The sequence below is a fragment of the Amblyomma maculatum genome, chromosome 3 (genome assembly GCF_055883805.1).
Source record: "Amblyomma maculatum isolate TAMU_Amacu chromosome 3, ASM5588380v1, whole genome shotgun sequence".
NCBI classification, from domain to species: Eukaryota; Metazoa; Arthropoda; class Arachnida; order Ixodida; family Ixodidae; genus Amblyomma; species Amblyomma maculatum.
In genome coordinates this window covers 80,020,740-80,142,635 of record NC_139346.1, presented here as the reverse complement: position 1 = coordinate 80,142,635, position 121,896 = coordinate 80,020,740, and the positions used below count along the sequence as shown (strand labels likewise).

At 46.9% G+C, this 121,896-nt stretch overlaps 2 protein-coding genes, 1 long non-coding RNA gene and 2 pseudogenes across 5 annotated transcripts; 3 read left to right on the top strand and 2 right to left on the bottom strand.

The window, feature by feature from the left end:
- Positions 1–17,992: 17,992 nt before the first annotated feature.
- LOC146195061 (uncharacterized) lies at positions 17,993–18,966 on the top strand (annotated as a pseudogene).
- A 4,002-nt stretch (positions 18,967–22,968) lies between these two features.
- Positions 22,969–77,343, top strand: LOC146195059 (uncharacterized; annotated as a pseudogene).
- LOC146195060 (uncharacterized) lies at positions 63,009–67,227 on the top strand. Of its 3 annotated transcripts, none has more exons than XR_014705529.1 (3): positions 63,009–63,129; positions 63,238–63,334; positions 66,494–67,227. It is a non-coding gene; the product is annotated as an uncharacterized LOC146195060 (long non-coding RNA). The 3 variants fall into 3 exon arrangements; XR_014705531.1 differs by having other exon boundaries at positions 66,461–67,225; XR_014705530.1 differs by having other exon boundaries at positions 66,483–67,223.
- A 16,864-nt stretch (positions 77,344–94,207) lies between the features above and the next one.
- LOC146195058 (uncharacterized) lies at positions 94,208–100,089 on the bottom strand. The gene is made up of 5 exons (XM_084596708.1): positions 99,849–100,089; positions 99,406–99,642; positions 98,716–99,168; positions 98,303–98,460; positions 94,208–94,376 (listed from the first exon to the last, which is right to left on the bottom strand). Exons 1-5 carry the CDS (start codon positions 99,987–99,989, stop codon positions 94,208–94,210), a joined length of 1,158 nt encoding a protein of 385 aa, XP_084452834.1. The 5' UTR covers positions 99,990–100,089.
- A 3,257-nt stretch (positions 100,090–103,346) lies between these two features.
- LOC146195057 (E3 ubiquitin-protein ligase MARCHF3-like) lies at positions 103,347–104,835 on the bottom strand. The gene is made up of 2 exons (XM_084596707.1): positions 104,563–104,835; positions 103,347–103,846 (listed from the first exon to the last, which is right to left on the bottom strand). Exons 1-2 carry the CDS (start codon positions 104,833–104,835, stop codon positions 103,580–103,582), a joined length of 540 nt encoding a protein of 179 aa, XP_084452833.1. The 3' UTR covers positions 103,347–103,579.
- Positions 104,836–121,896: the final 17,061 nt, after the last annotated feature.

Genomic DNA, 121,896 nt, shown 5'->3' with positions numbered 1-121,896 from the left:
ATATTTCTATTCAGGACAAAGGCTTATCCCCCGTTCCTTTAATCAGAGCTGTTTATGAAATATTGGTTGATCTCGTCATCATCATCAGCCGCGCTATACCGACTGCAGAGCGAACGCCTCTCCCATATTATTGTGCTAGTTGTTTTTTACGCAAGCTTGCCATAAGGCATATTGTACAAACTCATGTAAATTATTTTCGGTAAGGAACCGGAGCAGGCTCCCACTATTGTCGTTGTCGCTGAGTCATTTAGAGAAGTCTTCTTTTCTTGCTGTGGTTAGTCCCACTTCGCGCAGAATCTGTGTCCCTGCACAAGTCCACAGCCGGGGGCGAACATCCACTTCTGCAGCTGGTGTGGAACACTTCGGTCATGTGGTTGGTGCGATGTCTGCTTGAGATTCCCATCGGCATGTTACCGACGGGGTAAGGGTCGCCCCAGCTCTTATCCTTCTAAGGGAAACCTCCTCCAATCTCGTTAAGTTACGAGGGAGGGGGAGTGTACACCGGGGAATGAGGGCACGTGTACTTCTACTTAAAGAGGATGCTAAGATGCTCTGCGAGCTTCTCAACCTGACTTCCTGCCACCCCTTGCCACAATTTTCTTTTCTCGGCATCCACTTTAGCCTTTTCGAACCTTGGTTATCGTCTCTTCACACTGCATGCCACGCAGATTTCTTCTTGGTTAGCCCTAGATTCTCATTAACTCCAGTTATTTCTTTGACTCATTCTGTACGCTTCCTATATCTTACTGTTACACCTACTAATTTATATTTCATGGATCTCTGCGCTGTACTTAAGTACGACGCTCTTCGCTAGCCTGCGCGCTTTAGCCCTGTAGGTGAGTGCCTCTTATATGCAACTGATATACTTTCCTCTTGAGCTATATTGGTAAACGGCTAGCCATATTCTGTGAGTTCGTGCAAAATTCTATCTATCCTAATCTTCTTTTCCTGGTTATTTCTCTTTCATAGTCCGAATATGCGGTAACTACCGGTCCTATGTAGATATAGTCGCCTACCACTTCGTGTTGAACATAACACTAGTCTTATTCATATTGCTTTATGGCCTACCTTTCAGCTTTTACTAGCTAGGCCATTAATTAGTTTTTCACTGCATTTTCAGAAGTTATTTAGCAAGGAAATGTCATCAACGAATCGCCGATTACTGAGATATTCTCCATTATATCTCGTGAGCTTCCTTATCTCTTCCGCCCACCTCAGCCTCTGACACTAATTACTATGCTTGCCTTCTTTAAAAATCCACCAGATTACCCTAAACAGCCATTGGTTACATGGCGTTTTTAGTTTTGAAGGGCAGCCATTCCGTAGGTTTGAGCACCCGTGCAGCGTATCTTGCTTTCGCATTATGTGCCCTTCCTATGGTCATTATATCTTGATATGAACTACGATTTCATTAACTCGCGAATATTCCCATGATCACTTTACTCCCTTCCTGTCTCTTGACAGCTATCTTCTTTTGCATGCCTCCTGGTGCAGACCCTAATTTCAGATCAGCGCTTTTTTAGCGTCGACGTTTCTGCCCCGTAGTTCCACGAGTCCCCATAGGCTCACAAGTCGAGTCCCTCCGTCGAAAATACCTCCTAACCTGTCAATCAAACGACAGCGCGGTTTATTACGAAACATTATCCGCCACCAGGAATCGAACTCCTACCCCTCCGATTACCTGCCCAGCGCGTTAAGAGATAACGAGAATGCAGTACAACTCAGATATCGAGGTGTGATCTGCACGGGAGCACTTCACTGAACGTGCCATACGGTTCAGAGAAGCGCATCGTATACTTCCTGACTAGCCAACATTGATTGGAGTGATTGATGAACTAGTGGTGTCGAAAAACAATTTAGACCTTTGAAAGGTTATGTATACTTGCGCAAAAAACGGGACACAAAAAGGCACATAAACGACATGTACGGAGCGCTCCGTACATGTCGTTTATGTGCCTTTTTGTGTCCCGTTTTTTGCGCAAGTATACATAACCTTTCAAAGATGAACCAACTCGCCCAAACAAGAGTATTACTTGAACAAATTTAGACCTGTCACTTGAGTAAATGTGTTGCTGACGTGTTTTGCCATTACGTTTTGTACCTGTCCCATGTTCATGTAGGGCGTGTTGGTCGATGGCAGGTAAGTATTCTTCCCTAGTTCCTGCAGTACTATTTCCAGGACCAATGTATGTACATGATAAAGATTTTGCATGTAGTGGTCATGTTATCTTCTAAGCCAAGGCTAGATCCACAGCGCAATTTATTCCGTGGCTCTACGGACGTTACGACGTGCAGAGATGGTGTGGAGACAAAATGAGATAACATGCTTTCTTGTGAATTTGAACATATTCTAGTAACCTGCTTAAAACAGTGCCTACCAAAATATATCTTCACCGCGCTGGTCTTCGCGCCTGGGATAGGCATATATTTCATTCGTGTTTGGTAAGAAAAGGCGTTTAATACGGATTGCCCTATGATCCAAAAATTAGAATCGCGTAATACATTTTTGCAGAAATTAACAAGCCTGGCCAAAAGCAGCATAATAGGACGTAACGTACTTAATCGGAATAAGCGTTTTAGTAACTGCCAGGCTGCTAAAAATTGCATTCCTATAATTCTCTGCACACAGAAGCTGCGCTGTGGACGTAGCATGCTGAAGACAAACTACGGCTGACGTATCGTGTTTGCCGGCCACGAACGACCACCGCAGCCCTAATGCAGGAACCCAAAATCTAAATACGCCATCAACGGCATTTGATTGGAGTAAATAGTGCTCTACCCTTCATTATAGTTTTCTTATCTTGGAAGCTTGAGTGCTCTAACCGTTTTAACATATTTTTACAAAAAGAAAAACTAAAGTTTGACCCCACATCATATTCTGTCGGCAATATTGCCTTTAGTAATAATGCGTTATATACACACCGGTTTTTTTGAAAGGCAGTTCACTATCTTTCCAAACTGCCATCGAAAAAATCATTTTTTGTTTTATTTTTTGGAATTCTGTATCTGAGATTATCCGCCTTTTTGTCATGGAATTGATCTAAATTGCTTGACAACTCTCCAGGTGAATGGCCTCGGCGAACGTTTTTCGTAAGTAATATATAGGTCGTATCATGTTTGGTTGCCGTGCTATATTACCCGGCTCACAGCAGGTATGGGTAATAATATGATGGCGGTGTTCAGAAATTAGGATTTACTTTATTTCGAAATTGCCTGCCCTCCATAGGGAAGGTAACAAAAATTTACGTTGTGGTAACAAAAGTAGATATGGCATTTCTGCGCAAGCAGATGGGCTAGCCCTCGATACTTATTTAGCTGGCTTCGCATTCATTTGAATGAATGCTGTTGCTCTCAGCTGATGCTTGACATTCGTGAAAAGGTTTTTCTAGTTTGTGAAGGTGGAAGAAGGTCGACGAGTGCCACTTATCGACGAGGTCGATAAGTGGCACTCAAAGGCATGGGCTGGGATGGGGAGGTAGGCGGAGAGTGGTGGTTTGGCAGGCCCCATGTTGAGCGCGGGGTAGCAATACTATTGGTGGATGGTGCATCGAAAGGCGGCTGAGTTCCCATGGCGTGTTTGAGCACTATTTCTCCGTATTTTTATCGTTGCGGTACAGCATGCATTTCTATTAGACGGAGGCCTTATGTCCTGTTGAGGTTGGTGGTTTAGGGATGGCGACGCTTCGGCGCGTCGCGAACACTGGTGAATGTAGGCTTCGACGCGTCACCAACACCAGTGACGAGCACATTTTCACAGAAAACTTTTCTCCACCGAGATAAGCAGGACGTTCACTTAACTATATTAGATTCAAACCAGTACGCACCATTATCAGCGACTCTTGCAGCAATGATACTTAACGAGCACACGAAAAGCAATTTACGAAAAGTAGAAAATGCGTACGAGTAAAAGGTATCTCATTAATCGTCAGAACAACGCAATATTATTGACTGTGCCATTTTAGCACAGACGACAAGGACGATCGAAAATGACCTTGTTACTCTGCCCCTTAACGCAGCTCAGGCTGACGCGCAATGTAAAAAAGAAGTAAACAAGTCACAATAGCACCTTACCACGCCCCGTCTCGCTCACGTAGCTTGGGCGAATCCAATGAGCGGGCGCTCGCAGCGAAGCCATTTGACATCACTTGGGAGGTTTGCGTGCGGGGATGTGTCTCCCGGTCGCAAGCGATCGCTTGGAGCATAATTTAAAAAAAATATATTGTAAACTGTACGCACCACGCAAAGTATTCACGTGTGACTCGAATACTCATGAGTACTGCTTTTCTGGAGTTCTTGCATTACAATATGTCTCCACTTAGCAATTCAAGGACCCTCTAAAAACATTGTGTTAGGTTTGTTTTGTCTTCATTTGGCTGAATTGTGTGCACACTATGCAGTTTTTGTTTCTAGGTATTTAGCAAGTTTTTATTCTTTTTGTTTGAATCTGTTGCGTACTATGCCGACCTATATCCTCTGTGAATGTATTATTACTGTGATTGCAGAAGTGATTGCGTCTTGTATTGGAGTTTTCGTCGCGGACCTGTTTTGCCCTTGCTGTGGAATACCACTTTCGGAGCTTGTGCTTTTATCAAGATGTCCCTGGGACACATTTTTCCTCCCGCATCCAGTTCTATATGCACACGGCATGTGATAGTAAGAAAACATTTTTCAACTTATTTCAGCTCAATCAAAGCAGAAGTTTCACTAAGTCCCGCTTTGGGCGTTATCGCAGCGAAGTTCCGCAACTTAATTCTATAGTGAGGCTTTCGCAATTTCCGAACTGTGAGCTTTTGGATGCGAAGACAAAGTCACTAGCTACATATGCGAAAGAGACTTGCCCAGAATTAGTGCTGATTGCGGCGGGTAGTTATCTGTTATGAATACAAAGAATAGTCAAGCGGTCACCTTCACCGAGGTTGCGAAATAACGTAGTTCTTAGATGAAAAAAAGGTTACTACAATGAATGCTTAGCATTAGGTAAATTAGAATTGATGAACTTGCATACAATACATGTACCGCGGTACAATACATGTACCATCCGCATTCATGAGTAAACTGAGATGAAAATAATAACTTTATTTTTAAGCACCTCTCAGCCTAGGTTGTATCGATACTCAGATCGAGATGGTTATAATAGATATCCTGTACTGATGAAGCGAGTTCGAACCAAGTAGTGGAGTAAGCTTTTAGCGTAGAAGTTCAGTGTTGTTATGGCAGCCAGAAACGTCCTAATTTAGACTTAAGTAGCTGCGGAAGGAAATTGAAATGTACGTGTATGAAAAAAAACAACGAAAACATGGGTGAGAATGAAACTCAGTGTCTGTAGAAAGAATATAAACTTTGGTAATATAAATGCAATAGAAAATTGCAATTTATGTAGGAGAGTGTATACGCAATCGAAACTTTTGAGAAGACGACGAAGGTTTCCCTGCATGCTATTACTGTCGGTAAATCACATCTATGGATGACTTGGCCGAACTTTAATTTCCAAGAGGTATCGTTCCTGCGCTTGGTTAGGTTAGGCGGCTAAGTTTTGCGGGCACGCTTGTCCACGTCCATTCTCAGCTTTGTGCGAGATTTGTTGCGCATCTTTTCGCCTGAGACACTGCGGTCGACATTGCTTGCAGATCTGTTAGCTTTAAGAGCATTTGAAATTTCTTCGTCAGTTAATATTTTCAATTCAGGATCAGCTAGTAATTCGTCTACTGTGGGCTGACTATTAATCTTATGCTGACTACTGCCGGCTCCGGCAGGCGGTGCACTGGTGTCTAAGGAGGAGTGAGAGGCGGTGGAAGACCTGTTTAGTTCCTTCGTAGAAGCACCCTGTCCCGGCTGATCAAGCGCCTGCGGGTAACTTGACGATGTGTGAGAGTATCCACTCCGTTCCGACATAAAGTTACTTAGTGGCGCTTGCGATTGCGGAAACGGTTCTGCGGAAAGAAAGGAGTTCGCCCTTTCAAAGGAAGGTCTGGGCGCGCCTGTGGCGCGTCCTGGTAGCGGCATCGAAGACGCGCCAGAACTAGACTGAACTTGCGCTGGCGGGTACTTCGACGATCCAGGATAACGTCCTCCATGTTCTTGTCCAAAGGAATCTGGTGGAGACGGCGGTGTTAAATCTGAGCAAGGAACAGAAAAGCCTACTCCACTAGATGGCGGGGGATAGCCTTGGGTGAGTCCTGGTAGCGGCATCCCAGACGCACCATACCCTGCTTCATTCTGATCTGATAGGCAATTGGGCGATCTTGGATGGCATCCATCGCGTTCGGATCCAAAGCCTCCTGGCGGCGACACTGACGCGAAATCTTCGGTGGAAGAAACAGGACCACCAAACACGGGAGAGCCGCGCGCATTGAGCCCTGGTAGCGGCATCCCAGTGGCGCTATGGCTTAGGTGTTCTAGAGATGGGTGATTCGAAGGAGCGGGATAGTACCCACTTTGATCTGGTCCATATTCACATGGTGGTGCAAAAGCTTCCCCAGAACTAGCACCGTGAGCCATTCCAGGAGAAGGTAAGCCATGGCTGGTGACATACGCCGGTAATTGCATTTCAGTAGCATGATGCGTTTCTTGATAATTTACGGCTGGGTAATTGGGTGATGTCGAACAGTATGAATTGCATTCTGGTCGAATGGTGCCGGGTCGAAGTACCGAATCTTCAGTGGTAAAAAAGGAAAACAAGATTTTAAGGTAAGGCTTGCTTCAGCAGGCTTACAATTCGTACGCCGAACAGGCAAATCGAGTATAAAATAAAATACTGAGAAAACGCGCTAAAACAGAACTTTGGTCATGCTTCACAATTAGATTGATCATTTCTGTGGGTTATATTTATTGACAGGAAAACATTTAGCAGAGAATGAACAACTTGGCTTTTCAATTACATTTTCTGATAAATACGGGAGCTATTTCGAAAGAGTGAGTATATATAACATCCTTCTTTCACAATGTATTTACCAGTAAGTCATAATAGTGCTTTACTGCGACGAGCGTAAGGCATCTTACTTGCGTCATTCGCTGTGAGAAAGCCTGGTGATGTATTTGTTCCCGGCATACACTTTTGATAACCACCGCCAAAGTATAAGTCTTGATTTGTACTAGCTGGAACAAGAAGAATAATGTTTCTCAACATCCTACCGAGATAGGCCTAAAGTATATTAGAAAGTGTTTCGCTTCCCTGTTTAGTAGCGGGTGAGAGACTCCGGTATTGTCTCCTTCGTTTTCTACTGGCAGGTGCTGACCGCAATCAGCTTGGCCAATGTTACGGCAAAATCTTGCTTCGACTGGTGACGGAAAAAAGAACCCAAAGTATAAGAAATACAGTCACGAGTATGCTAGTCTGGGCTAGTTAGTTCATAGCTTTTAAAAAATAACTCATTGCAAAGACACCGGATATGCTGCGTTAAATTTTTAATAGGTATGAACCAACGAGCCCATATTAAGGTTCTAATAGAACGTACTTCTTCTATTTTGGACTCTTTTTTTACGTCATCAGTAGAAGCAAGATTCTCCTTCGTTTGACAGAGCTAAGGGCAATACGTGTATGCAAGGCTTTTATTATTTTGTTTGACTATTGTCAGTGAAGTAGGTGGTTCCTTCTGAATCGTAGCAGCCCATTGGGCGGAGCCTTTGTCATAGACTGCTTTACCTCAGCGACTTCTTCAGAGATATGATATTTGTGCCTACATATTTCTTCCCAGACATGCCACATGCTGATATGCGTTTCCCGCAACTCACTGTGAAAAGCCTACGCGGTAAAAACGTTCCCCTGAGGCATAAACACCTGTCGTATGATTGATACAGCATCGTGTTTGAGGTGCCGAGCTAATATGGCATTTATTGGCACGATAAGAACTTGTAGCTATGTGTGTAGCGGCTGGACCTGCATATCATCCTCAACAAACGGAGAAGACAAATTTAAAGATTACACAGGTGACGCTCAAGGAAACAGCAAAAAACTTGCAGATGCTGACAGGTGTAGAATTTCTATTGGGGGCTGATTTGTCACTAAAACACAATAGTTCTGATTGCAGAAATGGAGTTGAACAGACACCTTAACTGCAACATGTAATGAAATAATCCCGCCGAGGCGGCTGCTTTTCGATGGAGACGAAAAGCAATGGGCCAATGTGTTATGTAAAATCAGTGCACATTAAGGAACCCAGGGGATAGAAATTTTCAGGGCCCTCTATTATCGCGACACTCATAGCCTCCATCGCTTGGGGACGTTAAACCCCTTGAACCAAACCAAACCAAACTTAACAAAATACTGCATTATGCCGCCCACATTCTATTACCTTCTATTAAATATAAAAAGCACAAATGAAGCAGAAACTAGTTCTAGTGCTCACAAGTAAACAGTACATGCGAAATATTAATTATATAATTATAAATTTCGAGACCATATGACAAAGGGTTATTAGTGACCTTAAATTCCTTCCTCCGTTATGCAACTGAACTGCAAGCGGTCAAAGTTTGCCAGACGCATTATAACTGATGTAGTTGTCCGGTGCTGATAATCATCTTGGTGTTGCTTTTTTTGGCGAAAGTAACATGCGTTTTTCAGCTAAGCGTCCACGTGCGTCGGAATGAGTGCACTTGCTGCAGGATGATAGATACATCACAAAACGGTAAAAACTACCGGAAATGGCTAAAATAAAGATGAAATGCCGTATTGGCTGTCACACGCGATCATTATTCACAATGTAGGCAAAACGAAGGATCCTTGGCTTAAATACGGTGCATGACAGATGTCAGACATTTCACGTCTCTGCTCGAGGCAGGTTGCCATTACTAGATTCCCCGTACTTGCAGCCTTCTGAATATTCTACAAACCCATAAAGAGCCGCAGTGCCTTTCCAACCACTCGTCGATAAAGCACCTGTCCGCGTTGAATATCTGAAAAGCGCGTTGAAAGCCACGCGCCGATTTATCAGGTCAATCTTGTGCTCTCGGAATCTTCGTTCAAAATAATCGAAACGTGATTCAACCTTTCCTGTTCTCGCTAGTTCCGTTTGTTTTTCGTCCTATTTCATTCCGACAGACTGACTCCAAAGAACTCACGACATAATTCATCGCAAAATCTCTAAACAGAGCCCTTCAAAAGTACTCAGTCTATCCTTGGCGGTTACTGTACAAGCTACAAATCAAGCGATCTTATTCGGCGTCGGCGTTGGTGCCGCCAGTTATACAGCCCAAACTGCCAAGAGAGGTTGTAATATATACAGCGTAGTCAGTGTGGTCCCGTGTTATGAGCTTTCTAGAAAACGTATAACAGTTCGAGCAATCAGCATTTCATGTTATCCACGTAACGGGAAATCACTTCCTGCTCACACCTGCAAAGCGTTTGCCAATGTAATCCGACATTTCAGTGAGCTTTTGGTACCTGTGGCAATTTATATAATATGTGTAATATCTGTACTGCCTCGTGTATTTAATAGGCCTTGCCCTTGTGCATGCAGGCGGTGAAGCTGTGCGAGTACGTAAATAGAAAGTAGCAAGCTGCTCATATGGCATCGGTTGTGGGGAACGGTCTCCCATCGTCCCCTTTACGGTCAGCTTTCCCACGAGGTAATTACTCGATCTATCGCGGAATGGCGCCAGCGTCGCAGCAGCACAAGCGCCACCCCTGTTGTCACCGCGCACGCGGGCAAAGCCAAGTCTCTTGGGCATCAGGATCTCGACGCGAGCGGACGCATCCTCGCGGCACTCCGCAGTCGTCGGTGAGGCGAAACCTTTAGTTACTTTTCCCGGCTTGTCCCCGTGTCCGACCTCGGAGTTTATCTCCTGCCCTAGCACGGGCGAACATTCGCCCGTATCCCTGTTGGTGAGTCGCACGACCTAGATTCATTAGCGTGTTTTATTGCTAGCTGGCGTTGTTGTTATTGCAGCAATAAATGCCTGTTTGTTCTCAGCCCATGTTGTTCCTTTGTTCCCAAGAGCACTGGACCGCAGTGGACGGCGTGCGCTCAAAAGCGCACTCGATCACTGGGTGGGGTCGGTGGTTTGGATTGTCAACCGCGACAAAGCGGGAAAAATGCATTTATCCACCTATTACAACCCCACACGGCAGACCGTGCTTGTGTGCACCTCGCTTGTTGCTAACGTGGTTCTACATCTGGATAAGCGCCACTTAAGTACGCCTGGCTTATACAATAGGGCTAAGCATAATTCCATGGCCCAGGTGATGTGGGGACGCGCTAGGTGCCCGAAATACCACATCAGGTGCTGCGCGAGCAGCAAAATGACGATTTTGGGTCTTCCTGCCAAAATCAATAAATACTTTTGATCTCTGGAGATTCGCAGCCATCGACGCGCAGGGCCCTGGGGATCGGGATGGCTGGGAAATCGCGTTCTCTAGCTCGCACCCGTAATCTCAGGGGTGCCTGGTCGAATGGGCTGGAGCGGTGCCCGTTAGGCGTGGCCTGCCGGCCATCACCCGTAGTGTGGAGCCGGCTCAGCCTGCGTAAATATCTTCGCCTCATTATTAAGCTTTTACTGTCACCGCCCACTATGTAAATTTGAAATCTTTCAAATGGAAAATACGATCTCTATAAAGCCAAGAAAACAATATTTCATCTTATTTTGACGAGGACGTACACACGAGATCGGAGTTTATAACGTGCTTTAGGCGTTCCTTTTGAGCATACCTGTTGGAGGGTACGGAGAAGAGGCACTTGGCGGAGATATTATTGTGTTCGCTCCAGGAGCCGGCGAAGCCTGGGAAGCCGGAGGAATCTGTGGCCCGAGGCACTGAATATTTGTTAGAGGGTAACCTGGTTCTGACCCGGAAAACCCTAGATTTATTGACGGTTCTTGAGGAGAACCGAAGCCGGGAGGTGGTGGGTACGCCATCCTATGGTAGCTTGCGCTGGAACAATAAAAATGATTTATTTTTGTACGTGCTAAAAGCAAAGATCAGCTTCTTTCTTGGCATGCTTCATTATAGTAAATATTTTAGGATCAGCCATCTAGCCAATGCCTGCTTCCGTCGTGGCTATTACGACACGAAGCAAACTGTGTTCAGTTGAGTGTCAAACTGCGCTAGCCGCAGTTTGGATAAGTAGACTCCTCACAGAACGCAGTGAGGTTCACTCTAAACACACAATTCATTTTGCTTTGGGCTGTCAACGATCCATTCTTCCAGCCCTCTCTGTACCGCTGATTACTGTCATGAGAGTGCTTGTACCAGCCCTGCGCTTGTTTTTGTGTGTTGAATAAAACAGTTGTCAACAGGTGGCTTCTCATTTTAACTCAAGCTTATACATACGATAATGCTGGCATGATACGACATCGATAAGTCCATAATACCAGATAGCTGAGCCCCCATTTCTGCTCTCTTTTGAAGTTGTAGACTGCTTACATCGCAGCAATCGGACTGATTTGCACATTAATGCTTATCGCTCTGCTTATAAACGAGATGCCATGAAATGTGCACGACGTTTCTAATTATGTTCTTCGAAGTGTCGAAATTCTCCGTTTTGTAGATTCTTCCTACGCGATGGTAACAATGGCCACAGCAATGCCCGTTCCACGCCTGGTATTCCTTACATGTTCTTAAAAACATCTTTCTGTATAACATTTAGGTCTATTTTAACTAGGTAGAATAAAATAATTATGCGAAGCTAAGAAAGCCTAATACATGACATTTATTTCGAGCTGAGGGTTGAAAATCACGCACTGCAGTGCGTGAGTTTCATATGATGGTGGCTACAACTGCCTATATGCTTTTGCCCAGGTGTGAGCTCTATGATCATTTTTTTTTGTGGCAGTCCTTTGTTAGCTTTACGGGTCGTGAGACATAACAGCGATTAGCACAGGAAGAGACTGCGAGGTAATGAGCAGCCATCCGCAACAAGGGCGCAGGAGTTTCCGCTTCTTCTATGTCATAAGTACAAACAAAAGAAAAGCTTGCTTGCCTGGCATTGCCACATAGGTAGCGCTATATACAATGGGCTAAAATGTATCCAGCTTAGCAGTACCGCACTCGTTCATCTGCACTGCTGTAATCAGAGAGACACAAAACAGAAAATTGCTATAGCGCCGAGTCTACTGAACAGTGCATATTTGTCCCTGAATGGGACACTTTGCCTCATAATTAGGGAGGTGCATCTGAGCAGTTACTCTGAAAAAGTAGGAAAACTATATGCGTTACCTAACAGTTATATGATCAAGAATAAAATAGGTAAATGCGCTGAAAAATACCCCGTTCATTTACCGTTCGAAACAAATTTGAATTTCTTGGTCGTTCTCTATATGTTTAGAATTTGCAATAGAGCAGAATACTTATGCTTATGGCTTATCGCACCAGAAAGCCAAGCGCCATTGGTAGCCAGTTCCCCAGTTTCACACCTCGTTATCACACCAGTGTGATATAGTTTGCTAAGTCTTTGGGAATCTCGTTAGAAAGCACATGACATGTGTACGTGACTGTAAAAATACACATTATGCATTATTTTCAAACTTGAGCGGACAATAGCAAAAACAGCGCGACTTACGCATTACCGAGATTCAGATATGGTTAGAAATGAGTACACAAAAATATTTATCTTGGGGAAGTAGAACCAACCATTTTTCGGAGCAATATTAATAACCGTACCTGGTTGGCATTGACCGCAACACGAAAGAGCCATGTTTGGTGGCCATCTCCAGAGCGCGTGCTTCTGAGATGGATTAGATTTATGATGATTTCCTACAAACCTAGTAGGATGCATTGAACCTATTGTGCTTTGAACTCAGTACGATCTCACCACGACATTATGCGCCGCTGTTGGAGGCTTACAGAAGCTAAACAAGTAGTGAGAATGGAATATTATTGACGCATACGATTTCCAACCCTTTTCGGTAGATCATGCTAGCTATTTTCAGCACGATGAGTGTCTTCTAGCGTATGGTTTCTACAGTGAATTCGACAATGACGCGTTTCTCTGAGTGCACCTGTCGGCATCCGAGAGAAAATTTCACGTAGGTGTTATGCTGGCTTAATAGGCTGACACTTGTCTCTTTCTTACATACAACTAAACTGAGCGAGAATCTGCGTTACATCTTTTGCACTTCAAAATTCATCAGCCAGAGATTTAGCCAGTACCGGCCAGTTCCCGCTACGCGTAGGCCTAGGGAGTCAGGAGGGCTCACGTGTGTGAGTTTGATCGCAGTGGAGAGGGAATTTCACGTTTTAACGAATACGAAAAAATCTACGGGAAGCGCCGATGCGAAGAGGTGTGACTTAGTTTGCTTAGACCTTATAGCACAGGGTGGGAGCAGCCTAAGCAGCATCGATTGTGTTCAATAGATTGTCGTCAACACCTACAGACGACGCAGTGGCCAAGGACATCATAAAGAGGCTGAAGCGAATGCGGGAAGTTGGAATAGAAATTAAAATTATATGGACACTGGGACATACTGGCACGGACGGGGCAAACGCAACCGCTCAAGCGGGTGGGCCTGCTGAACGGTAATTCCCCACACCCCAACTTTATGCCTAATCTGATAGGCTTAAATCCTTACCAAACAATGCTCACTAAAGGCTCCCTTAGTAGATCGATGATGCACTATGTACGTACCAAAATAAAGCACGACAGCATGCTTAGATTATATGAAGTAACACCAACGCCAGTGTTTGATAACACGAAAGGACTCACTAGACAACAAGACATATTTCTCAACAAAGTAATAACAAACGCAGCTTACACACCACACATGCTTGACAAGTGGTTTCTCGGAAGACACTAAACACTAAAACACAACATATGCACCCACTGTCACGAACAGTGTACAGCAGACCTAAAACCCCTTATATTGCAATGTCCATTGTTTTTCAAGAGGAAGAAACAAAATTACGCATATTCCAAACGACGACATGCCGACATTAGCAGATAAGATTCTATAAAGTACCGAAATAGAACATTCCATTGCTACATACGGCAGAGAGAGCGGCCTGCTTCGAGTAATGTGAGAGAGGTCGACTTAAAGCGCGGCCGCATGGCAAGAAACAAGGAACAACTTGAACCGTGAAGACGAAGCTACACTCACATTCCTCCTAACTCCCTGACTACCCAAACAACGGCCGAGAGCCATCCCTTCCCTTAAATAAAGACTTCATTCATTCATTCATTTGGCCAGAAAGGTTCACTAATCGTATGACGCGATGAAGTAATAGGCACATCAGAAATCGAGAGAAAAAGAGCTGGAAGTTACGCTCCTATACTTTGCCAGCAAAGTGATGCGTTTTCCGGTTGGGAAGAGCAAATACATCAGGAAAAGCGCAAATGAAAACATAATATTTCATATAATACGCATCTTGCCTTTGATGCAAAAAAGACTAGCTCTAGGTCTCCTTAGGCGAAAAATGTGTAGGCCAAAATTTGCCTTTATTATACTTTGCTGCGCGTCATCTCCGCCAACCGGTAAAAGCCAGCATGGTCCCGAAGAAAGAGCAGGTACAGCGCAACGTCATATCATCAGAATGCAACCATGTGTGGAATAGCAGTTTGGCCTGGCGGAAGCCGCCGTGTTCCCAGAAAAATCGCGTCTTATGCAACGCGTTGAACAATTTTCGGCGTGGCCTTTCCAAGTGCATGTTCGAAGAGTGTCAATTACAATTAGTCGCAGCGAAGGCTCCAATATCGCTTTGCAACACCCTAAGTAGTGCAAAATATGGTGCATCAGTACATCCAATGCAGGCACGTAGGGATGGGGCAACAATCATAAAATCTGCATCGGTCTCCGATGGGGCAAAAGTTGGCAAACCTCATTTGGGATCATCATTGTTGCTGCTACATGGGTCCTACAGTGGGACCCATAGCAGTGTTGCTCGGGCTAACACAGAGCACATTCCTGCGTCCAGACTACAATTGTCCCTTGTCGGATATTTGAGAGCGAATCCAACCTAAATGAGTGCTCAGCCCTCATAGATCCGAAATGAGGCCTCCAAGATTAAATCTCTTCGGGGCCTACATCGGCCGCAGTGATTTAGAAAAGCAGGCATTCTCTCATGCTGCCCCACTCGACCACTTGTAGGTTACTTGAGAGCATGTGGAATATGTATGAGAGTAGAACGGCTTATTGGGCGAGTAGGTGAACCATGATGGGCAGTAATACAAGTGCGTTGTCCACTTCTCATCTTTGTCACGTTTTTGTTGCGCACTTATATTACTGTCGGTCATGAATGAGAGCTCACTTTGGGCAAGCCGTCGTGAAGCTGAAAGGAGGCAGCCTTAGCTAAACCGCTTTGTGTCCCACATCGGCTGTAATAGGGCTGGAAGGAGGGCATGCCCGCATGATATCAAAATCGCTACTTTGTGGGGACTTTGAAGGCACGTGCCACAGCAAGTGGGCTCTAGGTTCAAAAACAACACCAAACCCAATTGGGGCTGTCCACACAAAACGCGGTAGGTCCCATACCGGCAGTAATGGACTGAAAGGCGAGCGTGCCCGCATCATACCGAACTCGGTCCCTTTTGGCGAATTTGAAAGAAGCACGTGCAACCGTATATGGGCTCTAGGTCAAAAATAATACCCAGCCCAATTAAGGCTGCCCACAAAAAACCGCTGTAGATCCTAGATTTGCCTTGGCAGGAATAGAAATTCGAGGTTTCGCATATTCATCAGATTTGTTAAGAATGATTGCTGACGCAATGTAGATACTGGCTCTTGTAGCGAGAAATAGCGCTATAGCCCAGACTGGGCTGCCGAATCCGTGCCGCTGTGGGTCCTATATTGGCCGTAGCGGAGCTGAACACACGGGAGTGTCCGCATAATATTACGCACGCATTCTTTCCATCCGTTATTTGTATTTGATGTTGCCCTAAATTACTAATATAGATATTTGCATAAACGTTAACATTTCTGGTCCGTTAGAAATATTACATGACTTTAGCTCTCATCCTCATGCAAATTGCACCACAAAGGCTGAAGCATACTCGTTGCTAACTGTTTCTCCCTATATGGTTGCCGTGGAGAACCTGCAACTCTCAGCTACGGGTGTTCCTAGCTCTACGGGGCTGGGACTGGTAGGTGACCACCCTTTAATTGCTGTGGGGGCTAGCCAGCCACCGAATTTGTATCTGTTTTAGGCAGTCATTGCACCCTCCACCTCTTCCGTGGCGGACGCTGGCTGTTGCGACGCGCGTCTTTATCTTCCTCTTGTTCTTTCTCCTCTATTTTCCTTTCTGTACGCACAAGGCAGCGGCGGTGGCTCAGCTAGAGAGCCAGTAGTAGGCCCATGCATTTTCTTTTTCTTCTTCCTACAGTCGCAACAGCACTAGAGCCACTAGCAGGCCCATGCATGTTCTACAACCACAACAATATTAATGTTCTGAACACACTCACCGCGTTAACAAGATGTAACATGAAGTCGTTTCGGCTAGAATAATGATATGAATTGTGAAATATAATGTTCTAGCTCTTTAGAAAGGGCAGGCACGTATAATGTAATTGCGTATTGTGTCAGTAAATATTCAGCGGGTTAACTTGGACTAGAGCTTCCCATCAATTATATGCGTCGGATTCTTATGAGAATAATGTGGGCAAGCCCAAGTGTGGTTTGCCGCTGTAAGACCAGCATCGGTTCTATGTCTTTATCTGAGCGGCTGACAAAATAAAAAATAAACGTTCATCCAGAGCGGCTGCCTGCATCTGTCTTAAGTAGGACTATCGGGGGAGTTGGCGGGGTGCGCACATTTGGTAATGCGGGAAAAACGTGAGCAGGCCTGCAAAAATCTGCCTGCATCGGTCTTAGGTATGGCCCATTGGGCTTTTCTCGGCAGCTCACAAACCCAACGTTCCTCCTTCCGTTAACTACCTGCCAGTGCAGGTACGTGCCCAGCTGGTATCGAACAAGTAAGCGGATACGGTAACTGAGCTGCTGCTGATCCTCGTCTACACTACCTGCCTTAATAACCAGTTTCCAGTGAACGTACATATTCCACGACATCGCAACCAGAATAAAACCTCAATACCCGACCAGCCACTCAGCTGTAAATATTAGCCGCAGTGTGGCTGAGTCTAGACGCACTTACATTTCTGTCTATACTCTCCACTTCGTGTTTGCCGGATGTCCCGCCGTGCGATTTCACCTACGCATTCCTATCTATTTATGTAAAGCTCAAATTTTGTCTTCTTCTATTTCTTCTTCAGTAGACATGGCACATACCCACTGATCTCCACTAGGGGGTTGGAAATATTACATGGCTTTAGCTCTCATCCTCTAGTGGAGATCAGTGCACATACCCGTCGGGTAGGATTGACCGGGGGCGTATTGTCATTCCCTCGAGACTGCAGCAACGTAAGTGCCGGGTGGCGTCACTAAAATATAAAACACACCAAAAACGAAGTCAACAAAATATATGTTTTCTTGAGTATAGATTAAAGTTCATAAACTAAAATACATACAAAATAAAATAGTTTGCTTGATTAAAAATGCTTGCAGTAAACATCTGATCATGGCAGTTGCGTCCGTCGTGCCCTCTTTGCAAATTTGCTAAGGACATTTTCGACTCGGCTGATTGTAAATGACCACCTATCAAGCCTTGTACCAACCAACTCTTTTGTGAAGCAAGGCTGTCCGATGTCTCCGCTGTTTTTTGCTCTTTACTTAGCCACTTTGTCTGAGTGGTTTACATGACAGTAGTATACATGGCTTCCCTCTCCTTGGAAATGAGGTTAAAGGGCTAACATATGCGGATCCTCTTGCGTTTTTCTGCACTGAAAGCCAAGCATAGAAAAAGATATATCCGACATAGAAAATTTGGCATTGTTTCTGGTGTTCAGATGAATCACTCCAAAAGTTCTGACCTTCAATTGGCTCGTGGTGTTCAACACTGCTCATATATGCAGGAGTGGAATGGCTTGTGTGCCCCCTAAATATCGGGGTGTTCCACTGCGTGCAATTAAGTCACGTGCAAATTAGTGAAAAGAGTGAGTTCCAGTCGTCCAGCGTCCAGCTAGTACATTTGTCCTCTATAGGCTTTCAATATGCGGTCGGGCTCAGGCCTGCAACATGTTTCAGGCAACAAAAAATTACTACGTGCTTCTGGTCCTCCACTTTGCTAGCCATTACATTCAGCTTTGTTACCGAATATTTGTGACGTTTATTTGGTCATCAAATTTCGAACCGATTCGACGTGACAACCTATTCAGACCTATTTGTGCAGGGGGGCTCGGCTTAGTGCAGCTGCATGTGATGCAGTTAGTTGCTCGTTTTTTCTATTTTCGTGATTGTGAACATCTGATTATCAGAGCATTCCTGCAAGTTAATTTCATGAATCTGCTTCACGGCTTAGTGGTTTTTTCAGATTTTACTGATCGCCCATAGCTACTAGGATTTATGCAGGAAGTTTATGCTTCGGTGAGGTTTTTGACAGTACGATTCTCTAATGAGTACTTATATTCTGTTTCGCCCAAGATACTATGCAAGGAATTGATAGCAATGCTTTTTCCGCCACCACTGTATCGTTCTGTATACTTTGATCGTAATGGTCATGATGAGTTAAAGAGGGTGCGTAAAATGGAGATTTTTTCTTGCACGAAAACATTTTTCTTTAAATTACATACAGAAGCACTACCTGTTAACACATTGCTCAATAGGAAAATATTTTTGTATCTTCTGTAAACTGCCGTCTGTGTGATGTGCCTGAAGTAGTTGAGCACCTTTTCATTAATTGCAAAGACGCAATTGTCTTTTGGGATGCATTACAATGAAATCTAAAAAAAAGACTTTGTTCTAAATTTGTACAGTATGCGTTATTTTCTGTTACACAATCTAACTACGAACCATATGACATGCTTTTCCTTATTGGACTTCATAGCTTGTGGAAGACACGCATGTTGGATCGCAACGCTGAACCCGTTGTTCCACATAGACTCCATTTTATCAGAATGATGCCGCAACTGACGGACATTTATGAAGAAATTGACTTTCAACCTGACTGGTTTTCACTGGTGACATGGTGTTTATCTTTGCCTGACTTTTAGTTATGTTTTCCGTTCTCCAGCTCAGCAATGTGAGTGTTTTGTAAATAGTCTGTATACATGGCCTTTTCTGCACATACCACGTGTAAACATACCAGTCAGAAAAAAAAAAACTGTGTGGAGCAATGAAATAACACCACGTACCTGATTGTAAGACATGTGTTTGATTCCTGTAGGTACAATTATCTATTTTTTAAATTCACAACATTCACATAAATTACGACTATATTTCCTGGGGTATGTCCCTTTTAGGTTGCATAATACCATATTTTTTTGTTCTTAACAGCAGCAAAACCAGCCGCGAATACAGCCAGGGTATGTGACGATATGGCAACGGTTACACTAGTCCAGCCCACTTATAACAGCCGCAGATATAACGAACGCTCGCTTAGTACGAATGAGGGTGGTGCTACCGTCAAATATATATTGGGGCAATGACACAGTGTCTCACATAGAACGAACTGTTATGGCCTCAACACTCGGTTAGAGCGAACGCAAAGCTGTCGAGCTCCCGTAGTTGACCGAGCCGGCGGTGTTTGGCGCGGTTTCGCTCGCCTGCGAACCCGCGGCAGGCGAATTTCGCGCACTTTGTGTTCCCCTGACACGACGCGAACACAGAGCGCACAAAGTATCCCCCGGCGCTCCTTTGCGGGTAAAATAAAGTGAAAAAAGAAAAAGCGCGCGTTGAAAAATGAAAACGAAAAAGCGCGCGCGCGCGGTGACGAAAGAGAAAGTGGCGCCGCCCGCGTCGCTGTGATGCATCCACGTGATCTGCGTCGGCCAATCCGGAAAGTCAGGCGTCTGCTCTACCGGCTCAAATCGGTCCTCCATTTGTTGCTCCGATGCCACCCCGCGCTGAGGGCATTGCGCCGTCGATTCTTTTTGTGCGATGGCACTGCGTTCACATCGTTGCCGCATCCGCGTCTTTCCCAGATCGGGGAGTTGAAGGCTGCTTCAACGCGCGAGCCCAAGGGCTTGACTAGCGCCTGGTGCGCACCATGTGCAGCCTTCCTTGAGTGCGGTGACAGTGCTATTCTTGCTTCCCAATTCAACCTGCAAAATTCAGCCGCTGAATATGGGCATCATTCATGCGTTCAAGGTGTGCTACCGGCGGCGCGTCATCCAACGCATGTTGATCGCGATTGATGCTGCCATGCCAGTTCGCATCAGCTTGCTTTCCGCTGTGGAGATGTTGAAAGCGGCGTGGATGGAACTCACCGCGGAGTGCATAGCAAATTTCTTCCGCAAGGCGGGTTTCATAGGCCCAGGCACCGAGGACGCCATAGATCACCCACCGGAAGGCCGGTCGCACGAGGACTTGCGGCAACGCGTCGTTGACACGCAGCTGGCCGCACCTGACGTTGCCTGGGACGATTTCGTTTCTGCTGATGACGACGCCGGCATTCCGGAGCCATGCACTGACGAAGCTATTGTGCGTGAAGTTCGAGCCCTTCCTGACTGCCCAGAGACCGACGAGGACGATGACGAGGATGCTGCTCTACCGCCGGTTGCTGTGAATGCTTCAACCGCGATCAGTTACATCGCGTCGCAACTCGTGTGCAGCAGAGGCCTTGCCGATGAACATATTACTGAGCTGGAAAAATTAGAAACGGCAGTGATGCGATCAGCTTTGATGAAGCAGATATGCATCTTTTTCAAAAATAAAGTTAACTTTCGTCGCGCTTGCTCTTTTTGCCCGTACTATAGGTGGTCCACTTGCTACGAACTTTGGATACAACGAACAAATGGCGCGTGACGATCAAGTTCGTTATAAGTGGGCTGGACTGTATACAATTACCTTCACCGCAATCAATTCCTGCCTTCTGTGTGTGTATGTTACCTTTATGTTGCGTTCAGAGACAGCTCTCAGCAACAATCGCCTTTTAACAAGCTTTAAACAATTTTTTACGCATTTAAACCGCGGCGATTTTTCAAATTAACTTATTTAACGTCTCAAAGATGGCACGACGGACGCTACCGAGCAAGACGAAACTATACATAGACTTGAAAAAGAGCAGAATCCAACACTGGCACAAACACAGACGCAATAACCCACAGCTGCAGCAGGATCAGTAGCAGAAAACGAGTCGGGAGCTAGTAGTGATACGGTCATGAGACCTATACAACCACCGCCGGCAAAACGCAAAAACAGTGACAGCGGTTCTTCGCAAGACCTGGAAACTGGGGTCACAAGTTTGGAAAATTGTTTCACGAAGCTAGAGAGTCTGATCACAAACTTCACAGATTTTATGAAACAAATGAAGGCACAAATAAATGCACAGATTCAGATGGTAAATGAAGGAATGCAAAAACAGGCAGAGAATATTAGCCTAATACAGGTGGAGTTGGCAGCCAACAAAGGGTGGCAGCAAAACTCAGAGGAAGTGATACGTAAGCTACAAGATACACAGAACGAATGATATTAACAATCAAATCTGGCAGTGGAATTTCAGAGGTTTTAGGAGAAAGAGGCCAGTGTTACAGCAGCACCTTAAAACATTAGAAAACCAACCTCTGGCAATAGCGCTGCAGGAAACAGGGGGTCCTGCGAAATTGGCAGGATACCAAGCTTTCCATATAACAAAGGAGACAGAACGAGAGTGACACCGCTAGTAAAAAGAAAAGTGGCGCTCTGGAGTACGAGACAGGATCCAGGGACATAGAAAACGTGTTGTGGAGGTATTTGCCGGAAGCATCACTGAGCCGAATATTTTCATATTCAACGTCTGCAGCTCGCCAAAGCAGAAAAAGTTCACATTCCGAGCACTAATAAAAAAGCTTAAAAATACATGCGATGGGCAACAGCTACTACTAGTAGGTGACTTCAATGTACAACATCAAGTAATGGTTAGAGCAGACAATGCCCCAAAGGCAGGCAACTATGGAAGATATTCAGGAGCAAGGCTTCACATTGAATAACAACCCAGACCGCCCGACGAGGATAGAAAATAGTCAATAAGGATACGTCCCCGCACCTCACACTTTCAAACAACATTAGAAGGTCTAGAATGGTACTATCTGGAATTAAGCCTAGGCAGTGATCATTATATTATAGTAATTAATACAGAAGAAGGGCAGGAAGCGCGAAAAGTCAAGAAAAGCAAAATCATTGAGTGGGACACGTTTAGAGACTGGAGAACCGCCAAGTAAGTTCCACCCATAAAAAGCAACGAGGAGTGGTGTAACAGGCCTAAACTAGACGTCCAAGAGCACACCAAAGTGTACAGAGGAAGGATGCTCCAGAGGTGGTAGACAGCCGGCTATTTGAAATGTGGGAGCCAAGCAGAGTCTCGAAAAAAGACCTAAAAATCAAAAATGGAACAGGTATCTTAGAAGGAGAATAGCGAAGCTTAACAAAGAAATAGAAGACCACGCACAAAACCTACGCGAGCAAAACTGGGAAGACAGATGTAATCAAATGGAAAACGAAATGGGTAGGGCTAAGACATTGAGCATAATGCGACACCTGCTAGACAGAGAGAAAACTAAAACGCAGTTGATAAAAGCTATGCACCATCGTGAAAATTGCAATGATGAGTTCCTTAAAGAACCTAAAGATACATATATCGGAGAAGTAAGGAAAGATAAATTAGAGCACTACAAAGGACACCCAAACCAGTGTCTAGATGACCCCATAACAGTAGCTGAAGTGGTGGCAGAAATCCGTACACTGGAGACGAAATCGGCCCAGGGCCGGATGGGATAGAAAACAAAATGCCAAGGAACGTGGATAACGACTCGATAGTGGAGCTAACTAATTTCATGCAGAGATGCGGGGAAACAGAGGATATCCCAGAGCAATGGAAATGTTCTGAGTTAGTGATAATACCCAAACCCGGGAAACCTCCGATGATCGATAATTTGAGACCAATATCACTCCCGTCATGTGTAGGTAAACTATTCGAACATGTGATTCAGATAAGACTGGCCAGATACATGGAGAAAAATGAGCTATAGCCCCGGGAGTTCATACGGTTCAGGCAACATCTTAGTATGCAAGACATTATGCTCAAGCTACACCATGATATAGTAAAATCAAGATCAAAAGATGGTAAAGTTCTGTTAAGATTGAACCTGAAGAAAGCATTTGACAGCGTAAAACACGATGCTATTCTACAGTGTCTTACGGAACTAAATGTAGTGGAAATGATGTATGAATATCAAAGAAACTTTCTAACCGAGAGAAAAGCAAAAATAAGATACCAGGGGATAGAATCTCAGATATTCGAACCGGGGAGCAGAGGCATACCACCAGGAGCGGTGCTTAACCCACACTTTTCAATATAGCCATGCATGGACGCCCAGAAATGCTAAGGAGAATAGAAGACATAACATTTAGCCTATATGCGGATGACATAACCATTTGAAATAACGAAGGTAGCGATGCTGAAATCGAGCACAAATTGAAAGAGGCAGCAAACAACACTGTACAATATGCAAAAGAGAGGGGCATGAAATGTTTTTCCGACAAATCGGAGTTGTTTATATACAACCCGAAACACCTAAGGCAAAAAGAAGTGGACGTGAATATAGAAGTGGAGGGACAAATAGTTCCGAACGTGGATCAAATGAGGGTGCTAGGAATGGTCCTCTAAACAAACACGGAGAAACGATAAATAAACTGGAAGGACAGGTTATACAAACGACAAACTTTATAAGAAGGATATCCAATGATAAAGGAGGCCTTAAAGAAAGCAACCTATTAAGTATCATACAAGCTTTCGTAATAAGCAGGGTCGTGTATGTCATGTCAAACTTATATCTGAAGAAAGCCGAAAAAGATAGGATCGATAGCATAATCAGAAAATACAATCAAAGAGCACTACACCTCACGGCAAGTACCTCCACGGTCAGGCTAATTATGCTGGGAGTACACAACACATTAGATGAAATAATTGAGGCTGCACTAACTACACAACAAGGAAGGCTAGAGAAGACTAAAGGTGGAAGGAACGTATTGAGGGGAATAGGGGTACAACTGGAGGAATACTGGGACAAGACAGAGGAAATGAGAGGGGAGGACCGGAAACGGATCCATATTCCCCCATTACGAAAGAACATGCACCTGAATACTATAAGCAAAGACGAGAGAAAAGGGCAGAAACACGGACATGGAGATTCGAGGCAGAAATTCCAGATGGAATTGCATATGTAGACGCTGCATACTGCGGCAAAGGAAAAATGAATGCAGTCGTAGTCAATGGCAAGCGAGAAATGATTACAGCAGTTTCTCTAAAAAAAAGATCGATACGAACCGGGGAAGAGACTGCAATAGCATTGGCTCTTGCTTAGACTGAGGCAACATACATAGTCAGTGGCAGCAATAGCGCAGTCAGGAGTTACACCTCTGGAGTCATAGCGACGATCGCGGGTAGAATCCTCAATCAAAAGGAATCAGAAAGAGACGTCATCCTTGTTTGGACGCCAGCCCACGCAGGCGTGCCCGGAAACGAGGCGGCAAACAAACTAGCCCGAGATTTCGCACACCGGGTTGGAGGAGTGCCACCGGAGCAAGGCAAACAAGAGGACCTGATTAGCTATAGCGAAATAACAATGCACTACAGACTGAGCAGGAGGGTCCTACCACCTCCAGACCCCACGTTAGGCAAAGAGGAAGCAGTATCATGGAGAAAGCTGTAGACAAATACATACCCGAACCCAGTTCTAGTCAACCATATATGGCCGAAAATACGATCAGACCTATGTTCATTAAGTAAGGAAAGATCACATAATATGGGAACGTGTGAAGTCACCAAGCAGGCTAAAAATATAACTAAAGACACATGGGAGACCCTTCTGCTAAGCTGTGACCCAAGAGACCGAAGAGAATTTGTTCCACTCGCCGAGGATGCCTCAGAGTTCAGGAACTACAAGCCGGCAACTAAGGCGACTGTCCCACCTTCCGGGACTAACCCCGAAGAGCAGGATAGTCACTCTCTTGGACAAATAAAAGTTCTATCTCTCTCCCTCTCGATGAACACGAATCCGAGAGGCATCCGTGTGCTGTGTGATATCGGTCGAAGTTAAGGATCTTGGGGTGGTGGAAATTTCTCCGTAGCCCTCCACTACGGCTCCCATTTCTTTCTTCCCGCTTTCATTCTCACCTGCCTCCAATCCTCCACTGAGCTGTCAGGTATCCACAAAACAAGGCTTACCTTTCGTTGAACAAATTATTGTTGTTATTATCGATGTTGTTGTTGTGGCGGTAGGAAGAAGGAAAAGAAAATGCACGGCCTGTTCTGGCTCTGTAGCTGAGCCACCTTCGCTGCCGCGTGCGGACAGAAGAGTGAAAGTAGAGAAGAAAGAAAAAATTGGTCTGGCTTAGCTTATGGTTAAGCCTAGATGCAAAGCATACTAGCCTAAAACATTAAACATTACCTGGCTATACCTGGTTAGCCATTCATAGACAAGACAATACCTGGCTATACCTGGTTAGCCATTTCATAGACAAGAACAACTCATGTGTTACTCTGCTTCTTCCTTTATTTTTCTCAAACCAATAAATACACCGTCTAGCTGCAAGCCGTACTTCTCGTTCTTCTCCCGTTTCCGTGGCTGTTTGTAACTTTGCCGTTGTCAGATGGGGAGGGGGATTGACACCCGGAGGTGCCGTGCCCCAGAGTCACACATAACTCATCAGCCCATCATCATCCATTCAACACTTCCGGCAAAGTCCCCCCCAGGGCCAAGTGGGGTCTGGGAGAGTTTTTTTGTTCGAGGTGAGGGTCCTACCCGCACAAGGGGGCCGCCGCGTGATGCCCTCACAGGAGTGAGTGTCATCAAACGCAAAGACGGCCTGCAGCGCCATCGTGGCATCGAGCCGACGAGGCGAACCTTCATGACAGCACAAGTGTCACTAAGGACAACCAATCCCTGTGAGAAAATCATAATGACACAGAGAGTGTTCCACCCTTAACCGAAAAAATCACAGACGGTCCGCACCAAATCTTCGAGAACCTCTGCTCGCCAAGAATGCGACGTTCCCGCTGCAGGCAGAACCAGACCTCTTTCCGTACTTTTGCAATTACTTAATGGAGGCCCGGAACTCTGCTGTTGTATGCGGCCGCGCAGCGTGCCAGCCATACTTGGTACGCGCACTCCACGAGCAAGAGGACGAACTGGTTAACGGCCATGCCTGGCAACGGGTTCAGGTATTGCACGGTCTGGTACGGTATATTCGGAAGCTGGAAGAGGTTAGCTACACGACGGAGAAGCGCTTCAGGAAGGAGACACTGCGAGAATATGTGCACAGTGTCCTCTCTACCACCACAAGTCGGACAAGTTGGTCGCAGGCTGGTCCGTGTAAACGCCGGCGCCTTAATGGGGAGGACTCCCCTGGCGAAGCGGTACATAAAGGACGCTCTGCTTGCTTCCAAAAAATCCGCTGTGATATACTGCCAGCTGGGCTTAACATTAGCGAGGTCATAAAGACGGAGGTGAGGGGGGAGACTATGAGTCAGAAGCCTAACTAGTTCCTTTAGGGGGACCGAAACCACATCAATGTCCGCCTCCTCCTTACGCAGACGCTCAAGGCATGTAGCTGCCTGAGCATAAAAAGGGAAGGAGAGCCCGATCGTGGCACGCAATGAGAATATGTGCTCTGGGCGAAAAGGCGGAGTCGAGTACTCAGAAAAAACGAAGTCAGGCTTTGAGTCAGAGGCATGTCCGAGTTCAATGCCACTTGGGTCCACCTGACGTGCAAGGCTGAGGCTACGATGCCAAGGTCGGAGATGCCGAGGCCTCCCCTCTCCCTAGGCAGCTTCACCACAAGTCTTTGACCTTGTCAGGAGCTCCACTCCACAAGAAACGGAAAAGGATCCGCTCCAGGTGAAGCTTCGTCCGTGCTGACAAAGGTGTTACGCCAGCGACATAGGTCAGCACCGAGAACAGGAGGGACCGAGTGATAGTGGCTCGAGCCGTAAGCGGACACAAGAGCTTCTCATACTCTCTTGCCCTCGATTCAATTTTCTCTTGAGCAGAGGACCAATTCCTATCTGAAAGGCCTTGTGAATTGAAATAAAAACCAAGGAGACGGACTTCAGCCTTCACGGGAAGACCATGAGCGGGCTGAGGACTGGATGGTGCACACCCAAAATAGAGGGTGGCACTCTTCGACCTATTAACCTTAGCCCCACTCGCCTTACAGTACACCTCCATGACATCCAGAACGGAGGAGACAGAAGCCTCATCCGGGACGACAATGGTTAGGTCATCTGCATAGGCAAAAATGGGAGCTGGTGGAGAACCTGGCGGGAGCGGAAAGTGAGCTATGCGACTGTCTCGAGAGAGCCTTTGTAACAGGGGTTCAAATGCGAGCACGTAGAGGGCAGGAGATAGGGGGCATCCCTTCCTGACTGCACGGCCCACGTCAAAAACTTCGGAGGTGCGTCCTAGCACAGTAACGGCTGAAACTGGCCTGGTATATAGAGCTCTGACCATGCGCTGGAAATCAGAGTCTATACCAGCTTCCTCCAGGACTTGGAATAAGTAGGAATGACTAACAACATCAAAAGCCTTCTCCTGATCTAACGAACAAAGAATACCCTGAAGATTTCTATGTTGAGCCCAGAGGAAAAGATCCCTAAGGGCAAAACCGTGAAGCTGAGTGGAACGACCAGGAACACTACAAGCCTGGTATGGACCTATAATGTCTGGAAGAAAGGAGGTTAATCGAGAGGACAGGCACTTGGCTATGAGCTTGTAGTCGACGTTCAGGAGCGTGATGGGACGCCAGGCTCGTAGGTCAGTGCGTCTCGACTCATCCTTACAAAGGAGAGTGATCCGCCCTTCCCTCTGAGTACCTGAGAGCGTCCCCTCACCCAGGAGCCTGTTTACAAGAGCGGTGAAAGGCTTCCCGAGCTGCTTCGCGCTTTGCGGTCTGGCGAGCCGCCCTCTCCCTGGCCGACATCTCGCTTCTGAACTGACTCAACGAGTGCGTCGCCTTTTATACAATTGCGTGACGTCAGTATCTCCTAGCGGTAGGAGCGGGAGTTAGGCCGCCGGCGGAGGCTGCGCGTCCGCAAGCGAGCGCACGAGTTGAGCCCCAGCTTTCACAGCTGTTGTGACGTCATATCACGTGGTGCGCCGATGTAGGTCAAGTGGTAACTACGCGGCCACGCGCGGCGCAGCAAGGAAGAGCTCGGTTTTGCGGCTAGTATGCTTCGCATAAAAGAAGCGGCAAAGAAAGACGCGTGCCGCAACAGCCGTCGTCCACCACCTAAGCGGTGGCGGGTGCAATAACGGCCCACAACAGATTAAAATGTGGTGGCTGGCTAGCCCCCACTGGAAGCGGCGTTGACCTACCAGTCCCAGCCCCGTAGAGTCAGGAACAACCACCCTTCAGCACCTCCTCCTCTCTTGTTAGTATCGCACCGCTGCGGTTGTGCAGTAGTAAAGGGCTTGGAGTTGGTGAAGGCTGGCTGTTCCTGCCCTACGTGGCTGGGACTACGCTGGCACCCTCTCCGCATCGTTCATATGATCACGTCTGCGTATAAAATGTTTTATTTACCCGGGAGACGTTTTTCGTGTACTATCGATCTTGCTTCTCTTTCAGCCTTGTGTGTTTTGGGATGCACGTTTTTTGGTATCACGTTGACCTCAAATATACCCCTTATCTCTCTCGGAATGCTGTCCGTGCTGTTCATTTTTCTGCATGCATTTCTTGTAAGAATGGCGGGGAAAATGTCTGCAGAAAAGAGAAACAATGATGGTCAATTGAGTTCGGTTATGCCGAGTGCAATGTCTGCGAGCTAGCACTACAGTGCTCGGTTTGGATCGGAATCCTGGTTAGACGTACTCATTTTGCATACATTCCTAAATAATATACTACACTATGCGGGAGACCAAGAAACACAGATAAGAATCCCGCATTTTAACGGAGCTTTATGAACCAGTTCAGGATTCAAGGGTTCCCGGTAGCTCGATACCTATATAAATGATGAGCCCTCGGTGGAAACGCCTGCGTCCATGGCATATTAAATAACCATCAGCTGTGTTGTGAACTGTGTCAGCATTCTGAAGCATATTGTTCTGTATTCTTTGTTACTGCTTTTTCATACTCGCTATCCGCAGGAAGCCTGTGCGGCAAAAAGACTGTCATTTTATCATCATTTATGACTTTCTTGCACTGAAATAACATTTTCCTGTCTGTCAGCACGACATATTACGCCAGTGCGAAATGTGCCGTCCAAACAACGAGCTTTGTTTGTAAGCTGTGCATTATATCACTTACAGTTCCTTTGACATGAAGAGCACTTGTCTCTACTTTCGAGACAACGTGGCTTTGAAGAGTGCATTCAGGTCTACACTGTACACCCGTAGAAGAAATGCCGTAAACTGGGCCGTTTTGGCAACGATGGTACCTCATCGGCGCTTTCCTTTCGTCTCGTTCGACCTGCATCTAAGTATCCTCAAATCGCTTCAGTATTTCTTCACATAAGGTTTCAGTTCACCGCACTATTTACCTAAGTCGCCTCTAGACCCCTGGATGACCATTAGGCTCCTTGCTCGACCTCCCACCATTAAAGCGAAAGCCTTTCTAGGCTCATGATGAACTGGCATAAGTAACCGCCGGACGCGTCCTCAGGAAATGTCCACCGTATGAAGACAGATTAAGGAATTAAAAATAATTTATAGTGATTTTTAGCTATTAAAAGAGGTTATAATAATGATTAGTCGATGGTACAGTAAGCAATAATGACTCGCGTAGAACCATATGTCTACAAACGTCTTGTAGCGACTACAGTTGATTAGAAATAACTTAAACAGCTTAATAATTAATGATTCGTAATGACTACTAATGACTTGCAATGCTTGCTATGTTTAACGACGCCTCGTAGCGACTACAATTTATTAGAAATCACTAAGCATGCCTAGCGATGATTATTATTTACTAAAACGACTACTGAAGAAAATACGTCTTTATGAACAAAAAATGAGATTTGTAATTAGTAGAGAAGCGTATCTCCCATCCAAATCCCATGTCCTGTGGTTCGACGCCTACTGAACAAAAAGAAAAGGCTATTTCGGCGGGCTAAGGCAGCACAAATGGTCGAACTCTGCACGCATACACTGCCGCTAATCTTTAATACTGATGGGCTCCTGCGTCTCTCTTGGCCTTTCTAAATACGCGCCTTCCTTCTACTCCGTCTTGGGGCGCGCGGAGGTATAGCGAAACTTCGCAGGTGCATATATTATCGCGGGCCGCAACATATGCATAAAAAAAGATTGTGCAAAAACGGACACCTCGGCGATATCTGGCCCCAGGAAATGACGGATGATTGATAAGTTTAGTTCATCATAACCAAATGGATGGCGCCACCAGCACTGGTCGCGCGCGCGGATTCCGCTGGCGCGACCAAAGTAAACTTCAATGAGCGAGGCCATCTACGCGGGCTGCGTGTTTGTTCATGAGAACGGACTGCGTATTGTTACCGTGTTACGGTTTTTTTGGCCTTCGAAGCGAAACTACTGTAGTTTGTCAGGGCGGCAAGGTGAGGAACGTTATTTTGTCGGAAAACGCTGCATTTCAAGTAGTTTTGCTGACCGCGCCGGCCGGTTTCTTGAAATGCGCATCTCGTGAACAGGTGCCGGTGCGCACGTCATGGGTTACGCAGTTGGTGACATATCGGCAGCTTTCAGCAAAGACAGGGCGACAAATGTTTTCTGCTTGCAAACTGCGCTGCATTTCAAGCAGTTTAGCTCAGCACTCTGACTGGCGCTGTTGTGAAAGGAAGGCCTATGTTTCGGCCTATGTTACTCAGTTACAGCCCAAGAACCACTCGCCGGTTGTTGCGCAGTTAGATAACAGCGAACCACACCTGACGCTTTTTGCTTGGTTTGCCTAGCTGTTAGTTTTCTGTGGTTTCGCATTGAGGTCTACGTGTTGTGTTTTTATGGCCTTCACCAGTGCACAATCTTTTTTAGGTGATATGTGTTGGCCGGGTCTAAACTGAACATCGAAAGAGTAGGCTAATGTTTTAAAGAAGAGCCTTCTAGCGCAGTACGAACGGGACCGGTACTGTTAAGATGGCAGAAAAAAAAAAAGGTAACGTGCAAAAAGCTGGAAAACCGGAAACTTGTGTTTCGAAGAATGTGATCGGCGGCGAAAAACCCGCATTGCACACGCACAGCAAGAGAATGCGCTTTAGGAAAAGGCCATACAAAAGGAGAGACCGAGGGGTTTCTAAATAGCTTGATACTAAAGAGTCTGTGTAACGGGGCAAAAGTAAGGGCCTGGTAAGGGCCTGTGTAACGGGGCAAAAGTTTTTCACACAAGCCCACGCGACGGCACGGGAGCGACAGCAAGACGAGTGACCCAGGAGTGCAGTGGACATCACGGTGGCGACTGTCGTACCGGAAATTTGGAGTCTTGAAATGCAGAGAGCCGACATGAGCTATCCGGCGGCCATCATGAGCGCGGGCTACAGCATCACTGGCGTAAGTACTGGTGACGTCTGGCGCGGGTAGTGAGGTTTCGAAGGGCAGTAACGGGTGTCGGCCAAATAACAGATAAAATGGGGAGTATCCCGTGGTAGAATGTACTGATGAATTGTAGGCGAATGTCACAAAGGGTAGATGAACGTCCCAATCCCGGTGGTCGTCAGACACATACATGGACAGCATGTCTGTGAGGGTACGGTTTAGGCGTTCCGTGAGGCCGTTGGTCTGGGGGTGATAAGCTGTGGTGAATTTGTGACGGACGGAGCACGAACGGAAAATTTCGTCAACCACTCGCGACAGAAAGCAGCGGCCTCGGTCAGTGAGTAGTTCACGAGGGGCACCATGATGTAGAATTACGTTTTCTAGGAGGAAGTCAGCGACGTCTGTGGCGTAGCTGGTCGGGATGGCTCTGGTAATAGCATACCGCGTAGCATAATAGGTGGCGACGGCGATCCATTTGTTCCCTGAGGCGGAAACTGGAAAGGGCCCAAGAAGGTCTACACCTACACGGGAAGACGGGTCAGTGGGTATGGGGATCGGCTGCAAATGGCCTGAAGGTAAAATTGTGGGCTTCTTTCGACGCTGACACAATTCACAAGCGGCAATATATTGCTGGACGGAGCGGTAGAGCCCCGGCCAGTAGAAGCGTCGGCGCAGGCTGTCGTATGTGCGAGATACACCCAGGTGGCCAGCCGTTGGAGCATCATGAAACTGGCCAAGGATGGTGGAACGCAGATGTTGAGGAACGACGAGCAAAAGGTCTGCGCCGTCGGGTCGCATATTGTGTCGGTATAGGGTGTTCTCGTGGAGTACATATAAGACAAGAGATGGATCAGGTCGGTCGCAGGTCAGACGGAGGATAATGGAATGGAGCAAAGGATCTAAGTATTGTCACGGCCGCTTGATGGAAGCGCACTAGGTGCGGCCTGCTACGTCGCCCGAAACCGGCGGGGGGCGCCTACTTCCCGTCGCCGCCGCCGCGGCGCCACCGTTCGGGGACAGCCGCGCGCGGAGAGCTGCGCCTGGCTGCGCTTTCAGGGAGGCGTCGGCGTGGTAGAAGCCTTTTATTTTAACAATTTAAGAGCTCCGCTTCACACAATTGGCAAGACGAATTAGTATATACTGTCATGTCTAGTGTGACCATGTCAGCACTTAGCGCTTGCTCGGCATGAATGTATACTGGAGTGTACCCCGAAAAACTTAATGTGACGGTGGTTCAAGGCCACTCGATTGGAGAGCTCGCATTACTGTGATGTTGCATTCGAATCAAGTTTTTTGTCACACGAGAATGTCACCTGGCTGTGAACAATTCGAAGCTGTTCAGCTGCCATGGTAGCCTAATGCATAACCACTTAACTATGTCGCGAATTCCGTGTGTCATTTTCATACCATTTACTCATTCCTGCATACAGATTTTATACACAAATTAATGTCAACCTGTTCTAAGCTGACAGCGCTATCCAATAAAAATATATTGTCCTACTGTGAGCAACCTCTGTGAAAATGCGACATATAACCAACCTTTCTATATCATTCTGACAAATTTTACGGTGAAAATATGAAGATGTTTATTAGGTTAAATCTAGATAATAACCTTGGGTCTTCGACTCAGTTTGAGACCTTAATCTTTGTATGCCAGATTGCTATCCGTCATGGCTTTCCGCCTTTTGCATGACCGAAATAAGCGCGCTTCATAGAGCAGGTCTGCCTCAAGGTGCTATGCATATGCGCCGAAAGTTTTTATTACTATTTTTATTGGTTGCTCGCAAACCCATACAATTTTGCTGGTTTGTAATTTTCAATGGAAGAATGCGCATCGAGTGTTCCTGTTATGAAACTCTTAGCTGCGATCACAAGAATGTTCACGCTTCAGAGCGCCACTGCAGCCGAGTACGCTTATTAAATGGCCACACACAAAAAAAGGAAGAAAATTACCAATCGTAGATTGAAAACCTTTCTTGAGAGAGGTTTATTCCATAGCCATAAACGTCGCTCTACTGTTGAGTTCACATTCCCAGCCCAGCTCGCTAGCAGTGGGGGCAGCAACTTAACGATATCTTGCATAGCGCCTCTGCATGGGAACGATCATTGTTTTCATAGATTAGCTGCAGGTACTGTGTACAGTGAGAGAACAATGATGAAATAAAAGATTTACACAGCTTGTTACTTCACTGGACCTCTTCAGACTTCATCATCCTGTTAATGAAGGTGCTCGTAAGCTGACAAAGCTTGATTACTTCCTTTTGCGGGGTACATCAAGCCTCCATTGTCCTTGTTTTTCATTAACTTGTAACTGGTCCAGTTGACGCATATTTTCTGCAACAGGCTCTTGCACGACTGACATGTCGCCTCAAAACCATTACCAAATATTGCATAAATTAAGCAACAACCTGGTAGTGATAAACAAAGTTGGGGTTCCTTAATCTCCTTGCAGAGCCTCGCTGAGTACCCGCACTTTGCTACTGCTTATTCACCGTATCCCGTAATTTCTGCATCTGTCGCATATCATTAGAACACAGCCTTAAGCCACCACATCATATAAAATAGCGCCCTACACTAGCTATATGAAGCTCCTCTCTACCGAAGCCGTACGAACGTGCCCTATAGGAGTATAGTGTGCCTGACTTGGGATCTAAGGGTCCCACTTTCAATAATTCCCATTTCACCCTTACATCTTATTGACTCTCTCTGGTTTTGCAGCTCCTGCCACTTTGAACATGTCATGTGTTCTCATTGCGCCAAAGGTGTCTGGCCATATCACCAACTAAAGTGCCTCTTACCAGAGAGGTATTTTTCCGACTTTCCGGCGACAGAATGGGCGCCGGATTTTCTGTGGAACGTGGCGCTGCAGTTTATCGCATCGGCTCAAACAGTCTCAAGAGCATAAACAAATGTTGTATGCAAAGGCTCCTTTGCTTGCAAGGCCACTCAGATTATCGCGGCAAAATTTAGAACAAATTGTATGCTTATATAAAAAAAAGCCCTTCGTAGCTTTTTCTGATATGTCCTCGCAACATAACCTGCGAGAAAAGCTTCTGGTGCCATCTCATCGTGTTTATCTGCTTCACAACACATCGTTAAAAATCCTAGTTCACTCGCCAGCTCCCTGATAACTAAATAGGTTAAACAACATTACGGGAACACAGGAAAAGAGGACGACACAACTAGCGCAGTTGTCCCGTCCTCTTCTCCTGTTCCTGTCATGTTGTTTCCACTGTTAACCTATAATTAATCACCAACAAGTCCAATATGCTGTCCCTTGTAGCAAATTCAATGGCAGCTGATAGGGCATTATGCTTCAGCATCTGGACGTTTTAACCTCAGCGCCGCTTTCATTCCAGAGGAAGCGAGTGCATTTCCACTCGTCGCTGCTGCCTTTGCCTGAAGCGGGCTCAGCAGATAAAATTAGAGGGTATCTTAGATGTCTCTTAAGCGGAGGACGGCGAAAGCCTACCCTTCTCCTATCATTTGCCTCTCATCGTTTGCCACATTTCGTCATTTCAAGTCGTCGTTTGATATATTGGTCGTTTCCCAGTCATGATGAGTCTGCCTGCGTAGTCACTGTAGCCCTTACCAGTCATAACTAAGCAGGTTACTCATTTAGAATCAGCAGTGGTCATTACATGTCGCCGTTTCACTTATTGGTCATTTCGTAGTCATTAGCAGTAATGATGAGTCATGCCTAGCTATTATAGTAATTACCACATATTGCTAAGCACTTTTACTCATTTCTAATCAACTGCGGTCATTACATGTCGTATTTGATATACTGGCCATTACAAATCATTTTAGTCATTATTACCCATTATTAGTATTTAGCATTAGTCATTACCTCTATCAATGTCTATTTATAACTTTTATTAATTACCTATTACCATTAATCATTTTCATTCTTAATCTCCCTCCTGGGGCGTCCGTTCTTGCGACTGACACAGCAGTGCGCAGATGCGACGCACAGATTATAGGCACAGCTTCTGCGCAAGGATTTTCGCTCCATGAGCCTAGAACGGCCTTTGCCTTAAAAAACAAACGCATCCCGTCTCAACGTTAACGTGCTTGCACACACGCACAGAAATAAGTGCGTTTACCACGCAGACACGAGGCGAACACGTCCAGGAGGAAGCAAACCGCGCGCTCAGAGTCGGTGACCCCGGCGGAGGCGTGTCCGCGAACAGTGACGCCCTCAGCAGAAATAGCGGGCGCAACTGTAAACTCCCCAAGGACGCGCTTGCCCGTTGACGGCGGCGCGACGCAGCAGGCCGCACCCAGTGCGCTTCCATCGAGCGGCCGTGGTATTGTTCGTCGGCAATGTTAGAAAAGGCCGACACAGACAAGACACATGCGTCATCGTCAGAGTCGGCAGGACTAGGGGAGTCGACGGGATGACGGGACAAGCAGTCTGCATCTTGGTGAAGCCGGCCGGACTTGTACACGACGGAAAATGTATACTCTTGTAATCGAAGTGCCCAGCGCCCCAAACGGCCTGTAGGATCTTTGAGGGAGGAAAGCCAACACAAGGCATGATGGTCTGTTATAACAGTAAAATGCCGGCCAAACAAATAAGAGCGGAATTTTGTAATAGCCCGAACAAGTGCCAGGCGCTCTCGCTCTGTGATAGAGTAATTTTGTTCGGACGTAGATAAGAGGCGGCTGGCATACGCAATCACCCTTGTGTGGCTGTGTTGTTGCTGGGCAAGTATAGCTCCAATGCCATGGCCACCTGCCTCTGTGCGGAGTTAAGTATTGGCAGAGGGGTTGAAGTGGGCCAAGACGGGTGGAGTTGTGAGAGCAGCAATAAGTTCCGAGAAAGCTGCAACTTGTTCAGGCCCCCAGGAGAATGAAACGTCTTTCTTTAGGAGATTGGTGAGAGGACGAGCTAGCGCTGCGAATTTCGGGACGAATTGTCGGAAATAAGAACATAGGCCAATAAAGCTTCGGACATCGCTGGATGAACGTGGAGTGGGAAAATCTCTGACGGCGCGAATCTTGTCGGGGTCAGGCCGAACGCCGGCAGCATTAACCAAGTGACCAAGGACTTTGATTTGTCGGTGACCAAAGCTGCACTTTTTGGAGTTTAGTTGCAGTCCCGTGCGGCGAAAAAGCGCTAGGATTGTAGAAAGGCAACGGAGATGGCTTTCAAATGTAGACGAGAAAACTATTACATCGTCAAGATAACACAAACAAGTGGTCCACTTGAAGCCTCGGAGCAAAGAGTCCATCATGCGTTCGAAGGTTGCTGGGGCATTGCAAAGGCCAAAAGGCATGACTTTGAATTGATAAAGGCCGTCAGGGGTGATGAACGCTGCTTTTTTATGGTCTTTCTCGATGACAGAGATCTGCCAGTAGCCGGAACGAAGGTCGATGGACGAAAAGTAGCTGGCTCCGTGCAAAGTTTTAAGCGCGTCGTCTATACGCGGAAGAGCATATACATCTTTTCTGGTTATCTTATTTAAATATTTAAATAACGATAGTCAACGCAGAATCTCCAACTGTTATCTTTCTTTTTGACCAACACAACAGGGGATGCCCAGGGGCTACTGGAAGGCTCAATTATGTCGTTAGCCAACATTTTGTCGACCTTTGTTTGGATGACGCGTCACTCGGCAAGCGAAATACGATAGGGCCGCCTGTGAATAGGACTGGCGTCACCGGTGTCAATGCGGTGACTGACAACTGTGGTTTGACCCAATGGGCGGGTACCGAAGTAAAAAAGGTCGCTGTAGGTGAGCAAAAGCTGTTCTAACTTTGCAGCCTATTCAGGCTGGAGATCAGCTGCAATCATGCTTTTAACAGGATCAGGGCGCGATGTAGAGGACGAGGGAGGTGTTGCAGGGACGGCATTTGGATTATCGGTAGTCAGAGCTGAAATGGCACAATCGGTCATCGGCGACAGCTCTGCTAGTGAAATTCCTTCGGGCAGAACTTGAGTTGATAAGCTGAAGTTAAGGACCAGGAGAGTGGTAGGGGTCTGGGAGATATGCACAATCAGATGAGAAAGGGTGACGTGCCGCTGCAAGATGACATCAGTAATGGGACGCGCGAGATAGTCGCTGTCTGGGACGGGTGGGAATGGTGACATAGGGATGTAGACGGCAGCTTCAGGAGGAAGGCGGCAGAACTGTGCTGATCGAAGGCGGGGTGAGCAGGAGGGGTCTTCAGAGTAGAGCGGAAGGTCCAAGAGAAGTAAGTCGGTAGAGCAGTCAATGAGGGCAGAGTGGGCTGTTAAAAAGTCAATGCCAAGGATAACGTCGTGGGGGCATTCTTGAAGGACGGTGAACAACACTGCAGCATGACGACCACCAATGGTAACTCGCGCTGTGCACATGCCAACCACGGCAGCAGGGCTTCCATTGGCGACGCGAACTATGGGCGAGACGACTGGATTAAGGACTTTTTTGAGGCGACAGCGAAATGAGGAGTTGAGAACGGACAGTTGGGCGCCGGTATCAATGAGAGCAGAAACGGGAACACCATCCACAAGGACGTCGATGCGATTATTTTGTAGGGCAGGGGTCAGCACAGGTTTTTCAGTCCGGGTCACAAATGCGGCGTCACCTCTGGGAGCTGTATTGGCTAGTTTTCCGGTATGTGGCTGGAATAGGACGGGGACAAACGGTGGCGAGGAAGAGGAGAACGGGAGCGTCGGGTCTGCGGGTATGGTAAACGGTTGGCAGCACGAGCAGGGACAACGGGGTCGACAGTGGTCTGGTCGGGGCGAGGTGAGGTATAGCGAGGGGCATAGTCTCCGCGGCGGTCGACGTAGGTGAATTGACGAGATGGCGTGTACCAACGGCTACGGCAGTGACGGGAAATGTGGCCAACGCGGGAACAAGTAAAGCAGATGGGACGATTGTCACGGTTACGCCACTCATTCGGCTTGCGGTACCGATATCGGGGCGAGAAACCGGCGGTGGGTGAGGCAGCTGCAATTACTGGAGGGGCAGGTCCTGAATCCACGGTGTCGGTGCGGCAGGTAGAAGGAAGACCCATATTGGCAACCTCTTGACAAACAACAGCCTGAATGAGTGATATTGTAGCCAAGGTATTGTCGGGGGTATGCGAGAGTGAAGATGCAGGAGTCATTGCCTCGAGCTCTTGGCGGACGATGCGGTTAAAAAAATATGGCTTACCAAGGTACTTTGTTGGGCGAGTTGGTACTTATTCATTATTAATATAAACAGCGCGAACACGAAGCCACAGGACAAAATAAAAGAAAGCCGCTCTTTCAAGCAAAGAAGTGTCTTTTCTAAGTGATTTTTTGTGCAGCAGGTGAACCCAGGGGTTGTTTCACGTGACTGTTTCGTTTTCTTCATGTTTGTTTTTTCTGGGCCTTGGAGTAAAGGGCTTAGGCATAGTTGTGAGTCAGCGCTTGTACTGTGGCTTTCTTTTATCTTGTCCTTTGTCTTCGTGTTCGCGCTGTTTATATTAATAATGCGGTTAAAAGTAGTGTCATTAGTTGGCGGTCGAGGAGGCGGAAGGTCGACACAGGAAGAGCTGGCAGCCGTGTGCGGTATACGGTCGAAACGATGGGATATCCGCCTCTTTCGCTTGTTCGAAACGTCGGCACACTTGTAGTAGAGAGTCCACGATGGAACAATCCCTGCATAAAAGGAGGTTGAAAGCATCGTCGGCAATGCCTTTTATTATGTGGCCGACTTTATCCTCCTCAGGCATGGCGTGGTCGACTTTGCGGCACAAGGATAGGACGTCCTGTATATAAGTGATGTAAGACTCTGTGGACGTTTGCGCGCGAGAAGCGAGCGCCTTTTTTGGCGGCGAGGTGACGGCCAATGGGCTTTCCGAAGAGGTCGTGGGGCCGCTGCTTACAGATATCCCAAGATGTGAGGTCCTCTTCATGGGTCTCAAACCACACCCGCGCTGTCCCAGTCAAGGAAAAGATGATATTAGCGAGCATAAGTGTGGGATCCCACCTGTTGTGCTTGCTGACTCGTTCGTATAGGGCCAGCCAGTCATTGACATCAACGTCGTCGGTCCCACAGAAGGTTCCGGGATCACGGGGATGGGCCATGACGACCGCAGGTGCGGCGGCAGTAGATGTAGCGGCGTCAGTAGTCATAGTGGTGGTAATGATGCGTCGGCCGCTGCGGAGATCCAGCTTGTGACGGTGATCGAAAGATTCACCTCCACCAAGAGATGTTACGGGAAATGTTCACAGTACAGCAGTTGTCCACACCACTGAGGATGATCACAGCACAGCACAGCACTCTTCTTCTTCTTCTTCTCCCTCGTTGTAATGGCACACACCCACAGTGGGGGATTGGCCAGAATTCGTTGTAGGTGACATAATATTTTTGATAATGTCGATTTGACTATATGATATAGATAACCTAATAATTAGGAACTAGTGTTGCTGAAATAACTTGAAATTTTGAGGCGATGTAATAGAAAGCAACGAAAAAAAGGAATAAAATTGTAAATTACTAAAAATAATAATAAGAAGAAAAAGTACAATTCAGACAGATCAGCGCTAACACACAAATCTCCCAGTAGCAATATTATAATTATGAAGTAAGTCACACACCGGTTTTAGGGCATACCCTTTGACGTTTGCACCTAAGGAGAGGAGGACAGGAACTGTAAATGGCAATCCTAGGAGAGTAAGAGGTATTTCTAGATAATGTCTTCTCTGAGTAGCATACCTGGGGCAGGAGAGGATGTAATGTTTAATTGTTTCCACGTCATTACATGACGCACAAAGATTCGACGGCGTGAATCCAGAGCGACATAAATAAAGATTGAGGGACGGAATTCTACAACGCATGAGCTTCATGGAAACCTCACATTGCCTCGAGGTACAACATCGGACATTCCAATGGAAATTTAAATGGTTAAAATCCGTAGTCACAAGGAGTGGCTCATGGCTCAAGGAGTTTAACGTTTGAAATCGTTCAAAACGGGATATATTTAGCAAGATAATATTGGGTACAACATCGGCAACAGGCCCACTGAGAGCTGAATTTGCTAAATAATCCGCCATTGTATTAGAAGCGATGCCGCAGTGTCCCGGAACCCACTGAAAACGTACTTCCTGTAAGTGTATCGGAAGGAAAAACATCAGGGTTTGTTTCAAAAGACACATTTTCGGACTTTCTAATGCTGCTAAGACTGACAGGCAGTCAGAGAATATGATTACGTGAGTAACATTACCGGGAACGTTTTGAAGGGCCAAACCAATTGCAAGCAATTCAGCAGTAAATATTGGTGTGTAATCAGGGATCCGTACAGAAAAACTCCTATCAAGTGCTTTGGAGTAAATCCCTATTGCTGCTTTTTCATTTCGTTGTGAGGCATCTGTGAAAATAGCTACGTGTCGTGGATATTGTAATAGATAATCTTCAAGGTGTCCCTTTATTACCGTGGTAGTCAAGTGTTTTGCATTAGATGGCAATGACTGGTCAAAGCACAGTGTGGAAGTAGCTTGAACATTGCCAACGCGTCTTACTGACCTAAGCGAAACTGCAATTTTGGACAGCAAGGACTGAGTAAATACAAATTGTGGTTGCTTATATTGCGGCCAATGACTATAAACTGAGATTGGTGTGTAATAAAAATGGGAGAAGCCACTCCAGACAGAGATTCCAGTGCTCTTAAAAAGGTTCGCACAGTTAGCAGCTCACATCGAGAGTTCAAGTCACGTACACGGGCCTCTAAATAGAGGACTGCATTTGAAACTGTTCTTGGCAACCTCAAGCATAGTCGTAAAGCGCGCCTCTCCAGTAGCAACAAAGGTCGTAGTTTGTATTTAGGACTGCCCGAGAAAAGAACACAGCCGAACTCCAGAATTGGTCTCAAATAAGTTTTATAGAGAAACAAAAGAGTATCTCTACGCATACCGAATTTCTTATGGCTAATTCGAATCAGCGACCAAGGGCTCGCTCACCTTTCAGGCAATTACTTTTGATATGAGGCCGCCAGTCTAATTGGGAGTGGTATAATACACCCAAGTATTTTAAGGCTTCAACCTGTGAGATTTGTGAACCGCAATAGGCAAGGGAGATATAAAGAGGGCGTGCCGGTGGGAAAACGAGTACTGAGGATTTCTTCACGTTGAGAGTTAATTTTACTTTACCGAGCCAAACTTCAAGGGCATTCAAGTAGGCTTGCAATAGCTGATATAAGGAATGAACATCTCGTGCAGAAGAGAAAAAGGCAATATCATCCGCATACACGTACAATTTTATATTTGGATCAACAGGAATATTTCTCATTAATATATTAAATAGCAATGGAGACAGCACCGATCCCTGAGGCACGCCTCTAGTTTGGTAATAAGTTTCAAAAGTTATAGAACCTCTCGTGCAGAAAAATTTTCTATTGCTTAAGAATTCTTTTAACCATGCAAACATGTAAGAAGGTGACCTAATTTCGTTTATCTTATTCAACAGAATACAGTGTTCTACACTGTCATATGCTTTGACGATATCCAAAGTGACTAATGCCGACACTTCTTTCTTCTTCATTGCTAACCTAATTCTATTTTCCAAATCTGTATGAGCCGATCAAATGGAGCACCCTTGACGAAAACCAATTTGTGCATCATTAAATGCATTCAGGGTAATCACATGGTTTGTGAGGCGCCGGTGAACTATGCGTTCAATAAGTTTCACTAGATTTGAAGTTAGAGAAGTTGGCCGAATATTATCAAAATCAAAGCCTTTTTTTTGGATCTTTGAGGCTTAGCATAATTTTTGCAACTTTCCAGTCTTGAGGTAACCAAGCATTTTCCAGAGAAAAATTGACAATATTCAACACCTCCGAGCTGTGGTCTTGCACTAAAGGTTTCAGCATAGCCACTGTAATACCGTCACACCCAGAAGCTGCAGGTTTCAGAGCAGCCGCTATACAATGCAATTCCGGTGGCTCAACTGCAACGAAATCAGCACGTGGTGTAGGTCGAAGTAAGGGAGCCACCGTTTGCGCTTGAAAGCGAATAGCAAGACCGTTCGCAATTTGTCCAAGTTTCGCTTTTGCTTCATTGGGTGATAACACCTCTGACTCGATTACATGTGGTGAAGAACTTTGGTTGCGTTCCATGAACCTATACAATGCCTTCCGATTAATTGGATTAGAGAGATAAATATTCATATTAGCATTATACTCATCCTTTGCTATACGAATAGTTTTTTTAAATGAAGCCGCATAAAATTTATAATGTATCCAATTTTGGGGACACTGGTTATGGGAAAGGATCTTCCACGCAGCTTTTCTACGACGGAATGCTTTCTCACATTCTTCGTTCCACCATCGGCATGACATTTTGTTAGGGACAGACGCTTTCACAGTGAACACTGAGCGCTCAGTGGCATCTAGCAGTGAAGAGAGTGCTTGTTGAGCACGTTCAGAATGCTGAGATGATGCTATTGAGGAAAAAGAGGAGTTCACAAACTTTTTAAAGAGTTTATGGTTGACAAATTTTTGTTCACAAGTAGTTACTCTAAGGGGAGTAGATTCTATATTAAACGTAACTGGAAAGTGGTCGCTAGATGTACCGCAATCCACCGTAGCCCATGATGAGGCCCTTACTTCATTTGCTGCTAACGGTAAATCAATTACTGACCTAGCAGCTGCTCGCATGAAGGTTATGCCTGGACTATTACAGCAATGTACATCATTTACATACATCCAGTTCCAAAGTCGCTGCCCACACATATCTGAACGGTAACCCCAAATAACATGGTGTGAATTAAAATCGCCAGCAATAATCAGTCCATTGGTTGAACTCAAAAGATCACTTAAATCGTCTGTTGTACGGACACCTGTTGAGAAGTAGACATTTGCAATAGTGAGAGGAGCAGACTGTGTAATTTCGATATCAACTGCAAGCAGTTCGCAGTCTTGTCGTAGAATTTTGTGTGACAACTTCGCCCGATGAATTGTTTTTGACGCAATATAATGTTAGCAAGCCGCCACCCCGGCCGCTAGTGCGATCTGATCTAAAAGTTCTAAAATACTTTAGAGAAAATGGCAGATTTGGCAAAAGCCAAGTTTCTTGTAATAAAACTATGTCTGGGTTGAAATTAGAGATAAGATTCTGTAAATCGTGAAACGAAGATGCAATTGAACGAAAATTCCACTGAGTACTTTAAACCCCGCCATGATTATTATAGAATCCAGGAGGCTGTAACAGCCTCCTTTAAGACATCAATGTTATTCTGAGGATAGGGGAACCTTTTTTACTTTTAGTGTTAGAATGGGCGGATTTTGAGGCAGAGGAAGAAGCGCGACGCTTCTGGGACGAACATGTCATCTCTACATCCAATGGGTAAACGGTGGACACGTGCGTATCCACAGAACCCTGTCCCTGTACATTCATTGACAAAAAAGGAGCAGGCGTCGTCTGGGTAGAATCTCCCTCAACAGAGGCCCTAGCAACCATAGGAGCATGGCATTCAGCTATACCAGGGTTGCCAACTTGCAAAGCTGCAATTTCGGTCGAACCAGTCTTTGTAGCTATGACCTGTGACACAGCTTCTGTAAGCGTGCTTAACATACGCTCGAAGCAACCCTCAAGAGATTTCTCTACAGCTGAGACAACCGACTTTGTTATGCCTGTTTCCACATCTGAAGCTATTGTTTTTGCACAAGCTGCATACGAATTCTTCTTATGGTCCAGCTGTGCATAGACATCTGCTCTAGAACACCTTTTATGCTGAATGATGTTAAGAACAGTTTGTTCATCTGCGCGTTTTGGGCAAGTACCATCATCAGCAGGGTGATCTGCATGACACAGTGCGCAAATTACCACAGCAGAAGTGCACATGTCAGATGAATGGTTGTCTCCGCACAGTCTGCAGCGTGATGCGGATTTGCACGCCTTGCTGCTGTGTCCGAATCGCCAGCAGTTTTTGCACTGCAAAGGGCGAGGCTGCAGGGGATCTACACGGTACACAATGGGCCATACTTTAATCTCTGTTGGGCAGTTAGCCCCGGCAAACGTCGCTATTATTGATTCTGTTGGCACCCTAGAGCGCCCAGCATCCCTGCTGCAACGGAATAGTGATAAGATGCCAATGTCAGCCTCATTAAATGCCTCAATCATTTCTTGCGGAGAAGCCGACGAATCCACGCCGCGTATAATACCTTTTGCACATGCCAGCTGTTCAGGTATAAGAGGTTTAGCAGGCACTGATGCAAACGATGTGCATCGAAGCAAGTCCGACACACACTGTATATTCGCGGACTTACATAGGATACCTCTCCTGCCAAACGGACGCACCTCAGAGATTTCTAGGTAGTGGGGGGTGACAGCCTTTAGCTGCTCCTGGATTATTTTTGGATTTTTCAACAGTCGCCACAGTGATGTCCACTACACTCCTGGGTCACTCGTCTTGCTGTGGCTCCCGTGCCATCGCGTGGGCTTGTGTGAAAAACTTTTGCCCCGTTACACAGGCCCTTACCGAGTTTTGCGCCCCGTGACAGACGTCACATACGAAATTGAATCTGTGCCTCCGAAATCCTCGTCCAGAGCGCCATCCCCTGAAATAGTGCATGTGTCCCGCCTCAAGCCCTATTATGCACGTTCTGTTTCACAAACGTACAGCACTCGCACAGCATAGCACTCGTCTGCGTCTTTTTCTTCTGGGAGTCTGTCGCACTTCTTTTTCGTCAGCACGGCCAGCGAATACCGCTCATTAACAATATCTTGGGGCGAAGACGATAACATCGTCCAGGTATACGAGACACGTCTGCCATTTCAGGTCCGCGAAGACGTGTTCATAAGCCTTTGAAAAGTAGCTGGTGTGGAGCAAAGGCCAAACGGCATTGTCTGAAACTCACACAGTCCGTCGGGAGTGGTCTTCTCGCGGTCCCTCTCATCTACCTCGATTTGCCAGTATCCAGATCTGAGGTCCATGGAAGAGAAATACTTGGTGATGCATAGGCGATCTAAAGCGTAATTGATTCTGAGCAGGGGGTAAACATCCTTTTTAGTTACATTGTTTCATCGTCGGTAGTCAACCCACAACCATAATGTGCCGTCTTTCTTCTTGACAAGGACGACAGGTGCCGCCCGAGGGCTCTGAGATGGTCAAACAACGTCGTGATCAAGCATTTCCTTAACGTGAGTGGTAATTTGCGGCATGTTCTCTAGATGAGACATGATAGGATGACGGTCGGAGTGGTTGTACTGCATCTTCAGTAATAATACGATGTTTTACAGGGTGTGTTCGACCGAGGCGCGGCAGTGACGCGAACGCAGTTCTGTAGCAATTGAGGAGGTTCCGCAGGATATTCTGCTCCGTCTGCGGTAGTGCCGGGTTGATGTCATGCTTTAGGTCGACGACTTCCTCTTGTTCCGGTCGAGAATCACAAGTTAAACTGTGCACGCACCTAGTTTCAGCGATGGCATCAATATAAGCGACCGTTGTTCCATTACTGAGATACCGGTGTTCCTTGGTGAAATTGGTGAGAAGTAAGTCGACTTTGCCATATTCGAGGATGACGACAGCCCGAGATACAGCAATGCCGCGGTCGAGTAGCAAATGCGATTTACTCCCGGTGACACCTTCAATTTCCCGGAGGGTGTGCGCACGACGGTGGCTGTTCCTCCCCGCTCCAGGAGTTTCTACACTGGAGCGGGGAGGAACAGCCACGTGTTTGTCGATACTGGGGAGCGGCGCCGGCAGAACACACTTCGAGGGAATTCTCAGTCGAAAACTGAACCGACTGAGATTGCAGGTCGATGATGGCGCCGTTTTACGTCAGGAGGTCCATACCCAGTATGCCGTCGCTAGAGCAATCCGTTAGCACAACAAACGTTGCCGAGAAGGTTCGCCCTTGAACTGTGACTCGCGCTGTGCACGTTCCTCTAGATGTAATTAAACATCCTCCAGCGGTACGTATCTGTGGGCCGTCCCAAGCTGTCGTAACCTTCTTGAGTGCAGCGGCGAATGATCGACTGAGTATGGAATAATCGGCCCCAGTATCCACTAAAGCGGTTACGGCGATGCCGTCCACTGAAAGGTCTGATTCGGCTTTCGTTGACGTCTCGCTGCGGTAATGTCGAGATGTCCGGTCTCGGCTCGGTGCGTCGAAGAGGCGCGGTGTCGTAAAGAAACAGTCGGGCTACGCAGTTGGTTTCGGCTTGTCATTAACTTGGGCGGCTTGGTAATCGTCGTCGTTTCTGGTTGGTTCGGCGTCAGCGAAATAATTTGTGCCATTGGAGGGTTCTTTACTTTTCATAGCCAAGCAGCCACACCTCCAGAGGCTGCTGCGTCTAGTTTCCCCTACGGGAATTTCTAGACTGATCCCGCGACTCGGAGGAATCGTTGCGGCGAGGCGAAGGTGATCGGTGGCGCTGAACTGATTCCGGGTTAGAAAGGTAGCTGGCAGTCTCTCGTGGGCGCTCTCCTGGCTGTGGGCAGCGAGCACCGAAGGGGAACCCACGGAGACCCATTTCTTTGTACGGGCAGCGACGCCAGACATGCTCAGCTTCGCCACAATGGTAGCACAACGGCTGGTAGTCCGCGGTTCGCCAGATGTCAGTTCGGCGGCGCCTGGGTCACTGGAGGAACGTCGACTGAGAAGGTGGCATTTGGGGAGCAGCCGGCACTGGCGCTTCGTGACATGGTGTTGAAGGCGGCAGGAAATGGCTTGCGACGGCGGCGTAACTTATTGTACGTGTCTGTGGGGGCTTGCAAGAAGCGGCGAAGCACCCAAAGCTTGTTGCACTTCTTCGCGAACATCGGTGACCGATGCAACTTGCGCTTGCGCCGGCGTAGGCAAGAGTTTCGCCAGCTCTTCGCGCACAATGGTTCGAATGGTCTCACGTAGTGAGTCTCCTGATGACACGGTGGATCTCTCAGTACACGTGGACAGCATCGAAACAGTCGTGCGCTCATACTGTCATGCCTGCATGTCAAGCGCTCTCTCGATGGAAGTAGCTTCCGTGACAAAAGCATCTACGGTTACTGGCGGACTGCGAACGAGGCCGGCGAAGAGCTGTTCTTTCACACCTCTCATCAATAATCGCACTTTCCGCTCCTCCGACATGTTTGGATCTGCAGGGCGGAACAAGAGCTTCATCTCCTCCGCGTACACCATCACGCTTTCGTTCAGATGCTGGATGCGATTCTTAAAACATATCTGCCTTTTCTTTACGGAATGTGCTAATGAATGCCTGCAAAAATTCTGCTTTGAACGCATCCCATGTTGGCAGGCGAGATTAATGATTGACCTACCAGGTCCTCGCCGAGTCCTCCATGGCAAAGTAGACATGGCGCATCTGCGCGTTGGCGTCCCAGGCATTAAAGGTGGCCATCCGGTCGAACTGGTCCAGCCAGTCCTCGGCGTGTTCATGAGGCAGGCCATGAAAGAGAGGGGGGGTCTCGCTGGTCAAGCAGGACATTGGCAGCTATCTCTTGAGTGTTCATAGTGAATGTCTGTGTGCTTGTAGACCGTAGATCAGGAAGCGGACCGAGGTCGGGAGATAGGCCAGGTAGTCACCGGCTGCCCTGGTGAACAGGCGTTTCTACGGTGGAAGTGCGTCCTTGGCTGTAGTCGCGGCTTGAAGAGGGGCGTCCGGCACATGCAAGATCTGCCCAGCACTTCTCCAGCAGATGTCACGTTGGCCAAAAGGCGTGTGATGGCCGCCGAGCCGGTAACATAAAGAGTCCGGCGTTGGCGAAGTCGTTGTTGTTGTGGTTGTTGTTGTCCAAATAACTTATGGCACATACCCACAGAGGGGAATCGGCCAAGAATTGGGTAGCAAAGAATTTTTTTAATATACTTGCATAAAAAACGATTTGAGGGGTAGAGGAAAGGAAACAAAACGGGAAATAAGTGAAATATAAAATGAAAAGTGGTAACACTCACGGGAGGTTGACACTATAATTTCAGAACAAGTGATGTTTAAATATTTAGCAGTCCAGGGACGTACGGTCCGAGCGCGAGAGGGAAACTTCATCGTCTTCTGCTGCTCTTCCTTGTCTTCATCACACTGGCATCAATATTTTCAAGAAGACAGGCCAAAAGCAGCAGCTGTTTCGGTTGAAGAAAGTTTTTTGGGCTTTCGAGCTAGCTTTGCTTTTTGAATGATTTCTTTTGTGACAGGACTAATATATAGGAAAAACGCGGGGCTGCGTTCTGCATGAGGAGACCATGCTCTGGCTTCTCTTGGTAGGTTAGATGCTTCCGGTACATTATTTAGGTTTTCGGTGAAGGATTACTTATTGCGCATTCTACTCGCGAGTTCAGTTATATCCCGGCGATGTTCGTATTTATTAAAGCTATTGTTCATTGGGCAGTAGGCCTTTTCTTGGAATCTGTTTGTCACTATCATTTAACGATTTAGGAATTGCGACGACGTTGCTGTCATCTAGGTTCTTCCTCGTATGTGGAATACGTCTCGATTGCGAAACTCTAGGGGACATGTCTGGCTTCTTAGGTGTATATTTATCTGGACTCTGCCTATCTCACATGAATTTGCTCTGCTTTTATTGCGAAAGCAGTACTACTTGCACTAGCAAGCCTTTGCCGTACCGTGGCGGTGCCACAATTGACCTTTCGCGTGACCTCTGTGTGACGTCACGCCGAAGAGCTGGGCGACCATCTCGCGCCGTCTGCGAGCAGTGGCGGTGCCACCACCAGCGGCCTAACTCCCGCGCTGTCCGCCAGGAGCGCAACAGGTGTTGGGACGTCACGCCGAAGAGCTGGGCTACCATCTCGCGCCGTCTGCGAGTAGTGGCGGTGCCTCACGCCGGCGGTTTAACATCTGCTTCGATGATGCCACCTACCGCTTAACCAAGCTAAGCCTCTGCCAATTTTTAACGAGAGCTATTCGTGGCTGTCGTTTATTTTTGTTTTCGCTGGGTGCGACACAGGTGCTGCTAGCGTTGTTGCTTTGCTAAATCCGTCCCTTGAGGGATACCGTAAAGAACGTCTACATGCCTTTATATGTATTAGCCTATTGGACTTACGAGTTGTAGCGCTATTCCTAAATTGAGCTTAAAACTAACACTCACCGTCAGATATTATTATAGGACAATCAAATTATAAAGTTCGCGCCGCCAAACCGGTAGAAGCATTTGGAAAATTCAAGAACAGTAATAGTTTTGATAATATTAACCACTGCCAAAAAACGCCACTTTTCTCAGTTTCAACTCACTACGTCTTCTATCGTTCCTGCGTGACGGGAGGCGTGGTCACGTGTAAGTCGATAAAATGTATGTTCTCATTCCAACGGAAGCATTCGTATAAATCTGGACGCACGATGGGCCGACTGATAACAATAACTGGTTGAGAGGAAAGGAAAGGTGCAGTATCTTTTAGTCTTGTTCTGTGGACACATCAATTGCGCCATGAAAGAATAGAGGGGTGGTGCAGTGGTAAGACGCCCGACTACTGTCCGGAGTTCCCGGGTTCGAACCCGATCACGGCGGCTGCGTTTCGATGGAGGCGAAACCAAGTGGCGTCCGTGTGCTGTGCGATGCCAGCGCACGTTAAAGATCCCCAGGAGGTCGAAATTACTCCGCAGCCCTCTATTACGGCTTCCCTTTCTCTCTTTCTACTTTCACTCCCACCTTCATCCCTTCCCTATGTGGACACCTGAACGGCGCGGTTCAGGTGTCCACATAGAAAGTGTGACAGATACTGCGCCTTTACCTTCCTCTGAACCAAATACATTATTCAGTTGCGAATGAAAGCGATGAGTGAGAAAGAGGTGCCATATTGGAAATCTATGGAGTAATTTCGACTACCTGGGGATCTTTAACGTGCGCTGATATTGGGCAGCATACGGACGCCTCTCCGTTTGGCCTCCATTTAAATGCAGCCGCTGGTGGTAGGTATATCCAACTCGTCCTCTCTGGCACAGCAGTCGGGATATCCTAACCACCGCGGCTGGGCAAAGAGACTATTAGCAAGTAATTGCCTCCTGCACTAAACAAACAGTAGAGTAGAGGTCTGTTTGAGCTCGGTTGATCATTTAGCTTATTGTGGATGAGGATATGACTGACGAGGTCGTTGCTAGAGTTGCTGGTTGTGACATTAAAGACCAGGCAACACAGGGACAAAATCAGACTACGCAAAATGCGCCGTTGGCTGGGAGGGCATTAGGTGCTGGTTTGTCGTGAAATAATTTCAGCGCACTGCGAAAGTGTGTCTTCTTAGGGATTTAGCGAATGTAGATTCAGTAAATTGAAAAAAAAAACATTCAGGATCGCATTACACTTCAGCAATAACTGAGACAATAACTTAACAGAGACAGTACCATGTAGAAGCAAAGTTTAAGGTACTTGAACTCTTTTCTTTACTCATAACGCTAGTCCATATGAATTTTTATTAGTAAAAAAAATGAGTCCATGTACGTACACCAAATCAAAAGAAAAAAATTACCGACGATTACGTTACTTCCTAATGCGAAATTTGAGCGCAGCAAATGAGCTGTTTCACCTTTTCGATAGATTGAGGCAAAGAAATCGAGCAACACATGTATGCGTTATCACAGATTCTTTTTTTTTATTTTTCACACGTATTCCTTTAACAAAGACTCCCTTCTCGGCTGCGGCGATGAGCTTCTGCTTCAGCCTCGCTTACACCTGGTTGCCCTCGACGGTGGCGATGAGCCTCCGCTTCGGCGGTGCGAACGGCAGGGTCTTCTCGACGGCGGCGATGAGCTTCTGCTTCAGCCTCGCTTACTGCTCTGGATTCTGGCGGCGACGGCGCTAGGCCTCTGCTCTGGCGGCAGCAGCGGCAGCAGCAGCAGCAGCAGCGGCGGCAGCAGCAGCGGCGGCGGCAGCAGCAGCAGCAGCAGCAGCAGCAGCAGCGGCGGCGGCGGCGGCGGCGGCGGCAGCAGCAGCAGCAGCAGCAGCAGCAGCAGCAGCAGCAGCAGCAGCAGCAGCAGCAGCAGCAGCAGCAGCAGCAGCAGCAGCAGCAGCAGCAGACGGAGGACTTCCACCGGTCGTCTCGCTCATGGCTCAGAAAGAACTGGCAGATAATAGAGAGTTTTAGCTTACCGCGATCCGCGATCCGCTACTGGGATCCGCCAGCGCGCGTTCCACTGCGTATGCCCAGACCTCCCTTGACGCCGATAGATGGCGCCACATACTAGATGTCGGCACGAAGAGCTGTCACGTCGGGACCAATCAGCTTGACCGCCCCGCCCACGCGCGGTAGAGAGCCACGGTGGCGGATCGCGGATCACGGTAAGCTAAATCTCTCTAATTTCGCAGTGGCGAACGCCAGCGGCAATTTCGGCTCGGGCGGTGCACATATACAGATCCGCCGCCACCGATCTGGCTCTCTGATTGCCACCGCACAGGGGTTGCATTGGTGGAGGAGCGAAGAAAGGAATTAGGTTCGAGCCAGCGCTTTGACAACCGGAGACTCGCAGGAAGAGGGGGGAGGGGGGCCGCGTGTACACCCAGCGGCAAACGATGGGGGCAGAAGCGCGCGCAGCAAGCGGACAAGGCGATAAAGGGAGGAGGGAAGAGATAGCAGCGACTGACTGATGCTGCTGACGCCGATAGTGAGTCAACCCCAGCTGCGGAGTTGGTTTCAGGGACAACGCCGCCGATGCCGACGCAAACAATACGATACCCTCGCTTCCGCAGCGCCAAGAACCAGGTCTAGCCGTGGGAAGGCGGTCACGTATTCGTCAACGTGCCGGGGCCTACGTGAAATAACCGGCGCGTCGGCAACTGAAGAGCACACTATCCGCCACACAGGAACAGGGGGGGGGACCCTCCCCTCCTCTTTCTGCATGGCGGCGACGGTGTTCTATGCAGTCACGTTATCTTGACTCTCTAGCGGCGTCAGCGGCATCCAGCGGTATCAGTCGGTCGCTGCTAGCGCTGGGGGGATGAAATGGAGCGGAGCTGGTTACGAGGCCGACGCCGACGCGAAACCCAGGAACGGACGCCAAAGAGCAGCGCTCTAAAATGTTCCCGACTAGTGCGCCACCCGCGTACTTATACCGATTGTTACAATCCCGGCAGACCAGATCACCATACTTAGTATTAAAGCAATTATGGGCAACTGCCCTGAAAACGTGCCAGTGTTATCGTTCGCTGTGTTCGTAGTCACTCGTTGTCAGGTTTACAAGATTTGGATTGCCCTTCGTGTTAGCTATTCCATTATTGTGCAAACGGGCAGAACACAAAAGGATAGGATAGGATAGGAAAGAAGTTTATTGCTCTAGAAAGCTCTTGTGCTAGCAGCAAACGAGAAAGAAGAGATATATCTTCCTTCTTCTCACAGGGTCAGTGTCCTTATTCAAGAGCTGCGCTGAGCTTCGCTGCTCGCTGGGCATGCTGGAAGAACAAAAGAAGTCGACGACGAATACAAGCGTCCAGCATAGCTGACGCAATAACTGTGAGCAAATGTGCTCGGAAAAGTTTCTTTAATGAGACCAAAAATGTTGCCTGCGAGATTCCCTCATCGTGTGACGAATGATATATTGAACAAACGAGTCTTTGTTTGAACAACCTACTTGGGCAGCCTGAAAATGCATCCAAAAATGAAAGGACTTTTGTTGCGCAGCGCTGCATAGTATGCACTGATATTAATGCACGTTTTCACAATGTGATACTATCCTGGGAAGAAGTAAGCAAAAACAGGTCGTGAAACCTAGGTACCAAATTATTGCTTTCAAGCAGCTGCATTAATATTTCAAGTGTTCTACAACCCTAAGGTAATATTTCTTTATCTGATAATAATGCCGACAATTGCGAATGCCTCGAATGCTCGCATAAATGCAGGCAAGTCATCATCACTATCATCATCATCATCATCATCATCAGCCTGACTATACCCACTGCAGGGCGAAGGCCTCTCCCATATTTCTACAATTAACCCGGTTCTGTGCTAGCTGCATCCACATGACCCCTGCGAACTTCTTAACCTCATCCGGGCACCAAACTTTCTGCAGCCCCCCGCTATGCTTTCCTTCCCCTGGAATACAGTTTGTTACCCTAAGCAACCATCGGTTGTCCTCTCTTCGCACTACATGTCCTGCCCATGCCCATTTCTACTTCTTTATTTCCACTAGAATGTCAGTAACTTGAGTTATTTCTCTGACCAACTCTGCACGCTTCCTATTCCTTAATGTTACCCCTACCATTTTTCGTTAGCCCTCTGCGTTTTCCTCAACTTATATTGAACCCTCTTGGTTACCGTCCAGGTTTAGGCCCATAGATGAGTACAGGTAAGATGCAACTGTTGTATACTTGCTTTTGGAGCGATTCCGGTAAGCTGCTAGTCATAATGTGAGAGTGCTTGCCAAATGCGCTCCATCTGAATCTTATTCTTCTTGGTATTTCTTTCTCATGATCCGGATCACCGGTTACTACCTGTCCTAGGTAGACATATTCGCCTATAGATTCCAGTGCTTCGCTATACCTAACGTAAACTGCTGTTCCTTCCCGAGGCTGTTGAATATTGCCTTAGTCTTTTCCCCACTTTTTTTTTTTTCAAAATACTGCATTTTCAAGCCTACCTTTCTGCCTTTCCTGTCTAGGTCACCAATCAGTCTTTTCAGTTCACCTCGTGAGTTACTTAGCAAGGCAATATCAACAGCAAATCGCAGATTACTGAGGTATTCTCCATATACGCTTATTCCTAACTACTCCCATTCCAAGTCTGAATACTTCCTCTAAGCAAGCTGTGAATAGTACTGGGGATATCGTGTCTCCTTGCCTAACACCTTTCTTTGTGGTACTTGTGTTACTTTTAACGCGGTAGCGTTAAGGAGCTCGCGCCGCAGAAAAGCCGGTGTCGTCGGCGTCCAGTGAGCGATAAATCCCGGCATGCACTTCATAAATAAAAAGCAAGTTCCAAGATGGGCTGGGTGGGAATCGAACCAGGGTCTCCGGAGTGTGAGACGGAGACGCTACCACTCAGCCACGAGTTTTTTTTTTCTTTTTTTTTCTTTATTGCCTGTATTGAGTTCACATCAATTCAAAAAAGATCCACAATAATGGTAAAACTCGCAACAACCAGACTTCGGCTGTCACGAAAGGTTTAAAATTTTTTGAGTACAGCCAGTTCATCGAGCACACTGATCCAGTCAGGTGGATCAGAAAGCACCCGATACGTTTCTCTAAGGAGCAGCACACTCTCGATAAAGTTCTCGCGTACAGAACGCGTGTTGACATCTGCATGTTGCACTTTCATCCTTGTTTTCCACAGGCTGTGGAGGCCCAAGACCATGACTAAATCCAAAGGAATACCCTCACTCTCGACTGGAAGGAACCGTATGCCATACGGATCTAACGGAAGGTCTTTCTTTAGTGTTCTCTGGAGAACATTCCAGTGAAAGACTGGGTCCCAGCAATCCAGAAAGACGTGCTCGATTGTCTCTGGTTTTTTGCAAAGGAGACAGTCTGTTGTCCAGGGAACGAATAAGCCTCTTTCATGTAACCAGGTTTTAACAGGTAATGTGTTGGAATGTAGCTTAAAGAAGAACGTTTTAACTGAAGGCCTAACTGGCATCTTTTTCACACGCTTTAAGACATCCTGTCCGGGGCCTCCACGGTGTGGTGCACGGTAAATCGACAACGGTATCATCACATCCAGAAGATCTTTGTACAGCTTCTTCCTACACACTTTGCTCAAGTATTCCATTGAAAAACGCGCATGCAACATTCTGAAAGACAAGACAACTTCGCGCATGTACCCTTTTAAAGCGCCACTCATATTCTCACCAGAACAGACAACGTATTCTGGAAGAATTTTACACAGTCGTACTTGCATGACCGTCCTCAAGAATTTGTCGTTTTGATCACGAAGGAAACAAAAAAACGCGAGACAACCTGTCGCAAAAAGAGATGCACAATGCCCAAGCCCCCCGCCTTAACATGAAGAAAGTGGTTGGTTCTGCTGCACATTTCCCATGTTGATGCCCACATGAAAACGGCAAAGACACGATGAATTTTTTGAATGCTAACACGCGTCGCCGAAAGCACATTCATTACGTACCATATCTTTGCCACAAGGAAAACATTGCACACATAAGCGAGTGAGAACATTGACAATGGCTTGCCCTGCCATGAATCAGCTTTCTCTCTCGCTCTCTCTGCTTGGCCAGCCCAGAAAGGGGTGGGATCTTGGTACGATTCAAGCGGCACGCCTAAATACTGGGTCGGCAATTTTGACCATTGCAAACGAGAAAAGTATTCAGGCGTAACATCCCAGTCTCCATGCCAGAAACCGGCACTTTTTTCCCAATTTACTTCACAGCCTGTCTGTCGGCAGAATTTTTCAACAAGGGCAGTAACTTCTTGAATGCTTTCTCTGCTTGAACAGAATACAGCGATGTCATCTGCATATGCCAGCATTTTGACCTGTGCTGTCTGCAGCATAAAACCAGTTATACGTTCATTGTTTATGATAGACCGGCAGAGAGGCTCGAGGTAGGCCGCAAACAGTAGGGGTGACAGGGCCTCACTGACGACATCACACGAATGCTGTCAGTGAGCTCTCCATTCACAATTATCCGTGTCGTGCAGTTCGCATACACCATTCGAACACCTTCCTCAATCACTCGCCCTATGTTTGAGTGTGTCAATACTTGAAACAAGGCATCATGCGAAACGCGATCGAATGCTTTGGCGAGGTCCAGCTGTATCATTGCCACTCGAGATCCAATCGCGTCACAACACTCCAAAACAGTTCGTACCACGTGCACATTAGTTGCGATGCTCCGACCTTTAATGCCGCACGTCTGGTGTGGCCCAACCAGACTCGGTATTACACTTTGAAGCCTTTTCGCCAGCACTTTCATGTATATTTTGTAATCCACGTTGGTGAGGCTTATCGGCCGATAAGAACCCACCAACAGGCGTTTTCCTGGCTCATCATACTTCGGAATCAAAACAATGTGCGAGGTAGAAAACGACGGTGGGACCTGCTTACGTTCGTATGACTGCTCTAGCACTTTAAGCAAAATCTGGGCTGTGTAATCTTTAAATGCTTTGTAGAAAGCAGCGCCAAGCCCGCCAGGTCCTGGCGACTTTCCCATTGGAAGCTCGTCTATCGCACTTTCTATTTCTGTCAAACTTATGGGTTGTTCTAGACACGTTTTAACATCCTCATCGAGCTTTGGCATTTGGCGCAAAAATTCTGCCTGAAAGCCATTTTTGACTTCGCGTTTACGGCCAAGCAATTCATTGTAGTGTTCTATAAAGGTATTTTTGATAGTAGCAGGGTCACTAGTTACAGCACCTCGGTTGTCAATTTGCCGTATTTCCTTTTGATACGCGTGCCGTTTCTCATCTGACAGCGCTCGCTTAGTTGGCGTCTCCCCCGCCCAAAATTTTTCAGACCTTGCTCTTATCACTGCTGCCTTATACTTTTCAGTGTCAATGTTTGCAAGTTGTCGTTTCAAGGCTTTTATTTCTTGTGCATATCTTCCCGGCTGGATGCTATCCATGCTAAGCAAAAACTAAAGCTCGTCGTGTATTTCTTTCTCTTTTCTTTTTTCCTAATATCAAATTGCGCTTGCAGTTTTGATACCTAAAAGCTTTACTCTCTGCTTTAGCTCCTCCCACTCAACTATATAGCTTTCGGCCTGCGACGAAAGTAATTTATCGAGTTCTTTCGTTGTCTCTCTTACAAAACTATCGTCCTCTAAAAGCTTCACGTTAAATTTCCACAGGTTCCAGTTAAATCGTGACCTCCGCTGTTTCCTGCCAAATGTTCCAATTACTAAGCAATGGTCACTGAAGCTTACGGGCTTAACGTCACACTCTGTGCACAATGAAGCCAGTTCAACAGAGACATAAATTCGATCTAATCTGGCGTGGCCATCCTTTTGAAAATGCGTGTATTTAGGGTGTGCGTCGTAAGAGAACAAATAGCCGTCTTCGAGATTACACTCATTAATTAAAGAGTGCAGCAGCTGAGCACTCTTATCCCTCACTGGCAAATTTTTTGCGCGGTCCTGAGCGAAACAAACTCGTGGCTGAGTGAATTGATAGGAGACTTCACTCAGCCACGAGTTCGATGCTTGAAAGCGTTACAAAAGCGCTTCTAGTGAATGCGGTGTTGCCTTAGAAACATGCCGTAGAACGTTATACTGCAGTGTATATCGGTAATTATGAGCATGTTACTTACAGAAGTCGCAGTTACACGAGTAGCGAAGTACGTTTCCGCTACATTTCTTCTGCGCTCTGCGCACATGCAGAGCCATCTTGCGGCAAACACAGAAGAACCCCTCCTCGCAATGTGCGGCGCTGCCCCGACACGTGGCGCGCCACTCGCCCCTGACGTTTCGCCGTGCACCCTCACAGGTTGTAGAATCAAGCATCTTTCCTTTCTTTAGATCACTATCTTCGCTCACCCGCTTCTCCCCTTCGGGCCGAGCGGGTACCGGTGCGAGGATGCCCCAATACCCTTGCGTTTAGTAAGTTTTCTCGACGAGGTGCAATAACGCTATCGCGTTCCACTCTTGAAGGCGAAGCTTAAGCGTCCTCTAAATTTTTTTATGCAAAAGTATGGTTGCTGTGCAGCCACTATATATATCTTCCAGCACTTTCAAGTACGGCTCGTCTACCCCCTGATTTCGCAATGCCTACATCACCGCCGAGGTTTCTATGGAGTCAAATGCCTTTTCGTAATCAATGAATGCTATCTATAAATACTGGCTATATTTCGAAAATTTTTGTATCACCTGGTTGACGGTATGGATAAGATCGGTAGTAGAGTACCGTTTCCGAAACCATGATTAATCATTTGCTTGATTGCAGTCTAAGGAGATTCTATTCGCGATCACTTTAGTAAGTACCTTATACGTAACGGACAGTAAGCTGATTGGTCTGTAATATTTAAGGTCCTTAGCTTCCCCTTTCTTATGAATGAGGATAATGTTTGTGTTCTTCCATGGTTCCGGTACCGTCGATGACACCAGGCACTGCGTATACAGAGTGGCCGGTTTTTCTAGCACGATATCTAACCTGTCCTTCAACAAATCTATAGTTATCCTCTCCAGCTGCTTTCCCCCTTCTCATAGTTTCTATTGCTTTCTTAACCTCGTCCTTCGTCGCTGGTGGAACGTCTGTTTTTCCCTGCCGTCAATCTCATTATTCTCTTGTCTACTTTGGCAACTGTAGAGAGCGGTATAGAACTCATTGGCTACTTTGACTATCTTGCCCATATTCGTGATGACGTTGCACACCTTGTCTCTTAGCGCATACTTCTGATTTTCGCTTATGCCTAATTTCTTCACCGCTTTAAGGCTTCCCCCGTTCTCTACAGCATGCTCAACTTTCTCCGTGTTATACTTGCTTAAAAAAGGTTAAGGTTAAGGTTGGTTCACAGGAAGGGAAAGGCGCAGTATCTGTCACACTTGCTCTGTGGACACCTGAACCGCGCCGTAAGGAAAGCGAGGAAGGTGGGAGTGAAAGTGGAGAGAAAGAAAGAGGAGCCATAGTGGAGGGTTCCGGAGAAATTTCGACCACCTGGGGATCTTTAACGTGCGTTGACATCGCACAGCACACGGACGCCACTTCGTTTCGCCTCCATCGAAACGCAGCCTCCGTGGTCGGGTTCGAACCCGGGAAGTCCGGCACAGTAGTCGGGCACCTTGCTTAGGCCACTTTGCGCTTATTGATTAGCTTTGATATCCCTGCCAATTCTATCTGTTCTGTTGTATTGGAGGCATTCATACTCTGGCATTTATCAAATATTTCATCTCCTCAGACAGCTTGCCTGTATCCTCTGTAACTATCCTACCGCCTTCTTAGCGCATTCAGTAATGGCATCTCTGAAATTATTGTTTATTACTTCTAGGGTAATGTCGTCACCCTCGGTTAGAGCTGAATATTGTGTTTTTACTTTTCGCACTGCCGATTCTGCATCTTCGTAGAAGCGTTCAACTGCCTGGACATCATAACTACATGCAGGTGCATAGGCCTGTACAACCTTCAGTTTATACAATTTATTATGCCTAATTACGATGCCTGCCACGCTCTTATGATTGCTATAGAAATCACTATATTAACCGCTATATACTTAGTGACAAGGAAACCTACTAGTTCTCGCCTCTCGGGTAAACCTCGATAACACAGTACATGCCTATCCTTGGGTACAGTACCCATGTAGCACATGCGATCGGCCCGATATTGGAAATTGATTGGCGATGTCTGGTCAACCAGTGGCTCGCGTTGCCAATGCGCTACCAATAATGGTACAGCCATGCGATACCATTGACCTCTCTTGGACCAGCGATTTACATGTTCCCCCCATGATTGACATTCATGGGCTATCAGCGGGGAATAACAACCTTGCGTATAATATTACGTGCCTACATAGTATAAATAATATATACGATGGCCAATATTACCGACCCATCGGCAACGTCTTGCCCATAATTCGCGAATCATGGCATACATTGGTAAATATTTTCCTGCCATTATATATGACTTGCTGACATTGAATATGGCTTGGCATTCTTTGGTCAATATCATCCCGCCAGTCTTAGTGGCCTGCCAACATTGCCTGCCTCTTCAGTTTCAGTGGCCGATATTGTACAATGAGTGGTGGCCACTGGCCTACATTGAACATATCATTTCATACATTGGTAAATATTGTCAAGCCAGTATTGGCGGCTTGTTAACATCGAATATATCTTGGCATACATTGGTCAATATCACCCTGTCAATCGTGACGGCTCCTCAACATTGTGCATATCTGCAGACAAAATGGTCGACGATGGCATACAATATTGTGCTGCCAGTACAGCTGGCTTGTCAACATTTAATATATATTGGCATATATTGGTAATGTTATCCCACCGGCCTAAGTGGCTTCCGAACTTTATATACTTGTTGGTTCTAGTGGACATTGCCCAATAAGCTGTAGCGACTGGCCAGCATTGCACCTATCATGGCATGAGTTGGTGAATATTAAAATGGGACTATTAACCGCTTGTCAGCATCGAATGTATCTCTGCATACGTTGGTCAATATCCTCCAATCGGTCGTTTTGGCTTCCCAGCATTGTATATCTGCATTTAATGTGGTCGATGTTGCCTGCCGAAGTGTAATGGCTTGCCTAAATATAATGCATCTTTACATAGGTTAATCAATATTCTCTTGCCATCATTGATGGCCTGTGAACTCGAAATATTTACTGCCATACAATGGGGTTCAATATTTCACAAATAGTAGAGATGGTTTCCCAATATTGTATCCGTCATGGGTTATAGTGGTCGATATTTTATGAGCGGCTGCGATAGCTTGCCAACATTGCACGCATCATTGTATGCATTGATTGATATGATTCTGTTAGTATAGCTGGCTTATCTACATTGAATACATTTTGGCATACAGTGGTAGATATGGCCCCTCCAGTCTTGTTTACTTTACAATGAATATGACTGGGTTATAGTGGTCGAAATTGTCCACTGAGTTTTGACAGCTGGAAAAACATTGCACGTAGCATGACATGTGGTGGCCGGAATTGGCTTGCAGATATTAACGATCAATCTGAACCTGTATATCTTGATATATTTGTAACGTCCCGAACAATACTGTCGTGTTCTTCGCGGCGGCTTTCAAGTATGTTTTATACATCGTCAACGATATAGTAACAGTAGTAAAGAACATTTATACAAGAAAAATGGCTTAGGCTGTAAGGGCACGGTTGGTATAGGATCCTCCCCCATTGCTCCGGTGGCGCAACCCCTGCCGGCGTAAGGCTTCATTTTCTTGACAAACTCATGTCATGGGATAAAGGCAGAGATTCTTTAGCCAAACCACTTAGAAAGCCCCGCAATGAATGATTGTGTGGCACATCTCATGCAAGCAGGGCATGCTTCGTGCAATGTTTGCCATCGATTCGGACGCGTGGCTTGTGCCATCTACGAAGCGCTTAGAAATGCCCGACTGTTGCGCCGTTCTCAACTGTGAAGACGTTTAGTACAAATGTGGAATGCGCAGCAGTTACAGGCTCTACCATTTCTTCTATACGTCTTCCGCGTGATGAGTGAGGACACTCATACGTCAAAATTTTAAGAATACTTCGTCGCCCTCCTCGATAAAATCTCAACAAAACACGCATAATTTTGTTAAAGCTGACAACGGTCGCTGCCTATGTATAGAATCACAATACGGCGCAGTATACAAGCAGACACACTTCTGCAGTCTGCAGTAGGCCAGTAAGACGTAGCATCTTCAAAACCATATATACTATAGGATGACAGCCCGGCTTAATTTGTTGCGATCAGGTTTTACATCCGCATCCTGAAAACTTTCCTCCAGAACTGGAGATAGACAGATACTTTATTTATGCATTATTTCATTTGAGTTGTGAAAGAAACGATAAATTTCTGGAAAAAAGAGGTCGAAGAGATTGTGGTATGAAGGCAAATGCTGCACCGTTTTGTCATGTATGCTGACTCCTCAACGAGGCACCAGCATCGACTGTATTACGCCGTAGGTGGTCTTGTAAGAACAAAAGACGGTCTAGCTGCAGCCTATTTTGTGCTGAAACTTACATCAGCCATAAACTTGCACTTTATTCCTATATGCCGGCGTGCTCTGCTTTGAGTGCTTCAGCAACACACGAATGATGAACAAACACTTTAGGCTGTTGATGCAGCATAGCTCATAGTCAAAAGGTAGATCCTCCCACATAAAAAAAATGAAAGCATTATTTTCTATACGTTCTCTACCTTTGCCTAGCAGAGAAAAATTCTAGCTTTCTCAGATGTTCTGGAATGAAGAGTATTTAAATTCAATAGCATTGCACGCTGCCAACGTTTACAAGTTGCGTACTTGCTGTGGCAGCTGTTAACTAGTTCGGACTTGACCTTTCCTGGTAAAGATTTAAAGGGAAAGTTTTTGAAGAAGCTTGAAGCATAGAAACCCCACAATTGGAGACTGGAAATAAGTCCCAATAATATTTTTTAGAGAAACAAAAACATAAATGCGTGCTCACCACCGAAATGTTTGTCATAAAATTATTGTTGCCTGGTCATACTGCTCTTCAAGGAAATTACTTTTGTGTGAAAGCTGTATAAGCGCGTGTAGAACTCTCATGACCTGCCTTCGAATATTTTTGCAAAGTCGGCTTAAAATTATGCGTTTAAATGCTTGTTCCTACGCAGTATTCTGGGCAGATTCTGCATGCTTAGAAATATTTTCAAAACACATTGCAACCAGACCGAGGGTATTGCAATCTAGAAATTACGTTCGTTCGCTCTAACAGTTTAGAAAAAAACGTATCCTCTTTTCCAAAAGTAACCTGGCTGCTGGGTTTCCTTTTTAATCCTGTTTGGAGCCCTTTCAAAAGTCAAAAAATGTCTTTACAGATAAGAGCGAAGGGCCTTTTTTCCGCAAAGGTGAATAATAATTTGGCATGTCCTGTATAACGCCTAACTACAGGCCTAAGGAGCAATGGTTGCTTTTGGCAAAGACCGTACGTTCTATCTAGCTGTATTAGACAGGCGACTATTTGCGACGCAGCGGCGCCAGCCCGCGCCTTTGCAGCGTACTCATGCTTCGTTTCCGCGCCTGAGCAGCGTCCATTCACCCCCGGCGGAATTCTAACCCAACTTGCGGTGTCATATGAAACCATGCAGACAGTGGTGCCGCGCTCGCATGACTGGCGCCGGCGCATTCTCTCTCTCTCTTCGGTCTTCCCTCTTTTCTCTAGCAGCGCAGGTGCGCGCCTCGCGGGTTGTCTGTTGCAGCTCCGCAAGCACTCGAAGAATAAAGAGTAGAACCACGACATGCCTCGTCCTGTTCTCGCGGAAGTCTGCAGCTCAGTGTGAGTACCACTGACCCTTTATTTTAAGATATATGTTCGTAATGGAGTAGAGTTTTGGGAGAATTTGTTGCTTTATTTGGTCTCCCATGTTGCTACATTTCCCTGCAGGAGTAAAGACTCGGGATCACTAGGACGGGCCTTTGCGTGCCAATTTCCTCTTGGCTGCTTCGGTTTTCGCTACATGCACGGCTGTGCTGGACGACCGGTAAGATATCCATTTTTTAAACAGTGCGGCATATTAACTGGAAGTTAATAATTTTGCCAGTCATTGGCACCTGATAATTAAGATTAACAGAATGTGCTTATCTGCTGTTTATGTACGTCGAGAGTAAGAAAATCTTTTGCTCCAACTTTATTGCACCAAAAAATATGCATTCCAGTTTCAGCACACTGAGTTGTTCAAACTAATTTTGTAGCAGCGGCAAATTTTATTGCTCATGAACAGTTTGCCCAAGCTGTACTAAAGAAACAATTCTGCATAGTACTGCCTCTTATTTTTGTTTTTGCTTGGAGATGTTTGTACGAAAGGAAGATGGTGACATGCAAGCTGCTCGAGCATGCATCGGCAAGGGCTGCTGAAAGCTGCTGTCCTTAAACCGAGACCACAAGGCGCATGCTAGAGATGCGGGCTTGTCAGACACCTGAAGCTGCCTTTAATGCGGCGTCTTCCTAGAACCTGGGATCTGCCAACACCTTGTCAATAGACCTAACCAGAGGTGAAGTCCTGGAAGCCTGAAAGAATTTTGCCTATTGTTTTTTTTTCACTATGTACCACATGCACACCTATTAGATATCCATGAAGCGAACAGTTCTGGCTTTTTTGTGTCAATGCATGCATACTTTCAGGATGCTATATATATTATTGGCTGCATGTAAAATACCTGCACTAAAACAAACTCAATCCCGTGTTTGGCGCATGATGGCCTTAGCTGCCTCTGAGCTGTAACACCCATCAAATATTAGTCACAAAAACAACAACAAACAATAATGGGATTGCCTAGATGCCAATGATGCATACTAGTGGACAAGCTTGGGTGGGCGAAGTTGGGCAGCCGATGAGCCTAGCTGGATAGCAGTTAATAAAAACCAGGGAGCAAGCTTGGTTGTAAGTATTGGATAGCCAGTGAGAGTGGCTGGATGTACATTATATAGGAGCCAGTGCGTATGCTTGGGTGGAAGATAATGGGCAGCCGTTGAGTGAGGCAGCATGCGAATAAATAACCTAGTCTGCCATTGGTGCCCATTGTAGGAAAGCCAGTCTAGTAGATTAGCTTAGATCTTGGCACGGGTAGTGCTCCAATGAAACACCATTATTGGCCCCAATATTCAGCTGATGGCAGTTCATTGACGGCGTGCTACTTGGGTATATGCCTCTTTCGGCCTCCTAACCTCACTAAGCCCTGTGACATCCTATTTCATACCCTCTAGTCCCTCTAACAGCAGTACTAAACTAGCTTCACTAGCTAGGGTTCCAGCGTTAAACGCTGCCAGGGTCATTTTCAAATGGCGGCCTGTCCAGTGGAGCCAGGAATTATGAACACCTCCCCAAGTAGCACAAAGTGGGCTATGACGTGGGGGCCCGCGTTGGGCCCGTGAGGGCAGCCCATACAGGCCCCATGCGGGATTTGCAACACGTACCCAGAGGGGCCCCGCGTGGGCTGCCCAATTCTGCCGCTATCGGTCCCAATCTGTATCCGCGTGGGCAGCCCAAATAGGGCTGCCCGCATTCATCCCAGGTAGACGAATGTGGGCAGCACACCAGAATCATTAATGGGTCCCACATTTGTGCAGGCAATGCCATCCCATTGATCAAGGGTTTTCATTTTTAAGTCGATTAATCCCTCCAATACCTGAATTATACAGGCGCGGGATTTGCGAAAGCCAGTCCGTTTCGGGCTGACCCACGTGCTGCCCTGATGGGTTGAATCTGGCATTTTCGGGGCTGCCCAAATTCCAATAATCATCAGTTGTGAAACATTAGGCGCTATTTTTTTGCTTGTGTGCGACACTCAGTAACATGAGAGAAATTTATTCCCAACACTACAATAATGTGGGCTGGCCCACATCAACTCCAACATGTTGGTCTGAATATTTATTTCGGTGGTGTGTAGAATAGTAATGCCGCAGGAAACATTTGCAGGTCGTTCAGTGCATACTCGTAAAGCGGAACAGTTACTGTTGCATATTTTCTGTCGACACTGCATAATTAGCGTAGATGTTAGAGAAAAAATAAATATCCGTATTCATAGCAGAGATATGCTGAGGACAGTTCTGTGAAACCTCCAGAAGAGGCAATTAGTAGCCGGTATAACATGATTTACATAAATAAAATGGTGCCTTAAAGGTAGTGTAAATAGTCCGTATTCATAGCAGAGATATGCTGAGGACAGTTATGTGAAACCTCCAGAAGAGGCAATTAGTAGCCGGTATAACATGAGTTACATAAATAAAATGGTGCCTTAAAGATATGGTGGAGACGTTTCAGAGCGGTAAGCCCGCCTACGGCCAATTTGGGGCCCACTGCGGCATTTCATAGGCCGCCCCAATTGGGCTGATCTTGATTTTACTGCATGGACTACGAATATATGTTGCATTTTCCCTCAAGTACCCCAAGAAATACCCGTGTGGGCAGCGTGGCGGTGTGGTCGCTTTTCAGCCCGGCCGCAAACCATGCGGGACCTATTCGGTTTTTGCGTGGGCAGCCCCATTCGGACTAGCCCGTCTTCTAAATTGCTTTAGGCCCACATTTGCATCGCATCTGCCCTAAATTGCCCCGCAAGAGACCGATGCGGGCAGAAGTGGGAAGGAGCAATTGCCTGCCCCGATAAAGGCCATGCGGAAATTATCTAGGTTTTTTGCGGGCAGCCCAATTTGGGGCAGCCCAGGAATTTTCTGCATGAATTCCAGATTTTCGTCTGACCTTCCTTCAAGTACCCCTCAAGGGTCCCATGTAGGCAATGTGCGGGCATACCCGTATTTAGCCCCACCGCGGCCCATGCGGGACCTACTCGGTTTTTGAGTGGGCAGCACCATTTAGATCAGCCCATGCGTTTCCTACACAAAACCCAAATTTCATTTGCATCGGCCCTAAAATTTCCCCAAGCGGGACCCTTGAGGGCCAGGTGTGGGAATATGTACTCAGTTAGCCCTTTCCACGCCTATATAATGCCCAAATGAAAAAAAGCAGAGGCAAGCCCAATTTGGGCTTGCCCGCTTGATCCCTAAAGCGGGCCCTCGTGGGTGTTATTGTAGTTGCCCAAGCCCAACTTGCCCATACGGGGCCCCGGTGGGCCATGTAATGTGTGCTACTTGGGCTCCTGCTGCGTCACAGGTCTGACCGCCGCCATGGTCAGTTGTTCCGCAGGCGCTGGTGGCTGAGGACCGGGAGGAGTAATCGGAGTAATCATTGGAGGTGGCGGCCAATTACTGCACCAGGGTTGCCAACTCCTGTTTTGGTGAGGGAGTGCGTTGCCGGAGGCGTTCACCGGCATCAGGTCGCACCGCAAACCCTTTTATGCAATTCCATTGACACGCGGATTTGTTTTATCCGGTGGAGTATTGCCCGGCACCGGGCTTCGAGCCCCGGCTCTCTTGCATGCGAGGCGGATGTTCTAGCGCACGCTATCGCTGCATCTACTGGCAAGTGATTGTGCCTATACCTACTATAAATAGGAGGTGCGCTTAGGCTCATCGCCGTCACCTTCTTTTGCCTTGTAAATCGCTATAATGAAATCGCTATAATGCCAGGCAACGAACCACCACAGTAGGTAACTACTCATCTTTGGGGCACACTATGCTTGAACAGATGAATAAAATTTGTTGCTTGCATCTACTCTTCTGCACATTGCTTTCTTCTTCAGTTGTATTGTACGCTGGTTTCTTCTGGTAATGTGGACTTAAAAGCGTGTATATATTGCATAGAATAATGATAGCTTCTTTATGAAATAGTGTTCGCCTAAGCACAAAAGAACCTGTATTGAAATTAAATAGCAAGAACTACCTATACCTCGCGTGTGCTTGTATTCGCTCTTTTATGTTGAATTGATTTTTTCATTTATACTGAAGTGGTGCTAAGTAACAATACACCGAAATATTTAAAGAATGCGCGAAAGCTGAGCCGTTTCAGAATGCTCACAAGAATTCATCCTGCGCGCCATTGACCACGATGGCGAGACTATGAAGCGGATGTACCAAAACAGAGAGGTGGTATACTATAGAGGCACCAATATCAGCCGGACTTCCAATTAACCTGGTCCTGTGCCAGTTGCCTCCACTTAATCCTCGAAAATTTCCTAATCTCATCCGGCCATTTAAATTTATGCCACATCTTACTCAGACTGATTCTCTTGGAATAACGTAACGCCCAATGTTTTCATGCCTTCGTACCGGATGCCCTGTCCAATCAATTTCTTCTTTATTTAAAGTATGAAACAACTACCTCGTTTTTGTTGCTTGACCTAGAATTCTGTATTCATATCCACGAACATTTTACGTATAATTTTTCTCTACTTTCCTTTCCACACGCACAAAAGCCTTCGGAGCTCCTCTGTGTCATACAGGCACAATATTTAGCACGTACACACAAGAAAGGTATAATTGAAGGATACCTGACTGCCTTGTTTTATATTATTTTGACCTTTAAAGAATGTCTGGAAGAAAATTTCATATATGTTTTATGCTATTACGCCCTCCACATTAGACTTCGGCCAAACAATGGCAAGCTAAGCCCAAGAAGAAGAGGAAATGCTAGAATGATACTCACACTTCGATGGGTTTCACTTTAAAACTTGTAGTCAAACTATATAGACCTCATTCCGCATTTATATCCGCCGTTCACTACGGAGCGCAGCCCGGAGGTGGGGAAGAAACTCAATGTCCTTTATTGTGAAATTTCAAGGCATAGAAAATAAACTAAATAGATGTCAGAGAAAGCCCGCTTCGAACCAGAGGTTATTGCAAGCGTTCATAAGAAATAAAGAGAAACCAGTTAGACAAAAAACTGCAAAAATGACTAGTGAGAACAGTGGACAGAGAAAAGAAAAGTGAAAAAACATTGGTAGTGGCTTAGCTCCGCTATGCCAGGATATAAGTTGCGAAAGCTGAGGCATAGTTCTGTTAGCTTTGATTGATCTTGACTACAAGTCCAGGTTAGTGTGGTTGTTTAAATATGTCGTTGTTGCATTAAAGACGACACATTTCTGTTTTAGACAGAGGTGCCCGTCTAGCGGCGGCACATTCACGGCATTTAGCCAGTCATTCGACACGCTGTTCCTCTGTATCCTGGCCGATCTTTTACTCTTAATCTCTTTCCAATGTTGATTACAAGCCTCCTCCTACTTAGCAGACTTGTCGCCGTCCATAATGCCACCTCAGCTGTGGTGGCGGCACACACAAGTTCTCCTTTTCAATCCTCCGACATGTTAGCAAGCATGCCACACAGCTGGCGAAGCGGGCGAAGCCTACAGCCACGAAAAGTCAAGTGGTGTGACCATACCAAATGGCGGCGGCGACTACGCGGCGAGCGCGCGGCGTCCGCCATCTATGCCGGTTGTTAGGCAGCGGCTCAACGTCTTTCTGCGCCTCCTCAGAGCACCGCCACAGCGAAATCGCAAGTTCGTGGGCAGTGTAGCTTTCGCCACAAAAAACAAGGCTAGAGCCAGCATGCCTAGAAGCTTGACGTTTTCTTGTTGGTGGCAGGAGGACCGAAGGTGCGGGCACTGTGGGAACAAAAACGAATCAAGAAAATAAGACGAGCGGACTAAAAAAATTCTGACAATTATGTTACTTCTAATGCAAAATATGAGCCAGCTCATTAGGTGATTAACCTTTTCGATAGATTGAGGTAAAGCTTTCGAGCAAGACGTATGTACAATTGCAGAAAACTTTTTTTTTAATTTTTCACACATATTGCTTTAACAAACACTCCACTAATAGTTCTTGAATGTCATAAAGGAAGCTTTGTCGTCGTCCGAAGCGATCCACAACAGCACCTCTTTCTGTTTTCGCTGCCACCTTTCTCGTTTTCTTTACAGCTCGGTTAAGGTGACAGATACTGCTCCTTCTCTTTGCTGTCAACCAATTTTAGGCGCCGCTGATGCTTACTGTTTTCAGTCTATATTTCTATATGCTCTGTAGTGCGGCGTTCGAGGAAGCCGAAATGAAAGGTGGTGGTGATAACACCTTTTATGGCCACAAAATGGAAGGAATTATTTCCGGCTAGGGCGAGTACAGGGTGGCCTCCAGTCGGGGGCGACCTCTTGAGCTCGCGCGGCGAGGGCCAGTGGCGTAATTTTTCTTGGGCTGGCCAACAGCTTGTAACATTTTCTCCACTGAGGGAGCTGGTAAGAGTGTGTTTGCTGAGTAGGATTGCTGCCGCTTTCCCATAGTACATGGTTTAGGGTGGCCTCCTGGGCGACCTGTCACCACAGTGCTGGCATACAGGGTTGTATTCTCCGTTAGTAATTAAAGATAATCGGTAGGGGATAAGAATGGTCTTTGTTTGTAGGAGTCTGACTGTCGTGGCGTGCGGCTGGTTCAGATCGGGATGAGGGGCTGAGTACGTGCATCTTAGCTCGCGATAATAGTTTACCTCTGCTATGTGCGCAGCGCCTCGACGGGCGCGTCCGTTCCCGATAGATCTCCCGTCTCCCGGTTGGTCAAGCCTCGGGCTAGACAGTCGACCCCTTCGTTTCCGGAGTTACCCGTGTGAGCCGGGACCCATACGAGATGGATGTTGTGATTTAGAGATTGGTTGCGCAGAATTCGCGTCGCGAGGGCGCTTAAAGCATTTATAACGAAATTTTGAACGGCGTTCTTTGAGTCGCTTAGGATAGGTTTGGTTCGGGGATCCGCGATGGCCAGTGTGGCGTTCGATCCACGCGTTCGTGCGGTGCCTTTCATTTCGCTTAGAGACAAAGCGAATTTTAGACATGTATAATGAGCGATTAGAAGTAGTTAATGACTAGCTATTTATTAATTATAATGGTTAGTGATTAGTTAGCAAAGTACTGGTTAGTGCTACGGAGGAAGTGGAGGGCTGAGCTATGGGGCTGAGGGGGGACGGAGCTGGTTGCGAGGTCAACGGCGACGACGACGCGAAACGCAGGAACGGGCTCCAAAGCGCTCCGCTCTAAAAACAGAGGAGAGGCATAAATGAGTTGAAGAACGCAGAACGCGATTGGAGTGAAAAAATAAAAAAGACATTTGGGATCGAAAAACGTAAATCAGGAAAATTAACAGGTAGAAGTTTGGGTAGCCAGGACACAAGAAAACGAAACGGAAAGGTACCATCGCAGAAGCAAAGTATATCAAAGAGGAACACCACACTGGATCGTGTCCACGACACATTCCTATTATCACAGGACGTTTCACGTCCGCCGCTAAGGAGTAAGGAGGCGCTGGCGAGAACTCTCAATGCACGCAACACGTTTGTCCTCAAGAATGTGACAATTGCACATTCGTCGCCGTAGATACATGGCACAGCAACGAAAGCTAAATTAGGAGGTCGCAAGTCAGATGCGACAGGCAGCGTGGGATTGATGTTTCTACTATAAAAATACGTTTTAACTTCTAGATATCCCTTCACATCAACAAAAACACACCCGACCCTTCCCTTTGTCTCAGTGGCCGTTGGTTACTTCCTTCCCTACACACGCAAAAATACATGCCCGCATATACTATTGCCAAAATTAGCCTTCTGTTCCTGAGCCGTGGTCTAATCCACGCAAAGTTTCCAATTTGTTGTCCATAGATTTTGTTTTGTGCTACTCCCTGCTACGGTTGGCTTTCTCTTGGAATTCCGTCTCTCACCCTTATTGACCGATGAATGCCTTCATCGTGATGATCTGAGCTATACCCAGAGCAGGGCGAGGGCACCTTGCATATTCCTCCAATTAACCAGCTCCTGTGCTAGCTGCATTCACTTTAGCCCTGCAAACTTCTTAACCTCATCCGCCCACCTAACTTTCTCCCGCCCCCTGCCATGCTTTCCTTCACTTGGAATCAAATTTGACACCCTAAGCTACCATCGGTATCCTCTCTGCGCGCTACATGCGCTGCCCATGCCCATTTCCTCCTCTTTATTTCCGCTATAATGTGATTACCTCGAGTTATTTCTCTCTCATTCTGTACGTTTCCTATTTCTTAACGTTACCGCTACCATTTATTGTTCCGTAGCTGTATGCGTTGCCTAAACCTAAGTAGAACTCTTTACGTTAGCCTCCACGCTTCAGCCCCATAGGTGAGTACCGGTTAGATGCAACTGTTATATCACCTCCTGAGCGATACCGGTAAGCTGCTAGTCATAATCTGGGAGTATTTGCCAAATGGGCACTACGCAATCATATTCTGTATTTATTTTCCTTTCATGGTCCGGATCGCCAATCGGTGTTTTGTACTTCGTTACCTATTGCAAACGGCTGTTTCTTTCTGACGCTGTTGAACGTTGCCTTAGTATTCTCCAAAGTTCTTGTCCCACTTGTCTGCTTTTCCAGTTTAGGTCATCAGTAATTGTTTCCAGTTTATCCCTCGAATTGCTTGGCAAGGCGATGTCATTAGCGAATCGCGTATTGAGGTATTCTCCATCTATACCCTTATCCCAAACTGCTCCTATTCCAAGTCTCTGAATACTTCCTGTAAGCAACCTGTGAATAGTACTGGGGAGATCGTGTCTCCTTGCCTAACACCTTTCTTTATGGGAATTTTGTTACTTTCTTTATGCAGAACTATGGTTGCTATGCAGCTACTATAGATATCTTCAAGTGTTTTCACGTACGGCTTGCGCAATGCCAGCATGACTGCCGATGTTTCGACTTAGTCAATTTCATTTTAGTGTACTCTTTAGGGTTTCTTTATGTCCCCTTCCGGTTCCTGCGTTTGCTGAAGAAGGTATTCATGAATGTTAAGTTATTGCACCCTGCAAACTTAACTCGCCCAACCCTGCTATTTCTGGAACCCATGCCGTAGTCGCCCACTGGGGGGTCTCAGGCCTGTTTGTGCCTACCTTGATATCACATTCGCATATCAGTACCGTATAGCCCGTTCTACTTTCGTCCTTGCCTATTCTGCATCTTCGTAGAAGCTTTCGACTGCCTAGTGATCATGATATTAATTGCATAGATATCGACAATGTTTAGTTCATAGCGCTTATTATGCTTGTGTCTCCAACTTCTCTCATGAATGCATAGGCTTTATCTATTTTGCCAGTTATATGCTTATTGACATGCAAAACCTACCACTAGTTCTCATCTCCCAGTAAACTTCGATAAGACAATATATGCCCCCTTTCAGTACGGTACATACTCCAATTTACCTCCTAACCTCACTCAGCCCTATGACATTCCATATCATGCACGCTAATTCCTAGAACAGCACTGCTAAACCAATCTCGCTAGCTAATGTTTTAGAATTAAGCTTTGCCAGGATCAGTTTACTGTGACATCCTGTCTGAACCTAGAGATTCTTAGCACTTCCCGCTGCGTCACAGGTGTCTGCGCCACCTTCTTCAGTTACTCCGTAGTCGCTGTAGGCTGAAGGCCGGTGGTTCCTTGAAGTATTCTTACGAGATTGTGCCCAATTACTACAGCAGGGTAGCCAAATCCTGTTCTGGTGAGGAAGTGCGTCTCCGCAGATGAGCACCGGCATCAGGTCGCACACCAAACGTGTTTACGCAATTCGATTGAGACCCGAGGTTTTTCTTTAATCGAGTGGAGAATTGCGTGTACTGGGATTCGAATCAAGGTGCACGCGAGACAGTATACTCACCTCTGCGGCACCGCTCTCTTAATGCTTTACCTTTCCATTAACCGGCCTAGTAATTCCGTTACACTAGCATGTTAAACTATAATTTGTTCCTGGTCTACTCGAGGTTCTCCCTATCTCAGAATGTCGCACACACAGCCGCATTTTCCTTTAGTTTGTACACACACGCCTCCAGAGCAATTCTCTTCTTAATACATGTGATGGCTTGATTTGGTGTGTTGATAGGCTGCGATCGGCAGAGCCAAGGAACAATTCTCATGGGAATCTAGTGAGCCTAACTGTATTCGCATTCAAGCGTCTTTTGTTTGACTGTACGTCCTAGAAGAACTTCCAAACACGCCGGTACTGTCCAGCAAACCTGTTTTGTTCTCCATTCATGGACGCTGCTCAGTTTTGACCTTCCTGGATGTTCCGGAGACAGCAGCTACGGAATTCCAGTCATATAAGTGCGATGTGTCTAACCCATACTCGCGTTGTGCAGGAACACTTCTGTCAAATTATACGCAGCGTATTAAAAGAATTACACGCTAGGGTTTCAATGAATGGTGTAACACCGGGAAAAGCGAATAACGGAAATATCTTGTAGGCACTGCGTGGTACATTTAGTGGTCGATTTGTTTCATGACCCACAGATACAGCTCTTAACTCGCGCCTATATACATGCCGTACCGTTCTTCCCCAAGATGCTTTATGCCAAAATAAAGTGAGTTTTATTTGCCGCTGAACGTTTTGACAAAAGATGGTATCTGACATAATCGGAACTTAGGATAAATTACGCTGCATACTTCTCCGCGTTATTGTACGCATTATTGGTAGGTTATGTTTACCCTCTCCATCAATCGGCAAGATAACAACGGCTAAGATGTGAGGCAGTCTGTTTTACCTTCTGTAAGGAGAACCTAAACGACAAAAGCAGTGTGAGGTCCCGGGTAGTCCGGCTTAGTAGCCTGAAGTTTTAACCACTGAGTAGCGGATCCTTAATTTAGCAGAGCGATATTAATTCTATACCCTGCAACTCAATTGCGAATTTGATCATAAGAGATTTAATATTCTAGTTTTCCCAGAACGAACCTCACAAGAGACGTAAAAGCAACCAGCAGCTTCCTCGCATTAAATAATATAACTCGCGCGTAAAACAAAACGCTTCTACAAAATTTTGCGATCTACCTTTAAAGAAAAAGCATTTGCACAGAACATGACGTAATTATTATTTCGCATGTAGGAAGGCACATTGTAAAACTGGTGCCCTTTGTAAACGTAATGGGCGTACGATGCTACTCCAGGATCAAATCGAGGCAGTGGGCAGCAGAGTACCACTGCGACATCACAGCGTGTTGCGGTGCACGCGGTTCTTCTCATTGGGCACCCCTGCTTGGGCATTATCCGCAGAGATGCTTCCCCTAACGGACGTTATAGGCTTCCGCTTGATCGAAGCGTGGTCCACAGTGGCAAATACATCCTCCAGTATTCTGAAAAAGAAGTGCAAAATCACAGGCTGCAATCACCATAACTTCATGCTAAAACATTCTACCTGCATTTCAAAAAAAGAGCGGATCCATTGTTAACGTTGTCCAGTGTTCCAATGCTTTCAACGATCCAACGCGCGCGAACATGTGAGCGCAGAGACAGCATCCATACAGTTATGTCTCAAGAATGGACTATCCTAAGAGGGATTCACGAAGTTCTGGGTCAATTTTAGTTTTATTGCGAGAGAAAATCTACGCTAGGTGGAAACGTTCTTCACGTGGCCTGTGCTCTGTACGCCGTGCGCCCTCGCGCGGTGCGCCGCTCAGCCACAGCTGGCGAACCGTCGCTACGGCAACGCCGTTGCCGTAGAAACGCTCGAATGCTACTGGTACCCGGTGCTAAAGTGCTCTACAATATTCTACAGCACTTTACCGGTGCCTAGGTAAAGTGCTCTAGAATATAATATTCTAGAGCACTTTAGCCTAGGCAAACGAGAACGATGGAAAGCAACAAGGTGACAGTGTATGGCCAATTAAACAGAACAAAAACTTGAAGAACGGTTACGGAAAGCAAGAGAAGCCGAGTTAAGACACACTGAGCAATGTAGAGTTCTGGGCTAGTTGGTTCTGGGACATGATTACTGGGAGGCTTAGCGCGGAACAGACAAGGACAAGAGAGGCACATAGGACGAGCGCTCGTCCTGTGTGCCTCTCTTGTCCTTGTCTGTTCCGCGCTAAGCCTCCCAGTAATCAAGACACACAGCTCACCACTTCTTCATTTTTTGAAAAATTATTTCAATTTTTGACGTACGGAGGACACCAACCTGTAATACATTTGCTTCGTAATTGAAACGTTTCTGACGGACGTGGCATGTATGGGCTAGAATTAAGTCCCTCCTATCCTGTTTCCTTCAGTGGTGTGAACGGAGGTGCGCTGTGGCCGCGTTCAAACACATGCGTGAAAATAATTTGGAAGAGCGAATGAGCCACAGACCCACCCTCCGGCATTCGCGTGACTGGCTTTACCTTCGGCGATGGTGGCACGAGCATATGCGCAATCGTCGCCTTGACAAGGTGAAGCACTCAGCGATCCTATCCCAAGTCTCGAAACTCAACATGGGAGAAAGATCATACAATTACATCAAAGACTTCCTCACGAACCGAACGGCCCAGCTCAGAGCGGGGGACCTCCAAGCACAAAAGAAGAAGCTGGGAAGCACAGGCACACCTCAGGGATCGGTCATCTCGCCGGTGCTTTTCAATCTCGTGATGATAGGAGTGGCCGAAAGTCTCAGAAACATCAAGGAAGTCCGACATACGATATACACGGACGACATAACGCTGTGGGTGAATAGGGGCAGCGATGCCCACGTCGAATCCACCCTACAGGCGGCCGTTCATGCGATCGAAGACCAACTCGACGGAACGGGGCTCAGATGCTCGCCGAGCAAGTCGGAGCTCCTCGTCTACCCACCCATCAAGCACCGGAAACCTAAGAGCAGCCCGAGAGAGTACGAGGCAATCAAAGTCGAGACCAGAGAGGGAAACGCGATCTCAAGAGTCAACAAGATCAGAGTGTTGGGGATGACGATCGAGACGCACGGCAGAAACGGCGAGGCCGTCACCCGGCTCATTGCGAAAGCAGCGAACGCCACGAGACTACTCAAACGAGTCACGAACAAGAAAAGTGGAATGAAGGAAGAGAGCCTGATCAGACTGATCCACTCGTTCGACATATGTCACGTAGCGTACGTGGCGGCCTACCACAAGTGGAACAAGAGCGAGAGAAACAAGATTGATATACTCATCCGCAGAGCCTACAAGACGGCACTGGGACTGTTCGAAACAACGAGCAGCAAACGCCTCCTGCAGCTAGGGGTGCTCAGCACGCTGGAGGAGGTAGCAGAGGCCCAACGTGCCGCACAGCTCGAAAGACTGTCTACGACCAAGGCCGGACGAAAAATCCTGGACAACCTGGGAATTATATATCAAGGCAGGGAGCAGACGCAGCTCTCCGTCCTCGATGAGATCAGGCGCAACATCAGAGTGGACTCGGTACCGAAGAACATGTTCCCGGAGTATAACAAAGGGAGGAGAGCAGCGAAAGCCAAGGCGCTGATCGACCAGCACGCTGCCGACACACTCGCACGCTACGTTGATGCGGCTGAGTATGCCAAGATACACGGGTTCACGACGGTCGTCATCGACGCGACCGGCACCGTTCGCACGACCGCCAGCATGAGATGCATCAAGGCAGAGCAAGCGGAGGAGGTGGCAATCGCCCTGGCCATCGCCGACCGCGACTGCCACACAGTGCTATGCGACTCGAGGCAGGCGGTGAGAAATTACGCCAAAGGCAGGATAGCGAAAGAAGCTGTGCGCATACTGCAGGCAACCAAAAACGACGATGGCAGGAGACAAGTAAGAACCAAGTGGTTCCCGGCGCACGCGGGCGAGGCGCCAGACCGCAACGCCAACCACAACGAAACGGCACACGCCGAGGCGCGCGCGCTAACGGAAAGCGACTCGGTCGACTGGCCGCTGTGGTTCAGCACCAAAGACCGCATGACCGACTACAACGAAATAACCAAGGTGTTCCGCCTAGCTCGCAGAACTCTTCCACCCCCTTGCTCGGGGTTCAGTCGAGAGCAAGCCGTTTTATTCAGACAGCTACAGACGGGCTCACTCCCCTGTCCGACACTGATGCATAGAATGTATCCCGAGACGCACCCGACAGACAAATGCAGAGTCTGCCGAACGGAGACGGCCGGCTTCGCACACATGCTGTGGAATTGTACCAAGTACCAGGAAGACGCTGTCTGGGAGGATCCCGCCGCGATTGGAAGCAGCCGCAGGGAGCGACAATCAAGAGGAGCAACTCTGGGCCGTCCAGCAGGTCATCAAGGCGCTGGCCCGGCAGGCAACCAGCGAGCCGGCCACGGCGAGCGGAGACCCAGGCCGCGCGGCCGGTGCCCAGAGGACGACGTAGGCCCCATCCGGAGCGCGCGCGCGCGGGCGCGCGTTCTACTGCAGGCCCCGAATAAACGTTTTACCAATCCAATGTGAATGTTGAGCAAGTGCTGAGAAATAAGAGCCCTGAGCGAGCAGTGCATAGATCTCTCTTCTGCTGAGAAATGCTCTTTGCTTCGCCACTTTCTTTCGGTCGTTACATCAGCAACGGCGATGCGTCTCAATCGGCGAACGGGCGCAACGCGCTGAGCTCGAAAACAGAGGTCATTGCATCTACCAACATTTTTCAACTCTATTTAAAACAAAATCTTTACTGGTCTAGCCGAAATCAAGGTCAGTGTTGGGCTAGAGGTGACTTTGAAGCAAAGGAGCGGTAGATGTTGCTAGTTAGCTGAGGCGTCCACTGAGAAAATGCGACATATAGTGTACCTGTTCTTTCATCTAAGCGAAATTACAATGTCAGCTTGGGTTATCAATTGACCTTTAAAGATCTAGAAAAGAACGTATGGCACTAATATATACTGCCTTCCATTCTTTACTAACCGACCTCAGCGGATGCGTTTCGATGGAGGCAAAACGAGGAGGCGTCCGTGTGCTGTGCGATGTCAGCGCACGTTAAAAATCCTACAGCCACAACAACATATAACTCCCACTTATCTTCCTTTTTTATAGTGCGGATCAGGTGTGCAGGCCCCGCCGGGGTGGTGCAGTGGTAAGACACCCGACTACTCTGCTGGAGTACCTGGGTTCGAACCCAACCTCGGCGGCTGCGTTTCGATGGACGCGAAGCGAAGAGGCGTCCGTGTGCTGTGCGATGTCAGCGCACGTTAAAGATCCCCAGGTGGTCGAAATTACTCCGTCGCCCTCCACTACGGCTCCTCTTTCTCTCTTTCCACTTTCACTCCCACCTTCATCCCTTCCCTTACCGCGCGGTTGAGGTGTCGACAGAAAACAAGACAGTTACCGCGCCTTTCCCTTCCTCTAAATCAATCAATCAGGTGTCTAGGGAAAAAGTGTCTCGGCGGCTGCATTTCGATGCAGACGAAGCGAAGAGGCGTCCGTGTGCTGTGCGATGTCGGCGCACGTTAAAGATCCCCAGGTGGTCGAAATTACTCCGTAGCCCTCCACTACGGCTCCTCTTTCACTCTTTCCACTTTTATTCCCATCTTCCTCCCTTCCCTTACGGCGTTGTTGAGGTGTCGACGGACAACAAGACAGTTACCGCGCCTTTCCCTTCCTCTAAATCAATCAATCAGGTGTCTAGGGAAAAAGTCTCGGCGGCTGCATTTCGATGGAGGCGAAGCGAAGAGGCGTCCGTGTGCTGTGCGATGTCGGCGCACGTTAAAGATCCCCAGGGGGTTGAAATTACTCCGTAGCTCTCCACTACGGCTCCTCTTTCACTCTCTCCACTTTTATTCCCACCTTCCTTCCTTCCTTCCCTTACGGCGTGGTTGAGGTGTCCACAGAAAACAAGTGAGGCAGTTGCTGCGCCTTTCCCTTCCTAGAAATCAATGAATCAGGGAAAAAGTGTAACAGGTACATCCCTTTCGTTTCCTGTGAACCAATTACAATAAAAACATAAGAATGTGACCTTGATCTGATTAAGTGTTGACTCTTAAAAAGGTGGTGTGACCTTGATCCGATTAATTGTGGGTTTCCACCATAATAATGATTGGTTCACTGGAAAGGAAAGGCGTAGTATCTGTCACACGTTCTGTGGACACCTGTACCGCGCCGTAAGGAAAGGGAGGAACGTGGTACCTTTAACGTCCACTGACATCACAGGTAGTAGTAGTAGTAGTAGTTCAGTTGAGTTCAGTCGTTCAGTCGTGCTCGACTCTTCGTGACCCTATAGACCACGTCACGCCACGCTTTCCGGTCTCTCACTATCTTCCTAACATCACATAACTTCATCTGCAGCGCCTCGAGGATGCCATCTAACCATCGCGTTCGCTGCCTACCCCTTCTCCGGCGACCCTCAACCTCGTGCTACGGTACGACCTTGCCTGCAGCATACCCGAAATCATACTTGGGAAGACCGAACACCCACCTAGACAGGCCTATCACCAGGGAAGAAGTGTTCGCTGCCATAAAGGTATGCACGCGCAACACGGCGGCGGGTGCAGACAAGATCCATAATGCGCTCATACGTAACCTCAGCGACGGGGCGGTCGACCAATTGACAACCTTCCTCAACGGGAACTGGGCCGCAGGAACGGTTCCTGAAGAGTGGAAGCATGCAGAGGTCGTAATGATCCCAAAACCGGGTAAGAAACTCAAGATCGAAAACCTCCGACCTATCTCACTCACCTCCTGCCTAGGCAAGCTCTACGAGCGTGTCGCTACTCGGAGGCTCCAAAATTACATGGAGGACGAAGACCTGTACCCCCCCCCCAAGCATGTTCGACTTCCGAGCTCACCTCTCCACCCAGGACGTCCTCATACAACTCAAAGAGGAAGTCCTCACCAATGTCCCGAGTGCTGGCGAGAACGCAGTCATGGCCCTTGATATTAAAGGGGCCTTTGACAACGTTAGCCACGCTGCTGTAATGGAAGGACTCGACAACCTCCACTGTGGCGAGAAGATTCACAGCTATGTGAAGGCCTTTCTCTCCAACCGATCTGCAACGGTTGGGCTCGGAGACCTTCGCAACGATAAATTCTCGACCCCCAACAAAGGCACACCTCAAGGGTCCGTCATCTCGCCACTACTTTTCAACGTGGCTATGATCGGACTCGCTAGACAACTTGAGAAGATCGAAGGCATACAGCACACCATGTACGCTGACGACTTCAGGGTTTGGGTTACTTCCGGGTCGCTCGGCCAGAAAGAACGACTGCAAGCAGCGGCTACCTGCGTAGAAGAATATGCCCGTGCACGAGGTCTCGCCTGCTCCACAGAAAAATCCGAACTCTTGCGGGTTCACAAAGGGAAACAAAGAAGGAACCCTCAATGTCTGCCTCGAAGGACAGCTACTTCCCGAACGAGACAAGATACGAGTATTAGGAATGTGGCTTCAGAGCAATCAGCGATGCGGCCATCAGTTCAGTTCAGTCCAGGCGTTCAGTCGTGTCCGACTCTTCGTGACCCTATGGACCATGTCACGCCACGCTTTCCGGTCTCTCACTATCTTCTTAACATCACATAGCTTCATCTGCAATGCCTCGAGAATGCCATCTAACCATCGCGTCCGCTGCCTACCCCTTCTCCGGCGACCCTCAACCTTTCCCAACATCAAATCTTTCTCCAGCGACTCCTCTCTTCTCCTCAGATGACCAAAGTAGCTGAGCTTTAACTTTAGAATTTGACCCTCCAATGAGCAGTCAGGGCTTATGGTCGACAATATCGACTGATTTGATCTTCTGGCAGTCCAAGGAACTCTTAAGAGTCTTCGCCAGCACCACAATTCAAACGCGTCAATTCTTCGGCGGTCAGCCTTTTTCACAGTCCAACTCTCGCATCCATACATCACAACTGGAAAGACCATAGCACGGGTTATACGGATCTTGGTTGGCAGACTAATGTCTTTGCTCTTTACTAGGCGGTCAAGGCTAACCATTGCTCTCTTTCCCAGAAGCAGGCGTCTCCTAATTTCATGGCTGCAGTCTCCTTCCGAGGTAATCTTGGCGCCCAAGAACAGAAAATCTGTCACAGCTTCCACTTCTTGTCCATTGATGCTCCAGGACTTGATAAGGCAAGACGCCATGATCTTCGTCTTTTGAATGTTCAGTTTAAGCCCAAACTTCTCACTCTCTTCTTGTACGCGCATCAGAAGTCTCTTGAGTTCCACTTCACTTTCTGCCATTAAAGTGGTATCATCCGCATATCTAAGGTTGTTGATACGTTTTCCAGCAATCTTCACTCCAGCTGAAGACTCGTCCAGACCGGCCTTCCTCATGATGCACTCTGCATATAGGTTAAATAGGTAGGGCGACAGTATGCAGCCTTGCCTCACCCATTTCTCAATCTGAAACCAATCAGTAAGACCATGCCCAGTTCTGACTGTGGCCTCTTGCCCTTCATAAAGGTTCCTGAGACAGATGAGGTGAATTGGAACTCCCATCTCTTGGAGAGCTTGCCACAATCTGCTGTGATCTACGCAGTCAAACGCTTTCGCATAATCAATAAAGCAGAAGTAAATGGGTTTCTGGAACTCTCTTGCTTTTTCCATGATCCAGCGAAGGTTGGCAATTTGGTCTCTAGTTCCTCTGCCCTTGCGAAACCCAGCTTGCACGTCCGGAAGCTCCCGATCCACATACTGCTGCAGCCTACCTTGCAGGATTTTTAACATCACCTTGCTAGCATGCGAAATAAGCGCGATCGTGCGGTAGTTGGAACAATCTTTGGCACTGCCTTTCTTTGGAATGGGGATGTAAACTGACCTCCTCCAATCCTGTGGCCACTGCAGGGTTGTCCAAATCTTTTGACATAATGTATGCAGTGTGTTAACAGCGTCGTGGTTGAGGTTTTGAAGCAACTCAGCTGGAATACCATCAATTCCGCTAGCTTTGTTCTTAGCAAGGCTGGCTAAGGCCCATTCAATTTCACTCTTCAGGATGCCTGGCTCGAGATCAGTAATTACAACCGCCCTATGTTGGGTTTGCACATCCGGGTCCTTCTTGTACAGTTCTTCTGTGTATTCCTGCCACCTCTTCTTTATCTCTGAGGCTTCAGTGAGGTCCTTGCCTCGTTTGTCCTTTATCACGCCCAGCTTAGCACAGAAGCTTCCTTTGATATCCTTGATTGTCTTATACAGAGCTCTTGTGTTCCTTAATTGGCTGTTGTCCTCAACTGCTTGACACTGTATGTTCAGGAAGGCATTCTTATCTCTCCTTGCTATTTTCTGAAAATCCGCATTGAGAACCTTGTATCTTTCTCTTTCCCCCATACCTTTTGCCATCCTCCTTTCCTCAGCTAAATGGGTCGAGCCATACGCTCGACCTTCTCAAGCAATCGACCACTCAGGTCGCCAGGATGACCACGCGTGTGTCGCAGAAGCGGAGCGGTATGCGAGAAGGGGATACCCTGCGCCTGGTTCAGAGCCTGGTACTCAGTCGCGTAGGCTACGCCCTCAAGTATTTCAACCTCAACAAAGGAGAAGTTGAAAGTGCAGATAGCATCATCCGCAAAGCTTGCAAGACAGCCCTTCACCTACCAATGAACACCTCTAACGCAAAACTACTAGCTCTTGGCGTTCACAACACCTTCGAAGAGATCAAGGAAGCCCAACTGGTCACGCAGATAGCCAGGATCCAGCAGACGCCTACGGGGCGCTCGCTTCTTAGGTGACTGGGGCTAGGTGCAACTGCGGAAATCGAGAATCGTACTGCGAGCATACCGGACGCAATTCGCCAGACGCTAAAGGTTAGCTCCCTTCCCCGGAACATGGACCCCAACTTGCATGTGGCCTGTAGAGCAGCCCTGGCGAAGTATGTACAAATAAATTTAGCTACAAGATCCACAATGGTATACACGGACGCGGCTCCGTATACAGGAAGCTCACATAATAGCGCAGTGGCGGTAGCTATTGATTCCAACCTAAAGGAGCTAGCTAGCGCCTCAGTCAGGGAATGCACGCTAACCGAAGGGGAGGGGCTGGCCGTTGCTCTTGCGGTGGTAGCCGGGTATCGAAGCAACACGTCCCTTACCATTCTTACAGATTCGAGAGAAGCGTGCCGTAACTACATGAATGGCCGCATAGGTCGCGCCGCGCTCAGGCTCCTCCAGATCGCGACCCCATCAAAAGTTAAACACAACATCTACTGGGTGCCAGGACACACCGACATAGCGGGGAACGAACGCGCCGATCAGGTAGCTCGAGGGTACACGAGCCGAGCTTCCTCCCAATCGGACGATCTACCCTAGCGAGTCGGCCCTACGTACTCAGACATTCTGAACTACTATAAGGGGGTACGGATCCGCTATCTGCCGCCTCATCGGGATCTAAAACAACAAGAGGCAGTGTACTGGCGAAGACTGCAGACAGGAACATTCCCTAACCTGCATATCCTAAGCAAAATTTAACCGTCATACTATCGGGACAACTGCCCATGGTATGGTAGCAAACCTTCGTTATACCACATCACGTGGCAATGTAGAAATAACGATAGCTATCGTAAAGACCCGAGTGCGGAACAGTGGGAGAGCCGGCTCTCCGGCGGCGATTTGGATTGCCAACTAGGTCTAATCCAGCACGCCCAGCGAACAGCGAAGCTCAGCGGAGCCCTGGAATAGGGGCACCGACCCTGTGAGAAGACGGAAGATGGACCTCTTCTGCAACTAGCACAAGACCTTCCTAGAGAAACTAACATTTTTTTCTATCCTATCCTATCCTCAAGCTTTCCCAACATCAAATCTTTCTCCAGCGACTCCTCTCTTCTCATCAGATGACCAGAGTATCTGAGCTTTAACTTTAGAATTTGACCCTCCAATGAGCAGTCAGGGCTTATGGTCGACAATATCGACTGATTTGATCTTCTTGCAGTCCAAGGAACTCTCAAGAGTCTCCGCCAGCACCACAATTCAAACGCGTCAATTCTTCGGCGGTTGCCTTCTTCACAGTCCAACTCTCGCATCCATACATCACAACTGGAAAGACCATAGCACGAGTTATACGGATCTTGGTTGACAGACTAATGTCTCTGCTCTTTACTAGGCAGTAAAGGCTAACCATGGCTCTCTTTCCCAGAAGCAGGCGTCTGCTAATTTCATGGTTGCAGTATCCTTCCGGGGTAATCTTGGAGCCCAAGAGGAGAAAATCTGTCACAGCTTCCACTTCTTGTCCCTGATGCTCCAGGACTTGATAGAGCAAGACGCCATGATCTTTGTCTTTTTAATGTTCAGTTTAAGCCCAAACCTCTCACTCTCTTCTTGTACGCGCTTCAGAAGTCTCTTGAGTTCCACTTCACTTTCTACCATTAAAGTGGTATCATCTGCATACCTAAGGTTGTTGATACGTTTTCCAGCAATCTTCACTCCAGCTGAAGACTCGTCCAGACCGGCCTTCTTCCTGATGCACTCTGCATATAGGTTAAATAGGCAGGGAGACAGTATGCAGCCTTGCCTCACTCCTTTCTCAATCGGAAACCAATCAGTAAGACCATGCCCAGTTTTGACTCTGGCCTCTTGCCCTTCATACATGTTCTTGAGGAGTAGTAGTAAGAAACATTTATTTTAACAGAGGAGTTCGGGCGCGCAGGCCCCTGGGCCCCCGCACTGCCCCACTACAGTCAAACGTTCATGTTCCTACGGTTCATGACGTCGGGAACTCGGTCTGTGGCGGTCGTTTGCCGGACCGGGTCCAAGCATATGCACGCCACTTCGTTTCTGCACGAGATATACTTCTACACCGTCATCAAGACATATTAGAGCCTAAAACCTCCCTCACAGTGACAAGGTAGTCCTGGCCTCAGATTTTAAAGGAGCTTTTGATAACTTCAAGCATGAAGTGGTACTAAGCCATCTCCAAGATACCAACTGTGGTCAGAATACATGCCGATACATCTGGCAATTTCTCACGGGACGACAGGCCTATGTTCGAATTCAAGACAAGGAACCTGAAGCCTATGCCATCGGATCCCGGTGTACACCACAGGGCGCAGTGTTGTCTCCTCTCCTTTTCTGCCTTTGCAATAAAAGACCTTCCCGCAAAACTAAGCTCAATGCCTGGCATCTGATATGCCATATATGCGGATGGTATCTCTATCTGGGCAACGAAGGGCTACCTTGGACACATGGAAAAACGCCTAAAACAGACAGCGTAGGTGGTGGATGGTCACGCTGCGTACTGTGGTCTACAGTGGTGGTGGTGAAAACATTATATTACAGAGAGAAATATACACTATTTGGGGTTCCTAGACAGGCACTCCATTGGCGTTTGCCGCAGCCCAGGCGCGCTGCGTTACGACCATCTGAGCCTCTAGAGTCCATCTGAGTCCTTTGCCTAGAGTGCGAAGAGTTTGGTGCGTGGATCTGTAATATTCACATATTTCTTTAGGTTTGTAAACTGGGCAGAAATAAAAATCCTGGTCCGCGTCGAATCCCGTGGGAAATGCCCGGAGAGAGAGCGCGCGGGCGGCGGCGTCGGCTGCCTCATTCCCTTGGAGACCTTGGTGACCTGGAGCTCAAACGAGAGATTGGTACGCGGGATCACAATCTCGACTACAATTTTAGTATATGCTGTAATCTAGGGGAGCATTACACCTTTGTTTGACGTTCCGACAAGCCCCTGCCGAATCGGTTATAATGTATTTTCTAGGAGGCGTCAGAGGCTGCGAGGGCGATGGCAACTTCTTCTGCGTGGGTTGGTGACTGGGTCTTGAACGTAAGGCCATCTACTGTTTTGCCCTAGTGGATGACCGCGGCTGTGTGCCAACCTCTAGGGTTCGGGCCGGAGGTGTCCACATAGAAAACTCCTGGCTTGCTTGCATAATGGAGGTCCAAGGCTTCCGCCTGCGCCAGGAGCAGACTATTATGGTCCTCTTTGGATATGTTGGCGGGGAGAGGCCACACATGGAAGGCGCGTCTCTATTTTTCGGCAATGCGACATCTCTCCTCTGTGAGTTGGGTGTGTTGCATGGGAAGTCAGGCAAGAAGACGGCGACCCGACTCTTCATCAGACGCGTGTACTTATTGGTGAGGTGGGCCTGCCGAAGCTCCTTGAAAGTATTCACCACACCCAGCGCCATGAGACGGCTGGTAGAAGTGGAGACCGGCAGGTCCAGTGCTCGTTTCAGGATTTCACGGAGGATAACCACCACCAAATCATAATTTGTCCACATCCGTCCCTCCCTTCGGGACGACACTTCAATTCACCTTACACTTCCTTCGGGCCCAATTACAGAGGCCAAGGAGATCCGCATCCTTGGTCTCTTTATTCGCCAACAACGCAGACCATACACTACACTAACGAAACATTGCATGTATGCCGGCCAGGTGGGCCGTACAGTCCGCCGGGTCTCAAACAAGCTTGGGAAGTTACGAGCACAAGATGTTTTGCGGCTGGCACATGCTTTCGTTACGAGTAGAATTCTCAACTCACTACCTTCCCATGCACAATCATGACGAGGACCAAATCGAGGTCATACATCGCAAAGTTATCAAACGGGCTGTTGACCACCCCACTGCCACATCCAACCAGCGTTTGTTGGAGTTGGACCTTGGTATGGCCAACACAACCCCCTAGTGGAGATCAGTGGCCAACACCTATCGGAAACTCCGAGAGGCCCATCTTTACAGCCAATACACGGGCCTATCAAAAGTGCTATTCAGTCGCCGCATTCTTGACTGACTACACATCAAATGCACCATCACCTTTGAGGAATGGGTACGAGCGTCAGAACCCTGCAGACGCGCCCTCAGGGTCAGACCCATTCCCCGCAACATGTCACACTCTGACCATAATGGCTGTCGCCAGGTGCGTGCGCAAGCACTGAAGCGGCATTATGGTGACAACACGTATTCTATGTGGACATTACCGGTCCCTACCATGGGAGCTGGTTCACCGCGGCAGTGGTCCACAACACCAACACAGTGACAGGCCTCACGTCCCACGCCCACAACACAACACACGCGGAGGAAATCGCGATTGCGCTCGCCCTCTTCCCCATCCCCCAGAGTTAAACACATCATTACCGACTCCAAGAGGGCCTGTCGGAATCATGAGGTGGGTTGGATACCTCCTCTTGCCAAGCGCATCCTACACAATTGCTGTCAGTCCAGCGACCCTCTAAACTGTAACATCATTGAGCTCCTGGCCATCAGGTCATCATCATCATCATCATCAGCCTGATTATACCCACTGCAGGGCGAAGGCCTCTCCCATATTTCTCCACTTAACCCGGTTCTGAGCTAGCTGCATCCACTTGACCCCTGCGAACTTCTTAATCTCATCCGCCCACCTAACTTTCTGCCGCCCCCTGCTGCGCTTTCCTTCCCTTGGAATCCAGTTTGTTACGCTCAGCGACCATCGGTTATCCTCTCTTCGCACTACATGTCCTGCCCATGTCCATTTCTTCTTCTTAATTTCCACTAGAATGTCGGTAACTTGAGTTATTTCTCTGACCCACTCTGCACGCTTTCTATCTCTTAATGTTACCCCTACCATTTTTCGTTCCATAGCCCTCTGGGTTGTCCTCAACTAAAGTAGAACTCTCTTGGTTAGCCTCCATGTTTCAGCCCCATAGGTGAGTACAGGCAAGATGCAACTGTTGTATACTTTCCTCTTGAGCGATACCGGTAAGCTGCTAGTCATAATCTGCGAGTGTTTGCCAAATGCGCTCCATCCCAACCTTATGCTTCTTGTTATTTCCTTTTCACGGTCCGGATCAGCGGTTACTACCTGTCCTAAGTAGACATACTCGCCTACTACTTCCAGTATTTCGCTACCTAATGTAAACTGCTGTTCCTTCCCGAGGCTGTTGAACATTACCTTAGTCTTCTGCATATTGATTTTCAAGCCTACCTTTCTACTTTTTCTGTCTAGGTCATCAATCATTATTTGCAGTTCATCCCCCGAGTTGCTTAGCAAGGCAATGTCATCAGCAAATCGGAGATTACTGAGGTATTCTCCATCTACCCTTATCCCAACTGCTCCCATTCCAAATCTCTGAATACTTCCTCTAGACAAGCTGTGAATAGTACTGGGGAGATTGTGTCTCCTTGCCTAACACCTTTCTTTATGGGAATTTTGTTACTTTCTTTATGCAGAACTATGGTTGCTGTGCTGCCACTATATATATCTTCCAGCACTTTCACGTACGGCTCGTCTACCACCTGATTTCGCAATGCGTGCATCACCGCCGAGGTTTCAACTGAGTCAAATGCGTTTTCGTAATCAATGAATGCTATGTATAAGGGCTGGTTATATTCCGAGCATTTTTATATCACCTGATTGATGGTATGGATATGATAGATCCGGCCATCAGGTACTCCTGGGCAATGAGTTAGCCGATCAGGCGGCCCCGCGCACTCTCTCCCCAAGCACTTAAACTTGCTCGGGAAGTCTACTTACTACTACTGCACCACCCCGGCGGGGCTGACTGCGTTAAAAAAACTGATTTTATTTATAGGAAGGGAAAGCCGCGGCAACTATCTCACTTGTTTTCCGTGGACACCGCAACGGCGCCGTAAGGGAATATAGGAAGATGGGAGTGAAAGTGGAAAGAGAGAAAGAGGAGCCGTAGTGGAGTGCTACTGTGTAATTTCGACCACCTGGGGATCTTTAACGTGCGCTGACATCGCACAGCACACAACGCCTCTTCGTTTCGCCTCCATCAAAACGCAGCCGCCGCGGTCGGGTTCGAACCCGGGTACACCGTCACCGCCATGCAGAAAAAGGAGGAAGGGGTCCTCTCCTCTTCCTGCGTGGCGGCGAGGGTGCTCTCCAGTTGCGATGGTAAGACGCCTGTCTATTGTGCCGGAGTACCCGAGTGCAAACCCGACCTCGGCGGCTGCGTTTCGATGGAGGCGAAACGAACAGATGTCCGTGTGCTGTGCGATGTCAGCGCACGTAAAGGTCCCCAGGTGGTCGAAATTACCGCGTAGCCCTCCAATACGGTTCCTCTTTCTCTCTTCCTCCCACCTTCCTTCCCTTCCGGCGCGGTTGAAGTGTCCACAGAAAACAAGTGAGACAGTTACCGCGCCTTTCCTTTCCTATAAATCAATCAGTATAAAATCACTCAATCAATCTCCGGTTGCCGAAACGCCGGCTCGCTCTGAGCGGATCACGATGCGGGTCTCCCATTCTCGCTCGCTTCACTCGCTAGCGGCGTTAGCGGCATCAGTCAGAAGCTGCCATCTGTTAGTTGTGCAACATTCCTATGGGCGCACGCGCTGCCTCCCGCAACCTCCCAATAAATATGGCAGAAGTCAGAGCGGAGCTGCACGGCCTAAAAAGACGCTCGGCCCCCGGGCCGGACCTCGTTAATAACAAGATGCTCGCAAATCTGGACGACGAATCGATCAATGCCCTAACCAAATATTTAAATCAGGTGTGGGAGAGTGGTCAAGTACCCCAAGAGTAGAAGAGGGCTAAGATCACCCTAATCCACAAGCAGGGAAAACCACCGGGCTTGGAGAATCTCCGCCCAATATCACTAACATCCTGCGTAGGCAAACTACTTGAGAAAGTTATTCAGAGGAGGCTAACCAAATACACCGAAGAGAATGATGTGTGGCCGGCTGAATTGGTCGGATTCAGGCCCGGCCTTTGTACGCAAGATACCATGCTCAGACTACATAACGATGTAGTCAGAGACTTCAGGAAAAAAAATACGAAAGCTATTCTAGGCTTAGACCTTAAGAAAGCTTTTGACAACGTCAGTCACGATGCCATTCTCGACGGGCTCGCTGAGCTTAGAGTAGGTGAAAGAACCTACAACTACATTAGATCAATCCTGCGAGACAGGACGGCGATCATCAGCTTTCAGGGCTTATGTTCGGAGGAGTTCCCGCTGGGTAACAGAGGCACTCCGCAGGGGGCTGTGCTCTCACCTTTCCTTTTTAACATCGTAATGAGGAAGCTCCCCAGTAAGCTTGGCCATCTCGATGACTTAAAACTAAGCATCTACGCGGACGATGTCACCGTCTGGATGTGCGAAGGGAACGACTCGTACATAACATCCAGGCTCCAAGAGGCAGCAAATATAATCAGCTATCACGCAGAGGACGTAGGTCTATGCTGTTCGCCAGAAAAATCGGAGCTCCTGGTAATGACCAGCAGTAGTGGGAAGATAACTCTAGATATCAAAATTAAAGTCAACGGAAACGAAGTCCGGAAAGTAGATGAAATTAGAATATTAGGCATGATTATCAACCGCAGGGGTAGTAACAAAAGCCTGATTAAGAAATTAAAAGATCAGGCGGAGCTCGTAGTCAGAGTATTTAAGAAGACGTCCAACAGAAGGAGTGGTCTCACGGAGGCTAGTAGACTCAGACTCGTACAAGCTTTTGTCACTAGCAGAATGTGTTACGCGACTCCATTCCTAAATATCAACAAGACCGAAGAACACAAATTAAACACCATAATTAGGAGATGCACGAAGTGCGCTCTAGGACTCCCCATAACTACTTCTAACGACATTCTAGAGAAAATAGGGTTGCATAATGAGTGGAAAGAGCTGGCTGCGGCGGTCAGGCTGTCCCAGAGAGAGCGACTCGCAGGAACGGCGGCGGGTAGGCAAATCCTCGATTGGGTAAACCTACTAGCGCCCGGGGAAGGCGAAAGTGTCAGAGAAAGCATAGATCGAGAAATCAGAAAGCATCTATACGTCTCGCCCATACCGAAGAACATGCACCCCTTACACGACGAGGGGAGGAGGAAAAGCAGAGCTAAGCACCTCGCTAACAAATTGGACAAACTCCCGCCGGGGTCGGTCGCCTACACCGATGCAGCAATCGGGAAAGAAGGCGACGTAACCTCGGTCGCCCTATTGGACACTGGGATCGATATAGGAATAGAAATAAATCGAGATCTACCGCCGGTAGAGGCGGAGGAGATTGCAATAGCCATTGCCATTGCACGACCAGGCGTGAAACACGTCATCAGCGATAGCAAAGCGGTGGTTAGAAATTTTAGCAAGGGTAGAGTCAGCAATCGTGCTGCAAAACTTCTGAACGAGTCGTCTCTCGCCGAAAGCGTGACCATAATCTGGACCCCAGCACACGCCGGTCTCGCCGGCAACGAGGCTGCCCACATGCTCGCCCGCTCCTCGCTACCTCGGGGTGCTGCGGACGCCTCCACAACATCTAAAACCAAAGAATGTATAGGTACTTTTAGTGATGTAACCGACAACTTGAAGAAAGACCGGAGGATATATCCGCCACCGGTTAGATCCCTGAGTAAAAAGGAATCGTACGACTGGAGAAGACTCCAAGCTCGAAATTTCTTTTCGCCCCTGTGGAGGAGTTGGACGGGTGCCAGAGGGCGGAAGAGAGACGGTGCAGAAACCGAAATTTGTAAATTTTGCGGCCACGTGGCAACATTAGATCACATAATATGGAGATGCGTTCGTGCCCCAGGGCGCAACGCGATTAAAACTAGCGATGAATGGGAGACCACGCTAAGAAGCTCCGACGAAAAAACACAGCGATTCGCCGTCCGCCTGGCGGCCGAGGCTGAAGACCTCTTCTCCTAGACGAGGCCGGATGTCCTCTGGCCGCGGTGTGACAGACTGCCTCCCCGGACGCCTGCGTGCGGACACATAGGTGGCTGCTGCACCATATTCGGCGGAAATAAATGTTCTTCCTCCTCCTCCTCCTTTCTCCGACCATGAAGTTTCTTTCATTACAGCCAAGAACTGTTAGATTTTTTAAAGGAATATGTGTGAAAAATTAAAAAAAAAAGTTGTCTGTAATTTCTAAGGATTTTGTTATTTATTCCGTCCGGCCCCGCCGCCGAGGTCGTCCGGAGTTTCTCCATCGCAGCTATCACCTCCGTGGTGGCGATATCCGCGCCAGTGCCTCATTCTCAGCCCCAGTATATCGAGGGGGTGCCTTCCCATCTATTGTCGTGTTGAGGTATTTACCTTTCAAGTCTAGTAGTTCTTCGCCCGTCCCATCGTACTGATGTACTACCTGGTTCAAGCGCATTCGAGCCGCGGACTTGGTCTTTGTCGGGTCTTGAAGGTGCCGCAACAGAAGCCAAGATTTCTTATTTCCCAGTTGCCCATTTAACCCGTCACATATCTGCCCCCACTGTTGCCAGTTGAGTTCATTGGCGTGATCTTCAATCTCCCTTTCCAATTTGGAAATGCGGAGTTTGAGCTTCCTATTGTGCTTGGTCGACATCTACCTGGCCAAAAGAGACGCGTGTGCCTCCCACATGTGCATGAGCCGTTTGTCTGCCGCGGGGTGTTCTTCGGTGGTGTCCACCTCACCGGTGGCCCGCTCAGCGTCTTGTTTAAGATCGTTTATCTAGGCATCCAAATAAGAAATTGCACCGCCTGTCCGCGCTTCCCTCATTTTTCGGAATCTATCCCAGTCGGTTATTCTTGCCGGAGGCGTTTTGCGTTTGTGCTGCGCCGTGTAAAAGGTAACTGAGATCACTTAGTGATCGCTGCCCAGTGATACTCCCGTATTCAGCCATTCATCCCCCCAAACATTGCTCATCAATGTGAGGTCAGGGTTCGCGTCTTTACTAATGTTATTGCCTATACGGGTCGGTTGTTGTGTGTCGTTCAAGATGGTTAGACCTAGGTCTTGAATGATTTCCCATAGTTTCGTTCCTTTCGGGTCGCCTTTGAGATAACCCCACGCTGGATGGCGCGCGGTAAAGTCGCCAACAACGACAAGCTGCGCCTTACCCACAGGCTTTGCCACTCGCCTGAGGAGGTCCGGGACACCCGCCCTCTTGTCCTTAGGAGAACTGTATACATTAAGTATGTATAAGTTTTGTTCCCCCTTTTTCTTGGGTACAACTTCTACTCAGGTGTAATCTGCCTTAGCTTCATCTATCTCATGCTGGATCGTCGTGCTATTCCCATGAACTAGGATTGCGGTAAGCAAATCGCGCTTCTCCGCCACGCCTAAGTGATGATGTGCCTTATAGTCGGTTAGTGAAACTAATCCCCTATTCTCCTGAAGTGCTATTATATCGGGCTTCGCCTCGACATTTTGGATGTGAAGGTGCAGGTGTCCCCTCTTCCTTCCGAACCCCCGTGCAGTTCCAATGTCACACTGTTTTTTTCGCGTTTATTGATGCGCGCCATTTTGAATTCCTAATTTCTGACATATGAGCTGCGTGAGCTCATCAAATATTCCGTCCATGTACACAATTAACTGTTTCAATTTGGTCTCTAGGGCAGTGATCCTAGCCTAGGGGTGCTAATGAAGGTATCTAGGTCTCTCAAACGACAATTTACCGAGGTGCAAGGCCGTTCTGCTATGCATGAAGCGTGCGAATGCACAGCCCACTCGGTACTGGCAACAATGTGCCGGCACAATGAATCTGGTTAGAGAGTATTTTTCTCCTCTCCTGCTTGCTCTCGGTAAAACGATCCATAGGAAGCCGAGCACCAGGCCGGGCCATGGCTTGTACCCATTTAAGAAAGCCGGTGAGTGCCCGGCAGGCGTGGGAGCCGAACCCACCACCTCCCGAAGCCGAGGCAGGTGCTCTACGCAACTCGCAAAATTATAACCTTTGTGATGAAGGTCACGTCAACAGTTGAAAAAAAGGCAAGGCTGATTCTGCGCTATAAAGACGGTTCATATGTTGAGTTGTTTTTATAACTTTATGAGCCTATGTATTGAGACTGTTAAAAATTATTGCTTGTGAATTGGTGTGCAGCGCAGGTGCAGTGTTAATAATAATGCCTCATTTAAAGCATTTTCTTAATTAGGAACATAATTCGCATCACAAGGCCTGTGTAACCTAAATCGGTCTTTTATAGGGGAAAAGTATGATTTTTAATAAAAATACTACATAGCGCTTTCTGCACTGACGGCATAAAGGTGACTGGTTGGTAACTGGAGGAAGCTAATTTTAATAAGTTCCTAATTGTTGAATTAAAGCAACGGGTTTATTGCAGCAGTGCCGAGAAATTAAAAAAAAGTCGTATAAAAGTTTAGCAAAGTGTGTAAGTAGGATGAATAATGCATTACAAGCGGAGTGTTAATTTCGTCGCTTCTTCGAGAACAGGTAGCATGGGAAGTGAAGGTTAGGAGTTACGCTTTAGCTGCGGTCATGTGTTAGGGCTTGCACCAAATAATTACTTTAATAGAACATTTAGAGAGCAAGCTCTCTGGCATATAGGCGCAATTTATTTTCAACTTTTTTTCCATCATCTCTTTCATCTTTATGCGTTAAACATCGCAACATACCCTACAACCAACCACTGCCAACTAAAGTATCGGGCAGCCCTGTTTTAAGCATCGACCCCTGAACTTACGGTGAGGACACCAGAAGGGTCGGCGAGTGCACGGCGGGAATCATGATGGGTGTTACCGAAGGAACCTTGCGCGGTGCCTTGCCAGGGATGGTGCCGTCACCCTCCAGTAGGAGCTCGATGGAGGCGGTTCTCCTACGCCATTTGCGCACCGGCTCGCTGCACGTTCTGGAGACATAGGATGGGACGCAATAAGGCTCATATACGGTTAAACTAAGTTAAGTATAGGTCTGGCCAAAGCTTCGTGCAAGCAATCTGCGGGATGCATGAGCGTAAATGAATCACTGTCGGTGTAGCCTGAAATCAACAGGCAGACGTAAGTAGAGCCCCACATTAGGAATATGGAACCACTGTGTATTCATTTGCGACACCTATAATGTAGCAGTCGCATGACAGCAGTATTACTCGGTGTAGACGCGTTTCACAAAATTTTATCAAATTTTGCTGCTAGGTTCTAGGTAACGTAAAATGGTGAAGCTTAGCAATTTGCGCCGTGATTGGCATTGCAAACGTTGTGAAGTCGTCGTGGGCCCAAATGCACATTGCGTGTGAGAGCGCCCGTGTCGCCTTTGAAGCACAGAAAACATGGCATGGCACTAAAGACGTTGTAGTCGCTGTAGGCTGTTAGCGTCCGTTCGAAGTATGTAAATTCATTACAAATGCGTTTGTTTCACTCAGGGTACATACATTTGACTTATGCCCAATCGCCGAGGTTTCTACGAGCAGCAAAATTGCCGTTAAAATACCACAGAAAAATCACCACTATTCCTTGTATGCCTATTTCTACGTCATTTCGGAGTTACCCGAGTGCTGCTTTTTTTTCAGTCTCGGTTCGAAAAAACGTTGCTTTTACGTGAAGTTCCAGAAACAATCGCTTTCACTAGGAATGACATATTGTATTTAATGCTCTTCTTGACGTACTGCAAGACAACGATCCTCTGACGTAGCGAAAACGTTATTGGCAGTTGGCCTTTCAAACGCAAAATTTTACTAGACATGGTAAAATGTGACCATAAGCATCAATATCTGCAATACAGCATCTGATATTTCGTTTTTGTCCTGCAGTTAGGTAAAAGTGATGTAAAAACGCTGGACTTGAGTCTGTCATTTCATTAGGTTGATCAAAACGAAATGTCCTTCAGAGCGGTGTGGCACGAAAAAGGTGATATTTACAGCAGGTTGTAACGCTGACACGCGAATGACGTTCTCCATTACCTAAATCCCTTCAACAAAGATTTGAATCTGCAAAATATTTTCAGCGCTTTCGGCCTCATTGATTGATATGAAGCCACAAAAAGTTGCACCCAGCACGGATCAAAACTTCCAGTTACCTGCTAATAGAAATAGGAGGCCGCGGAGAAAAACGATACATTTTTTGAGGAAAAGTTTTTTTTTTTTCACGAGGCATGGAAAACGAGAAAAACAACTATAGAGTATGATGCGCTTAAACAAAACGTAAAAATGTTTGCTAATTTATAGATCACTATACTTTTTAACAGGAAAGGAAACTAAGAGTGATACAGAATAATATAATGTATTTACTCTCATTTTGCACAATTTAGGCTCACTTGAGAGGCGTCGTGATAAAGGCTGAGTCTACTGAAACAATTCGTATTCAGAAATTCTGCATTTTTGTTCTGCCCTCTTCCACAGAATGTCGAAGCGTGAGCATAGAAAATTTAGTTTTTTTTTTGCTTAGTTGTATTGAGAACGAAGCACTAAGAGGAGCTAGTCGGGTCGTACTCGCATCGAAGAAAGCATTTTGTTCGGGCGCCGATGCCGGTCCATCAGCCCATTCACCGCCCATGCATGGGCTGGCATTTGTCGCGCGTCGTTGCGCCGATTATACTACTTCACATTACTGTGATGTGATGTCGATAGTGTTCACTGATACTCTTTGAGGTTTATGCGTCGATAATGCTGTGTCTCGATAGGGAGAAAGAGCATTTAACGGCTCTTTGGAGCTGAATTAATATATATGTAAAATATTTTCGTGCTCAGAACTCGGCCGAGGGCGGCCATAAAGAGAGGAAGCCCATCACATGCTAATATACAGCCCCACAACTTGGTCTTCCAACACCTTAAAACAACCCGATAAAATGTGAATGCAGACAAAACGAAGTGGAAGAAAAAGAGCTGAAACTCAACATGAGCAGATTAGAGCAATCTAGAAAGAAGCAAAAGCAGAATCATCGGCAATACTAGAGTGCCTTGCCATGTCATTGAGTTAATTAAAACGCTGTGTACATTATGCTGTGTAAGAAACATTGTTTCAAAATGAACACAACTTGCAGTTTAAGTGCATGTACTATATTCACTAGCAGAAACTCAGAATACACACAAAAAAGACCAGCGATTTCGGTAACGTGCCCTATTGTACCAGAGAACAATGCGGTAAACTTTAAACTGCCTAGAACTCACGAAAAAAAAAGAGGTGCTGTTGTCATGAAGGGAGTAGAATATAGCGTGAAATGCAGAAATGTGTCGGATACTTATTTCCGCATGGCTAATGTGTTTATTAGTGTATTAAATACCTGCATCACATTCGTGGCATCACGGCAGGGGGGTAAACACTAAAACACTTTGTGGTATCGCGAAGTGTTATCAAAGCTGCGGAACTGCCTCGCCTTAACCACGCTCTCTCCGCTCACCCTTGCGACTGTGATAAGGTGGCTTATTAAAGCGCGCTGCGCCAGCCACCGCAGCGCATTTCTTTCGTTTCCGTTATGACGGAATAAAGCCATTTCTGTCTGAGCTACGCTTCCTCAGTTGTCTTGCCTAAAACACGACACACTTCAAAGTACAATGAACATGATACACCAAAAACACTCCTACAGATCTAGCGAACTCAGGCACTCAGGGCGCGGTAAAAATGCTTCGTTTGATGAGAGTGAAACGACTTCATGCGATAGCTCATTCCATTGGCAAATTGTTCGCAGAAAAAATGAATGCCGAATGGCATCAGTCCTAAATGAACACTCTTTAACCTTGAAGATATGGTCTTCCCTCTTTGATATATAAGTGGGCGGTTTGAAGTACTCCTCTCGCTCTATGACAATTTAGCAATTTAAAATGCTATGAAAAAACTTTACACGAAGATCTGTTCTCTGATCATTTAACTCAGGCCACCCAAGCGATAATTTGGTATTAGTCATACTTAGGCATCTGTTGTAGTTGTCAATTGCGAACTGAGCTGCCTCATTTTCAAGTTTTACCTGCATACTGATAAGTTCCTTTGTATATGGTCCCAGCAAACGCAGGCGTATTCAAGCACTGATCGCACATATAGCTTCATTTTTTGATCACATGGGAAGTGTTTATAATTGCTCCTTAAAAATCCAAGGATAGATGCTGCTGTGTTGGCGATGTAATTTGCGTGTCTGGTCCACCGCAGGTCTGCCGTCAAATATGCCCCTAAATATTTTTTTTATTACGTCTTTATTTCTGCTTACGGTAGGCATTTACCTTGCGGCAGAACTAAGTTGCTTCATGGATGTAGGGGTGGGGGAGCGGTTAAGGGTGGGGGTGAGGGTATGGGTGGGGGTGGGGGTGAAGGTTGGGATAGATATGAGGGACCGGTTTCCACTCCTTCCTCGAGTTAGGGTCGTCCCGAGGTCGGCTCCGCGAAGTAATGGCCTGGTCCTTCTTCCTTGAAGTAAGAAAGAAAAGTTCGCCAGAGCCGGGTTGCGTCTGATAGCCCGATGCGCGATGGGAGATCGACCCATGCCTGCAGGGTTGCAGGTCGAAGCCCGCCCAGGGACTTGAGTGCTCTCTCCCGTACTGCGTCAAAAGTAGGGCAGCTCCACAGGAGATGTTCGGCCGTGCCTCTGGCCGGGCATGTCGGGCACTGAGGAGAAGGGTATACCTGCGGGTTTATGAGGTGCAGCTTCGCGGGTGACAGAAGCTGACCAGTCTGGGCTCGGCGAAGGAGTACTGCCTCCACTCTCCGGAATGAGCTATCGGGGCGGCGATATAGTTGCTCAGGGTTGGCCAAGTGCTGGAGTATGCTTCGACGATAGCGTTGTGCTCGATGCCATGTCTCCGCCCTATCCATATGAGGCGACGACGGATGCGTAACGTCCTCAGGGGGCCACGAAGCGGAAACGAATGTGGATCCAGGCAAAGGTGCGGAAAGAGCTGCTGAGCGCGCTGCCTGGTGTGCCTTTTCGTTTCCAGTGATTCCTTCGTGTGCAGGAATCCATTTGATAATTAAGGTGTAGCCATCCTCTCTCAGGCGACGGGCTTGTGTTCGAATAGTGTTCAGAATGGCATAGTCTGCTCCCCCTGCGCGGCATGCAGTGTACGCTGCTTGTGAATCTGTGTAAACATGGTAGGTGCACGGAGCCCGATCCTGTCTTGCTACTATTCGAGTAATGGCAAGTCGTATGGCAATGAGTTCGAGATTTGTAACAGTGTGTTCCTCGGAAAGCCGTTGAACTACCGAGGTATCTGACACAGAGTCGTGACAAGCTAAAGCTGCGCAGTGTTGAAACTGAGCGGCGTCTGTGTATAGTTGGATAGCTCCTTCCTGGGCTAGCTTGTGTGACATCTTCCTATGACGTTTGGCGGCAGCTTTGCGCCTTTGAGGATTAGCCGAACTCATATTCTTTGGTAATGGTATACCATCTACTAAGTCAATCAACTCCCATGGTGGGGCGGCGGACGAAAGTGGCTCTAAATTGTCAACGTTGTAGCCTAATGCCTGCAGGATCTGTCGGCCAGCCGCCGTTGTGGAGAGACGGACTCGCTGGGCTTGCGATTGCTGCTCTGCCAGATCCTGAAGGGCATTAATATTGCTGCATGCGTGTAGGTTCACTACTGGGCAGTATTGTGGCAGACCAGTAACTAAGCGCATGGCCTTGCGATTGATTCGCTCAAGCTGAAGGCGTTGGGTCGCGTTAAGTCGCATGTACGGATATGCGTACAGGATTTTCGATGTTATGAGTGCTAATGCCATCTGACGGAGCCCCACCTCCTTGATTCCCCATCCATGCGCGGAGACGTGGCGCATTAGGTGTAACGCCTGATGACAGCTAAGCATCGTGTTATGAAGCCAGCTTTTGGCTCTTCCATCCTCGTCAATAAGCATGCCTAGTATACGGATTGTTGGTTTCCGGCAAATAACCGAGTGCCCTAAATGAAGAGAGATGAGTTTGCGTTCTGCCTCGGCTCGTACCCGCTGGCCGTTTATGACAACCACGTACTCGGTTTTTTCCGGAGAGGTTTTCATTCCCCACTTCTCGATGTATTCATGGACGGCATTGAGGCCTGTCTGTAGAGCTTGTTCTTGCTCTGCAGGGGACCCTGAATTGGTCCACAGCGTTATATCGTCCGCATACACGGCGAAATTGAGACCGGGTATCAACGACAGCATTGGCGGGAGACCTGACATAGCTATATTGAAGAGAGCCGGTGATAAGACAGCGCCTTGGGGGACACCTGTTTGGTTGCGTGGCCAACCACCCTGAGTATCTCCAACCATTACTGAAAAGGTTCTTTCTGCAAGAAAGGCTTTTACGAAGCGGTAGAGGTTGCCGCCTACCCCCACTTCCTGGAGCCGGCAAAGTATGGTCGAGTGGGGCACGGAATCAAACGCCTTTTTGACGTCGACCCCAACAACCACTCGGAGCTGTGCGCTGCTAGGGTATGCGAGAACGTCGTTATGAAGCCTTCTGAGGATATCTTGGCGCAGAGCCCTCGACGAAAACCTACTTGCATAGGAGACAGGACGTTGTACTTGTCTAAGTACCATTCAAGTCTTCTTAGAGCCATACGTTCCATGACCTTACAAAGGTTGGACGTCAGCGATATCGGCCTGAGGTCTTGTAATGTTCGACTTGGCTTGCCAGGTTTTGAAATTGGTATTACCACTGACTTCTTCCAAGCAAGAGGAAGATCACCGTCGGCCCAGTATTTGTTCATCTCTTTCAGCAGGGCAAGTTTGTGTGACTTGGGAAGGTTTAGAAGTGTTGAGTAGCTTATACCGTCCGGTCCTGGGGCGCTATTGTGATCGGAGTCATAAAGTGCAGCCTTCAGTTCGTCTAATGTGAAGGGAACGTCGTATTCGTTTAATGTACCTGATAAGGGGTACTCAGGCAAGGCATCCGCATTTTCAGGTTGGGGAAAAAATACCTTCCCTGCTTGTATAGCTAACTCTGCCGGGGAGACGTTCAATTTCAGGGCCATACTTTGGGCAGGGGAAATCGGCTTCTTGCGTCCAAGGATAGCTCGAAATATGTGCCAAGGCCTTCGACAAGTTAACTTTTTCATTGAGTGAGTGGCACAGCAGCTGCCAGTCTTGGAGAGCGAGGTGCAAAGTATACTTCTCAGCTTCTTGGCTAATGCGAGTGAGAGCACGCCTCCGATGGGATGTCCGGCCTGATCGGCGATACGCCTTGAGAGCACGAAGCCTACGATTCCACAGACGCAAAAGGTGAGAGTCCGGCTTTGGGGCATCAAATTTGACTGAAAGCTTCGTTGTAGCTTTCTTCTTGGCATCGGTGATCTGAGTGACGAGCTCGTCTAATCCTGTGGGAACGTTCACCTCACCGAGCATCCTACGGAAATCGTCCCATGAGACGTGCTCCTCTATTCGACGGCCTTGTTGTCGCTGTAATGACTTTCGCCTTCGAGGAGCCCATGAGACCAACACGGGATAATGATCACTGCCCATGACATCACCAGCCCGTGACCATAGGATCTCACTGGGATAAGACACTAGTGTCAAGTCTGGGGAAGTGTCTTGTTGACCTTTGTGCTGGCCAAAGCGAGTGGGTAGAGTGAGGTCGTTGGCTATGGTCAATTTCGCTCTGACAATTTGCTGCCAAAGGTGCCTTCCCCTAGCATCTGAGCGATTATATCCCCAGCTGGTGTGCATGGCGTTAAAATCACCCCCAACCACAACACGATCCTGGGGATATATCCTTAAGAAGTGCTCTAAAAAAGACATATCCACTCGATATGTCGTAGTACCGAATGATCTCGCATAAACTGAAAAAACTAAGGCTTGTTGGTCGCTATCTAAGCTAAGGCGTACTCCCGCTACCTCCTGCGTCTGTGTGCACAACGCGGAAGTATCTAGTTCAGTATGGGCAGTACGCGACAGAACAAGGACGCATGCCTGCCCATTGGCCATTGGAGCCGCTGTTCGCGATCCTGGCCCGGGGCGTTGGTGCTCTATGGAAGGGGTGCAGTAAGAATTGTACCCTATTAAACTGGGCTTATTAATGGCGGTCTCCTGAAGCAGGATAGCTATAGGAGGCGTTGACGTGATGGGCAGTCTCCTGTGAAGTTCCGCTTGTTTGCGACGGATTCCCCGACAATTCCATTGCAATAACCATGTAGGAGAGTCCGAAGCAAAAATGTCATATGGTTTCGCGCTAATGCCTGCCATTTTTAAACTGAAAGGTACGCGGAACTGGAGAAGATGTGTGCCCAATTTTGGACTCTTGATTAGGAGAAACCTGTGACATTCCCAACAGTGGCAGCATACGCTTGATCACCTCGGCGGTGACCAGTTCAATAATGTGCGTGAGCTAGTTTTCATCTAAGTGTAGCGTATGCGAACGTTCTTTCGCAAGATTCATTTGTGCGCCGCGTTGCGTATCACGGGGAGATTCAGCGTAAGCCCGATGTACGCGCACTTTATCTGCATCACTTTATCTACAATGTTATTCACCGTGTATTCAGTAGATTGATGGATCTTCTTTCTTTTGAAAGTCATTTGCACACATATTTTAACATTCATTGCCATTCCTCAACGCGTACACTAATCCGCTATGGTATTTAAATCGGTTTATAATGATAAAAAACTCCTCATTGCCATTATTGCAATTGATGGAGGGCAAGGTGGTAAGCTTTGAGCGTCACACTGACGCTAAAACATTAGAGGGGTTCAACAATGCCGAACTGAATTTGGAGTGAACATTTTGGCTGCGGGCGACTGAGCATTGCATCGAACACAACCATCGTTCTATTGAACGAATCAAAGTTCCCCAGAGTTCATGCAGAACCCCAAAATAACGCCGACTAGGGCCTCTCCTTTCATGTGGGAGGGTGAAATTAGAATCAGCCTACCGAATTCACGTTACCCCTATGCCTGCGTGGCATAGGGGTAACGTGAATTCGGTAGGCTGATTCTAATGTCACCCTTCCACATGAAAGGAGAGGCCCTAGTCGGCTTTCTTTTGGGCACCCACAGACTCTGACGCTGAAGGCTCTAGCTGGATGGCGTATTGAATTTTCCGCCTAAAAAAAAAAAAAATAAACGCACGAGCAAAAGTAAGCGTGCATAAAACACATAGGGAACGCACACAAATATCTAAATTTGTTCGTCTGATTAGTGTAAAGAAAATGAATAAGTCTAAAGCAGTACCAGGTAACGCACAGGAATATACATAAAACACATTTGAAAATTCATTTAAAACGACTAGAAATTCCCAGGAAGGTGAAAACAGAGAAAAGTGGTCAGACCTTATTACAACATTAATGACTGCAAAAAAATCAAGATATAGATTGAACTGCTTAAAGATTTTATTTTGAAAAAAAAAAAAATCGCAAGTGATAATGATGAATAAATATTTATTGGGGCCTAAATAAATCGGTGGTGCATGCAGGCACCAGATGGGGGGTTCCCTAGTTGCGGGACCCATATGTTTCCAAAATACACGAGGAAAAAAACGCTCTAGAGAAAGGCAGGCACGGAAACAGAACTTTGTCCCATCCGCATTACTCAGAATCGCTGCTCCTCTCATTTCCGGCGCTGCTCCTCAAATTGGAGGATTTAGGCTGTATGTTGGAATGAATGAAAACACCTTCTGTAATCTGTCCCGTGAGCCTATTCCGATACTTGGTGTGCCCACCGCCGACCTATGATCACTTCTTTTTGCATGAAGCAGTAAAACCTGCAACAAATATGGCAGTAATCTTCTAGAACCACCAAAAGTGTCATGTATGTCTCTTTATGATCATTTAAAAGCGGCACAAAATTTGTACGAGCAGCAACCTGCTAGGAAAAAAGAGCAGCTGTTTCAAAGCAGCTATATTTTTTATTAATATAAATAATTGATAGTTTCAAGCTTTTCTTGATTTTCCAAAAAAAAAAAAACATTCCTTGTTTTTCTTTTCAGCCTTGAAAATTTCCTGAAATTTTTCATCCCTACTTGCTGCTGATGTCCTGTTCGGATCTATTTTGTTATGACATACAGATAAAATTTTAATAACGAATAGTAATGGCCTCAATTTCTGCTTTTTTTTTCCTTCTACCCTCCTCATGTGCACATTGGAAAATTAATTTAAATTGAAATTGAATTGTTTTTTGATCAAGACGCCTCTCCTCTGCTTTATAATTTTCGTTTGCGGGGGAGTAGCAGTTACGAGGACTTTCGTTTCACGAACGTTAATCGTGCGCTTGCGTACATTGCTCGTACAAACTCGACGGTGATCCAGAAGATTGTCTGGAAGAGCAGAACGGCCACGATGAACAGGTATGTGAGCCAGCCCACGTTAGCCAGGAAGCTGGTGGCGTAGGACCAGGCGAAGACTAGCACTATGATGTCGCCCACGCACGACGCCATGTTCACCGCCATGCGGGTTATGTCCGTCCGGTGGTTGGGATCCCGGAAATAGTGCCACAGTGGCTGTCAATGAAAAAAAAATTCAAAGGATGACCTTGCCGTTTGGTAAGACATGCTAGGTGAAATGGTTAATAGCAACAAAGACGCATCTGTTGTAGGAAGTAAGAATAGGCTTGGCTGCGTTCACCTGTGACGATAGTTCAGATGTAGCCTGTTTGCCAACTCGAGATTTAGACCTGTCCTCAATAGAAAACATTTTTGCCGCTCGGCATTCACGCGATCAGTTAAGGTTGGATCTTGCATTTATTCTTGCAGGATTGATTACGCGCCACAATATCAAGAAAGATCAGGCACTGTTGAGTGTAGTGTAGCTCACAAGTTCATCTGTTCGCTTGCTCTATGCCCCGGTTGATAATCTGCTGGATATTGATTACTTTAGACCGAAGTAGCGTGGCAAAATAAGACTGAACAGGTGCTGTGCCTTAAACGTGCGCAGTATAACTGAAGAGCCTTGCAACCCCTCCCTCAAGAAATTGCGGCAAACTATCTTCGACAGCAATGTTCACTTTAGTGGAAAGCCGACAAGCTCGTAAAATGCTTTTTTCTCTCCTTCTGATCATTAGTAAATGTTATAATCAAGTTCAATTAAGCTGAAGGTAGTTGCGCTATTCTATAGTTACCTCGTGATATCCTAAGAGGCAGGAATAAAACGCATATATACACGCCTAGGCTGTATTGAACCCATAGCAGTGTGTTCCTGAATGTCGTAATCGGCATACCGCGAATCGGCGACGCAGGGTGAAGCGGTGCAGGCAGACTTCGCACTGGTCCGCGTCCCGGTGACGAAGCCACTCTTCCAGGCACTTCTTGTGCGCGAAACCGACCGACCCCCGGCACAAGCAGGGAGTGAGCAACGGTCCTTCGTCCCGACTGCCTTCAGACCCGCATTGACAGATGCGGCACACTGGTTCCGTCGTTTCTGTGGCACCGCCGCTCGTCTGGACGGGTAGTCCGGGGGTAGTCGCCGTCGCCTCGTTACCTCGTAGGTTCATGATGTGCTACGTCTCGGCGATAGCCTGAGCCCAGAACATATGTATAGCGAGGTCAGGCACCGAAGCTATTTTGAACACTTTTTTGTTTGCAACCTGAGGTATAATAATGTTTGCGTGTCGTGGTTAACCACATACGCCACACGTAACACTGAAGTTAGCTTCAGCGTAACTGCCTGTGCAGTGTAAATAGCGTTTGTCGAGGCAACGTCGAAAGAATGAAGTTGGAGAGATTTCTTGATTTAAAGGGCGTTTGCTAGATGACCACAGTAAGGGTGATGCTCAAAAGGTATCCTGTATCTTCACTCTTGGGAAAAGAAATTCGCAGAAAAAACGGGCATACTTTTTGCTATTCTTGTTACCAGGTTACCGATTGCTTGCTGCGTCGCGCGTAACTGTGAATGATGTTTGTTGCGAAACCTTTCGGACAAGTGTAATATTTACTATGTAGCTTCTCGGTGGTGTGAGATAAGTAAAGAAATGGATCTTGTTTTTTTTTTTCTTTGGAATTAGACACTTTCTGGGTTTTACTTGTTGCTAGTGGGATTCAAGGCTAATTAGCACACACAATGTAAAAACTAGAGTATTATTTTTAAAACGAACATGAAAAGATCAAGATATAATATCAAAATCTTTCTAGTCTGACTGGGTTTGAAGTCTCCAAATCACCGACATACTGTTATGATTTACAATGCATATTTCATTCATCCAAGCTCCCTTAATTAAACATGTAGGCTTCAACAGCAGCTTCTTTTTCAATAAAGCATATAGCTCTTGTTACGGAACTTCATGCAGCACTCTTGAATATTGCATCAAAAACGTTCTAAAGTGTGTAACCTCTACGCAACTACTTGCTTGCTATGAAAAGCCTAATCATGAAACCATGCCTAAAGCATGATTTTGGAAGGGCCGATTAAAAAGCACCTTACGGCACGCATTCACAGGTGGATGTTATTAAGCTTAATTAGAGCCTGAAATGCGAGATGAGAGAGAAAATTTAATTTTACACACCAGTATCCTAATGCAACAATCGAGTGCATTCAAATGACCAGGAAGCCTTGCTGTTGTTGACCAAATAGCATATGGCACATACCCACAGAGGGGGATCGGCCAAGAAATGGGTAGCAAAGAACATTTTTGAAGTATACTTGCATGAAAAGAAAAATAACAGTGATTTGAGGGGTAGAGGAAAGGAGGAAAAAAATGGAAATAAATGAAATATAAAATAAAAAAGTGGTAACACACACGGGAGATTGACACTGCAATTATAGAACAAGTGACGTTTAAATATTTAGCAAGGCAAACGACTTGATTCCAGTAAAACAGTTTGCATGGCGGAAAAAACAGACCATTGACTGTGCCCAAGGATGGTGGCGCCAAATGATAACAATATTGGGCTACTTAAACTAAGGCCAAGCTGTTGCAATGGCTTTCCATCAACTGTTTTCTCAACGTAGTAAAGCGGCGGCAAAACAATAAAAAGTGATCTAATGTTTTTTGTTCACCTCAAAATGCGCAGACGGGAAACAGTGCCAAACCAGACCTGTAAAGATGGAAATTCAAAGCTGGTATACGGCATCGCAGCCTTAATTGTTAGAGAAATCTCAAGTTGCCGTGAATGACCTAATTTTCTATTCCAAGAATAATTTAGGTGGAGGTAGTCATGAGATCTTAAAAGATGTCAATTTTTCATATTTTATAGAACGTTTCTCCGAAACCTCGCTGTGGTGATGTACGCTGTCGCTTGAAAATAGATAATACGTGCCCATCGAGGGACTCTTCTGCCAAACTATCGGCATATTCCCTTTTCATGGTTCGTGAGGCAAAGAATATTTTTATTTAGATCGTTCCACTCAATAATTGAGAGATGGAGGAATGAAGACTGTAACAAATTTGTTCGCGCAAGAGAAGGTTCCACTTTGTGATCATGGTTGCGGCGAGGAAATATTTGAGTGGCCGATTTTATTTTCTCGATGCTGTAATTTGAGGCGTTATAGTAAAGCTTGTGGAAAAATATTATGCGATTAATTTTTCGCGTAATCTCTAAAAGCCGGAGACCTAACTCTCGCTTAATTAAGAAAATGCTAGAATACGAGGAATAATTGCATGCAATAAAACTCGCAGCTTTGTTTTGCAGAGATTCAAGTTTAGCTATTAGGTATGATTGATAAGGATTACAGATAATCTAGGCATATTCGAGTTCCGGCCGTATGATTGCGTTATAAACAAGAAGTTTAGTGTCTTTGTTGCAATGACGTAATGACCGTCGCATGAAACCCAGAGTTTTGTAAGAGTTCCCTAATATGTAGTCAATGTGCGTGTTCCAAGACAGGTTAGCTGACAGGTATGTATACTACCTAGTAATTGTGACTGGGTGTGTTCTCAATGGCTAGGTTAGCGATCGTATATGTGTAGTAAATTGCTTGATTACGTGTTGTGAAAAGAACAAGTGTAGTTTTTCTTAATATTAATAGTCATCTGCCATTCGAGCACCATTTGGTTAGGCGTCGTAGGTCATTTTCTAGTTATAAACATTCGGTGAGGTTAGTCACAGAGCGATAAATAACGCAATCATCTGCAAACAATTTGAGCGAAGAAGTAATGTTAAGAGATATCCTTTATGTAGATCAGGAATAATTTGGGCCCCAAGACGGAACCCTGGGGTACACCGGATTTTATTACCTGAAATGAAGATAGGGCATGCTCTATTTTAACGGCCTGTCGCCTATTGCTTAAATATTCCTCAACCCAACTAACCACTGTGCTGTTAATGTTATTGTGCCTCATTTTAAGTAATAATCGTTTATGTGTTACGCGATCAAAGGCTTTTTTCAAAATCAATAAATATGACATCTATCTGTTCTAAATTTTGTACACTGTAGTGGATGTCTGTGGTTAGCTCAAGAAGGTGGGTTTCACACGACCGCCCACGCTGAAAACTATGCTGGTTAGCAAAATGTATGTTCTCACAGATGAGAAAATATCATTTGGGAAGATAGAATATGCTCAAGTAATTTGCACTCTATAGATGTAAGAGATATGGGCCTATAACTAGTTTTATTATCCCTATCACCTGTCATACACGGGAACTACGTAGGCAACTTTCCAGTCATCTGGAACGTGTCCTTTGTCAAGCGATTGCTGAAAAATGCAAGCAAGAATTTGTGCTCAATTGAGTTTTGTAATCTTTAGCAGCTTAGCAGTGATATTATCAGGTCGAAGGCTGCAGGACGATGGCAACCGTTCAGTCGTTTTAAGGACACCTGTGTTTATGGTAATGTTAGGCATGACAGTTGTAGTAAGAGGACTTAAGCTAGGTGAACATGTGGTTGATTCGTCCTGATAAACACTACAAAAGTAATCATTGAGTTCGCATGCAACTTCCTCGGGCTCTAAAGAAATACCAGAATCATGTTTAAGGTTCGGAAGTTGCCTCAAAGACGCAGGTGAGATGACCCTCCAAAGTTTTTGTGGATTGGTACGCAAAAAGTTTGGCATATCAGTGTTATAAAAGTTGTCTTTGGCCTTCTCAATTTCTTGTTCGCATACCCTTGCAAAATCTAAATATTCGGACCAGTCAGCGTCAGTCTGACTACGTGAAGCTTTGCTGAACAACCGTTACTTTTTATTTAGGGAACGTTTTATATCTCTAGAGAACCATGGCTGATCATTTCTTATGTAAATGCACTTTTTCTTTATAAATTTTTCATGTAGTCTTTAGAGTTCATCTCGAAATGCAGTCCGGTTTTCAGAGGCAGTAAAACGTTTATAGCTTTGCAAAAAGAAATGACAAAACATTTCAAACTCGCTGTTCAGGCCATCACAATAATCATCACAATAAGCATAATCATAATCTTTTCGCGTACAGATTTTTTCGTGTACAAGACCTGAATAAACAGTGAATTGCATGATGGCCGCTGATGCGCTCTATCACTTGCGTACTACTACTTTCGGGATGTGTGTAAGAACTAAATCTAAGATGGCATCTTCGCGCGTCGGAGTCAGGACAGTCTGTGTCGGTTGAAACAGTGATAATAAGTTAAGAAAGTCTTTGCATTCATTCGGGAGGCGCTCGTCTAATGTCGGAGTGTCGTGGCACAGCAAATGAGGAAAGTTGAAATCACCGGCTAACAAAATGGGTGCATTCGCATACTGGTTTTGCACATGTGATAATACGTCACACAGTTCGTCAGCGAATTTCAGAGAATAATCAGGAGGTCCGTAACAGGCACCAATCACGAGCGTAGTGTCCAATGAGCTATCAATATCAATAACTTTTGTGCTGATGTTTTTCCGTACGCCGATTAGAACGCCGCCACCTCTTCTGAGTTGGCGGTCTTTTCGATACAAGAAAAATTCTTTTCAGAGCAAGATTTACTTGTCTTCTATATCTGGGGTAAGCCATGTCTCAGTGCCTACAATTGCATCCGCAGCGCAAGTGTGTGTGAGGGTTACTACATCATCCTGTTTATTGAAAATGCTGCGAAAGTTCCGTACAGTAATGAAAATGCGGCTTGGGCGTTTCGATGTGGCGAAGCATTCTGCCATCATGGCTCCTCTACCTGTGCTGATATCTGACGAATGCAGCCATTAGCGGAATCATAGCAGTACTTTTTCTTGCCGTAGAAGGGTTTATCAAATGAAAGGCGCATATTTTCCTTTTCTTTGCGATTTTCGCGAGCGAAATCACGGAGCTCTTTTCGCACGAATTGGACACGAGGTGAGAAGTCCTCTTCTATTTATACCTTATCAGTTACGTCTTTTAGCTTAAAAGCGTTTGCCAAAATTTCGATTTTAGTTTTAAAACTAGCAAACCTAACAATCAGTGGCCTGGGATGTTCTTTTCTTTGGCTGCCAATTCTATGGACGCGCTCGATATCTCAGATATCAACACCAAGATTAGCCTTACAGAAGTCAACCACGACTGCCTCCGATGTTTCGTAGCTCTGTGTCTTTTTCCGGTAGACCATTGAAAATTAAATTTTTCCGACGGGACCGATTGTTGATGTCATCCAAAAAGTCAGCCAGAATTTCCTGGCCCTTTTGCTGGCACTTGCATTCCACTATAAGGTCATCTATTGAGCTGTGAACTTCAACTACGTTTTCGTTATTTTCAAGGCCCTCCAAGGCGGATTCCACCTTTGAAAGGCGCTTTTTGATGTCAGTGATTCCTGTAGAAATATATTTTATTTTGGCCTGAAGATCCCTTTCAAATTTATCTCGCGAGGCAGTGGCTTCTTTCAAGGCTTCGAGAATTTGGCCGTACTTTTCGGGGCCCGGATTGGTCTCCACATCACCACAGCACAGTAAAAGTTTAGCAAGACAAAAGAAAACAACAATAACTCTGCTTCGAGGGCAGCAGCGGTTAAGAAGAATAGCGGTTACCCAATTCTGCGATCTTTCTGCATCATTGTGTCGTTGCTTCTGGCTAAAACGGCCTATTCGTATTCGGTATGTGACCCATTACAAACTCAGGCCTATTTACGTGAGACAGAACCGGAAACACACTGCACAATCGACGCTTCTAGGGGATCTGCGGCACAATATTGGTGACAGAAAGCTGGCGCTAGGCCCCTACCTCACCTACAAAAGATGATAAATGGGTGTGAGTGTACACGTACTGGCCGCAAATCCCACAGGAGTGTCGGTGTAAGCGCGTTTTATAGGTTTCCTCGTCCACCAGGCGTCAGTGATGTCCCGCACGTGATCCAAAGGCGATGCTCAAGGCGTATCGGTGGTGATGAGTCCGCCACGTGTCGACGAAGACCCGTCACCGTTCCCAAGCGATGTCTCTGGTAGCCGTGCAGGTGCGCTGGCCGGGCGTTCACTACAAAAGATGATAAACGGGTGTGAGTGTACACGTACTGGCCGCAAATCCCTGCATATAGGTAAGTTCGAACGTCATGATTAACTCGAATTGAGCTGAGTAGTATGTTGAAAAGCACAGGTGAGAGGACTGCTTCTTGCGGCACTCCCCTGGCTGGTTTATATCTGCCAGAATGAACACCAATTAATGCACAGTAAAACTCTCGGTTTTGGAGGAATTCAGATATTCAGGCTACTAAATAATGTGGAAACTGAAGAGCTTTCAATTTTTGCAATAGAGTGCTTTGTTCAACACTATCATAGGCTTTGGCTATATCTAGCGTTATCAAAGCAGCGTGCATTTTTTGGCGGCGCGCTAAAAGAACTCGACTCTCGAGGTCAGCATGCACATTCCAAATGGAACACTTTTGACGGAAACCAATTTGACAAGAGCTGAGGATATTTTCTTGATTCTGAAGTCCGAAATACGTATAAGTATGACTCTTTCAATCAATTTTAGAATGTTTGATGCTAATGCAATTGGTCTAATATTATCTATGGAAAAGGCACCGCCTCTGTTCTTAAGCAAAGGAATTATTTTGGAAAGTTTCCATTCTGGGAGTATCCAAGCCTGTTTGATGGAATAACTTACTAGCTCTAATAACGTGTCAAGTGACTCCTCAAAAAGAATTTTTAACATTTTTGAAGTTTAAGGTCCACGGAAACGGCCCCCATGAAAGCACTGACAAACGTGTTGAGTGTGTAGAATACATGCTTTTGAGCATTAACGCAAAGTATAACTCCTTGGAACAAAGCCAGCGATTTATTATTAATTTTTAAAAACAGCATTTTTTGAAATTCGCAGGCAGAGAGAATGTCGCTTGGCGGTGTCGCATGGAACTATTTCCTTGACCTGTGACGTCACGGGTAAGCTGACTGGCAAGGCTTGTTAGAAGCTGCCATTCGGTGCGGCCACTGCAGCCATGAAGTCACGGGCACACTTCCGGTAGCTACGAAAGTCGTCTACTCGTGCGCTGCTCGAACTCTGTGCGGGCTGTTACGGAGCTAGCCGCCCTTATCGGTTAGGTGGCCATTGCCCATTAAGTACAACAACCGAAGCGACGCAAGGACGGCAGAACGAAGCTGCATTTACAAATATCTTATTTATATAACGCGGTTTCAGGAGTACCGGAGTGTCGTCCGACGAGGCGTCAACAGCACGGTCAAGCACCGCACGATGGCAGCACCTCCTCGACCGCCGTAAACACCGCCGCTGTGGCCCCTCCTCCCGCATACCGTTCGCGAACGACACGGCGGATCGTTAGCACCGATGTCAGAAATAAAGCGTGCTAAAATTTGTTGGCGTATGGAATACTGAGCCGAATATCAAGTATGAAGCCCTCGTGAGGGTCGCTGACCAGCAGCAAATTGCTGGTAAGAGCGATAGCCGTGATACAAGCTAGTTTCTGCTCAAGCCAGCTGCCGCTGGTGCATTTCGGCTGATCCGATCTGCTCGTACTAGCTATGCGTCGGCAGAGTTAATCCTATAATTATTTTGGTATGGCAGGAAATGATACACTATAAGGCAGTTTCATAAGTAGACGATTTACGACAGCGTTGATAATGTTCCAAAGCGTCGACCGCCGCGGCTTCGAAGCGAAACAATTTAGGCCTAGCGACGACTAGGGACGGTCACGCACGGCGCCGTCGTTCGCAGCGCTCGCGCACCCCACCCCCGCGGTAATTGTGTAACGTACCTCAGCCTGCTCGCGGCATCCCGTGCTGCAAGCGTTGCAAACTCGTGTACTTTCATAGCTAAGGCCGCGCATTTTGTGACGTTCTGCTCAGCAACAAGCCGTTTAAATGACACTGCAGGCAAGACAAGGCTTTAGTACGCAGTCGCTGCGCTGTCGGCCGTAATCGAAGACGTCGGGCGGCACCATATTCTATACACCGATCTTTAAACGTGATACAGTGGGCAAATGAATAACTTTGTGAAGCAGACCCGCTCGTACGTTTCGCGCACTCGGGCGCCGACGAGTAGCTTCCGTCAACAGACGCCGTCATAACCTCGGTTAACGACGCAAACCGAGGTCGTCAAGCTCGGTTTGCGATAACCGCGGTTAGTGGTGTAACCATGGTTTGGTCCGCCGTGTAACTTAGGGTAACCACGGTTTCGCGGTTACACTAACCGTCGCTGCGCGAACTGGCGAACTCAGGCGTGTGCGAGCGAGGACGGGTTGACGCGAGTACGCCAGCGAGCGAGCGCACGGCAACCGGAAGTTCGTCGAAGTGACGTATGTCTGGGCGGAGCTTTGAACTTGCTTGTATTCTTTATTTTTTTATGGCTCCCTTCGGCGTACGAGTTGAGAAGGAAAATTGGAAGGGTCATTTTTAATCGCCGATATCTCTGGTGTTGCAGAAGCTAGATCGAACATTTTTGCGGGAGAGTGATGGGTGGTTTAATAACTAACAGTGTTATGGCGTTGTTTATCCTCCTTGGTGACCCCTTTCAGTGGACCTTTAAATCAGGACCGGGAGCAGCGGCTGGTAATCTCATAACTCTAGGAGAAAGCTCAGGAATGAAAATTTGGTTTGGTTAATATTGGTTTGTGGTGTTTAACGTCCCAAGGCGCCTCAGGCTATGAGAGACGCCGTAGTGGAGGACTCCCGAAATTTCGACCACCTGGGGTTCTTTAACGTGCACTGACTGACATCATAACTGGATTCATTGGCATTACAGATATCGAGCATGAAGGAAGTGTAGACGAAAAGCCCTTTTCCAGTCCTTTGGCAACTGTTTCGATTCTCTTTATTGCTTCATGGGGATTCAAAATTAGAGAATGTAGAATTTGTGCCTGCAGAATCTTTTTGCGCGAGCGTAAAAAACCAAAAAGAGCAGTCCGGTTGCCAGATTTCGACAGGAAATCAAAATGCCTAACATTATACTCGTCCTTCGCGTTTGCAACTGTTCGTTGAAAAGTAGCAGCAATGAACTTATAATCAGCCAGTTTTTCGGGCACTGGTTGTGGAGAAGCTTTTTCCATGCCGCCTTTCTACGTCTGTAATCTCGGGAACTATCAGCATTCCACCAAACAGCTTAAGTATTCCCTTTGAGCTCCGTACCAAGATCTCAGACTTCTTACGGCAATCCTCAATCACCGATCATAAACGTTTTGATTTTTGTTCTTCATCTGTGTTAGTCACTGCCTCAAGATTAGAGCGTAACGTTAACTGAAAATTATTCTAGTTAATAATTGTCTGCAGCTGAGAAATCGCTGGGGTTACAGGGCAATTAACATCAAAAGCAATCGGAATGTGGTCACTAGAGGTGCCGCAATCAAGTGTCGACCAATTATTAACAAAAAGGCTGGGAGAGGTAAAAATTAAATAAAACACAGATTGAGTGTGTTTTTTTTTATCAAAATGGCTGAACTCGAATTTCTACAGGAAAAGGTATGTGTTACCCAATCCCAAAGACGCTTGCCGCAGCTGTATTGTAGCCACATGACACATGATGTGAACTAAAATCACCAGCCAGAAGAACTGAGTTCCGACAACTAACTAATAGCAGATCTAAAGGTTTTGTACCTTGTACACCGCTAGGGAAATAAGCATTCACTAAGGAAAACAGAAAGTGCTCTGGAAATGCAAGGTCTATGGCAAATAACCGATAATCTGGAGAATATAGCTGGAAAGAAATCTTAGCCCTGTAACAGAACTTTGTAGAGACAAATATAATTAAACCTCTTCCTTTTGATTGCCGATCTTGTCGGAATGAATGATAATTTTGTAAATAGAAATGCTTATCGGCTGTTAGCCAAGTTTCTTGCAAAACAATTATATGTGAATTATACTGAGAAGCAATGTAAACTAAATCTGTTGAAGCTGTTAGAATTGGACGACAGTTCCACTGGATAACTTTTAGTGCCCCTATGATTGCGAAATCAGGACAGCGGCAACTGCCTGCCCCAAAATATTCTCTTTTGGCTTTGATGCATGCTGATATTTTTGATTTTGGTAGCGACCGCGCAGAAGAGTGGTTGGAGATGGGAGACCCACACCCTTTTAGAATTCTTGCATTTGGTTCCACCATATCTGCGTCATTAATAATTAATGTCTCAATCCTCATCTGGGGAGTAGTCCGGTGAGCCGAAGCAACAGTAGTGCAAGCCGTTGAGACCCTTCCGAAGGCATTTTTGCTATGACAGGAGTTGTTCCTGATTGCAGGGCTTGCGCTGGCAGAACTGCCCGAACGTTAGAAAAACACTCTGTGACAGTAGCAACCATTCGGTCGATCACTTTAGTCATTGAGGCTTCCACTGCAGTCATTATCGCCTTTGAGATGGACTTATCCAGAAGCACACCTGATCGGGCTGACACACCTGCATAACCATGCAATCACTCTTTAACTTCTGTTACAGCGTCACGACGCGAACAGCGTTTTCTGTCTATTACTTCTAGAATTTGAAGCCACTTTTTTGAAATGAACACTCCAAAGAGTTTGCAGCATGGGATCTACCGCAAAGGCAGCATTTGTCGTTATGTTGTGCACATGATGACGAATGATTACCATTGCCACACTTGCAACACCGTATGGAGGACTTAAACCACGAGCACTGTGGCCATATCGCCAGCAATTAGTACACTGCAGTGGCTTAGATTCAAGAGGATCCACACGAAAGATCAATGAATATGCTTTTCTCTGATGGGCATGAAGTTCCCGCAAATGTGCCAATCACTGACTCTGTTGATACCCGCGTATTATTAACCTCCCGGCTGCAACGATACACAGCTACCACACCAGCCGCCCAAAGAAGGTCGAGTTTCTCAGCTGTAGTTAGAGAAGAGTCTACTCCTCGGACCAGTCCTTTTGTGAATGCAAGATGAGAAGGGATAAAGCTGCTCACCTGAAGCGATCCAAATGAATTGCATTTAAGCAGATCTCTAACGCAATTGAGGTCTAGAGATCGACACAGTATCCCGCCGCGTCCAAACTGCCTCACTTCTGTAATCGCGTCATACAGGGAAGAGGCTGCCCAGGGTTAGTGATTGTGATAAATCCGCCATCCTTCGGTACCAGCGCTACAGGAATGTTTCGAACGCCAAATCGTTGGAATGCTTCCAGAGGTAGATCATGAGACACAATGAAAGTCAACCAAGGGGAGCTCTCCTGGCCGGGAGAATGCGTAGACATCACTTTACAGCTAAAATCTCTCCGCGAGCGTTATCAACACGATAACAGGACCAAATGCGCAGGGGAAAACAGAAAAAGAGGACCAGCCGCCCAATACTTAGCCGACTCACGTTTCACCGCTGGCGTAACTCTTCTTACTACAGTCCTTACCGCAAGAAGCTGCTTGTTCTTCTTTGTCTTCAGAGATGTAGCGCGTGTTGGGTCGTTTCTGCTGTAAAAAATGCGCAGGTCCTTATGCAGGACGTACTGGATGAAAAATTGTGTTCCTCGGGAACACACACACAAAAAAACTTAAATTACAAGGTGCGCAGAGGAATCAGTAAGGCGAAGAGCAGATAAAAGCAAAATCTAGTTATTTAATTTGTCTGCACGTGCTATCGATTTCTTTGCTAATATTTTCCTATGAGTGCCTTTAACCTCCTCCAGCGCTATAGAGCACAGATTCTGTATGGTGGCGCTTCGAGAACATTATCATCATCATACATAATCTGCGCCGATGTTGTGAGAACGACAGCGACCGTTGGGACTAGGCGCTTGTGTGCTCGTGTGGGAGATATAAGTGCCTAATTTGCTCAAGCACAGTGCATGACGAAGTGCGGTTGATTTGAGTTCCGGAATGTGTGTGTGTTTTTCTAATATTTTCTTAATTATTCTAAAATGTATATCAAACGGTGACCTCACTCCACGTCAAGGGAGCAAAAAAGCAATAAACGTCTCTTATTCGGATACGGATCCCTGCCATACTAGGCCTAAACGCGGCTGCCTGCGTAGTACGCTGTGTACGAAGAATTTTCAAACGCAACCGGCGTAGCTGGGGCCGATGACGAGACTGGAGTGACTGTGAGATATATGCTTTAATCCATAAGTGCTAACTACAATGCGGGTATTAGGGTGCGTGCTGGTGAACGTCATACTGGAAAATGATCATATCATGGATAGTTTGCTGGAACGCTTGATTCCAACAGCGGCACCCCTGCTTTGGGAAATAAACTTTTACCAAACCAAACCAAACCAAACCACAGCCTTTATCAGCGGTAACTCCGGTAGCATCACTGCATTCCAGGTTACGGCCGACCTTAGTAATAGCATCGCTAGTATTCACGGCCGCGAAGACGCACCCTATGAGAAGGAAAACGAGCCTGAATCATTTTCTTGAGACGCAAAATCCTGGTTGACTGGACCTGCGAGAGACTGGCTGCGTGTGAAGAAAGCTCAAATCAAAACATGGCAAGATATCGAAGAGCGTTTTCGGCGAACGTTCTTTAGTCCGATGCGTATGGCCCAACTATGACGAAAGATTGTCGAAGCGTACAGCAGGGTAGCGATGCAACAGTTTGCTTCTTAAACGCCAAAGTCTGTTTGTGCGCTCGAAAGAATTAAGCACGATGTTGCTAGGAAAAAGTAATGAAGGCGATGACGACGCACGACATACAGGATTTCGAGAGAATTGAGATGGAAAGGCAGGAATATTTCAGTTCATCGCAGGAGCGTGGATCCCCGAGAGACGGATCACGCGTTCATAGCACTAGCGCGTTGCACACCAGGCATCCAGTTGAAGAAAGAATTACAATGGACGGACGACCTCCGAAATCAGAAGAAAAGGGACAGCGAAAGTGCGCTCAGCATGGCGTATCGTCCGAGTCTGTCCGGAACCGAAACACCGATGCAATGTCTTCGCTGCAACGGAACAGACCACGCGCAGCGTCACTGCAGGCAGGTTCGGCAAGAAAATGAAGAAAACGCGGTGAGAGAGCCAGTGCGTCACATTTAGAGCACAGCTGTTTTAATGAAGGAAGTTAGTCCCAACGGCAACTTTACTCTTTGATCGACTCATTGACGGAGGTAGTTCTGGTTTTTCTGTTGTCTGCATCGGCAGCAGCAATATGTGGCATAGAAATTGTACCTGAGGTAACTGACCTCTATGGTGTTGGAATCACTATTGTGTTTGCGACCAAGAGTACCCCTGGAAGATGCAAGCAAATTTGCCCAATGACGTTGTTTTGGCAAATAATGTCCCCATACTTGTTGCAGCATATCAATGCCTATGTGTGCATTTACTTGTTGGGACGACATGAATTGATATGCCTTACATCGCATATCCAAGATTGTGAATTTGTGCTCCGTCTTGGCCCCACGAAAACAAGCAGACGTTTCTTGAAGGCTAGGAAGGAGTCTGCCTTAGAGGGACATGATGAAATGGATTACATTTGCTGCTGAGCAAAGGCGTACAACTCCCATCTTGTACAGACGCTTTGCAAAAGATGTTCTGCTCGGCATCACACTTGGCGAAGTCAGTGTTTCCATGTAACTGGTGGGTGAAAAAGAGGCCGTTACACAAAGGGTCAGTCGCTTAATAAAGCAACGCCAGGTAAAGATGCCAGCAGCCATGGAGGAGGAAAACCGCACTACAAATGAAGTGCAAGTGCTAAGTGACCGACATTTAATACGGCGAGCTGAATGAAGATTGGAACCTCCCTGACCGATTCAGCTGTGTTGACAAAATTCCGGGAGTGCTTCTCAATGACGACAGTGTAGAGGTTGACATAGTTAAATTGCTGGCAAGCACCTCTGTGTCATCGCTGCCACTTAGCACAAACGCAGAGGGGCGAGAAACAATTGTAATAATTGCTAAGGGGTGGCAGGTTCTTGGTATTTTGATGGAGACCAACTCAGACTACACTAGCTCTGCGCTCGTAGTAGACAAGACGAACGGCGAAAAACGTCTAGTTCTTGGCTTCGGAAAGCTGAATTCTCAAACCGTGAAATAGAGGTATCCTCTTCTAAGCATTGATTTCCAGCTTAAAGGTCTAGCAGGAGCTACCTTCTGTACAGTTCTGAATTTGGCTCAAGGCTAGTTGCAAGTACCTTGAGCCTTGACAGAAGTTGGCGCCTGTCCATTGTCCCCTTCTCTCTTTTTTGTGTGTGAATTTTTTGCGCCAGGTCTTTTTTTTCCCAGTTTTAAAATAAGTTGTTACCTCGCAGAAAAAGCCCATCTGTCTAATAATACCACTAACACACCACCGGCGTTGAGTGGATGGCCAAAAGTAGCCGTCTCTTTGCGTGGCTGGCACTGGGAAGCAACGGCATGATACCCGCCGGCTTCTCTAATTCAGCGACGCACAAAAAGGAACGTAGCAACGCAGCGGAACAATTGCCATCACTCTCCCCGGAGGATGAGCACCAGAACATCTAGTGAGAGAATAAAGCACTAATGAGCGAGTAAAGCCCGGGTACAGCACTCGCGACGGAGCCGCCAAATGGTTCCACATAACGCCAATCGTTCTTATTCTGTCATCTTTAACGTTTAATATATCTAAAAATTTTGACCTCATCCGTTTACATACTATCCCGACAGGGTATCTAAGGGCACGCTGAGGAAACCTTTAGTAACGCACAACAGGAAATTAAAAAGCGAAAAAACAGCGCTTAAGGAAAGCACAGCGGAACAATGACGTATATGCATCATGCCCCACCGACAGTTTCCACAATAATATACGGATAATTAAGTACTTTTTTTTGGTCGCGGATTTTTCTTTTAGGACGCTTTACAATCGACTTGTAGAAAGCATTATCGTTTATTGTAGCTATGAAAGTTTAAAGTCCAATTTTCTCACGAATGAAGAATACCTTTGATATTTTATGAGCAAACATGTGCGACTAGGGGCGGCTATGATCGCAAATTAGCTGAGTTAATATGTGAACGTGTTTCAGGGATATAAATTAATTAAAGCAAAAAAACACTTGTTAACTAGAATCACCGCAAGTGATTACTGATAGTGTTGTGGAATGCAGGATGTTTTATTGCCGTCTTTCCTCTCATTAGCATTCCTCCTATAGTTACTATATTCGTGCAAAAACTGTAACATGATGTAAATACTCGTTACTACGGTTTCTTGCTCCAACATTTTTTAACAACTTCTAAATCATCATCTTTTACGAGATCGTCGAACTTGTTCAGTGCATCGAGGAGTCCTTTGTCTTTTGCTTCGTTAGCTGCGGAACGTTTTTTGTCAGTGCACATTGTCTTCGAAATATGGTGGATAGTTTCTTCGGAGCCACTTTCTTCGGGAGTGGCGGATATTTTACGCGCTTGAGGAGGGTTTGAAATATCGCGGCATGATACAGTGTTCGACCCAGGAACAGTTTCCATTCTGCTTGATGAAGGGTGACTGCTGAATTCAGACTGAACGTTTTTCGTTTCAACTGAGGATACTTTGGTGTCTGACGAAGCGGGGAAGCTCTTAGAAAACCCTGGGAGAGGCATTACACTGTCCTTCTGTTTTGGATGCTCACGTACTGTCGAGGGGTTCGGTGACGCAGAGGCGTATTGGTTCCATTCCGTTCTTACGGTGCCTGGTGACTCTGGTAACATATCTGCTGGCGAGAAAAGATGCCCCATTCCATGCGGTGGTGAGTGAGATGTGTTGAGTCCTGATAATGATGCAGCAGGATTCACCTTCCTTTGCTGGTCATACCCTGGCGGCCATATAGACGAAGCTGGGTAATATTCGCTACTTTGTCGTGGAAAGGTGCCTGCAGGTTGTGGTGGCGTCTGAGGCAGTGGCAAAGCATCTGCAGAAGATTCAGCATGGCCACGGCCTGGAAAAGTCATTGTAGTAACTATCTGCCCTGGCTGATGATGAGGTTGTGGGGAAACAGGCGGTGCAGGATAGTATCCACTTTGCTGCGTCCCAAAAGTACCTGATGGCAGCCGAGGCGGTGACAATAAATCCGCTGCGTGGGCGACGGCGCGCGGATGTCCAGAAGATGGCGAAAGACAGCGTCCGGTGACTTCTGGTAACACTATTGCATCACTGACCTGCCTTGAGTGCGCACTCATGGGTAGGTTATTAAAGGATGTAGGATAATATCCACTTCGCTCTGATCCGCACACACCTGTAGGAGTAGGCAATGTCAGAGACATCGGTAATATTTCCGGGGAAGCAGCAGCATGCCCAGGTCCTGTTAATGGTGCCTCTTCGGTCACCTGCCTTGGCTGGGGAGGATACTGTGGGTAAACAGGCGATGAAGTATAGTGCCTAATTTGTTCCATTCTATTCATACCTGGAGTAGGCAGCACTTCCCGTCGGAAAACATCGGGTGAAGGAGAATGTTCATCTCCTGGCAAAGACATCGGTGTATTTTCTTGCCTCGAGTGATGATGCAGCGATTGATGATAATAGCTGGACGGTGCACTAAAATATCCCCTTTGTTCCGCTTGAAACGTACCTGATGGTGGTGCAGTCGCCATCGACCAAGATTCCGCTGAAGAAGGAGTATTTCCAAGTCCTGGCAATCGCAAAGAAGTAGATACTTGCCCTGATGGGGAATGCAGCGCTGCAGGATAATAACCACTTTTTTCCCATGCAAACGTACCTGGCGGTAGCTGCGGTGCCGCTTCTGAGGAAGCACCTGTGTGTGCAAGTCCTGGTAACGGCATCGCAGTACTCTCCGGTCTCGGCTGGTGTAGAAGTGGTGTGCAGATCGACGAGGCAGGGTAATATCCCCTTCTGTCCGATCTGAAGACACCACGCGATGCTGACGGCAGAGCTTCCGTGGAAGAAACAGTATGCGCAAGTCCAGGAGATGAAGGACAGCCTGTAACAAATCCTGGTGATGGCATGGATTTAGTGGTCTCCCATAGTCGATCGTGGAGCGGTAGGTCTATGGAGGATAGAGGATAACATCCACTTCTTTTCGGTTCAGAGATACCTGGGGGAGGCGGCGAGTAATTTTCCCCGGTAGAAGCAGCACGCCCCATTCCAGGGTATGAAGAATAAGAACGTGTGTCAGTTTTTGGTAGCTGTGCCCCAGTACCACTACAACTTGGCTGAGTGCGTGCAGGGGTATAGTCCGGCAATGCAGGATAAAATGCGCTTTGCTCGACTCCAAGAACTCCTGGCGGTTGTGGCAAGTCTGGTGGAAGAAAAGTGTTTGAATTTTCTGGTTATCGCTTAAAATAGTAGTAGCAAGCTTGTATGCTGTAGGCGTAGTCCCAATGTGATACAATAGTGCATTTTCTTAGGGCAAGCATTTATGATGCTTCTTCGACGGTGCGTTCG

Coding starts and splice junctions, on each gene's coding strand:
- LOC146195058 (XM_084596708.1), bottom strand. CDS start 99,989: ATGGAACGTATGGCTCTAAGAAGACTTGAATGGTACTTAGACAAGTAC. Junction 99,643..99,848: donor CGACGTTCTCGCATACCCTA/GCAGCGCACAGC, acceptor CAAACAGGTGTC/CCCCAAGGCGCTGTCTTATC. Junction 94,377..98,302: donor TCCACATTCGTTTCCGCTTC/GTGGCCCCCTGA, acceptor CTATGTCTCCAG/AACGTGCAGCGAGCCGGTGC.
- LOC146195057 (XM_084596707.1), bottom strand. CDS start 104,835: ATGAACCTACGAGGTAACGAGGCGACGGCGACTACCCCCGGACTACCC. Junction 103,847..104,562: donor CCCTGCGTCGCCGATTCGCG/GTATGCCGATTA, acceptor TTTCATTGACAG/CCACTGTGGCACTATTTCCG.